The sequence below is a fragment of the Triturus cristatus genome, chromosome 2_1 (assembly GCF_964204655.1).
Source record: "Triturus cristatus chromosome 2_1, aTriCri1.1, whole genome shotgun sequence".
Classification (NCBI taxonomy): Eukaryota; Metazoa; Chordata; class Amphibia; order Caudata; family Salamandridae; genus Triturus; species Triturus cristatus.
Window position 1 is genome coordinate 156,363,581 of NC_140581.1, and position 144,179 is coordinate 156,507,759.

Consider the following 144,179-nt stretch of genomic DNA (forward strand, 5'->3'; position numbering starts at 1 on the left):
CATCCAGCTGCCTTGGACTTTTAAGGATGCTCAGAAAATTGCTAAGTTGGTTGCTGTGCTCTTCTCGGAGAGTGGTAATGCAAGGGCTGGTGATTTCGCGCTTCGAATGTGGAAACTCTCTCTAACTGGGAAGTCCTAAGCCTGTGATAAAGAGGCTTCAACTGGTTCAGAACGCGGCAGCCTGGATTCTCTTAAAAATACCAAAGAAACATTTGGCTACACTAGACCTAGCAGCTTTGTACTGGTTACCTGTGCATAAGAGAATACAATTCAAGACACTCTGTTTAGCCCATCACTCTATGCATATGCGGGGTCCACAGCTTATACAGAGATTGTTGAATCCCTATATTACCAGGTGATCATTGTGTTTCTCTGCTCAAAGGCTGTTGCTAATCCCTAGGATCAAGAAGGGAAGGCGTGGGGGAACTACTTTGCCTTCTTAGCCCCCAAACTCTGGAATGCCCTCCCAGTGGAGATCAGAATAAACCGGTTGTAACTTGGGGGCCCATTAGGATAGCTGACCCAGCGAGAGCGATCCGCCCGCAATCCATGCCTGAATGATCCCCCACCATATTAGTATGGCTGAGTGGTCCGCGGCGGACAGAATGACCGTCTGCCGCTTTTCCGACTCGTTAACCGGGCGGAAAAGGGGCATAATATGGTGGCGGTGTCTGTAAGACACCGCCATCCATATTATGATTCAGGCGGAGATTCGGTCCTTGCTGTTGGGGGCCCGTTGCGGGCCCCCAGGGTGTCGGGTGTGGGGGGTGCACATGGGGGTACCTATGGTACCCCCCTCATTGCAATGCACTACGTGGCAGGCACCACGTGGTTCCTGCCATGTAGTGAATGGCAATGCTGTGCACAGTCTTTTTACATTGCGAGCGGGTCTGCAGCCAGCAGATCCACACACAATGTAAAATGACCAGGATGCGCCCGCCAGTGTTGCGGTCGCATCCTAATACATATGGCGGGACTGCCGCAACTTCGGCGGTTGGTCCCTGGCTCCGTTGCGATGGCGGCAGACTTTGTCCGCCTGCCATCGTAATGGACCCCTTAGTTTGAGGAAGCACTTGAAAACTTCCTTTTCTAGTCAATCACCCGGGTGTGCTCTGATTCTTGTGGCAGACGTGTTGTTCCTAGTGGCAGCTGGGTAGCTATGCTCTCTTCTAATTCTCCAGAATAGAATAGAATTCAAACAGATAATCTGTACTTTTCCTTCACAACATATATCTGATTCTCCATATGCCAAACAACTGTCATAAATGGCCATTGTCATGTAGTAATGACCTCCAATCAGTCAATATTTGGAGAGTATAATGAAGTAATTATTATTTGCTGCACATGTGCATATTGTAACCTATCAGATTCACTTGCTGTGTCTGTTTACTAGAGAACAATACAATAAATCTATTCTGGGGACATTGTAAGTCCTGTCTATGAAGTGCATAACTATGTGTTCAAGAAGACTGAGACATCAAGAGGACTAAAACATTCACAAAATCCACCTAAACGGAAAATGCTAACCTCTAAACATTTAAGGATGGGAAATATGAAGAAAGGTTCTCCCAAATTGCAATGAGGGTACTTAGAGGATTAAAAAACCTGGAAATGAGCCACTATTAACCATTTATAGCTCTATGCTACACTTAAATACATACCATGATGTTCTTAAGATACGTTCTACTAGTTTACTCCAAACTTCCAACTTGTATCAATACAACCTGAAAACATAACATAACATAAAATAACATAACATAACATACCATATAACATAACATATAACATAACATGATATAACACAAAACCTGTATTGGCAGAGAGTGGATGCTTAAAGCTCGTCAATTAATTGGATAACGGTCTCAAGGAGGTTTGGATATTTGTGACACTGCTGCTTGTTTAAAACAAATTAAAATATTAAATCACGAATTATATGTGTGTGCATCATGCTACATTGGCTCAGAAAAAAGTCCCCAAGACGTCTGGCTGGTGAATGCCGATTACAATATCGCTGCTTGCAGGCTGAGTTATCTTTCCCTTGCTCGAATACACTTCCCCGCTGCTTCTCTTGAAGCAGACTGCATGGCAGGACAGATAAGAGCATCGATCTGGATGCTCAGGGTAGCAACAGTCAAGCTAACAGGAATGAATGCATGTTCTTTTTTAGAGATATTTTTGTCAGTGCCTATCTGCGACATGAACATCAGTTTGAGGGCTTTTGGCTCACAAAGTGCAGTTTGGCCCTGTCCCCTTCCTGATCTGTCCAAACGCCAGGCAGGCTCTTGGCTAATTTGCGGGCAGCTTTTGTCAATGGGTTGTTCAGAAAAAAAACATCAGCTTCTCTTGCCTCATTCACCAACATAGGAATTGGCAGCAACACTTGTCTTTCATTTGAAGTTTTTATTCTATTGTTAAGCACACACCAGGCCATAGGCATCAAAGCGCCTCACAAAAGATAAACACTTATCCTAGAAAATATCCGATCATCAAGCTGCCCAACACAGTTTATTTTCACTGACCAGGCAGATGAAAGTGAAAGAGTTTGAGCAACAGGGGGTATTCTGGAATCAGATACGGTTTTACAAGAACGGAATTGAGGTCACCCTTCGAAAGTGGGGTGCGAAGAGTTTTTTAATATTTGTATAGCTGTCTTTGTGTGATGCCCCCGTGAAATAGCCAGTTTTTGATTCATTTGCTGTTATACATATATTCACTGAAAAACAGAGTTAAAAACTGACTTACGGTTCTGACTCAAATGCGGAAAGTCCCCGAAATTCAACAGCCATGACTATCAACACAAGCAACACAAGGCATATCCTGCAGGGCCAATCGCGTTGTGCTCCCTTGACATCTGTTTCCCTTGCTTCCGAACCATTGGCAAATTGGTGTTTTGAGCATAGCAGGCAGTCCAGGCTTTGTTGTGTGCTGTATGTTTTTCTAAATATAACTAGACAATTTCAGTGGCTTTCTGAGTTTGAGGCATAACCTTTTAACTCTGGTTTCTTTAGTGAAATTCATTGTTTTTATATGCTGTACTTGATTTCCAACACATGCTTGTATAGCCTTCAGCCCTGCCTAGTAGTGCTTGGTCACAGCACCTGGCCAGCGGCCAGTCCCTGCACCTCACCCAACATGGGAAGCCAACCCCCGATGCGCACAGCTTGTGGGTTGGCCCGGCACCCAACCACCTCCCGGCAGACATGAGCAGCTAAGGTTGGACCCTGCCCTTAACCCAACAGGTGTAAGAAAGTGGGTTAATATTTGCAAAGGATGTGTCTTTCTCAAGTAATACACCTACAACATTCCATCTACTGGGAACTAACTAACCTATTGTACCACTTAACTCTCTCATTGTACTGAGGAAGAGCAGGCCATAGCTGGCTCAGGGTAGGTGGTGTCGACTAGTACTGCAGTCCAAAGGCATGCAACAACCAACACCCAATAAATTATGACCTGTTAGTGCTTTTAATTATAAGAAGGAAAAGTAATTTGTTAGGCACACACTACCTAATACTACGCATTAATTTACAGCTATCTTTTGTTGTTGTTGTTGTTGTAATAACTTTATTTCGGTCAAAAAGACCATAAAAAGTACAAGAAACATTAAAAAAGACAATAAGTAAAAGAATTAAGACAATTGAATTAAAAGGTTCTGCCTAGTGCGCCACATATACAACAGGTAGCGGGAAACCGCAAACACAATGGGAGGATGAGTATCATAGGTCAGTATCCTGCATGCCTGTGTAAAATGCAAGAATCCCAGATTCCTGCAAATAGGGATCAACCAACGTTTTCTATATACGGAATAGGCTGGACAAAAAAACAGAATATTCTCAATATTATGGGTGCATGCGGGGCAAGCTACAGTGTCCGATTTAATCCATTTAGAGGTAAAAGATCTGATAGGAAGGGTGCCGTATCTTAACTGAATATACAGTTTACGGGCAGCTGGAGGTTCAATTAAGTCCATGAAATCCTCGGCCTTAGGCTCCGTTTTTATTAGGAGGAACTCCGATGACAGCCTACCTAATGATGTAGATCTCATTAAAATCTGGTGGTTTAGCATATACATATGAGAAAGGAGTGTATTCTTAGATATCCCTGTACAGCTAGTCTCCGGAGTATCCCATAATCCGGGGAGGCCAAGCCGTATGCAAACTGCACTAATGTGCTGAAGCCATGGGATCACTTTAGATCTAGGTGTAGGCCAAATCTCCAAAAATTCAGCTCGATAGTCAGCCAGTTCTGGGACGGACCACAGCCTCTTCCAGTACATAATTGGTCTAGCGCTTATGATCTCCTCTATTGGGATCAACCCAAGATCAAATCTGAGAGGGATCGACAGCGTGCTAGGCGGTAGGCGAATTAGATTTCTGACAAAAGACTGCTCCACCCTTTTAAGATCCAGAGTCTGCTTGTGCCCCCAAAGTTCAGCCCCGTAGGTTGCTGCCATTCTCGCTTGATGACTATATATATTAAGTGCAGGAAAAACCGGCCTAAAGGTAGATTCCTTAAAAACTTTGGTTAGTCCCCCCGCTAGCTGGGTTAGCCTAAGCGTGGATCTAGCAGTCTGCTTTTGCCAGTCAAATTTCTCAGTAAGGGTAACACCCAAATAAATGAATGTTTTGACCCTTTCCAAGGGGCTGCCAAAGAGTACTGGGTTAGGACGTGTTCGCTTTGGGGGGTTGAAAATCATGAACTTTGTTTTTCCTATGTTGATTTACAACCCCCGAAGGTGGCAAAACTCTACAAAACCATCAAGGGTTTTTTGAATGCCCGATGATGTTCTGGACAGCAAAAGTGTGTCGTCTGTGAACATCAGAGCGGGCACTCTACCTGAAGCCAGTCTTGGGGCGTCATTATTGATTACACCATTAAGGTGTCCAATAAGGCCATTGATATAAAGGCTAAAAAGGGTGGGTGCCAAGATGCACCCTTGACGGACTCCTTTCAGAACAGGAAATTGATTAGTGAGTTCACCATTCCTCCCCGAACTAACCTGTACAAAATTATTGAAGTGTAGCCTCGAGAGAATGGCTAGCAGATAGGGCGGAAGGCCCATATCCGCAAGGACTCGCCAAAGTTTCCCACATGGGACCAGATCGAAAGCTGCCCGCAGGTCCACAAACACAAGGTAGAGGCTGCCACCCTCCACCTTGGCCGTTTTCCAGTACAGGACCTGCAGGTGGAATATCTGATCTAAAGTAGAAATACCAGACCTAAATCCTGCCTGGAGTGTAGATAAAACCCCTTTTTCCTCAATCCACCCAAGGATCCTTTCCAAGATAACCCTCCCCATCAGCTTTTGTGAAGTATCGATTAGGCTAATGGGTCTATAATTTGAGGGGGTTAGAGGACAGCCCATTTTTAAGATCGGCACTATTTCAGCTCCTAGCCAGGTAGGCGGCAGATCGTCCCCCTGAAGGATACCATTAAATAGAGTCACTAAATAAGGCACCCAGATTTTTGGTTGCGTCCCAAACAGATCTCCAGGCAATTTATCCAAGCCAGGGGCCTTATTTGAGAGCAAATTTCCTAGTACAGTCTCTACCTCACGCAAAGTAATTAATTCGTCTGTGGAGAAATATGGGCGGACGGCAATAGACCGGACAAACTCTTCGGTTCCACTAACACTATGAGACTGCTGCGTTTGAATAGTATTAAGAACCGTAGCTCCACACTCAGGGGTGCCATAAAGGGCACAAAAATGACTTTCCCAGACAGAAGGGGCAATATTAGGGGCAGGGGCCGGACTGTGCCCACTAAGTCCAGATGCTACTTTAGACCAAAATAATTTGGGATTATTATTGCCAAGAGCTATGCCCAGATTTCCCCACTTGGCCACTTCCCATTCCTTTTTTGCCTCACTAAGGGCCTTTTTATAAGCAGAGCGATGCACCTTAATGGCTTCCTTGTTATTAGTTTTCAGAGCTCTATAAAGAGCCTTTCTAGTAGCCCGACAGAAGGCATTATACCACTGGGGGGACGAGGTCCGTGGTCAATTAACCCTTCTCTCGGGGCAAAGAATATCCTTAATTGCTGCTACTAAGTTGATATGAATTTCAGATGCCCTGCCTAGGTGACCAGATTTCCCCATTTCTTCAACAACTGGGATAATGGTCTTATATAAGGCAGCAAGCTTGGAATCCGACTTCTGAAAGTCTAGCCATTTAACTCTACGTCTACAATTTGTTATAGATAAAGGCACAATGGGAGGATAAACAACCAAAGTTTGACATTTAAGCCCAAAACTCCCTGTCTTAAGTGAAAGTACCAGGGCATTGTGGTCACTGTCGATTCTTTCAATAACTCTGAACTCATGCACCTTGTCCCAATGCCTAGCCTCTAAAAAAATGTAATCAATTATCGAGGACTGATTATGAGGATTGAATGTTACATTCCCAGGTCTATCGGGTTCCACCCTCCCATTGCAAACCCGTAATGAGGTTGCATACACAAATGACTGCAGTTGTAAAACTAACGGTGTCCAAGCCGTGACCCGAGGAGTCAATGGTTGGGGGATGGTCCACAGTGAATCAAAGTCGTCCGAGTCACCCGTGTTCAAGTCCATGAGTGGCTCAAAATGACAGTTGAGATCACCACCCAAAATTAAGACAGTGGAAGGGTCCATAGCCTGAATGAGGGTCAGCAAAACTTCAATGGCCTCTGAGACAAGGCCCCGCCTTACTGGCCTTGAATATACATTAAAGAGGGCGATGTTTGGCCCGTTTGGTAAAGTGAGCAATACGCACTGAGCGTCCGGCGAGTTAGTTCTAATTTGTAATGCCGTGACTCCCAAATGCGTGGCAACCCATATGGACAATCCCCCTGCAGGTCTACCCCTCTCACCCTTGCTGGCCACAATATCAAATGTGGCAAAACCCTGGGCCGAACTGCTTTTTAGTGCCCAGGTTTCTTGTAGCATGCAAATATCATGGAGGGCCATAAAAGAGCCCCACTCAGGGATGGGCAATTTGCTCTTAAGTCCCGCCACATTCCAAGAAAGAATTTTAACATGGCCTGTTGGTAGATCTTGACTGATAGGATCGCGGAGCGGAAGACCATAGAAGTCATTAGTCACAGCAGATCCAACTTCTGATACGGACACATGCTTGGGGGGCGATGCATACTGTTCAGAAGAAGGAAGAGCGATAACAGGGACAGTAGGTTGTTCCGGAGAGAGAATCTGCACTGGGGAAATTGGCCCAATATTCTCAACCTGTAGCTCCATGATAGTAGGCTTATTAGGTAGGAGCACCCCCTGTCAATCGCAGTCATCAAAGCCTGAAAAGGCATCAAATCTATTTGCAACCTCCAGCGGGGTGAATAATGGGCAATAGTCCGTCCTCCTAAAACCATTTCGGTGACTCCTAAAAGGTACAGTGGCCCAATTAGATACATTTTCACGAGCCACAGAAGTTGGTACATGAGTTGTGTGCTGATTGGCAAAGGGTATGGGTGGTGCAGGCTGGTATAACTGCATTCGAGCCGAAGCCCGAGAATACGTCGTGTGAGAGACTGAGGGTCTATGGTAAAAGTATGTCAATTCGCGAGGCATGATAGACCCACTACAATTGTCCGAGGTGTAATTAAGAATGTGAGTGACAGCTCTAGGGTCTCTAAAGTTGATGACAATTACGTCCCCACCAATGTCCTTGGCTCTCCGTCCCAGCCAAGAGAGTCGTCGGACATGCAATATCTCTCCATTAACGTTAAAAGGAAGAGGCTTATTTAAGGTAAGCCAATGCATAGTCTTATTTTTGAGCTCAAAAAAACCCTTCCTTCTTGCCCTTTTCCAGTATCGGAACTCTCGTGAGCACTACAACATAAGGGACCGCTTCTGGGGGTAGATCAACTTGATACCTCAGATGGTCCATTGTTCCAGCTATAAAAGTGCGTCCCCTCTCATCTTGTATATTTCCTAAAGCAGGTTCTTTCGCACCCCTCACTGCTTCACCCAAATCATTTTGTACTAGTTGTTGTTGAACTAGTTTGGAGGGTATAACCCTAGAAGGACTGCCTGTAAAGTCCTTCCCATTTTTGCTTATAACAATGGGAGGTATCACTGGTGCTTCAGAAGAGGGAGGCACTAGATTTACAGATTCTTTAGGTACCCCCGCATTGTTAATAATAGCTAGTTCTAAATCCCCCAGCCGTTGCCCCATTTTCTTTAATCTTTCCATAATAGGTAGTACGAACGACCTTAATAGTCGCTCTATACTCTCAAGGGGGGCAACATGCAGAGCGTCATTAGACAGACAATGTGAGGGGCTATTTGGGGCAAATGGGGGAAGTACCGTTGGAACAGAAGGTATGGGGTTAGGGCTTATTTCCGTAGGGGCCACTATAGATGAGGTAGATGATACACTGGGCTTTGGCATAGATACAGTATCTACAGTGGACCCTGGTCTTTTTCCAAAGTCAGAGTGATTGGTCTTACTTCTTTGTTGGTCACCTACCCGCTTTCTTCTTTTAGTGGGAAGGGGTCTCTGGACTTTAGACAGAACTACCCACCTAGAGAGGGAGCCATGATCATATCAGTTCCCTCCAAAGAAATAGTAGAAATGGTAGAAGGAGGAAGGTCATTGGAAACACACAGATTATTAAACATATCGGGTGGTGATGAAGTATCTCTTCGTGATATGGGAACATTATCTGTGTGTGGTAGCTCCTGAGTAACAGTAAGAGGACTTGACTCAGAAGGTGTAATCTGGAGCAAGGAGTCCGTGGGCAGTCTATTTTTCATACTTTCTACGGAACGACGCCGCTCTGCCCTGCGTTCTGCTAATGCAGTCTCCTTCCCAGTGTCCATAGCAACCCTGATGAAATAATCAACCAATGTACACTTGTTTGTACCTCCAACAGTTGGGGGAAGACAATTATTCAAAGTCTCGGTCATAGTGATCGAATCAGCAACGTGTAACAGTACTCACATAGACCTCCACGGTAGGTTAATAGATAGGCCCGGTCCGGTCTCCTCGTGCCTCTGAGGGCCACAGAGGGCCTGCCCTTTGCCCGGGCTTAGCCCCGGTCTAGGCCCCGCTCGCGTCCCGCTTACGCGTGAACAGGGGTGGCTCAAATATATTCAGGGGGAGGAGTCGGGAAGAGTCCCCCAGCTGCAGATGATCTCGCCGCACAAACAGCAGGGAGCACGCTGGTCCTCGCAGTCCCGGTGAAAATTAGCTCAGCATCAAGCACACGTCCCTCTGAAATGAAACAGGACAAAGTTCACACCTGCGAGCAGCTCCCACGAAGCGGGGGCCACGAGGCGTTATATGCCAACAAAGAGGGAGGGTCGGGAAGAGTCCCCCAGCTGCAGATGATCTCGCCGCACAAAGAGCAGGGAGCACGCTGGTCCTCGCAGTCCCGATGAAAATTAGCTGAGCATCAAGCACACGTCCCTCTGAAATGAAACAGGACAAAGTTCACGCCTGCGAGCGGCACCCTCTACACTATGGCAGGTGGCAATACCTATGGTGGCACCCTCCTAGCAGTTGACACCTGTAGCAAGCACTGACCACTGAACCCTAAAACCACAGTAGCCCCTACACATACTAGATGAAGTACAAGGGAGTGTAATTGGGAAAAGGCAGAACTACTGGCTTTGTCAGGCAGACGTATTAAGGCATGGGCAAAGTAGGCTCTGGCCCAGGGCTCCAGCCTTTCATGGGCCCCCTGATGGCCTTCTCAAATGTCTGCCTGAGCCACCCGTGTTCTCCATACAAACCTGCCCTGATGCCCTAGAATGGTTCTTAAAGGTTGATTGTTTGAATACCATGATTTTTCATTTATTTTCAGTAAGGGTGATGTGTGGGAGTTCCTTACAGTAGTTTTGTAGAGAAAAGGTTTTGTTTAGATCGAAACGGTGCCTCCCGTTTGAGAAATGGAAGGGGGTCACACAGATCAATTTTAAGAACATTAGTGAGTTACTGCTGCATCACAGTATTGAAGAAATACAGCACTGTACTGCCTTTTGATGCACGCATTCTGAATGTTAGATATGAAAGCTTGTAGAACTTGCAATTAAACCTGAGTGGCACATATTGATTTGGTTCTATTGCATATCACATCTCACCTACTTTATTTTTCAGCACATTTTAACAATAATAAAGCAGGGATATGGTCTCTACTATCACAAAAGCTGCCTAAACAAGAGTCATTTCCAAGAGCACCTTTCTCTACAAGGCTGCATTTCTTTAGTAATATATTCCTACAAGGAAAGACAAAGACATTAAGGGCCTCATGTAGGTAGCTAAATACCGGTCGGTAACGGCCGAAATTCGGTAAATATCCCGTTACCGACCGGTATTTAGGCATTCAGGATGCAGGAGGCATGATTTAAGGATTCGGTAATTTACCGAATCGGTAATGGATCGGTAAAATACCGATTCGGTAAAATACAGATTCGGTAAATTACCGAATCCTTAAATCATATGTAGGGAGCACTCAAAAGAGTGAATATTAGTATTAAGAATTCGGTATTTACCACCAAATACAGGTTGCAAAAAGCAATATTTTGCTGATTTAAAAGTGCCATGTGGCAGACACACATGCCCTTAGGGCATGTATGTGCGCCACATGTGCACACATGCACGAATCAGGGGTGCAACAGGGTGTCAATGTGACACCCTGCCACCCAAGATTATGCTTCCCCTATTACTGATTCGGTATTTACCGAATCGGTAATAGTGAATGGCTTCCCATTCATTCCTATGGGCCTCCAGGCCCATAGGAATGAATGGGAAGGGATGCATTATTACCGAATCGGTAAATACCTATTCATAAATACCGATTATTACCGATTCGGTAATAATTACCGAATATTTACCTACATACTATTTATCGATTCATAAATACCGAATCGGTAAAATTCGGTATTTATGAATCGGTAAATAGTATGTTACCTACATATGGCCCTAAGTCCTGTTCACACCCACATTCCACTTACAAGCGCAGTGGGCACCTGTTCTGCTCATGAATGTGAGCAGCTTCAGGATTGGCCTGAGTCCCTCGATTCGGCTCCCAGGGACATTGGGATCCTCTGCCTGCTGTCCCCAACCCAGCAATGTAGCTCGGGCTGGAGACAGCCCAGTATACATGTGGGTTTGGCTGGCCTGAGATGGCCAGACAAACCCACAAGCGCACTGATAGCAGTGCCTACTACTCCCCCTTGTGACTGCCCCTGAAATGGCCCCGCCCCCAGGACGCGTCACTTAGAAGTTGAAAAATAAAACAATAGTAAACCCGTTTGAAGCTGCCTGGGCAGGGCTGAAATTGGATATTATATTAAAAAATATTCAGAACAAAATCCTTAAGATGTACCTGTTGTCGCTCGCAGGCTTTTTTTTATTTTCTCATCTCTGGACACTCTGTGATTCTCCCGGCGGAGCTGACAGCATAGAGAAAGGAGTGTTTATTTTCTTAACCTGGAAAATCCTTCTCGGGACTGTGAGGACCAGAGTGCTGTGCACTACCATCATTGGCAGCACCTGGGACACTCTTCCCGACCCCTCCCCCGAAAGCACAAAACGCCTCGCGGCCCCCGCTTCGCGGGAGCCGCTCGCAGACTTGTTTTTATTTTCTCATCTATGGACACTCTGTGATTCTCCCGGCGGAGCTGACAGCATAGAGAAAGGAGTGTTATTTTCTTAACCTGGAAAATCCCTCTTGGGACTGGGAGGACCAGAGCGCTGTGCGCTACCATCATTGGCAACACCTGGGACACTCTTCCCGACCCCTCCCCCGAAAGCACAAAACGCCTCGCGGCCCCCGCTTCGCGGGAGCCGCTAGCAGGCTTGTTTTTATTTTCTCATCTCTGGACACTCTGTGATTCTCCCGGCGGAGCTGACAGCATAGAGAAAGGAGTGTTTATTTTCTTAACCTGGAAAATCCTTATCGAGACTGCGAGGACCAGAGCGCTGTGCGCTGCCATCATTGGCAGAACCTGGGACACTCTTCCTGACCCCTCCTCTTTCCTACTTTAGACACGCCCACTCCCACGTGAGCGGGACGTGAGCGGGGCGCAGACCGGGGCGAAGCCCGGGCAAAGGGCTGGCCCTCAGAGGCACGAGGAGACCGGACCGGACCCATACTTTAATATATTGTTGAGAACTATCAGGGTATTTATCCTGCTCGTTCATTGTTATGGCTACAATTGTGGACAAACATTTACTTTTAAATGTAACAATTAGATGATTATTTCACTAGGGTTGCTTCAGATATTGGAAGGGAGAGCGTACTTGCTGAGCGTAGGGCGGAACGGCATCGCTCTATTGAATGCATGAAAAATAGACCGTCCTTGGAATTCTCGCACCAAACTATTCCTTCTGATGTAAGCTCCCTTATTGGAACTCAGGATTCATCATTTACAGATAATGTCCCCATACTTTTACGAGATTCCCCCCCTCGACCTGACATTCTTAACAGTTCGTATATAAATAATAATATATCCCCCTCTAGCAATCCTATCATAGGAATTGATACACAACCCCTTTTATCGGCGGTTAAGGATGTTAAAAAGAAGGTTGGGAAAGCAGCTATGTCTAAAGCCCAAGGGCCACCGCCTATTAAAAGAAGAAAGAGGGTAGGTGACCCTCAAAGAAGTAAGATTAACCATTCTGATTTTGACAAAACGTCAAGGGCCACTGTAACTATTGTACCTACGCCAAATTCCAGTGTACCAATTATTCCAACTTTAGCGGTTCCCATGGAAATAGCTTCAATCCCAAAAGTTCCAGTATTAGCCGCATCTCCTTTATCTGACCCAGTTACTCCTCCATACAGTCCGCCTAAGGAAGCACTGCCCGCTGCCCCTCTCGAGAGTATCGAACGATTAATAAGGTCATTCGTACTACCTATAAAAGATAGGTTAAAAAAGATGGAGCAACGGTTGGGGATCTAGAACTGGCCATTAGTAATAACGCGGGGGTACTTAAGGACCTTGCAAATCCAGTGCCCCCCTTTGTAGCACCAGTGATACCTCCTATCCCTGTTACCCATAATGGTATAAGTAAAGCTAGTAAGTCTATTACTAGTAGTCAATTTAGGGTTATATCCCCCAAATTAGTTCAACAATCAGTACAGCATGATACTGGTGAAGCTCCAAAGGGAGGGAATCAATCTCTTATAGGAATCATGCTAGATGAGAAGGGAAGCACTAGCCCAGTTAGGACAGTGGATTATAAGAGGCGTCAAGTCCAATTACCCCCTGAAGCGGTTCCTTATGTGGTAGTGCTTACGGGAGTTCCGATATTGGAGAAGGGTAGGAGGGAAGGGTTCTCTCAGCTAAAAAACAAAACTATGCACTGGCTTAGCCAAAATAGACCCCTTCCTTTCAATGTTAATGGTGAGATCTTGCATGTTCGACGGCTCCCTTGGCTGGGACGCAGAGCTAAAGATATTGAGGGGGATTTATTTGTTATTAATTTTAGAGATCCTAGAGCTGTTAATTATATTTTAAATTATATTCCAGGGAAAACTAGCGCTTCAATTGTGCCTTGTGAATTGACATATTTTTATCCGAGACCTCTAGTGACCCCTATGACGTACCCCGGGGTTATAGCTCGACCGCAGGTAACACTGCCTGCACCACCCATATCTTTTAACAACTGGCATACAATGTATGCACCCAATTTCATGGCTACTGAAAATGCATCTGGATGGGACACTGTACCTTTCAGGAGCCATAGACACGGAATTAGGAGGACAGATTATCGGTTACCATTTACCCCGTTGGAAGTTACAAATAGATTTGATGCCTTTTCAGGCTTCGATGATTGCGATTGACAGGGGGGATCTCCTAACGACAAGCCGCCCACTATCGAGTACCAGGCTCTGAATGCCAAGCCAATCCCTCCAGTGCAAACTCTGTTATTAGAACAATTTATCTACCCTGTAATTGCCCCTTCCCCTACTGACCGACACTTATTGAATTGTAAGAATGAGTCGGCAACAGACACTAGTCCTGATGTGACTAATGACTTCTCTGATTCCCTGGACTATGATTCAACTAGTCGAGATTTGCCGACTGCCCATGTTAAAATCCTCTCCTGGAATGTGGCGGGACTTAAGAGCAAACTGCCCATTCCTGAGTGGGGCTCCTTTACGGCCCTACACAACATCTGTATGTTGCAGGAAACTTGGGTATTAAAAAGAAGTATAGCCCAGGGATTTGCTACGTATGATATCTTGGCAAGTAAAGGCGAGAAGGGCAGACCTCTGGGGGGATTGTCTATATGGGTTGGCACGCATTTGGGAGTTAAGGCATCGCAAATTCCAACTAATTCGCTGGATGTCCAGTGCGTACTGCTGACTACATTAAAAGGGCCAAGTATTGCCCTGATCAATGTATACTCAAGACCAGTTAGGCGGGGCCTCGAGTCAGAGGCTATTGAAACCTTGTTGACCCTCATCGAGTCAATGGACTCTTCTACTGTGTTAATAGTGGGAGGCGATTTCAATTGTCATTTCGAGCCACTCATGGATACGAATTTGGGTGGCTTGGATGATGTTGATTCATTGTGGGCCATCCCCGAGCCATTGACTACTCGGGTCAAGGCTTGGACTCCTTTAGTTTTACAACTACAGTCATTTGCGCTCACAACTTCATTACGAGCATGTAACGGGAGGGTGGAGCCGGATAGACCTGGGAAAGTCACATTTAACCGATTAAATCAGTCCTCAATCATCGATTATATTTTCATAGAGGCCAGGCATTGGGATAGGGTGTACGAGTTTAGGGTCATTGAAAGATCTGACAGTGACCATAACGCCCTGGTACTCTCACTTAAGACGGGAGCTTTGGGTTGAAATGCCAAATCTCGGATGATCACTGTGTCACTGTGCCTTTAATTATCACAAACTGTAGGCGTAGGGTTAAATGGCCAGATTTCCAGATGTCCGACAGCAAACTTGCCGCACTATATGAGATTATCATCCCATTTATCGAAGAGATGGGGAATTTTGGCCATTTGGGCTGGGCATCTGAAATACACAATAAATTGGTCACAGCAATTAAAGATATTCTTTGCCCTGAGAGAAGGGCAAATCGGCTACGGACCTCGTCCTTCCCGTGGTACAATGCCTCCTGTCGGAATACCAGAAAGGCTCTTTTTAGAGTTTTAAAAATCAATAACAGGGAGGCCATTAAGGCACACCGTTCTGTGTATAAAAAGGTACTCCTCGATGCAAAGAGGGAATGGGAGGCTACTAAGTGGGAGAATTTGGGATCCGCACTTACCAACAAAAATTCCAAATTATTCTGGTCTATGGTTGCAACTGGACTTAGTGGGCATATCCCTGCACCCGCCCCCAACATTGCCCCTTCTATTTGGGAAAGTCACTTTTGTGCTCTCTATGGCATTTCTGAGCCTGGTGGTACGTCTGTTAACACTACTGAACCCCAGCGACCCCAAAGTGCTAGTGGAGCTGAAGACCATGGACGGTCAATTGCTGCCCGTCCATGCCTTCTTGCAGATGAACTTATCACCTTGTCCGAGGTAGAGGCAGCACTAGGAAATTTGCTCCCAAATAAGGCTCCAGGTTTGGACAAACTGCCAGGGGACCTGTTTGGGACGCAACCAAAAATATGGGCCCCTTATTTGGTTGCTTTATTTAATGGCATCTTGCAGGGTGACGATCTGCCTCCTACTTGGTTAGGAGCAGAAATCTTGCCTATTTTAAAAAAGGGATGCCCATTAATTCCCTCTAACTACAGACCCATCAGTTTAATTGATACATCACAGAAGCTGATGAGGAGGGTTATCCTCGATAGGATTCTTGGGTGGATTGAGGAAAAGGGGATATTATCCACACTCCAGGCAGGATTTAGGTCTGGCACCTCCACTTTAGACCAGATATTTCGCCTGCAGGTCCTGTATTGGAAAACAGCAAAAGTGGAGGGTGGCAGCCTCTATCTTGTGTTTGTGGACCTGCGGGCTGCATTTGATTTGGTCCCGCGTGCAAAACTCTGGAAAGTGCTAGTAGACTTAGGCCTCCCACCCTACTTGTTAGCCATTCTTTCGAGGCTCCATTTAAATAACTTTGCGCAGGTTAGGTGTGGGAGGTATGGTGAACTTACAGACCAATTCACTGTCCTAAAAGGAGTTCGTCAAGGGTGTGTGCTGGCACCAACTTTGTTTAGCCTTTATATAAATGGCCTCATAGAACTTCTGAATGGTGTGATAAATAACGACGCCCCTAGATTGGCCACAGGTAGAGTGCCCGCTCTGATGTTCGCAGACGACACACTGTTGCTGTCTAGAACATCATCGGGCATTCAAAAAATTCTCTATGGTTTTGTGGAGTTTTGTGACCTCTGGGGGTTGGAAATCAATATAGGAAAAACAAAGTTCATGATCTTCAACCCCCCCAAGCGTGTACGTCCAAACCCAGTACTTTATGATACCCCCCTGGAAAGGGTTAAAACATTTATTTATTTGGGTGTTACTCTTACTGAGAATTTTGACTGGCATAAGCAGATTGCCAAATCTACGCTTAGGCTATCTTAGCTTGCGGGGGGATTAAGTAAAGTTTTTAAGGAATCTACTTATAGGCCGGTTTCCCCAGCACTTAAAATATATAGCCATCAAGAAAGAATGGCAGCAATTTATGGGGCTGAACTGTGGGGGCATAAGCAGACTACGGATCTTAAAAAGGTGGAGCAATCTTTTGCTAGAAACTTAGTTGGGCTACCGCCTAGCACGCCATTGATCCCTCTTAAATTTGATCTTGGCTTGTCTCCAATAGAGGAGATCATAAGTGCTAGACCAATTATGTACTGGAAGAGGTTGTGGTCCGTTCCTGAATTAGCTGATTACAGAGCAGAATTTTCTGAGATTTGGCCTACTCTTAAATATAAAACGATTCCATGGCTTCAGTACATTAGTACAGTTAGTACCCGGCTCAGCTTTTCCGGATTATGGGATACCCCCGAGACCTGTTGCACTGGGATATCTAAGAATATACTCCTCTCTCAGATACGTATGTTAAACCATCAAACATTAATGAGCTCTACATCACAGGGTAGGTTGACATCTGAGTTCCTCTTAGTAAAACCAGAACCTAAGGCCGAGGAATTCATGGACCTAATTGACCCCCAGCAGCTCGAAAGCTGTATATTCAGCTAAGGCACGGTACTCTTCCTATAAGGTCCCTTACCTCCAAATGGTCCAAATCCAATATTGAAACTTGCCCCGCATGCACCCATACAACTAAGAATATTTCCCATGTACTGTTCTTTTGCCCTGCCTATTCTGCAATTAGAACATGCTGGCTGATCCCTATCTGTAAAAACTTGGGACTTTTGCATTTTCCACAGGCTTGTAGGATATTGACTTATGATACTTATCCTCCTATTGTGTTTGCGGTCTCTCGTTATTTGTTTTACATGTGGCGTAGGAGGCGGAATTTCTTAACCTAATTGTTGTGTTTATCGTTTTTTCAATATTATGTGTTATGATAACTTACAGCTGAACCTCTTTTAAAACATTTATGATTATTTAGTGTTCTAATTTTTGTGTTGATACAGTTTATATGCAATTTTTATGGTCTGTTGACCGAAATAAAGTTATTACTACTACTACTACCTGTTGTCAGGGTGTCACCACTCTAGTAGGAGCAAAATAAAATATGTTATCATAACTTAATCCAACACCATTAACATCACTAACCTTTTGATTGTCAATAAAGCATATCAAAATCCTTGTAAAAATCTTGACGAGGCCGTGGTGCCCAAACTATACACCCTGCAAGAGAACTTCTCTAGATTCTAAATTAGAATGCTGCTGCTGTGAGCTTTTGACACCAAAACCAACAGTTTCAACTGGACCTCAGTTTCAACGAACGCACTGAAAGATATTGACTTCCAGAAAGTAAACTAAGTCCAAGGGTAAGACCTTCAACCAGGTCGAACCCGGTTGGTGTATCAGAGACACAATCCATCGCAGTGCGCCAGTAGTTGCACTTATGTGCTTGCCTACCACGTCCATTGACTGTCATTGGTGCTTTGTTTTTTTTGGTGGTATTTTTGCTTAAAACCTTTGAAATTCATATGTCCCGCCTCATTAGTATTTTGTTGTTTTGGTGTCATTTTCTTCATTACATTTTACACTATGTTTCTAAATTGGAGTGGGATTTTTATTGTGTTGTGGTTTGACGTTTTTAACTATTTTAGTCTTCTAAATGCTTAAGTTAGGCATGCCTGCTCCTTGCCATAGCTAGGGGGAGCTCAGGCTTTAATTACTGAAACCTTTAACTTCACCTGACAAAATAGTGACCTTATTACTTGTGGTGGACTCCGATCCCCCTTAATTATTCATTCACTATGTCACAGAAAGATACTTAGCACACTCAGATTCTATCCCTGCTCTTTCCTTTAGGAGGAACAGTCTCAAGCACTGTCAAATGGCTCTAAGCCTTTGATCCTCCAGCTGGGCAGTTGCCCTCAGTAATGTCATCAATTATATCATCTAACATGTCCTGAGGGATGTAATATGTGCTATGTATGTTATGTTAAGCTTTATTTATAGAGTGCACGTTCACCGAAAGAGTATCATGGTACAATAGCATGGCCGAGAGAGAGATGGAAAAGCTAGGACATGAAACCAACATTAGGAGTGTAACTCACATGCTTTCTTAAAGAGCCAGGTTTTTAAAGCACACCTGAAATCTTTTAGTTTAGAAAGGGATCAGATGTCCACAGGAAGAGTGTATCGTGGTAGAAGCTAACACCCAGAACCTGCGACCTTCAGCCCTTGATTTGCAAAATCTTTACACAACCAACATATTTGGTGTGGAGGAAAGAAGCTCTCTCATCTCTCTCTCTCTCATCACTCAATTGGTCAGGAACTCCAGGGCAATCCCATGCAAGTCCTTAAAGGCAAAGCTGCAGGTTATAAAATAGTTGCGTTTATCAATAATAACAAGTGGATTTGTTTCAAAAGGTGCAATGTGTGCGATCTGTGTAGGACCTTGAACACCAACCTAGCCACTGCATGCTGAAGCAGTTGTATTCTAGCCATATCCCAATTTTGTAGCCCAAGGTAGATGCTGTTAACGTAGTCTAGCCTAGCACCAACAGCAGCTGTTATAATAGTCTTCAATGCCTCAACCGAAAAAAAGGTTTTCTTGATCATCCATAGAATAAATACAGATTTTGAGACAAAAGCATTAATTTTCGATCTCAATGAAATTTGTTGATTTACTAGTATTTCTAAGCTTTTAGCAGATTGCTTAGTTACAGGTAACATATCCATTTCTATGGGCTAGTTGAGATGAAACCAGGTGGCAGAGTCAACATTAAGGACCACAACTTTGGACTCCACATTTAACTTCAGATATTTACACCTCATCCTGCTACTGATAAATCACATCATGTCTTGAAATAAATTCTGGGATGAAATTTGTCAATCTAGACTAGTAAAATCTGAGAATCCTCAGCATAGTTAAAAATCTGACACCCTTGATTAGTCATGGGTTACATTTAAATGTTGAGTAAGTCAGACAGAAAGGCTGAACGGTGTGGAAACCCACAATCAGGTTTAACCTCCCCCGCTCTAGATGTTGTCAGTTGTACTGTCTGTGTTTTGTTCTCCAAAAATAAGTTCAACCATTTGAATACTTACAGCCCTTGCTCAGCGGAACAAGATTGTGTGATCCACCATATCCAAGCACAAATCAAGCAGTACTAATGCTGAGATACGGCCAGCTTCTAAATATTTCCTAAGGTTATTAATAACCGATAATATCACAGTTTCAGTGTAGGTATGACGTTATGTTAAGGACTGAAAACTTCTTGCTGAGGATCAAGAAAATTAGAATTGTACAAATGAGAGTTTCATTCCTGGACTTCTTGCGATTCAAGAAGTTTAGCTCAGTAAGGCAATAATTCCTAAATACCTCTGGTTCATTGTCAGTTATTTTTATTATTGGTAACACTCTGGCTTTTTAAAAAAAGTTATCAGGCACTTTTCCCATCTTCAAAAGGCAGTTTAATTATTTAATAAAGCAGTAAGTGACTTTACTGTGGCAGGTGCTAAAGCCAGCAAGGCTCTAGGTGGTCAGGGATACCTGAGGGAGCATGATTTTACTACAGTTTCAACAAGCACTGATAAGGTCCAGTCAAGTAAAATAAAAGTAATCCTTGCACCACCCTTAGTTGCAGACGAGCAGTCAGGCTTTACTTAGGAGACAGGTGTTGAAAGCATTTAATCTCACCAAAATAGTAAATAAGAAAAAGACACACCACAATAAAAACCCAACACTAATTTATAAACATAGAGAATAATTCTATCATTCAAATGTGACCAAAAAAACCAAAAATCCAACGTAGGGAAACTAAAATATGATTTTTTATAGATAAAAAAGTGCTTTGCTACACAAAAAAAACTTAACACACCACTCGTGGATATGTGGTTGTGCTAGACCAGGACAAAGTCAAAGTTTCAGGCCGATCGCGATGAAGTGCGGGTCAGATACGATGAGTGCTAGGTCCCGGACAAGATTTTACCTTTGCAGTTGGTCACATTTTTGGAGATTTCCTCTCATCAAAGGACTCATCTGCCATTCCTTCGGTCTTTTAGATCTGAAGTCTGGTTCGCTGACAGTGGCCTGCTACTGCACAATGGAGGTCAGTGGTTCTCTTGAGCTCTTTGTCCTCAACATCAATGAAGGGGAGCTCCAATACTTTCAGCCGGACAAACCAGTGCAGTCAGGCCGATTTTCTAGTCAACGACAACGGCTAGACTTCAAGCTGGTTTTCTCTGGAGTTTTTAACCAAACTTTCAGGTCTTCTTCTGAAAAGTTTCCTGGGGTTCAGAAAGTGTGCAGCAGCACCAGCCAAGGGTTCAGATGCTCTGATTTACCTCTTGGAGTCTAGGACTCCTTCCATGTACCTGGTCCGTCCAGGAAAAAAGTGGAATGTTGCAGATGGCTTCTTCCAGCACTTTTTTACGTTTTGCTGCTCAGTGAATCCACTCCATATCCTTTAAAACAGACACAGACCCTCTTGTGTGGAACCTTTATAGTGCATCAAGGTGCCGTTCTTCTGATTGCATTCCTTCCGTGGTGTAGTCCAGGGTCCAGCATGGCAGTCATTCTACTCCAGATGTTTTAGGCAGGGAACTGAGGGGTGCCTGCAGATCTCCCATATTTATTCCCCATTCTGGGCTTGCATGAGGGCGGGCACCTCAACCAATGAGGTTCAGGTTGGCACTCCTTAACATGACCACTTCCTGAGAATTGTGGCATATTTATGTCCTAGAATGTACATTTCTCCAAAAATCTAAATGTAAAAATTCTCTACTTGAAGTGCAGGTCTAGCTAACACAACCCACAGGTCTGACTAACATTTCCCTACACTCCCTTTCTAGCCCCTCTCCTCATCTAATTAGGCAGGCTTTCATCTGGCTGGTAACAGGAGTGGCCCATGCAGGTAAGAGCGGTGGGAATTGGGGCCGGGTTGGGGGGATTCGACAGACGACCAAAGGGAAAATTAAATAAATAATTAATTTTCCCTTGTTGTCGTCTGTCAAACCCCTCTCCCCGTACCTGGCCCCACCGCTCTCACCTGCCCAAGCCTCGGCTGGCTGGAGATCAAGAAAATAGGGGCTGGCCTGTGTCCTGTGACATCTGTGCTTCTACCTTTGAAATCTAATGTATCTCCCTAGCCCCCTTTCTATCCCTGGTTTCTCCAGGAAGCACATCTCCCTCCACCAAATGTCTTTTCACACCTACTCAGGAAGCAGCTTGGCTCAGGCTATCGGAGGCTGTCCAAGCGGAAGAGGCTGCTACAGGGCTGTTTTAGGTATCTTCAGGATAGTAAGTTCTAAAACTGCTTTCCTGCAATAATTATAATAAATCTAACATAGAAAATTCTTAGATTTACTGTAACTATTATTTTGATACTTTGAATTAGGTTGCTAGCTTTCAATCAAAAGTTAGACTTTATTAAAGTTTAATGAAGCTTTCCAATGTGAGCCTATCGAGCTAGCTGCACTACAATGGGGAAAATCAACTTTGGCTCCTTTTCCCTTACCAGGCCATATAAAACATATTTGATAATGTCCCTACCCTTGGGTCACCTAGGGCAGACCTTTGGGGGTGACTTTATATTTCATAAAAAGGTAGGTTTGGACTTTGGAAATACATTTCATTCTAAAGTCAAATTTGGACACAGATTTATTTTAAAACCAACATAAACAGCGGGGATGGCTTGAAAAGGACACCAGACTCCACAGCAGGGCACACTTAAGTGCACTAACTTCACTGGGCTGTCTAAACCTACATGCCCTACCATATATTAGGGACTTACAGGTAGGTTGTCTTGGCAAAATATATTTACACCATTTACCATATTCAGCTTAAGAACTGAGCACCGATTGGGGTGTGACTTGCTGCAATAGAAGATCCACCGGACTGCACTCTTTAAACCCCCATAAATATAGCAATTATCCGATGTATGGCCAAGTGGAATCGTATAAGGGACCATGTGAAGCCCTGCAGCCAACGACACCTTGGTGGGCCAAAACGGACCCGGTATTCGGAGATGGCCACCCAGCATTCGTGGGTCCAGGAGCCCCGAGCTCAAGTGACGGAGCTCCGGACTGCACTACAGACCCCAAAGGGCTGGGCCGGTCCTACCAGAGATGCAGGAAGCTCCGGAAGTCATCACGGGTCACTAAGCGAACCCGGCCTAGATAGGACCCAGGAAAGCAGAGCGCTGAAGCATGGCCATTACAGGGGGTGATATGGAAGACTGCAGTTCTGCGGCCTGACAGGGTGTGAAGTGGAGGGAGCTCGACCCAGGTGGAGAACGAGAGAAAGCAGGACACGACCAGCGAGGAGAAGTGCCCCGGACCCAGTCGAACACAGTAAATACACAGAGTCTCTCCAGAACCTGCGGGGAGAGTAGGAATGCGTCTCTCTCTCATGTCATGTGGGGGCCCCCCGGGCATCTAAATAATAGCGGCAGTGAGTGGAAGTCCAAAGGGACTTAAGTAGTACCTTACCAGCCAGCCACAGAGCTGGACATTGTAAGTTGCGGAGAAAGGCTGGTCTGCAACCAATAATGGGGACGCCTTAATCGGCTGGAAAGCCGCTGAGCTGGGTTGCTGGTCTACGGGTCTGACGGATGCTGAGGAGACTGGGTGGGGTGAGTGGGGAGCCTTGGGGGAAAGGAACCTGACAGGCCACCAAGAGAATAGGATCTACTTGGCCAGGTGGTAGTAAGTACTGCCCACAGGGCTTCCCGATCCTCCCTCGAAGGCTACACGTAAACTGGCGGGACTGGTTCTCGGAAGATCTGAGTGGCATCAACATGACGGGCGGCAAGGGGCAATGGAGTGTCCAGCAAACAAAACTTGACAATTACGCATTGCCCAGGGAGTCAGTTTCGAGACCTGCAGAGGAGGCGGGACCAGACTCCTGATCTCTGTCCCCGAGGCTGTCGGCCCACCATGCAAGACCTTATGGCAGCTTTGCAGGGGGTTCGCTCAGACTTAACCAGGAGCCTCTACACAACAACAACAGAGGTCTTGCTGCTAAGGGTTGATCTGCAAAACATGGGAACCCAGTTGAAGGAAGTGGAGTAGGTCTCATCTTCATGACCAGGGCACTAGAGGCTAAGCTGAGGGACCGGGAAGGTCACCTGTGATGCAATAACTTAAACATCATTGAAGTTACAAAGAGAGCGGAGGGGCAAGCAGTGGATCTATTTTTGGAGGATCTTATTCTGAAGACGCTTCAGCCCAGAGGTCTGTCCAAATACTTCACAGTGGAGAGTGCCCACAGAGTCCCGGGTACCCCCACTGTGCCCTATCATAGCCCAACTATTCAACTATCGTGACAGGGATGTGATTCTTCAGTGCCCAACTGCTCAAAATTGACAATGCTGTCATTACCTTTTTACTAGACTTTACCATAAAGTTGCAACAGGCATGAAAAACCTTTCTTGAGGTGAAGAAGGCACTTCGGGCTAAGGATATTAAATGCTCCATGCTCTTCCCGTCAACACTTAGGGTAACAGCAGATCGCAAGTTGTGAAGGTGCTCTACCCCAAAAGTCTGGGAATAGCTGGATGGCTGGAGGATGGTGGGAAGGCTGCATAAAAAAACAGAGGCAGTGAAACGGCAGCAGGGATCACGATGGACACAACAATGGACAATGACAAGGGGCTTCCTCAAAGAAATGATTCTCCAAGGTGACTGAGGATATCTGGAACACCGACAGACATGAAGGAGCCAGGAGGCGGCACACACAGCGCTGTGGGACAAATGCGAAGTCTCTGACCATGGAGGTGGAGCCACAGACTGAGTCTGGACAAACAGATAAGAATTTAGTTTATTTGTTCCATTTCCTCCTAACACATCCTATCTCCTTCAAGGAAAGCGGGCCTGCATTGAAGTATGATAAGATTGCTGGCATATGAGTCATCTGAGTGCGTTATTGAGAGGGGGCGGTTGGTGGACCTGGACATGGCCAAAGTATGCCTGATGTTTGGTAGTTCTGTTCTGGGGCAACAGGCGCTCTGTAATTTAGGGGGGTGGAAAGTTCTGTGCCCACCATGCAGGGTAGCAGGGAGAGGGGAGTTATGTTTTGGGGTTTAATGGTCACACTTTAAGTGGCATTGTTTTACTGTATAATATGAGCTTCTGCTTGGCACGCACTGGGAGACAAGATGGTTGGGTGGGGGGGGGGGGGTAATGGGGAACACTTCAATACAATACTGCAAGGGTAACTGCATGGGTTTTTTCATAGATGAGCCCTGTGACCTCATTGATCTGTGACTCACAACCTCCGACACCGCTTCCTGTGCTAACCCATGACCTGGAACATAAACGGACTAGGAAATGAAATTAATGAACAATGGTGATGCAGTAACTCCATAAACATGCACTGGACATAGTTCTGTTGCAGGAGACACACCTGAAATGTAACACTATTAAAGCACTACATAGGTTCGGGTACAAACTACTGGTGCATGTGGGGTTCACCACTGGGTCACAGAACAACCCGTCTCCTTGTTCCCCGTAGAATCTGCACTATCGGATGGGCAAATATGTGGCTCTTACCGAGGTGTGGGAGGGGTGACACCTCAATTAGTGTTTGAAGTGTGTCACTCCCAGGATACATGCAGACACCTTTCCTGAGCGTAGTACACTGCTCCTGAAGCTCCAGCTTGGAGTGCAGGTACCAGGTGGGGACTTGAATGCTGTATTGATCCAGAGAGGGACAGGTTGTTGAGCTCCAGGAGGGAGGTAGGGGAAGACTCCCTGAAGACGTTCCTCGAGGCCCTAGGACTTGTTGACCTTTGGCACAAGCATAATCCAGTAGCTACTCAATGCACCTTTAATTTTGCACCTTATGGGGGGGGTACTCCCAACTAGCTTACATACTGGCGCATCTTACAGATGTGGGTTGCTTTCGGGAGGGCAACACAGAGAGCATGATGTAAAAGATAGAAAGTGACAGGGAGAGAAAGCTTAAAAATCACCAAAACAAACAGCGCGAAAGAGAGGGAGAGAGCTTAAACATCCCACGGTGAGGAGAATGTTGGTCTTTCTTTTCTAGAGAACCAGAAAAAAGGATTCAAAACAGGGGGGCGTGTCCAGGCAGCCATCATAGCGAGTCTTTAGTGCTCCGGCCAACATCCCCTGATTATCCACCAAAAGATCCTAAAGTGGTGCCATCTGTACCAGAAACGGACGGGACAGATGTGACACCATGGAGAGGCACCCGTGAAGTCCAGCAGAGTACCAATTCAGCAGCCAGACTCACAGCCGTGACCCGGGAAAGGAACGTGGCCTAGGGAGCGCGAACGCGCGAAGGGGTAGCGCGTGGCGTGAGGCAGAGATCGAGGCTGTTGCTTGCGGCCATACCCACAGAGACGATCGCTAATCGCGAGCACCTGAGTCAGCGATAATCCCCCCGAATGGTATGGACCTTGATGAGGTGGGGGCTCACCGAAGTCTGCGGGCGGCAGACAGACCCCTGCGACCGGCTGCCGCTGAGCAGGGATTGCCCAAGTGTAACTGAGAAAGCGACCTGTGGCCCCTGGTTGAGGTGAGGAGTGTGCGCTGCGGGAGCTGCGGTCCTATGGGAGAGGCCTGGGCTCGTGCTACTGCTGGTGACTGATGGCATACCCTGACACCAGAGGAGAGGAGTAGGCCCAGATGGGGGCACTCCTCGGTAGAAGCTACAGTCTGTATGTTACGGGGACGACTCCTGGAGCTAACTGCGGCGAGAGATACAAAGGCGGTGTGGTGCCCCGAGGGACCACGAGACGTAGCGCACCGGCGGCTGGGAGTGGGGCCCGGTGGTTGTGGTGTGGTGCGAGGGCCGGGCCTGGCCTGGTGTCTAGTGGGCAAAAAGCCCACTAGACACCAGGGTTTTTTTAGGATATAAAAATAAGGGTGGGGGCTGCCCAAAATGGGCATACCCCCACCCCCCTGCAATCATTACAGCCTTTCTGCCCCCCGGGGGGCAGATGGTGGCAAGAGCCCCTAATCTGCCCCTACGGGGGGGCAGAAAGCCCACTTGACGCCAGGGATTTTTTTTGCGCAATTATTTTTAGTGTGGGGGCTGCCCGAAACGGGCACACCAATGCCCCCACCACCATTACAGCCTTTCTGCCTCCCCGGGGGAGCAGAAAGCCCACTTGATGCCAGGGATATTTCTTGCGCAACTATTTTTAGGGTAGGTGCTGCCCGATTGCGTGGATCCCCCAATGTTTTCTTACCCAGAATTCCCTGCACACGTCAAATTTAGCTGAAAAAATCACTCTTTCCACACATTTTTTTGTGGGAAAGTTGTGGTATCACCGGGCTGACACAAATTTCCCACCACCCAGCATTCCTCCAGGTCTCCCGATAAAAATGGTGCCTCACTCGTGTGGGAGGCCCAAGTACCCACGACAGGCAAGGGCCCAAAACAAAATTGCTTATCACAAAACGACCTGGTTTTGCAAGGGGGGTCACCTAGGTTTTTGGCCCTGTGCTCAGCGGCCATCTAGGGAAACCTACCAAACCCACACATTTCTGAAAACTAGACACGCGGGAAATTCCATGGAGGTATGGCTTGTGTGGATCCCCCAATGTTTCCTTACCCAGAATCCCCTGCAAAACTCTATTTTAACTGAAAAAATCACTTTTTTCACACATTTTTGTATGGGAAAGTTGTTGGTCATGAAAAGAGTTTTTCATGACCAAGATGTGCAAAACGTAAAAGTATTTGTCTTGCCTTTTAAATATACTGCACCTTGCTTTTTCCAGGTCCAAGTGACAGTGTAAAACTGCACATACAGGCTCTGCAATGGCAGGCCTCAGCAAAGGTTAGAGGGATACTTAAGTGGTTGGCAGAAAAAGTGCTGCAGGCACACTACTGGACTGTTCCCATTAGGCGCAGGGTCAAGACTGATTTGCATATGGCTGGGTCCAAACTGGAATGGTATGGTGAGCAAAAAAACGATGGATTTAGGCCCAGATCTCTGTACTGGGGTGAATATATGACATTGTTATGTATTCTGTTCATCAATTGTTCTTTTTTGCAGCAGGCACACTACCAGCATTTAATTTATAGGCCCTGGGTACATATAGTGCAGTTTACTTATAGATAAATTAAATATGCCAATTGGGGTTAGGCCAATGTGAACATGCTTTGGGGAGCGAGCACAAGCACTTTAGCACTGGTCAGCAGTGGTATAGTGTGCAGAATCCTAAAACCCACAAAAACAAGTCCAGAAAATGGAGGGAGACACTCAGAGATTTGGAGGAAAACCACCCTAAGACTGACAGGTCTATCAACCACAGTCAGCTCTGTGTGCTTATAATCACAATTTTTACCTACATCTTTGCTTAGCTCCAGTTTTACTAATTAGATTTTTGCATTTTCGTGTCAAATAATGTATTACAGTCTGCTTGGTTTTACTAAACTAGTGGGAGATTTTTCTTGTGTTCTATTTTCACTTTATTACAGTTTGTGTGCTGCATAAATACATTACACACTACCTCTAAGGCAGGGGTCTTCAAACTGTGGGGCGTGACCCCCAGGGGGGCTGTGGAGTGATGCAAAGGGGGTCGTGCCTTCCCAGTCACACTTCTGCACAGCCCAAGGGCTACAGCCCCCCCTCCGTCTTCCCCCGTCCTGTGTCTCAGTCCGGGCTGCTGCAGTGAAACTCGAGCTGCTGGGAGCTCAGCTGGGCAATGTCTGGAGTCTTATCTCCAGCACTCCCTTGTTTTTCACAGGTCTTTAAAGACCATTTGCATTTTTACATGCCTTTGCAAACTGGTTACAGAGGCTTAGGTTTTATCCCTGGTTCCAGTACCCCCTGGGTCCCCACTCAGCCTATTCCTTACATTTGTCTTTTACATTTATTGCTGTAGTGTGAAAATGCATTTCATGGAAAGGAATATAAAGTAGGTTTGCCAAAAGAAAAATGCCTGCCGTGTTTTGTTTAAAGAGCCTGCAAAGATCTCCTCTTGGCACTAAATAGACTTAGAAATAAAAAAATATGTATGCATTCGTTAAATGACTTTTCTGTCTTTGTTCTCTTTAATTATCAGTCATGGATCATTGAGGCAGCCCTAGAACACAATTAAAAGTGCTTTCTATTTATATTTGCTGTTTAAAGTATGCACAGATAAGTACTGAAAATACAGCTTTAGGTGACTGCTTTTTTTTGTACCGACTGGGCCATCAAAATAATCTGCTGGCAACCCTAACCATAGGGCTGGAAGTTTGTTGCAGGATCAGCACATTATTTATTTCCTTCACCCTCGATCCTCGATTAATGCCGCAATAGTTTAACTTAGATCTTAAACTCTACGCCACCGTCAATAACATGCTGAGTTACTTCATGGGTCTGGGAATGCACCCTGCATTCAGACAACTCATTCCTCATTCTCGCCCTTCACTTTCACGCTCACCCTGCATGCACAGCGATCACAATGCACTCACACTGATCACCATGCACTCGCACCATTCACCCACTCACCTTGCACTCACAGTGATCACTCTAGTCTGTACTCACAATGCACTTGTGCTGCTCACCCTATACCTCACCCTGCAGTCACACGAGTACACTACTCATCCTGCACTCATGTGACACTTCACTCACCTGTCCCCCTCACTACTCAATAAGCAACTCACTCAAACAAGCCCATCAGTAATCATACATTCATTCATCCCATTCTGAACTTGCATCTGCACCCAAATTCATACGCCACCTCACTCACCCTGCAGTCACTCCTCTTGCCCTACTCTCACACTGTTGCATCGCTCACCGTGCACTCACATTGGCCCTCTTGTCAGCCACACAGTGCAGAGGGTTAATGTGCCTGCTACAAAGAATATGTACCATGCAGATCACAGAAATGAGTGTGAGTAAACTATGAGTAGTGCTATAAAAAATGAAATGTTTGTCAGAAAGTTGCTATAGAGAGATGTGGTGTATTGTTGGTGAGTGGCAGTGAAGGAATTCATGGAGAAGGAGGAAACGGGGGTGGGGCATAAAAAGAAACTGTTGCACCGGGTGCGACCAGTGTTAGGACCAGCCCTGACTGGGAGTGTTAGCCCCCCCCCCCCCCTGAAGTTCTGGTCTAGTGGCTCCCCTTCTTCTGCCTATTATTATTTACATCTGTAATGCACTGCTGTTACCATTAAGATGTCTGGGGCTAATAACCATCTACTGCCTGAAGGCAAATGAGAAACACACAGAAGGAGAACCAGCCAAATGGGGTAACCTACAGAGCATAGAGAAAGGTTTTTATATCTTCCTAAAGGATAATAGATTCTTGGTGGAGCGAAGCAAAGAAGGGTGCACATTCCATAACTGCGCTGCCTGCATCAAAACAGCGAGACAGACAACTCATGCCTTCTTGAATTAGGGAACAATAAGCAGAGTGGCACATGCCGAGAGGAGCATACGGGTCCGACCCGTATGCTTGGTGAGGAGAGATGAGAGGATGCGAGAGGACAGCAAGGGAGTGAGACAATTTGATTGAAGAGGTCAGGGATGAGGAGAAATGTGAATTGCCGAAGAGAAGTGTGGACACGCAAGAAGTGAGTGTGACCCAAGGGTGAGGGCTTCTGTTAGAACAAAGGGGAGATGTGAAAGAGAAATGGGGGGACTGGAGAGGTGTAAGATACAAATAGACAAAAATTTGAATGGAGAGACGAGGTGAATGAGAAGTGCTGAGGGGCACAGGAGGTGACAGGGCCAGAGAGGCCATGAGTTAAATGTGAGAGACTGTTTGAGATGAGGGCAGTGAAAAGACAGAATGGCAAGAGGTGATAAAAGGTGAAGTGAGAGGTTGAATGGGGAGAATTCAGAAGTTGTAAAAAGGGATGAAAGAAAATGGCCTGCAAAGTGAGAGAGGGATCCGGGGTTAGGAGAGGAGAGAGGGATGGAAGGGAAGGGGTGAGAGGAAAGCTGCATGGGTAAACTGTTTAACTCTGCACAAAACTGCCAGGGTTTTAAGGGACCCCTGCTTCTCCCGGTCAGGGCCAGGTGAGCTTCTAATGTGGCAACACGTATTGCTGCAGAGTGGAAGACCCTTCACAAAGGTTGACTTGAAATCTTTCTGATGATAATTGCTGTATTTTGGCTATATATGGGTACTGATTGGGTGAAATCTTTCCTCATTGTTACTATTTGTAAAAAATGTCAAAATGATGAAGCAATGCTATCCCAAAATACGCGGCATCACATAACCTCATTTACATTTTCATCCCACAAAATTTAGTCAACAGGTTTAGAAATTTTTGTCAGGAGGGGGTCCTTACGCCTCAAAATGTTGACAGGGGGGTCTCGGCATCCAAAAGTTTGAAGACCTCTGCTCTAAGGTAAGCCTGATTACTTTTGTGCCAAGGTACCAGAGGGTTGAGCACAGGTGAATTTGGGGTTTGCTTGCGTTTCACCCTGACAGATACTGTGGTTGCTGCTTGAGTAGTGTTTCACCCGCCAACCAGTAACCCTCTTTCTCACATTATGTTATCAAGCTGATTGATATCTGATATAACAGTTCCTGCACTATGCTGCTACTTTGTGCTGCCACCACTGGCCTTATCAGTCTTCTGTGTGGGCACAACCTTTCCTTTGGATTCAGGGGTTCTTTAGGACAGCCCTGTGTCACTTTTGCACAGCTACGCACAGCCTCCATCATAAATCATGAGTAATGCAAAGCAGCATAAATTGATGTAGCACCTTACTCTGCACCGAGAGGCGTTCCATGGGCGTTGCAGTGGGTTTTTGCATGATTCACAAATGGATTTTGACACTGCCCTAGATGTACAAAATCCTGTCAACTTGAGAAAATGGAAAATCAATATGCGAGGTGAGGTTTAACGAGGAGAAGTATGTTAATTTCTCCACGTTTCTTCCTCTTTCTATGTGTGATGCATTCTGCAGAACACATAGAAATGGGAAAATGCCTCATCATGCCTCAATCATGCATGCAACAGAGGCACCCTTGCACCACGGTGCAAGGGTGCCTACATTGGTTCTAAGCTGCTGAAATTGCACCAGTGCAGGGAGAAAGGACAGGAATGCAACCTAATGCTTAAATGTGGTGCATTCTTGCCTTTTCACTTTGGCATAGGGCAGAGCAGCACTGTCCCTTATTGCGCTTCCCTAGGCCAAAATCCCATAAATGAGCCCCTCACTGTCTGGGTTCAGGATAATGGTGAGTGCACAGCTCAGGGGCCATCTGATATATATTTAAAGGTCAGTGCCATGTTTGATTAACAGAAAAACACTTTGGGAATTAGCTCCCTGGCTGATCATGCCTTACTCTTGAAGATTGTGATTAAGTTACACTTAGATCTGGAGTAAAGCACAGCTACTCAAAAAAATGCTTTAAGAAACAGAACTGTGAACTCGATGCATTTCATACCTAAGATATAACTCGCAACTGCCATCAAGGAAAGATGTTGTGGGATTGAGTTACTCAGTCAGAAAACCTGTAAGGGCAATTAGTGAGACTTTGGCAATAGTATACAATCCATATTTTAGGCAAATATGTTTCATAGAAAGTAATGTGGGTGACATAAGAGGGTTTTATATTTGTCTGATTCAATTTCAGTAAATGATGCAGGGCTTTCCTTGGTGACTGTAGGCTCTCAGTGACATCGTTCTGATTATAGGTATTACCTGTATTCTACTTTAATGCTAATGGGCTGGTGAGTTTGTTGTTGGCTGGTGATATGCTTGTGTGTACATTGATTGCAAATACAGGGCCTCATGTATAAGGCCCCTAGTGGCACTTTTGCACCGCCAGAGCGTCACTTTTTTGACTCAGTGTGCCACAGCAGATTTACAAGTCCACGCAAAGCCACTTTGCGTACCTTTTTTATGGCCTTGGGTGGCAACATCTATGGAATCTGAGGCATTCCCAGATCTACGAGGAATCTTAAACTTGGGAATGCGTCAGATTCTAAAACCACCCCAGGAGTGGCGTTAGGGAGGTGCAATTTGGAGGAATATCCTTATTTCTCATTGTTTTTCCTCTTTCTATGTATGCTGCAATCTTAAGCACACACACCTCTCGTGATTGTTTTTGTGCAGGAAGTTTTCCCTTCCTGCACAAAAACAATCGCCCCTACAAAGCAGACACCCTTGCACCATGGTGTAAGGATGCCTACTTTGGTGCATGCAGCCTATTGTGCACCATCACAGGGGAAAAGGACAGGAATGGAACTGATTTGAAAGATATGGAGCATTCCTACCCTTTTCTTTTGATGCAGGGCAGCGCATCAAGATTCCGTGGGCGCTGCCCTGTGCCACAACCTGGTAAATGAGGCCCACAATCTGTAGAAAACTCGGTAGTTCTTCAATAACTCTTCGAGTAAGATTGTGTCTGCATTGGTAACAAGAGGGCGCTAAAGAGAATACAAATTCTCCCTGGTGCGCTTTTCAAACAAATAATATGTCAAATATTATCTTTTTCTCTATACTATTTGTCTACCAAAAGCCAAAGTAGGGTACATTTAGAGAAATATGTATAGTGTACTATAGAACAATATACTGAACACATCCCAGAGTCTTCAAGGGAACACGAACTGGCAGATCTGAGTTTCTCGCTATGCGGTACGGGTGCCGGTGACCAAACTTATATACGTTTTTAGTGTGGAATGTTTGGGTAAATCCTGGATCTTATCACATAGTGCACATCTCTTTTTAGGTGGAAAACTTTGCTTGCTGTCTGATTGAATACGGTATGCAATAGACTTTGTTTGGCTGTAAATTGTATATATCAATTCTCAGACAAATTTATTATGTTGCATTATCTACATAATCTACTACAAGAACAGCAAAAGAATCAAAGGTAATTTGTTTCTGAATATTGTCATTTTCACTGATACAGCTTGTGTTCAAATCAATACCTCTTTTAATAAAAAAATAAAAGATTACAGCCTGATGATTAGAAAGCAGTTTGTCAGACGAATGCTAATGAAAAACACAATATCTTTAACTTTTCAATTTAAATTGGATGTATATATAGATTTTTAAGGCTATCTTCTGGGTTTGTGGGCTTTTTTATTGCAGGACAGCACTAAAACTTGCTACTGCCTCACTGTTTCTGTGGATCTCCTGGCTGCTCCTTTGTGCATTGTCCCCAGCCACATACAAGCAGCAGGATGCTTGGCCGAGCATGCACATGCCAACTGAGTGAGGAAGTTAGTTAGTGCTCCTTGGGAAGCATTTCTAATAAAAATTTAAAAAATAATATAGTTTATAATAATGTGCAAAATTAGCATGGATCAGCCGCCCCTTGCCGCCTTCATTGCCAGTACCTACTTACCCAACAGCTGTTGTCTTACAACAAGTAACCTCCCTAGCTAATCTTCTATCTTGATATGGTAGATTGTGGTCTGCGGAGATCTGAGGACTTAAGTCTTTTGATGGGGGATTGTGTATCACCATTTTGAGATCTAGATTGACAACCCACCTCAATCACTGTTTTCTCCCGGTTTTCTACATGGGTTACAACTTAGTTTTCCCTGTACATGTCTCCCAAGGGCAATGAGCCTCTGTTGCGCAGCAGCTTTGCACCAACATTACATCACCGAGGGATTCTAATAGCTTAGACACTATCCAACTCCCCCTGCCTCGACACCGACTCACTGTGGTATAACGCTTTCGGCTCATTGTCTAAACTGTTGATTTTCAAATGCAGATTTTCCTTCCCCGCTCTGTTTAGGATTGATATGATAGGCCTCTGTGTGTCTGCTACCATTGATTTTACTGCATAGGTCCTCATGCAGTAGAAACATCTATCTTTATTGTGCCCTTCTGGTAGGAAAACATACCAACTGTAAGCCACTCAATTCCAACCAGACTTAAGTGTGAATATGGGTATGTGCATAAACATTCTTTTCCGCCCTAGTAGATAGTGATACCTGTTTGCTGTTTTAAGTCTACTGTTAATAGTATTCATTTGAAGGAATTGGACTATTTCTATATTATGCATAATTGTGGATATTTATAGTACAAGTTATGAGGGCTAGATAGTGACATATTTTTTGCAGATTTCTTGCCATTAACTTTGTTCAATATCCCCAATTCTTTAAGGACGGACTCCCTCCACCAGGAGGTAGACCTCTCGCCCCTCAGGAACAAAATGAGGTGGGAATCTATCTTACCAAAAATATCCTGAAGTGTACCTTATCTTGTTGAATGGATTCTGCGGAGAACTATGATTGGGATCATAGAACCTTGACCGAGTCATCCTACCACCTGAGTACCCATGAGCCTGGGACCGACTAGTGACTGTAGTGTTTCACATACCCTGCTACTCCCTCACTGAGTCACAAGTAATTAGACACCCCAGAACACAACACTCCTGACCCTCTCAGGAATTGTGGACGCAGGACACACCCTTTCGCTCTCATACTCTTCCACAATAAGGGCCTCATTTATGAGAAGTGACACATCACTGCGTGAAAGCAGCGATGGGTCACTTCTCAGTGCGCCCTTCTTGTGACATGATGGATGCGTCATATTTACTGTATGACGCATCATGTTGCAAGGAGTTACAGATACGGCAGTATTTCTGACGTATCTGTAGGCGCAAAAGTGATGCATTGCTGGAGTGGGTCACAAAAGTGACGCAACTCCAGCAATGTGTCTTTTCACATGGAGCAAGCCCCATGTGAAAGGGCCTGCGTCAGTCTTACGCCAGCACTGAGGCAGGCGTAAGATATTGATGCATTTGCACCCTAGAAGTGGCGCAGTGAAATCTGGTAGATTTCACTGCATCACTTCTACGAGGCTTACTTACGTGAGAACGCCCACCCTGCATACATTATACCTGATGCAGGTATAATGTAGCTCAGGGGTTTACACAGTGACGCATCTGCTTAGATGCGTCACTTTGTAAATAGGACGCAACAGGAGGAATGTTTAGAGCAAAACTGTGGCAAGTCCTCATAAATAAGGCCCTAAGTTTTTACAGAGACACAAGGAAAAAGCTCTGGTATGCAGTATACGTGCCACAATAAGTAAGAAAATGCATAACACAAATACGGTCAACAGAGTAAGTAGTCCATAAATCATAAAAGGAGCTGTCATTGTATAAGACAGAATAGCCTAACCTTGCTCCCCTTCTACAGAAGCAAAATGAATATATATCAAAAGTTCTCTGGGTGTTGGCAGCAGACCCTGTGCCTTACCATGCACAGATGCAAGTTCTACATTTCAGGTGCTGTCACAATCTCTTCCCCGTAAAGATCCCTCTCCAAGTGTGTGTTGTGACCTATTCGTGCATACCGATATGACAAAAGTACGTGTTCCCAAACAACATGTGCAGTTGTGTGTTTTGTCTAGATGCTAGGACCTGACCAGAACAGAATAACAAGGGACATTGGTTTTGACCTTCTCTACAGTGTTTGGACAAAATCCTAGGAAAAAATAGAACACGAAAATCACAGCAGGTTCTGTGTGAAAGTACAGTGTGACACAAAGCACAATATGTTTGTATTGTAATGTGCGCAAAGCAGAGGGCAGTTTACAACGCGCTCATGCTAACATAGGGAAAACGACAATGGGCCTGCATGGGACATATGACAATCTCTCTACGCCAGCTCTCAAATCTAAAATTGAGAGACATGGAGGTTTTTACCCAACAGTGGAAGTGATATGAATCTTCCACCTGTTCCATATTAAACATTGTGAACAACTACAATAGGGTTTGTGAAATAGCATAGTCCACATTCTTCAGTGGTATGGTGGTGAGCTAGAAACAGCATGCTCCATAAAGCTTTAAAAAAAAAACAGGCAAAAGAGGGTTTATTTAGCTGTGGCAGTACTGAGGAAGGATGGTGTGTCCGTTGGATCAAACACTGCGTGCTGCAGAAGCTATTACGCACCACCTGGCTACACCACGTGAAGAAGGTCTTCCAGGAGACAGTGTATTGGGGTATTATTGGGTCTTAATAGTGCACTTACTCATAAATCCTAACTGGAATTGGTGAAAGAACTAGAATCTTGCATTGGCATATGTCAGTTTGCAAAGAAAATGCAATTGACAATATGCCATGAAAAGATGGATCTGCTTCACATTCTACCTAAGGCCAGCAATGGGAACCTTGAGAGGCACATTGTACTGGGTGGGAAACCCATGTTTACTCAAATGAAAGAATTGCCTGCAGAGTTAGTAATGGAACTAGCATGGCTTGCTATTCTTAATAGGGTCAGGGTCATTATACAAAAAGCTGTTTGGCCAATGGAAGCATCTAAGACCATATCAATCTGATTTAGGATCTATTTTGGCCACATGAGACAGATGACTTGCATATAGACACTTGTCTTCTTTAGATCATTACCTAGCAGCTGGGGCATGTTGAATAGAAACACTGTAAAGAAGGTACTTGTGGTGTGTGCGACAATACTATATTATGGTTGATAGTAGCGTTGTGACAAGGTAAAGGGGGAGGCCTTGGATAGCTTTCCAGTCCATAGTGAGGAGCTAACACTGTATTCTGCCGTTGTCTCAGAGTCCCTCAGCCTTTGGTTAGCAGAGGGAGTTAGGATCATTGCCTGACAGTGTGAAGACTGATGAGAGAAAATGCATAACAAATAGCTAGCACATGACAAGTATATATATCTCCAGCATTCACTGGTGATTGGAGTTATATTTTAGTTTTTTATTCAAAGCAGTTGGTTCAATCTGACTGCTCAATGGCATAGATATATACTCACAAAGGTGCTTGTTGTAGGGGGGCTGCAGCACCAGAAATAGTGATGCTGGAGTTCAGAAAGTGAATGAGCAATAAAGATGGCTTTACAGTTGGTGTACATCTTGTCACTTTCACTGATTGTTCAAAGACAAAGGTATAATTGCAGGCTATGGGGCAGATTTATGTTAACTGGCGCATCCCTGCATATCAGCAGGGATGCGCCAGTTATTATGCGCCACAGCTGCGCCACCATGGATGCGCCGCATTTATAATGCGGCGCACCATGGGGCAAAAACGGCACAGATGCGTGACGCATCTGTGCCGTAAAAGTGGCGCATTGCTGGACGCAGCTCCAGCAATGTTCTGGGGGGCCCTATCTGTACAATGCTGCGTCAATCCTTACGCCTGCTTCAAGCAGGCGCAGGGTTTTGACGCAGCATGGGCCTAAAAGTGACTGAGTGAAATCTTGTAGATTTCACTCAGCCACTTTTAGGAGGCGTTCCTGCGCCGGAACGCCCCCACCTGCCCTGGAACGCCTACATGTGGCGCAGGGCTTTACAACGTGACGCATCTCCCAGATGCGTCACGTTGTAAATACCCCGCACCATGGCGCAGGATTTGCGCCGCTGCTGCATCACAAAAGTGACGCAACGGCGGCGCAAAAGTGGCGCAAGTGCAACATAAATCTGCCCCTGTGTCTTCTGACAAATTCCTGAATATTTTGAAACTGGAGTGTACTTTTATTTCTCTGTCTGCAAAGTGAGAGCATTTTGTAAAAGTGATCAAGGTGACAATTCTACGGGTGTATAGGTAAAGAGTTTAGGGTGCCAGTTTTTGTCTAGCACACATTTATATATTAGTAAATTAACTATACACATATTTTAAATGTTATCAGCAATTAGGATATATGCTGAAATCCGATTGCCACATATTATCCTCTATGAAAAGTTAGTGGACATTATGATGGTACTGTCTGTACATGAGAGTGTGCTAACTCACCAGTGCTCCAAAACGCACTACTAGGTACATACAACAAAGCGTACCACTACCATGCTGAATGGGCATGGCACATTTGCTACACTTGCTTGGATTTTTCACAGTCCCTATGACTTCGTTGAGCCCCTTCTCTGAATATTGTTCCAGCACCACTGAAAGTTGGTTAGAGGATAGGAGGGGTTAAGAGAGTTTTTGGGTGAAGGTTCATGTCAGGAGTGGTGCAGAAAATTTCTGATTTAGGGCAGTTAAGTACAAGTGAGCGAAGGCCCATTGGTGATTGGTAGTTACAAAACAATTTGAGGTTGCAGCTTGGAAATGGGAAAAGGGAAACCATGATTTGGTTTATTTTCAGCATTTTCAGGGTGAGAGAAGTCATTGAATGTGCAATGCTATTTGCTTGGACAATCTGGACCCTCTTATAAGAGGCATGCTTGAGAGCGGGGTTGTTTAAATACCATAGAAGTTTGCAAAATGCCCAAGATTCTATATTTGTGAATTCTTGCAGAATTTCAAGATTCAATGGTGATTATAAGAATGCCGAACCACAGCTCCATGATGATATCCCTATGGAATTTACAGTTCTTAAAGGAGTGGGTAAATTAGTGCTTCATCATTTGAGACTTAATACTGACTAACAGATGTGAAACTGTTGTGATTACAAACCATGTAATTCTCAAAATTACTATTTGTAACTGTGCCATTTTTTTTACACTTACTAAAACCATTTTATTATTGGGGAAAAATCTTGTAATCCAGATTGAATAAAAAATAGGAGAGAGCATGAAAGCAGAGTCAGATTCTAATTGCAAGTCAGAATAGTATGTATCAGTCATTTGCAACCAGAATTGTTTTCTGAATCCATTGATTAGTTACAGACACCTGATTATGAAGCCTATTGGCAACCTAGGGGGAAGCATTCAGTGGTCCAGGGTATGACTGCCAGCTCCTTCTAATTGATTCGTGTTAGACCCATCAGCCTTAGGCTGGTCTTCCCCCAGACGTTTTGGCTGGTTACCTTCTCTTTTAGCCAATTCTTTTTGCTGGACTTAGGACTGTGCACTTTACCATGGCTGATCAGGGACAAAGTGCATGTGCTTCAAAACATGGGGAAATTGGTTTATCCACTGTTGGTATATTTAATATACTTGTAAGTCCCTAGTAGAGTTATATACCATCTACCCAGGGCCTGTTAATTAAATGCTACTAGTGGGCCTGCTGCACTTATTGTGCCACCCACATAAGTAGCCCTTCAAACATGTCTCAATTCTGCCACTGCAAGGCCTGTGTTTGCAGTTTATTGCCATTTTGACTTGGCTTTTAAATCCCTTTCCAAGCCCTAAACTCCCCTTTTGTTTACACATAAGTCTCTCCTAAGGAAGGCCGTAGATAATCCATAAAGCAGGGTGTTGTGTAAGTAAAAGGTAGGACATGTACTTTGCATGTCATGGTAGTAAAAAAACACAGATATTTGTTTTTCTCTAGGTTTCATAGGTTAACATTGCAAATTCCTTATTACACTTTTAAGCTATAATTCGTGATCAAGAAGGAGTAGCTATGTCATAGTTTATATCTTTGGAATGGAAATGATAAATCCTCTTTACTGGTAAAGATGGATTTAACATTACTATTTTAGAGCTGTCACTTTTAGAAAATGGATATGTCTCTGCTCTTAAAGCTCTGTGTGCCTGCAACCTGTTTCCAGTAGACGTCTGGGGTGGGTCACAAGTTGACTTTGTGCATTCCCTCTAGACAGCCAAACACATAGGAAGGTTAGATGTGTCTGAGTGCCACTCTGCATTCTGATAGTTCATCCTGGGCAGGATGGGAAGGAAGAACAGACAGGTACACCTGAAAAGCCAGTGGCCTGTCCCCACACAAAGAGTTGATTTAGTGAGTCTGAAGCTAGGGCTGGGAAGAAAGGACCCTTCTTTGAAGTAGCCCCCTCTTCAAAAGGCACAACTGGGTATTGAGTCTCTGATTGCATCAAATCAGACACTTCTGGACATGCAAAGAACCTCTGTCAGATGAACTGTCACTCTGCTTGACTGATGCCCTGAAGAATTGTTTTTTTTTCTGTGCTTCCCTGCTGGCTGCTGCCCTCTGACCCTCCTGAGGAAGAGCTAGACTCTACCTTGAACCTACAGTTATCTCTAAGGACTTGTTGGCTTGCTTCCTGTTTTCTGAGACTCAGGGGTAACAAAGTCTCATCATCTGCTCCTGTGCCTGGCTCCTGTGCCTGTGTTGCCTACAGGAAAGTTTTTGTGCAGGAAGGGGCACCTTCCTGCTCAAAAACAATCTGAGAGACATATTCTTCTTTCTCTGTGGGTTGTAGAATGCAGCACACATAAAAATAGGATGTAACAAGGAGAAATGAAGATATTTGCACTTGGTACTCCTCCCCTGGGAAGGTGTATCTTTGTGACGCATTCCAAGGTCTACCTCTTTTGGTAAATCGGGGAATGCATCAACAACCATGGGAGTTCTGTGGGAACTAGCAAACAGGTTTATATATTTAACTATTTGACCAATACAATAGGAGTGGATTGTACACTGTCAACTCTGTGACACATGCAATAGGATGGGCTGAGGAAATATAGCCCTTTTTTAAGTCTAGCCACAGTAAATGCTTGGTGGCCGCAGGAGATTTAATGTTTCTGTCAATATCGTCTTTGGGTCTGCCTAAACTATTCCACAGTTCTCTATTGGCAGAGATAACATGAATATGCTCAAGTTAAAGCCAACCGGCTTGTTTTATTTATTGTTAAATATGGCGATATAAGCAAAAGGCCTCTAATTTATATAGTAAATGACATGATAAAGCCTGTAGACTTAACCATTTTCATGTGAAAAACATTGTTCTTCATAGGTCCTACATGACTATTGCTGGTTTTTATGATGGGGGTCTCCTGGTGAGGATAATTGCCTCATGGTACCTCACAGATAATGGAAGCAGACGGACTATAGAGTTAGTTGTGCTCTGTTATATTTCTTTAGGGTGCATGATTTACACCCTAGTCAGTCTATCACATATTATAGGAAGGGTTCCAATTTTAGTTCCAGTTTTCCGTGCAGCAAACTGAAGAGCAGAAGTGAAGACCCCAGACAGGAGCCAAGTGGAATCAACTTCTTGTGGAAGGAAGCACACGATGTTGGAGGAGGCATCGTACCCAGTGTTCACTCGGCACATTTGGCACTGCCTTACTGACAGCCAAGCTGGATGATCCCTTAACAAGGTAACAAGCATAGAGCAGGTCAGCAGAATTATAAGCCAGACCATCCACCATTAACAACTAGTATACCCTTTGTATAGCTTTATGGGGTCTAATTCAGCACAGTGGCGACATGTGGTCAGCAGGGATGGTCTGTTTGGCCCAGCCAAAACACAAATGAGTGAGAGAAAATGATGCAGGGCTGATTGTCTGCATTCAGGGGCCCTGTGGTGTGCTGCACACTACCTCTGAGCAAATCAATAGGGCTTATTTCCCGGCAGACAACCAAGCAGACTTTGACGGCTTGCACTGTAGGGACACAGCAGACTTTGGGGCAAGAACCATGAGGCAAATTAGAGGCTGACCATGTGGTGAGAACTGCACTGCATGCTAAAACCCCTCTCAGCTCCATTCATATTAAGACTCACCTCTCCCAGAGACACACACTAAAATGGAGTCCTGGGGGTCCCCTGAGGCAACACACTAGGTGGGAAAAATACCCTGATAGGCAACAAGCATTTCCAGAACTATAGAGGAGAGAGGGCCATCCATGGAAAATTGGACACAACCTAAAAATTACTTTGGAACTACTAGGGACTGAGGGATGGGACAATGAGTGACTGGGTGGCAGAGAGTGCCCACGCAGAGACCTAAAGAACACTGTGGGGAGAACATGCCCACATTGCAGGGTCCTCAGCAGTCTCCTGAGATTTAGCCTGACACAGGCACCAACGTACTTGGGCTCTCTGTGACATGCCTTCTCTACCACCAGTCATTACAAGCTTTTTTATCCTTGTTATATCTAGACAACAACAACAACAACTACCAGAGTCTTGCTGGATACAATAGCCTCCTACAAACAGAAGAAAGACTCTAACGTGAAGGACAAGATCTCTAAAACAGCAATTAGAAAATAGGGGTGCTCAAAGATCAGGTCACAGAGGGAGGAGAGAGCCTTGAACCTTCTCCACAAAGACTCCTGCAGGGATCGGCTAAGGCCCTGCTCACTCACGCCTTTTAGGATGATTTGTTAGGTTGCCTATGACAGGATGTTTCCATGCTATGAGAAAATGTCTCCAGGGACCTAAAAGAAATGTAAAATTTTCTTGGCGAACTGGGACAAGGGGTCACTCTAAGAGATGCTGGTGACGTGAGAGAGGAGGACGGAACTCTCTCTGGAGCGAAGTGTTAGACCTCAGATAGCAGAATATCGACCTCCTGAGCCATCTCGAGGAACTTGAAACATAACCATAAGAGAAGCACCACAGGACATAGAAAAAGGAGATGTTGAAATCCACGACAAATGTTTATTAAACTATATTCTACCATGACTTGCCAAAGCAGACATTCAACTAGATAGAACAGAGTGCGTATGCCAGCTGTCAGCACCCCTTGATGGCCAGTGTACATTTCTATAGCCAGAAGGAGGCCATCAATAAATTAGTATGCAAGGCAGGCCTAATCGAAGGGGTGAACATCTGGCTTCCTCAGGACCTGTCTCCTATTACATTACAAAGAAGAAAAATGCTTTGCCAATCAATTATATTTCTGAGGGAGAATGGGGTTAGCTATTGCTGGGGTCACAACTTCTGTCTAATCTTTAAACAGAACTAGGAGACTCGTGCTATACGCACCCTCTATGAGGCCAGAACTGCGCAGGAGCTGCCAAAATCTCAAGACACCTCCTCCTCTGCATGATGAAGACCTGGAAATGAGAGATTGAAATGCCACCGATATATATTTCCTTTCACAAGGCTGTCACTCAAGCCATCACAAGAAGAAATCCAGTGTGATCATAGTTAACTACAAGTAGGCAAAGTGGAAGGACAGAATTGAAACAAATGGAACTGTTTCCTCCCGGGTGACATCGGACACTTGCAGGCTCAAGGCCCCATGCTTTAAATGGCTACCTGGCCTTTTGGGCAAAACTGTCACCCATTTGAGAGAGGGGCAGGGGACGGGCCAAAAGCATTACTGGTAGTATCAGTGGACCAAGTCGGAAGGAGGAACTGTGAACACTGCAGGGTGTGACCTCATGAACTGTTTCAATAGTCCTTTCCCAGAATCTGCGCACTCCAATAGGGGGTGAGTTGATTGGGTTGTTTCCTTTTTTTTCATCATTTAGTTGGTGGGCAATTCCAGCGCAACACAATGGGCACTATTACAGTCTGACTGTTGTAGTCACCGCATGTAACAGGAATCCAAGCAACGTCCTTCTAGCCCCCTTAGAATCACCAAGGGCCCCTCTGATCTCTATTCCAGCACTCCTACACGAATTAGTGGCTTTTGGCAAGGTGTTGGATTTCAAAGTAAACACACAAAAGTAACAGACTGTGAGACTTATTGTGTCAAGACACTAACATTACCTTAACAAGACTTTATTTATTTCCCTGGAATAAGCATTACTTGGAATATTTGTGAATGGTCACACAGAATAACAACAATCTGCTAAGTACAGCTCATAACGACTTACAAAGCTGGCAGATATTTCCCTTGATGGGTCACGTCACAGCCATTAAGCTGACGCTGCTGCCCAAACCTCTTTATACAACAAAGGTAATGCCACTGCAGCCAACCCCAGGCCTAGTTAACAAACCACAGAATCTTTTGTAGATTTTTATTTGGGGAGGGAGGAAGGCCCACCTATAGAAAAGACAAGCCTGCCTTGCACTAGTTGAGGGAGGACTAGTCTTGTGTGCGACTAACCAACTGATCACAGCATTATGGGGAAAGGAATTGGTCCCAGATTAGAGTACATTGTTCTACACTAAGAGACTTTCTGTTAGATCGCTAGAACTAATGGTGCTAATGGGGATTCAATTTCACTTTATAGATTTGTATTATTATATTTAGCTTTTTGTTGTGAGAAATCAATCACTTTTTCTTTTTAGAGTGAAAAAGCAGAGTATTGTTCATAGACAGGCCAAGGCAACTGTTTTAATGCTCTGATACTTTTAGATCTATCAGCAGCCTTTGACAACGTCCGCCATATTTTTTTATGGATGATCTAATCAAAGCCCGTTTTGTTGTACTAATGGGTCATGGCTTGGGTGAGCACAGTGACCATGTGATGTAAAAATATAAGGGTGTCATTTTAAGTAAGACAGACCTACTGACTCTCTCAAAGAACTACTGATTTTGTCAAAGGATCAGTACACCAAAATATAAAAAATGGGCCTAGTTACTTAATCAAGGTGTCAGCACAGCAACATATATAAAGCACACCTATAGCCGTGGTCAAAAAGTCACCAAAACTATAAGCAATGTATTTTGTATAAATTCACACAGTGCAATGAATATTAAAATGATTGCCATACAATACTTTCAATAAACACCTTTTTAAAAACATTAACATGTCTTTGAGTCTTTTTAAGAGTTCTCAGGCCACAAAATATAGCCATAGAAACCAAGTGCAATGGTTCCAGCACTGCAGCTGAAGTGCATACAACCCACGCTCAGAGCGCTTCAAAAAGGGCATACGGCAAGTTCTCCTTGGGTCTTGGATTCATTGACCTAGGAGGCTTATTACCAGTCCATGATGCCCCCACAATATTTGTTTTAAAAAGATTGGTGACGCCCTGCCCATTCTAGAAGCCCCACGAGCATCAGAAATATGTTATTATAGGCCCTTGCAGGGCTTTCTGTGGCCCTCCATAGCTATAACAGTAAATGTGAAATAGGCAGCTGCTCCACTCATTTCACATTCATTGTTTTTCTTTTATTTTAGTTTTTTGTGAACAGTGGCGTACAGATTTGTCATTTAATGCATACCACTGAGAAGTGAGTTTGTAAATAAAAATCCTTTTCCTTTCTAAGAGAAAAAGCACTGACTGGTCAATGATTTATTGAGTGTTGTTGCTCCACCTGAAGAGCTGGGGCTAGTAGCCCACACCGCCTCCATTGAGCAGGCATCAGACTGCTTTGAGTCGCTTCTCTAGGAGAGTTAAGTGCTGGTAAAAAGACGATTGTGGATGCATTACATGTGAAAGGCTCACATGCTTCTCAACTAATAATCCAATTTCCTACATGTGCCAAACATAGAAAATGTCTGTAATACTTTCCTCCTCTTGTAAGGGAAAAAGCTTAGGGGCATATCAGCAACAGACGGCGATAAATATCGCAAAGCGCGCTTAGCACTTTTATATTTATCGCTGCCTATCGCTGTAATTTATCGCCTGGATAACGCGTTATTAACAACGCGTTACTCCAGGGCAATAAATTTTACATCAAAAGTGGCGTTATGCGGGAATATCGCAGGTAAACCAGCGATATTCCCGCAGCGATAGAAGAAACCTTGATGATAGGGAGATGTGGATTCAGCCACTGAATCCACCTCCCATGTCATAGATAGGGTAGTCATGTAAATTAGCAGACGTAAAATGCCGGCGATAACAGTGGTTAACGCTGTATTTTACGTCGCTAAGGGTGTCCTGGGCCGTATTGTAAATACGGAGTACGGCAGTTAGAGATAATTTTCCCTTCGTTTTTGCAGGGAACGCCTACTTTGCATCTCATTAGAGATGCAAAGTGAGGCGTGAACTAAACAGGAGCTGATTCAAGGAAACACGCGCTAGCGTGTCCTTGTAAATAATGCGATAAAATTATCACCGCTTTTCGGCCGAAAACGGCCGCAAAAGCGGTGATAATTTTTTATCGCCTCGTTGTTAATATGCCCCTTAGTTAGGTATAAGCAGAGGCTGGTGGGTGGAAGAACTCCCAATGACAGTTTCTTAAAGGTCAATAGATACTGAGGGGAATGCATTGAACTTGCTGTGTCAGTTCTATAATTTTCTTTAAACTCGGTTGTATACTGGACGAAAACTGGAGTGAATGTACATGTCTGAATTTGAAATGCAAATATATTCCATCCCATTGTATAATGTGCTGCTTGAAGAAGCAGAAAATCTAGGTAATGCCACCCCCACTGCAGACCTGCAGATTAAGGTCATGAGTAATTGTGCTGTGTCCTTTGCACAGCCATTAATATTGTCGTTTATGCTAATAATTGGGCAGGATCCTGCCTCAAATTAAAACCAGCTTCAGCAGTGAATGCAGAACGTCTGCATCTTGTGAACTACTGCCTGCAGCTCACACAGAGCCACAGTTATTCTTCCCTGCACATCTGGAGAAACAGCAGTAGGGCGCAGAAAGAAGACTGCAGTATGTTCCGGCTTCTGGCACTAAACAGTTATTATGAAAAATCGACAAGGAACGCCGAAGAGTGAATTAACTGCACAACTTCATTGCTGCACAGAGGCAGCAGGATCCCCAGTGTGACACCTGATAGGCACATTGATTATCAAACCCAATATAGGTGTATGCACAGAATTCAAGTTACCTATGCTCTTCGAATAAGAAGCTAATGCAGTTCATGCAGCTGCCTAGAGAGTGGGCATGAACTGGAATCGCATGTTGTATTTTACAGCCTAAATTACCGGACCTTTAAAGACAGATGCAAAGTCATATACTCAATGTTGAGTGTACTACAAAAACTAAAAAATATATATTTCTGGTTGCCATGACATGATGGGAAAATATTTAGGAGCGAAGAACAGTGCATGTGATACTTTAAATTGCTTATACCATATTAGCTCATTCTCTTGCCTTTTTAGGTCGAGCATTCGAGACAACTTGTATATACTTTAGTATATATACTTTAGTATATACTTATATGTGTATGTACTTTGTGGGCTCTCGAGATAAGCCCTAGGACTTGTCTACTTCAGCTTAGGGACTTTTTTCCTGTTCAATTGCCTCTATTTAACTATCTTGATAGAAAACGACCAGCAGAGGTCAGTAAAATACCAGAATTGCTTTCTGCTGAGGTACTTTCTTTTTTAAACTTTTCTGGAAACTGTCTCTATTTAACTCTCTTGATAGAAAACGACCAGCAGAGTAAAGTACCAGAATCACTTTAGCATCCTTTAGATTCCAGTCCGTGAAACTGTCTTCCACAAGCACCTGTAGACAATAATATTTTTTCAAATCTTGTATTTTCAGTGATATGACCACCGAAGTCCCTCCTTTTATATTAAAAACAGAGCTTTGGACTATACCATTTCCCACTGAAAGGCAATATTTCTCTCCATGTGTTCCCATACCTGGCGTGTCACGCAGTTTGGTGCTTACTTTCCCTCCATGTTAAAGAACAGTAGATGTTTCAGGGCCCAGGGTAATGTGCTACATAGCTAAATACATACAAGGTCCCAAAGGCAAGACCGAATGCATTGCAAATGCTTCTTGGCTAGGTGGGTGCTATGCAAATACCACATACATTGGTTTTTGATATAGGATGGTAGTATCCAAAAAGACAGATATTAGCGTCCAATGAACAACGTTGACAGTTTTTCTGCTACTTGCAAGTGTACAACATCGAGGCATGGAATCTGAAATGTGATATGCACAACAGAGGAGTGCCAAGCCATATGAGGAGCTATAGATGTAATCCCTACAGTGAGGACTGCCAGCCGGCGTTTGCCGCTGTTAAAACTTGGCATTACTGGGGCGTGGTCTTGACGCCGGCTAAGATGGCCGCCTAGACCCGGAGCTCCGCTGCACCGGGACGGTTTTTCAGCGCCGTTGCCGAGTTCCGACCATATTTACTTAATCCCTTGCCAGTTTCCGGGATCAGAATGAACTGCGCACCCGGTGAGACTTCCAATGAATTTTTATGCTGCTTAAACACGTTGTTTCATCGCAATTTCTGATTACCTCAGTGCGGCTGCCATTTTGTGGAATGCGCGACGCTAGCGCGATGTCAGCGAGTGTCTGAGACTGCCTGCTCTTACTCTCCCAATGAAAGTCTGAGAGCTTCAATGACTATTTTTTCATCATAAAGGTGTCATCCCCTATGCTGCCTCCTTGCTGCTTTGGTCATGGACTAACACACAGTGTTGAGCATGCTGCTCTGTTGGTTCTTTCTTAGCTAGCTCGGACATTGTCGTCATCCTTCCCCACCTGGGCCTTCAGTATTGAATTACACAATGATCTAGTGGTGCCTTCTGGATACTGTTATGTTATTCCCGATACTTCCTTTTTACTTAAAATACAGCTTCCTTGGTTAATTTCCTGTCAGCTGCACACCTTCCAGTGAGCGTTTCATCGCCTCTGCCACGGACTTGCTTGTTCTATGCTAGTTCCTCACCACTGTGTTGCTTTAGTTGGTCTCCTCTGACACAACAGACCTCGCACAGTCCACTACCTGAGCTCTCTATGGGTAAATTACGTACCCCGAAGTTCGTTTTTGTGCCCTCGAAGAGCGCTCCTGCTGCTTTATCTTCCTCTTCTTCAACTGCAGGCTCTCCTTCTACTGTAGACCAAATGGCGGGTGTTACCCCCAATCGTCCTTCTTCATCGCAACCAACCTCGAACAAGGCTTCTCCTCCTACTACATCAACTAAGCGCTTGAAACAGGACTCCCCTCCTCCAGATAAACCGCCTTCTTCCATATCTTTGGAGTTACTTTTAGAGGAGATACGTGCTTTGCGTCCATTTGTTGAGGAAACTAATAACAAGATGCAGTTTCTCGAGGAGAAATGGTCAACGATGGAAAATAGAATGTCTTCTGTGGAGCAGCAGATTTCAGAGATCCAAGTCAATTCTCAACGTATTTCTTCACTGGAAAGTCTGTTCTTACCCTCCAACAGCACACTGAGGATTTAGAAAACAGGAATAGGAGGAATAACCTACGTATTTATGGTCTGCCGGAATCTCTGGAAGGGGATGACCCTGTCTCGTTCTTCTCCTCCTTTCTCCCGAAACTTTTGGAAATGCCTTCTACCACTTCACTTAGTATCCAGAGGGCTCACAGGCTTGGCCCTCGTACATCGACTTCAACTAAACCACGTGGAGTCATCATCCTCTTTTTGAAATTTACGGATCTTCTTCTAGTTCTCTCTGCAGCTAGATCTAAACGCAACGTTTCCTGGTTGGGTCAGAGGGTGTTTCTCTCTCAAGATGTTTCTAATTATTATTATTATTATTATTTATTTTTATAGAGCGCGTAGTCACCCGTAAGTATCCCAGCGCTAAGATCAGTACAACTGGGGAGTCAGCGGGGGCAGGGAGGGAGGTCGGTTAGGGGAAAAGGTGGGTTTTCAATTGCTTCCTGAACCGTAGGTAATTAGGTTCAGTTCTCAGAAGGTGAGGTAGGGCGTTCCAGAGGCGTCCGGTGTGAACCGAGAAGCGTCTTCCTCCTGTTCGTGCCTTCTTCACTCTGGGAGTGACGATAAGATGTTCCTGGTCGGAGCGGAGGGATCTAGGGGCTTTGTAAGGTTTGATAAATTTTTTCAGGCTTGGGGGGCCTTTGTTTTGAAGCAGTCTATGTGCCAGGCAGAGGGCCTTGAACATCACACGTTCTCTCACCGGGAGCCAGTGGAGACGCTTCAGAGCTGGCTTGGCCGAAGCTCTGGCAGGTGTGTTAGTGAGGATCCGGGCCACTGCGTCAAGAAGAAAAGAGTTTTTGAGCCTTCGTGCTCCTCTACGTTCTCTTGGTGCCAGATACGGATTGTTTCACCCTTGTATCTTCAAAGTCACTCACCAAAATCAAACTTGGACTTTTCAAGATCCTGCTGAACTTAGAAACTTTATTCATATTCAGACCAATAGTGGCATGGATACCTCCGCTTCTGCCTCTGGTTGAATGTTTGAATCTCCTTTTTTCTTACAGGTTTTTTCTTTGAATAAGGTTTTTGTAGCTGCCTGTGCTTGTTATAGGCGGTTCCACTTTTTGATGATCTTTAAAGAGTTTTAGTATGGTTTCTTTCAATGTTTCCTTCTCCTTCTGGTCGTCTTTCTATAATGTCTCTCTTTGCTCCAGTTGTCATACTGCTTTGGCTGTTATTAGAGTATATGTCATGCTTATATATTTTCCTATGTGTTTCCCTCGTTCTAATCGCTTCTTATGTGTATTTATTCACTCAGGTCGATTGGTGTGTCTTCTTTCATCTCTCATGGTCCTTTCCCTTCATCCTCCGTCCTGGTGCGGTCTGGTCTCCTGATTCTGGGGGGCCCATCTTGTTGAGTGTTGCCATAGCCCCGTTGTCCTGTTTATGTCCCTCTCAGGTATGTTCCTCTCAGTCGTCCTTTTTGGATATGTACTGTCTCTTCTTGTACCTTTATCTCTTTCTCCTTTCCCTCTTTTCCTTTCCTTTCCCTCTTATTTGTTATTTGCATTCACTCTCCTTCCGTTTGCGATATTACCCTATGTTTTCATTTGTATAGTCTCATTTGCTTTTTCTTTACATCTCTTTAGCTTCTCTCCTGACTCTTTCTTCTATGTTTATCCCTTTTTTCTTTTATTTTTTGATATCTTTTTCCCTTTCATTGTTGCTGTAGTTCTTGCTTCTATTCATGTTCTGTTGTTTTTAATTTCAGAGTAATCTCCTGGAATGTAAAGGGTTTTAATAGCCCCATTAAACGACAGAGAGTCCTTTCCCACCTAGCCTCGTATAATCCTGATATGGTTCTTTTACAAGAGACTCATCTCACTGAAGCTGAATCTCTTAAGCTAAAACGGGCTGGGTGGGTTTGGTCTTATTCTCTCCCTCTACTAATAAAAAGAATGGGGTGGTTATTTTATGTCACAAGAGATTAAAATGTAAAGTTTTATTACAAGAAACAGATACTGATGGTAGATGGATAATAGTTAAATTGCTAATCAATTCTGTACCCCTTACTGTTTTTAATGTTTATGGTCCTACACAACTTGATTCGTCTTTTTGGCCCTCCATTACAAGCAAATGTGTTCAATATAGAGATGACCTCTTTATTCTTGGTGGTGATTGTAACCAGATTGTAGATCCGTTTCTTGATCGTAAGTCAGCTGTTCGATACATCCCTCACAAACCTCACAAACAATTTCTTGACACCATTTCTCAATCTCATCTCATTGATTCTTGGAGAATATCTCACCCTGATACTTTAGACTACTCTTTTTTCTCTCCTCCTCATGCATCTTTCTCTCGTCTTGATTATATCTTTCTCTCTCAATCCTTATCCCAAAATTTACTATAGTCTTCTATCGAACCCATTCTCATTTCGGACCATTCCCCTATTGTGACGGACATTGATTTACTTCCCCCACATTCCAGGTCTTCCCGTTGGCGCTTTAACAATTCTCTACTTACTGATCCTCTTTTCTCCTCTTCTTTTCGCTCTTTTACTAATGATTTCTTTTTGTTTAATGATGATCTTAACACTCCATCCCATCTTCTCTGGGATACTTTTAAAGCCACAGCACAAGGCTTCATTATTGACTTTGTTTTTAAGAAGAAGAAACATTTTCTTCAGAAGCGCAAGGTCTTACTAACTCATATTAAATCTCTGGAACATGAGTTCTACACTTCCTCAACTAACTCTATTCCTCTAGACCTTATTCGCGCTAAGATGGAATTTAATAAAACTACTACTGATAATGCCTCATCGATACTTCTTCGTAGTAGTGCTCGTTATTATCGGGGACGCAATAAAGCAGGGAGGCTTTTAGCTAACTACCTTAAATCACGCAAAGAACGCGTCTTTATTGATTCCATTTACTCTTCTGACAACATTCTATTACATAAAGATCAAGACATACTTGACCAGTTTCAGCTATTTTATCGAGCTCTTTATACACCAGAATCACCTCCCACTCCCTCTCTTATTCAAGCTTATTTTGAGAAACTCCCCAACCCCCCAACTCTTTTCTTAATTTTCCAGATCTTGAAGTTGAACTTTCATTGCAAGAGCTTTCTGCAGCTCCAACCACCCTTACCAAAGGTAAATCTCCTGGCCCAGATTGCTTTTCAGTTGAATTTTATTTAAATTTTTCTGATCTTTTACTTCCCAAACTTTTAACTCTTTTCCAATCGTTTCACCTGTCTGGTAAGGCGGAGGGTACATTTCAAGAAGCTACCATATGCCTCATTCCCAAAGATGGCCGCGACCCCCAATTTTGTAAGAATTATCGCCCGATTTCTTTAGTTAACGTAGACTATAAATTATTTGCCAAAGTTCTTGCACTACGTTTAGATCCCTTCATGCCCCATCTTATTGGTAAGGAGCAATGTGGATTTGTCAAAGGCCGGCTTACCTCTGATAATTCTCGTCTTTTCCTTAATGTTTTAAATAAAGTTTCATCCCTTTCCATTCCGTTAGCAGCCATTTCTGTTGATGCAGAGAAGGCTTTTGATAGAGTTGATTGGTCTTTTCTGTTTGCTTCATTGCGTTGGCACGGTTTTGTCCCTCATTTTATTTCTCTTATTTCCCTTCTATACTCTGCACCTAAAGCTTCGGTATTGGTCAATGGTCAGGTCTCCTCATACTTTCCTCTTCAACGGGGCGTCCGTCAGGGTTGTCCCTTATCTCCGCTTCTTTTTGTTTTAGCTCTTGAGCCCTTTTTGTCCTCTATTCGTCACAACGATTCTATTTAAGGCTTTCCTTATGGTAAGAATCAATTTAAACTCTCTGCGTATGCAGATGACATTCTTTTATTCATTTTAGCTCCAGAAACGTCCATCCCCCCTTTGCTATCGAAATTCGACTAATTTTCACAGGTTTTAGGTTACAAAATTAACTCAGACAAGACTGAAATTCTTCCTCTTACTAAGTTTTGTCTCCCTCACCTCTTCTCAGCCACGGGTTTTGCTTGGAATAGCTCGAAGATTAAATATCTAGGTAACTGGTTTTCTAATTCTATCTCTTCTTCTGTCCACTTGACCATGTCTGCGGTCTTGTCTCGAATTGAACAATTATTCTCCTCCTGGACTCCTCTTTTTCTTTCTTGGTGGGGACGATTGGACTCAATTAAAATGATGGTTGCCCCTATTTTAATATATATCTTTTCTATGTTACCCGTTCAAGTTCCCGCCATCTATTTCAAACGAATTGATTCATGTCTCTCAAAATTCCTTTGGAACAACAAGAAGTCTAGAATTTCTTTAGCATCTCTCCGAAAACCCAAACCTAATGGTGGTGTCAATTTCCCTGATTTTCGTATCTATCATAAATCCTTTTCTTTACGTCAGGCGGCTCGATGGCTAGCATCAGATTCTTCTCCCTTCACTCCTCTTTGGCTTCTCATTGAACAAGCACTACTGTTACCCTTCTCCTTTAGTGAAATCATACGTTTCTCTGCCAGGGCTCATCATACTTCATTCCCCTTATTTAAATATACCTCCTCTCTCTTAAAACCCCTGGTTGGCCCTACCTCTATTACTCGCGAATCCTTCTTGAATTCCTCTATTTGGTAAAATTTGCTTATTCTTCTGAACAACAGGCCCATCTTCTGGAAATCTTGGACGTTAAAGGGTATCATATGGGTTAATCAACTCTTCGATGGTATTTCACCTTGCTCCTTTCCTGAATTTCAGCTATCCTTTCACTGCCCTCGTTCCTACTTCCAGAAATTTACTACACTGATGACAATTATTCTTGATCTTTTTTACTCTCTCCCTCCTTCCCTCTCTTCTATTTCTCAAAACCCCCTTCTCAAAATTCTCTCTATCCTCCCTAAAGCCTCTCTCATTTACAAATTCTTCCTATCTCCTAATCCGGAATGCGCTAAATCTAAATTGGAACTCTCTTGGGAAGCTGATCTGGGATGTGATTGGTCCGTTGCTCTATGGGATAAACTTTGGTCCCGGTCTTTGAAAATCTCTCGCTCTGCCTCTCTTACTCAGTCTTTATTCTATCTGTATCATAGGCTTTATCTTTCCCCACTTTCTCTAGCACGTTTTTCTGCCTCTCCTGACTCCAACTGTTGGACATGTGGCTCTCCTAACGCTGATCTTCTTCACCTCTTTTTTCTATGTCCAGTAGTTTCTCGATTTTGACGTATTGTCTGGTTGTATATTTCTCGCATATTCTCTTTCTCTATTCCGTATTCTATACCTCTACTTTTTCTCGGCAGTCTATCTGATTCCCTGGACCTCCCTCCACACTCTCAAGGTCTCTTTGATCTCATGCTCGCTCTTGCATTTCAACACATCACTTCCAATTGGAAATCCTTTACAAAGCTCTCCATACATCACTGGTGGAATACTTTATGTCACTTTCACAGACTTGATATTGCTTTTGCTTCCTCCTCTATTTCCACTCACAACAGAGATCTCTTCTGGTTACCTCTTACCTCATACTTGGATCGTATGGCCCTGAAGAATTTATCACATGTAAATTCGGAAAACTTTAAACCTCCTTGAGGAAGATTGTAACTTTTCTTCCATTTTTGTATCTTCTTTTTTTTTTCTTTCTTTACAGGGCTTCTATGTTATTATAATTGTCTTTTTTGAATTAAACATTGTCTACTGCTTTATCTACAGCGTTTAATTTAATACCCTAAAGTTAATTCTTTACATTGCTCTCTTAAAATTCTTCCCCTTTCTTCCCGTTTATCCCTTTATTTCCCCCCTTCCTCTTCCTTTTCCTTTGTCCCTTTTCCTATAAAACTATATAAATTGCTTTTGTCCTCTGTATTTGATATTGGCTTGAATAATATGTTTATATTTTCTTCTATTTTTGATTGTATTTTTGCTTCTTGCTGATATCTTTGTATTAACATTTTCTTTAATAAAGCTTTCCAAACATAAAAAAAAAAAAATTGGCATTACTGAAGCCCCTTTTTTGGGCAGATTTGTCTCCCATCAAACTCACCATTTTGTTCACTGTAGTAATAAAGATCTTGGGACCAGTCTCACACAAGAACATTGAAAAGGCAGAGAGACATTATTCAGTGGTGGAAAAAGAAGACTTAGCATGCTTTGGGCAATCAGACATTTAATTTTTTTATCTGGCATACATTTCATGGTCATGACTGACCATAAACTCTTAATGTATGTTTTCACTACTTAAGGATCTGCCAGAATCGTGCCCAGGATCTCTAGATTGATCCTTGAATTAGAAGCGTGCAATTTCAAAGTAGATTATATGCCGGGCAAGCAAAGTGTTAATGCTGACTTTCTCTCTTGAGTACACGTAGAAGCAAGAAAAGACACACAAGGGGAAGAGGACATGGAGTGACTAGATGAATAAAAGAGACTGGGATGATTGCTTGGCATTTGAAGTTTTGACTTCCCTCAAAAGTTACATAAGAGATGGATGGCCGATGCATAAGCATGAATTGCCTAATAGCTTTCATAAATTTTGGGAGGTAAGGTTGGAGCTGAGTATATTTGGTGAGACGGTTAACAGGGGGGAGAAAATTCTACCTCCAGAAGAAATTAGATACAAAATAGTGGAATTAGCACATGTTGGGCACCTAGGTGCAGCCTCACCAAGAACAAGGTGTGGGAGGAATATTTGTGGCCAGGTATGGATGCCATGTTGAAGAGTATTATAGAGACTGCAGGAAGTGCATCAATAGTGATAAAACGCAACATATTAGGAAAGCTCCTTTGTCTCCAGTTCAAGTCCCTGTTGTCCCATGGTCAAAACTTTCCCTTGACATTATTGGCCGACTCGACCTCAAAAGCTTAAGTGAAAGTTTTGTGTTAGTACTCATTGATTACCACACACGATGGGTTGTCATCAAGTGTATACACCAAATAGACACTTAGGGGTCGATTAGAATGGCGGTCAGAAAAGTATTCCGACCCCCATGGTAGCGGAAATTAACCATCCGCATGTACCTCAAGAAAAACGTTCAGATTAGGATGAACTGCCAGAGTAATCCGACAGCGGCGGACGGATTCCAAAAAGACAGCTGGGAGCGTGTGGAGCTGGTGAAAAATCCATCCGCGACGGTCGGATTTGATGCAGAAAGACCAAAACCGCCGCACGGCCAGCGGATTGACCGCACATGAAATTAGGATACCATTGCGGTGATAGTGGAACGATTAGCTGTTACCAACCACTGCGATCACAACTATTGATGAATGGGAGAGCCAGCGGAAGGGCTGTTGTATTCCGACTGCCGCGGTCGCTCCGGAAGAGTAATGGTGGTCAAAAACAACCGCACAACAAGACTACCAATTATGGCCAGTAATCTGGCTCAGCCTAAAAAAACACCTAACATACCCCAATGACACATTCCCATGGCAAGTAAAAAATACAAATCCCAGGTCAACACCGCACAGCACACCTGACATGAATACTCCGTCTTCACCGCTGCGGTGACTTTCCCGGGACATTGCAGTGATTTTGCAGTTGATGGGTGACCCGGATGTGCAGGTGCGGGTTTCTAACAGGTAGGACATGTGTGGGTACACTGGGGGATAGTTCCTGTCCCCACCAGAGTGTCTGATGTGGACAGGAACTGTATGTCAGCACAGGAGTTGTGTGTTGTGGTTGTATGCGGAGTTGTGTATTTGTTACCTGCGGCATTGTCCGCGACAGTGTATTATTTGCTGGTAGTGGATGAGGTACAGTAGTGGAAAGGCTTGAAGAGCTGGATCCATAGCAGTCAGGACCGCGCATCGAGTTTCGCTCTCCGCTGTAATGCTTCTACCGTCTCCAGTTGTGTGGATTCTCCGCTGCGGTGTGATGGGCTGTTTGCAGCATCATTATTTGTACGGTCGACGGGACATCATTCTGCACGACGGTGTGTCTCTATTGACTCCCTCCTCTGCATTTGTGGGTGGAAATTTGCGGCGGTTCAAGTAACTCCGCAGCGGATGGAAAATGGGCTATGTTTGCCCATCGTAATATGGTGGACGCAAGGACCGCTGCTGCAGTGCGGAAAAGGACATTTTCCTCCACCACCAGCACCGCGGATGTGCCTCTGTCAGCCGTCCTAATGAGCCCCTAGGTCACTCATTCAATTTCTAAAAGATACTTTCTATGAAGAAGGCATACCTGACATTCTGGTAACAGACAATGGGGTACCATTCACATCAGACCTTATGAGAGTGTTCTTTGGCAATTTTCAAATACAACATCTTAAAACAGCTTTATATTGCCCCTGTTCTAACGGGCTTGTAGAAAGGATGAACCTGGTGGTTAAAGAGTGTTTGCAAAGGGCCTAAGTAACAGGTGTACCTGCCTAAGCAGCTTTGTAGGACATGATATGGGCCTACCACACTGTGCCTAATTGTGTTATAGGGGTTTTACCGTTTGTCTCCCTAAAAGGAAGAAACCCCAATACAAATCTGACTGTTACATGGTTGTGTAGGGACAGAGTATGCATTGTGAACAGGACTGAAATAACCAAAAGAATTCATCAGCACCAGGAAGAGTACAAAATCAGATACGACTATACCAAGTGTGTCGGAAAACAGGTATTTTGATAGGGAGAATGGGTTTGGATTGACCTTCCTCAGTTACGTAGGAAAAGCTATTCCAGATTCTCGGAAACCTTTAGGATAACATGTGTGGGAAAGAATGTGGTTCAGCTAGAGAACGGAAATATTTGGGGGAATGGACAAATTGGTACCATTCAAGACACCTCAAGTCCCACCTCACACCCCTTCTTTTATAGTTAATGAGGATCTGAGGTTGCCTTACCTGTCTGAACTTATTGCCCTGCGTCCACTGGTTAGGCGGCTCACTATTTGCAACCAGAGAATCACCTAAACTTAGTGGTGGTATGCAATTTCAAGGGTGGAGGTCGGTCAAATGATTGGCATACATACAGGACATTTATGTTAAATTAGACAGACCTGCCCTGTTTGATTCACCACACAACGCAACATCTTGAAGGCAGATATCCCTTGGATGCGGAACAACTTTTTACTATGGCGAAAAGCAGTGAGAGAGTGTATACAATTAGAGAAGCCCTCAGTGAAAGGACACGCACATATTTTAACAGGGCCAGCTGCCAAACCCTATTTGCTTACTGTGCTTAATGGTCATCACCGGTTTCTCCTCATCAGATGCAGGTTTAATCAATTCCATTTATTTATGGCCCTTCCTAAGCCTAGTGTCTGCAGTGTGAAGTAGAGCCCTTGCACATGCGGTGACTTTTCTGCTCAGGATCTTGTGCATTTTGTTTTTTTCTGTGGTTTTTAATGTACCCCTAGAAGAAGAATGTTATTACCATAGCTGAAATATTTGAATTTTGACCAGGTCAAGCCCACTCCCACGTATCTACTGTTACTTCCAGATGTTTATACTACTTGTGGTGACGCTTGCTTTCTTGCCTCATTATTGAAGCTGTGGAAGACATTTGACATGGTTCCTGGGCAGGCCTGATGTGTCTTTTATCCTGCATTTAATTGTGACTTGCTGCTTTCTGCGGTTTTAATAAGCATGTATTACTCTCGTTCAAGTTGCTCGGATGATTTTTTCATTTGCCTAATTTGCACATTATGTCTACCCCGGGGACTGAAGCTGGATTTACATACAATGTGCTTTCACTGTGATTAATTGCTCATTTATTATATTTTCAAGGGGATAAAAATGTATGTACTGCTTTGCTTCTGATTGACTTAGAGGGTTAATATATTTGCCTTCTTTGCACAATATGCCCACCCTATTTTTAACAATGTAAAGACTGGGGATGATAAGTCCATATATTATGTGTTTGTATCAATCTTTGTCTGGTCTTTTTTCCATCGATTTTATCTTACTTATGGATGTATCTTGTTTGTAAAGATTGTTGTATGTATTGATGTTTTATGTACTTGTATGGTCTATCTATTCTAGACCGAACAAAGTTATTCTGAAGGACTGAAAAAAAAATACCTTCTGTTTTTAAATGCAGCCCTATTCCATTTAAGGAAAAAAAGTTTACTTTATCAGAAAGTGAATAAAGACATTGTGGTCTGCTGATCCTCACAAGCCACCATACCTGTGCCAGTCACCAATCTTAGAAGGGTGTATGTCGGAACAATGAGTTCCTCAACCCCGCATACCTAAACAACGCTGTCTGTATAACGACCACGTCTTAACCAAGCATTGCTTTACCACACATGCCTTTACCACGATTTATACTGGTAAAGGCAAGCATGGTAAAGGGGTATGCAAGGCTAAGGTTACCACCCCTGCTCCATAAAAATGACCACACCCTCCCCTAATCCCTACAAGCTACCCCATCCCCCTCCCAGAGACCTAAAAACAACCCCTTAAAAAAATACCCCAAACACTCTGGAAAACTACCCTGAACCTCCATCCACCCCTGAAAACAACCCCGAACCATCCACCCCTTAAAGCTACTCCGAACCCCCACCACCTCTGAAAACTACCCCAAACTCCCTTCCACCCCTGAAAACTACCCTGAATCCCCACCCCTAAAAACAACCTGAACACTACCCCGAGCACCCACCACCCCTGAAAACTACCCCAAACCCCCACCACTCCATAAAACATCCTTAACCCCCACCATCCCTTAAAACTTTCCCGAACCCCCACCACCCCATAAAACTACCCCGAACCCCCACCATCCCTTAAAACTACCCGAACCCTAGCCATGCCTTACAACTACCCCAAACTCCCACCATCCCAATTACCTGTCTGTGTCGCTTCCTGACGCTCCTCTTTCCCTGCCCATTCCGAACACTAAAGCGCATTTGCCTTATCCACACATGTGCGGGGTTAAGACAAATTTACTGTTTGGGCAAGCGTGGTTACGCTTGAGGGCTTCTGGAACTCGTGGCTCTGGCCTTTTTGTTCCGGATGTTTCCCATCGTAGAGCCTGGCTATTTGTGACAAACCTCATTAATATCTTGGTAGGTGAAATTACGACCCACTACGATTCATAATTTCACAAACTGGTCTAGTAGCACATAGGTCAGTTCATAACCTTTCTTTACTGGTTGCAAAAATACTGCTTTGCATCCAATATATTGCAACAAGTTTTTGTACATCTGACTGAGAGATTATTCGTATACAGGGTTCCAAATCCTTACTGAACTCCACTTAAAAAGTAACTGAAACCAGGGGTTTCTTCCTGGGGTTCCATGCAAAATAATCTATGCTCCTGCCACAATGTCCAAAGCACCAAGTTGAAATAAAAACAACTAAGATGCGACAGGTAGAGTTTCCTTCCCAGAGTATTTAATAAACCAAAGCAGGTTTATTGCAGGTTTGAATCACACACCCTAGCAGCATTGCCTGAACTTCGGGCTCTCTTCTGTGACTATATATGTCCATTAAGTGAATGTGAAAGGTGGAGAGCAGTCAGATAGTGACTAGTAGGACCCAAACAGTACTCTTTCTCAAGCAGGTTATGTCATGACTCATGGTTTAAACTGCACGCAGCTGCTTTCCCGGACAGGTCTAACAGACGATCCAACCCGCTACCAAGTGTAACAATTTCCTAATGTCATGCAAGTCCAAATAAAAACATAATTCGACACGTTTTCACCATATGATGGTGATTTTTTGCTTTTAATGTCTTAGTTGGAGTCCTGATCACTGGCCATGTTTGGCCAGATGTACAAATGTTTTGTGATTCAGTAATTGTTTTCAATGCAACCAAATTTTTATATGCAATTTCATCGATTCCAAATACCAAAATCGCTCTTTGAGATTTCCTAATAGTGACCTGGTATTTGTATATATGAAGAGTATACAAATGGCAACTGGTCGCAGATTGGGTTTTTTGCATGTGCACTTTACCACCCACTCGAATGATGTGCAAATCATTTGCAACATGTATAAACAGTCCAAACATGTATCATGCCCTTTCGCAATGGTGACTTTGTATGTGTTGGAGATTAGAAGGTTCTTAGGGTTAGAATAGCCCTTTTCAAACAGACAGCAAAGGAGATCTACAACAAGGATAGACTGAGAGGTCTGGTTACTTTAGATGTAATTGCAGATTAAAAACCACTTCTACAAAGTCCAACATCCAGATGTAAGGAAAGGTACCTCATGTCCAAGTACTCTGCTTCAGGAAGGTACCAGGGAGTAATTGCAGTAGCAGGGGAAGTGTCACAAAGTGCCTTGTCATCATTTGTTGGGTGTTATGTTTCCATACATTAATGAGTATATATTTTCCTACTTATCAACAGGAATTTCAACTGTCTAACTTAATTTTTATTGTATTGTGCAATTCCCCCCTATAACTGTATAGTTACCATCAGCAAATAAATAAATGTGTATTTCGCACCCGCACAAATAGCCAGTCCCTTAATATTCAGGTTGTGTGTAATTCTTCCTCTACAATAACAGAGTTCTTAGCCAGTTTTTCTGGCAGCGCTCATGACATGCTTCAGTGTAATTTATAATTGGCTTTCTTGAGGTGACTTCGGAGATGAATATTTGCTTGGTAAGGGTGTTAAATACTATGAACACATGTACAATGTCTAAACAACTTGCTTATGCTAAATCATCGTTTTATGTGTAGGTGACAGTGCTTATGCATTGTGTCCTTGGACGATGACACCATATTTAAATCCTAACATCAAAAATGAGCCCAGATATAACCAGGCTAACACAGCCTAAGTAATATAGCAAACATTTGGGATTCTTACAAGAAGATTTCAGTGTGTGCATAAAAGTGGTGAGTCTGTCCAGTATAGGCCAGAGATCTGCTGTAAAATATTAACAACATGTTCTATGCTGCATAACATTGCAATAAGGAAGGGTCTGCCCAATGGAGACATAAAATGTGAATCTGATCCTGAGGATAATATTCCACGTCCCAAACTTCCACAAGATGCTTCTGGTGCTTCTGAATGCGGAGTAAATTGTGCAGCTATAAAACACTTCTTTTAATGTAAGTAAAAAAGAAAGTATGGAAATCAAACTCAAGACAATAGTATTGTTATGCCATAGCAAAAACACCATTATTTTGCTTAGGTCTATGAACTAATTTTTAGTGTTATTCCCACACAAAGAAGTAAAGTTTTCAAAATATTTCAATGTTTTTGTTTCAGGTTACATTAACAAAACAAATTAAAACTGTGTTAAGTTACAAATACAATGCTGGTGCCTTCTACCTCTACTTACGCTAGGTTTCTCTGTAGTAGGAGCTTGAGGGCTACCAGACACATCAGTACCAGATGTATGCCTGCATGTGCTCCTAACATTAATTACATCTGCCCTGGAGAGGCTACTGAGACTTGAAGGCTTTTCACTTTCCCCTGTCCTTACATCACCAGTTCCTGAAATGTTTCTTTTTGTATATTTTCTAAGGATTTTGTAACTATAATTAACCCATGTGCCACATCCCTTCTACAGTGTCCTATCTCTGTCTGAATATTCACATAACAACAGGATAATGTGGTGGCTGCTGGTGCCAGTCAGTTAACTTGACCTGCTAAAAAAATCTAATAGCAAAATATGTTGAAGATGTTGTGGAGGTGTAGCCTCTTCATCAAGTACACGAAGATCAGAAGTAGTTCATTGAGGTTTTATTAGGTACAAGCAAATGAAGAAACCTCATCCAACAGCATCAAGAGTAACAGCTTCTCTCCTATTTGAATATCCTCTGCACATCATTCAGTGTTATAAACATCTCTAGGCAACCTTACCATATTCTAAGTTCTATATTCTAGGCTTACTAAGAACACACTAATACTAAGAATACCACATCATCTCCCCCCGACTAAACACATTAAAGAATACAAAGTAATAAAAGATACAGAAAAACTAAGGTACACAATCATGTAGATGAAGAGGAAACTTTTTTACATCTTTTGGTCTATCACAAACAACATCTTTCGGTAAAACAGAGTTAGACACAATTTCTTCATCAAATTTACTTGTGATATGTCCTTCTGTAGAGATGTTGGAAGGCAAAACAGCAATCCTGCTAAGATTCCAGATTTTGTGATCACTGGTTTTAACGGCGTTATCAAATAATTTAATAATTTGAAAAGGTTTACTAAATTTAGAATTACAATTAGATTTCCTTGGAGATTTTATCTTTACCCAATCACCTACATGTACAATTGTTTTCTTAACAGCTTTTCTCACATCATAGTGAGATTTACGTTCAAGCATTTTCTTCTTTTCCTTTTCTTTCCAGTCAGGTATGGGATCAGTGTTGTTACCTGCCAAAAATCTTTTGTCACTAACCCAACACGGAAGCAAAGAAACATTTTCTATTCTCCCTTTAAACAAACGAAAGGGACTGACACCTGTGGAAGAGTGAGGTGAAAACCTATATTCCCTTACTTTATTTTTATTGCAAGTTCCCAAGAGTCACCACAAGACCGAGCTTGCTGAATTGTTTCTTTAATTACTTTTATGACCCTTTCCACAACACCATTAGATTGTGGATAATAGAGCGCAGCTCTCTTGTGTGTAATTCCCCTCTCTTTTAGGAAAGATTGCATGCTATTAGATATGAATTGTACTCTATTATCTGACAGGATTGTCTTTGGATACCCTTCATGTTCAAATAGTTCACTTAAAAATTTAATTACAATACCAGATTCAATAGAATTAACAATTTTGAATTCTGGCCATCTAGAATACAAGTCAATGCATACTATAATGTATTGATCTTGTGATTTTAATTTTATTGGTCCTAAGATATCAATGGAGATGTCAGACCAAGGTCCAGCAGCCTGCTGCCTAATAACCATAGGTTGAGTCCTGCATTTTAATGTCAGAGTTGCAACAATCAACACAATCACGTACTGCCCTTTCTACATGCGTATCCATAGCAGGCCACCAGTATGCTTCTCTTAGCCTTTCCTTTGTTTTTGCAATTCCCATGTGTGAAGAGTGTGCATTACTCACAAGTTTATCTCTTAAAAGGTTAGGAGGTACTAGTTTACTGCCACGTAAGAGAAGGTTATCCAAAACAGCCATTTCATCTTTTACATGAAAGAAACCTCTCATGGTTTCATCACACACATTTTTGTGACACCAACCATTGTTGACCATATGAATTACTTTTTGTAAAATGGAATCTTTAGTAAGATTTTCTCTCCATTCATCTTCTGTGATCATTCCCTCACTAACTAAACATACATTGATTTCTTCATCAAAACTCTCTCCACCAAACAGGTCAGTATCATTGACCTCTTCATCGTTCTTATCTCGAAAGGCAGTCTGCAAGGATATTGTTTGAGCCTGGAACATGGAAAATTTCAAACTCAAACACTTGTAGAGCCACAACCCATTTTCTAATTCTGTGTGTAACAAAATCTATACCCTTATTGGAGTAAACTTGCTTAAGGGGTTTATGATCTGTGAAAACCTTAAACTCCTTCCCCCACAAAAATTTCTTTAATTTCCGTATAGCTCAAAAAACTGCTAAAGCCTCTTTCTCAATTACAGAGTACTGTAATTCTGCCCCTCTTAATGGTCTGGAAATTAAAAGTATAGTGTTATCTTTTCCATTTACCTTTTGTTTCAATACAGCTCCAATGCCGGTTGCGCTGGCATCAGTTAAGAGAAACAACATTTTAGAAGGATCAAAACTGTCTAAACTATGAGCATTATGTAAATCATTTTTTATACAATTGAATTCTTCTTCACATTTTTTACACCATAAGCATTCATTACCTTTCTTCATAAGGGTACGGAGTGAGACAGTTTTTTCAGCAAAATTTGGTACAAATTTATGGTAAAATTCAGCCATGCCAAAGAATTTTACCAGCTCGTCTTTGTTAGAAGGGGATCCTAGATTTAAGATGGAGTTCACTAGAGAAGGTTTTGGTTTGATACCATCTTGTGAGACCAAATGTCCTAGATATTCTATTTCTTTTACATTAAAGTTACATTTGTCTCCACGAAGTGTTAAACCAGCTGATTGCAATTTCTGTAAAACATCTGTTACCCTAGTATCATGTTCCAAGACATCTTTACCATATATTAATATGTCATCTTGATATATTTTTACACCTTTGACATTGTGCAAAACACTTTCCATCACCCTTTGGAACACAGAAGCTGCAGATATCAATCCAAAGGGCATCCTTACAAACTTGAATGTGCCAAAGGGTGTGACAAACGCTGTAAGATCTTGAGAAAGTTTATGGAGTTTGACTTGGTGATATGCAGACGTTAGGTCCAGCGAAGTAAAATGCTTAGCTTCATTGAGAGAACACAGCATTTCACTAATATTGGGTAAGGGATAGTGATCGACAACAACAGCTTTGTGTAGTTCTCTTAGATCAATGCAGAGACGGGCCTCTCCATTGGCCTTGCGGGCCATCACCACCAGAGAAACCCATTCAGTTGCTTCTACCTCCTGTATGATTCCCTTCACAATCAGTTTGTCTAGTTCAATTTTCATTTGTTCTCTAACGAGCAAAGGAACATTTCTGACTTTTGCTATTTTCGGAATGGCATCCTTTTTCAGAACAATTTGATGAACATATTTTTTTAAGCAACCTAAATCATTTCCAAAAAGAATAGGGAATTTTTTGATCCATTCACTTGATTTGTTTTTAACTAAGGATACCTGAGGAATTTCTTTCAAACACACAGAGGGATTTTCATTTGGATCAAGAAAAACATTTAATTCCTTTTGATGTATCCAGCTGATAAGAGAGTCTCCTTTCATAGAAACATAAATCTTCCCAGGAATAATTCTTCCTTTCAAGTCTATGGTCCCTACGAAATATCCTAGAAGATCAATGGTAGTCCCTCCATACACTTTGGGTCTCACATCCGGTTTATACAGAGTGACTTTATCTTTGAGTTTGTTTTCATAAAAGGACTTTGGAATCAGTGTAATTTTTGCTCCTGAATCAAATAGCATCTTTACTGGGGCATCATTTACTAAAACTTCTTCACACGGCCCCTCGGAGTGATTTTCATGTACTTGTGAAACAACAATTTCATCTAGATCATCTTCAAATAGATCTACCTCTACTTCTCTTATTTTCTTTTTAGGTTTGCTGGCTTTACAGCATTTAGAAAGATGTCCTCTTTTCCCACAAACTTTACAAATTGTTTTCCAACCCGGACAATCCTTATAATTAGCCAAATGTCCGTTGTCGCCGCATCTATAACATTTTCCTTCAAAGTTTTTCTCATTGACCGATTTTTGGGGTACAGATGTTTGAGAAGTTTTGGATTTGACTACTTTCTCATCATGTTTTACGATCTTTACCTCAGTACAGTTTTTTTTTTCACCTGAGTCATTTTTTTTAAGAACGTCAACACAAGCTTTACTGTGTTCATTGCTCTTTGCAATGACAATGACTTCATCCAAGGAAGGATTGTCTTTTTGCCACAATGCATCTCTTGTTTTTTCTTGTACACAACCTAACATGAATTGATCCCTTAGACGTTCATCCAGTGTGTTACCGAAATTGCATGTAGATGCTAGTTTCCGAAGAACAGTAATGTATTGTTGTACCGACTCTTCTTGTCTTTGCATGCGCCTACCAAAATGGTATCTCTCCAGTACAGTGCTTATTTTAGGAAGATAGTGAAGATCTAATTTCTTTATACATATCTCATATTCATTTAAAGAATTACTTTCTTGATCTGACAGTTCTGGAAGATGTTCGAAAACCTCCTGTTCTTCCGAACCTAGACAATGCATGAGTAAGGAAGTTTTCCGTACTCCACTTAAGGAAGTGCCACAAACTCTAGCATAGTGACTGAAAACCTTCTTCCACTTCAGCCATGTTAATTTTGTTGCGCGATGAGGTTACACTTATCTCTAACAAAAAGTAGCGAGAATAATTATGTAGGCCCAAAGCGTAAGGCAAAAGCCCCACAGATCAGGCAATGCATGTGAGACAACTCTTCCAGGAATATAATTACATCATAATGGTGAGTGAACTCTTCCTGGAACGTGATTACTTCATAATGGTTTCAGGCCTTTTCCTTGTGCGTGGTAGTAACTAGGCCAAAGGCGTCAGGCACAGGCCTTTAAGGTCAGGCAAGACGCGTATGCAGAGTCTCATTAAATAGAGGCCTTGAATTACCTATGCCGCTAGCAGCTGACGGTCTTAAAAGGTAACATGGAAGATCCTACCGTTGTTTGTAGCATCAAGCTCTCTTGTTACAGGAACATTTCAGAAGAGTCAAAGCTTTCAAGATGTGCTCTGTTGAGATTTATTCTTGATTTGCGTAGGTAATCGCCGCCAAAATGTGGAGGTGTAGCCTCTTCATCAAGTACACGAAGATCAGAAGTAGTTTATTGAGGTTTTATTAGGTACAAGCAAATGAAGAAACCTCATCCAACAGCATCAAGAGTAACAGCTTCTCTCCTATTTGAATATCCTCTGCACATCATTCAGTGTTCTAAACATCTCTAGGCAACCTTACCATATTCTAAGTTCTATATTCTAGGCTTACTAAGAATACACTAATACTAAGAATACCACAGATGTCTGCGCCTCTGATTCATATGGTCTTGCTGCAAGATGGTGTCTAACATACTTATGGCCTTTGTAGGCTTGTCACATTTCTGACCAATTAATCTTTGTCCCTCCTCTGCAGCGTCTTGTAACTTTTTGCCATCCAACTTTTGTGACATGGTATGACATTCTGGATCTGATTAGGATGCCGGACTGACTGCCACCGACAGGCCGTCTGTGGCGGTCCGACCGACATCCAGCAGAGTGGTCCAACCACTGCATAATGATAAGGTTGGTCGGACCACATCGGTCGGAGGGACCAACCAATGCTTCCCACAGACTCAAGGAGCCTGTTGGGCTGAATTGTGTTCCCTACAATCGGGGCGATGCCTGCAGAGGCACACCTGTAGAGGTTACGATGTCAGTTTCCCACAGCCTTTTCATGGCGGTCGGACATCACCCGTGGGCCTCTGCAATGGGTACAGGGGGCACATGTGGTGCCCACCAAACATCCATGCACCGTGTGCCAGGCACCACATGGAGCATGGCACATAGTGCATAGATGTTGAAAAAACATACCCTTTACTATTGCTGCTTGTGCTTTCCGTCCGGCAGCACAAGCCGCAATAGTAAATGGCATGTTTCTAACTGCTGTGCTGGCAGTCGCATTGTAATTCGGTGGGTGAGATCTCCAACTCCTTGTTGGGCTGTCCCATTCCCTATACGCTCGTTCGACAGGCATCCATTGTCTATTTACACTTTTAATGTTGTAATTTTGCTGGTGCTGCACAGAGAGCCTTGAGGCCTCTTAGCCACCAAACAAGTGTGAGCTTTCTACAACAGTTTCACCAACAGCGTCAGGTGCAAAGAACCCTGTATTTCTTGCTGTTGAAGCAGAGCGTTGATTCTGTATATGCCTCCAGTGCAACTGTTATTCCATAAACATTGTTTGTGGCGTGTCCTGACAGGGGGAGAAACTGCTGCTCTGCATCTGGATGGGACTGGTTCACTATGTGTAGTTGGTAAATCTGTGGCTTCCTCCATGTCAGAGAGACTTTCTGAAGAGGCCTTTGGCACAGTTTAGTGTTCTACCTTGGATGGTACTTCTGTTAGGGATAGATATGTATACTACATTATGGAATGTGAAATAATGTTTGAATTTTCCTTTAAAATGTTTAAATATATAGTTCAGCATTTACTAGGTATTATTATTTGTGATGGTTTTAAATGAAATGTAAATATATTTAAGAATTTTGAGTCAGTGATACACAGAAATGTATATACTACAACTACCATAATTCTCTGAAATTTAAAAATAAGCATTGTAATAGTGTTTTTCTAATTTGATGTATCAGATATGTTTTTTGTAAATCATAATACTACTTTGATTATTAATAATAATCCTTACCTTGAGAGACAGTTGCTGGATTAGAAACATGTGAGAGTCCATCTGCTGTCCCACATGCCTCTGGAAGACGATTGATGACCTTCTCTTTTGTCCTTGACTGCAAATTGTACCACCTTTTCTAGATTTCAGGAATGGAGCACTGGGACACTCGTTTGTAATTTATTTTGTCCAGTATGTCTTTCCAAATTTTATTGTTTTGTATGTATTGAAAAATTAAAAGAGATTTGGCAAAACGCTCATCATTGTGAGACACACATTCCTATCAGCAACTCCAGTTTCTTTTATCTATGCCTGCTACCAGCATCTTTTTCTGATTCTTTTCTGGACAGCCATAATAAATCCAAAGTAGCAGTCCAAAAACAGCCTCAAAGTTAATTCAGGTTTCAATACATCACTTCCTTTGTGTTACAGAGCCCTGAAAACGACCGCTAATTAAACACTTCCTCAATGTTATATCATTAAGCTGGTCTCAAAGGCAGGCTTCGCGATTTGCAATTCCTAAATACTGATTCATGATTCGCTACTTACCGAAGAGGTAAAAGGAAATCGTAGATTTGCAATTATGAATCGCACCGATTCATTCATTGAAGAAGGGCCATTATGGTACATTAAGGACAGCGATATCCAAATTGGGAGTTTGTAAATTTACAATTTCGAAATTGCTATTCTAAACCTTTGTAAATCTGGCCCATAATTCCAATTAAAGGAATGTGTTTTTGGGTATTAGCAGCAATGCCACATCATGTGGTTGCTTATTAAATATGTGTCAGGGAGCTTAGAGACGGTCTGTTAAGTGTTCAGTTCACTTCCGAAATTGATTCTTCTCTGTACAGAGCTGCCTGTTTCTTTCAAGGGGTTGGCACCTCTGGCCTGAATCAAAGTGAAAGAGTGGGGAGTTATTTATAGTGCTCACTCTAAGCGCTGCTGCTTTTTGGCTCTCCACCAACTGCAGCTTTATAAACTGTTAAAGATAAACTGGAGGCAGATGAGGTATGAAGAGCAGTGGCAGTAGCTTGCATCGCGTAGTGGTGGGGCAGCGGCAGGGAAATAAAATAAAAATAATAGAACACAAAAAAATTAAAAATATTAAATTGTACTTACGTGCTGCTCCGGCGACGAGCTGCCTTGCTTCTGTCTCCCGATCCTTAACACTGGCAGTCCAGGGCCGGGGCACAGGGCGCAGCCCCCCAATTGCCAATCTTGGGGGCATATCAACAACAACCGGCGATAAATATCTCTGAGCGCATTTAGCGCTCGGATAATTATCCCCGGCTAGCGCCGATTTTTATCGCTGAGATAGCGTGGTATTAGCAACGCTTATCTCATCGGCGATAAAAATCCTAGAGCTAACTGGCTAACATGAGATTATCGCTGGAAACCCAGCGATAATCTCCCGTTAGCTAGTTGATAGGGACTCACAAACGTAGCCATGATATCCACCTTCCATAGGATATCATGTCTAAGTCAGTCCTGAAGCAGGCGTAAGGCAAGTAGCGATAACAGGGGTTATCGCTACTTTTCCTGACGCTATGCTTCATAGCGTTAGGGTTGCTGATAGGAGAAATGTCACTTAGCGACATTTCTCCTGTCATGCCAGGTCAAGAACGCCCACTTTGCATCTCATTAGAGATGCAAAGCTGGGCGTTAGGAATCCTGACACTAAAGCAAGGATTCACGCGTTAGCGTGACCTTGCTGATTAGGCGATAAAATTATCGCTGCTTTTCGGCCGAAAACGGCCGCAAAAGCGGCGATAATTTTTTATCGCCTGCTTGTTGATATGCCCCTTGATGCTTCTCTCATGTTGGGCATACTTTTACCCAGCATAAGAGAAGCGCGGCATTGGTCTGAGCAGCTTGGCGCTTGGACTGTGCCTGGGAGCTGGGACTGTGTTACACTGCCGGGGTTGGAGAAAGGCTAAGTGTGCATGTCGGTTTAGCTGTCCTAAGATAGCAGCTAAAACCGACATCCACAATTAATAGTACCCATTACTCCTCCCTAAAGTTGAGGATGGCCTGACCCGGCTGTCCCTGGCTCAGTGAAAAAAAAAATGATAATACAAATTGTTTTATTATCATTTTGTTTTTCTTGTTTGCATCTGCTGTCTTTCAGCAGTGGGGTGATGCTCCGTAATGGAGGAGCCGCCCCAGGAAAGAGATGGAACCACGCATGATACGTTATGCTTGGGGATCACATTGGAGAAGCAGAACCTCCTTTATGGTTCTCTGATGATAAGGGCATGACCCTCATCCATCTTCCTATTAAATACATCCTGTGTCTGCCGGCATTCATTTTCTGAGTAGTCTAGGAGCTTGAACCTCATGCCAACTGAAATGTCTCTGCTGGCTGTGACACTAAATATTCTGCTTAGTCTTCAGCCTCTTTTTGCTTTTTCAGTTGTAAAACATCTGCAGATGCAGCCACTTACAGTGCACTCTGCTGGTTCATATATGTTCTGACAATCCTTTACCTGCACTAGCTCAATTTCAAGTTACGGCTTTGTACTTTCACTTTTGCAGTCACATGCTTACCGAGGCATAAATGGAGACGGTAGATAATGATTTTAAACCACATCCAATGCAACATTTCTCTGATTGCAGCAACACCTGGGATTTTACTTAGCTAGTAGCTTGGTTTTGGTCCTAATCTAGGATTACTGCATCTCAGACTCAAGTCACCACTAACCTGAAGATCCAAATGTTGCTGAGAGACTCACGTGCAACCCACTTAGTCTCCTTCCCTGTTAACAGTGCAGACAAAGGGGTGTGTGGGCCAGCATCAATTGGAGTATAATGCTCCAGAGAGTGACTCCCAGGGCCCAGCGCCTCTCCTTGACAAACATAGTCCTTTTAAAGGTGGCTGAGGGAACCAGATTCAAGTATCCCTGCCTGCGACTGCTAGGCTGGATTGCAGATCTGAGCTGTCGGTGGGTGGGATCTTGAGTGATATGAGCTGACAGGGGAGCTGTGAAGAATGAAACCCGATGTCCCATGGAGCCTGAGGGGATAACAGGGTCACATCAGAGTCGGCAAAACCATAACTCCCACCCTGCTGTGTAGAGTCAGCACTGAATTTACAGAAAGGCCACTGGTGAAGTATGTGGGCATCCAGCAGCCCTAGGGAGAGGGAGCAGTTGAGCCTATGTGGCAACCGGGCCTCTGCTGCTGGAGTGTTTGCTGTGGCATGAGTGAAGACCACATCATTGGGATTGGACTTGCCTTGGACATTGCTATGAGACTAGGGGGCATATTTACAAGGGAAGTGGCAGAGTGAGACGTTAGCCTTCCTGGCTTAACGCCTTATTCCGCCACTTCAAAAACACATAGCTGCACCATATTTACAAGAATATGGTGCAGCCCTGCATTTCCCCCTGTGCTGGAGCTACACTTAGCAGCCTACCACCAACACAGGCCCCCTTGCACCATAGTGCAAGTGTGTCTGCATGCAGGAGAAGATTGTTTATGTGCCTGAATGTCCCTTTTCCTGCACATAAGCAATCTTTAAATGCCTAATGCAGCACACATAGAATTTGCATGTTTATGTGCAGGAAGGGGGACATCATTGGCCATTTGCTGTTTCCATGTGTGCTGCACAACACAGCACACATTAAAACAGCAAAAATTAGGAGAAATGAAACATCTGGGTAAGACCAGGGTTTCCCTGGTCTTAATTCTGGCGCTGCCTCCTATTTACACCTCCCTTGTAAATAGGGGCAGCATCAGAATCAATGGGTCTTGTGGTAGAACACCCACAGCAACACCTATCGCCCTCCCCTTTCACACTAAGCATAGCGTGAAAGGGGGGCTTATTTACAAGGCAACGTTCAGCCACATTAAGTGGCTGAACGCTACCTTGTAAAGAAAGCGTAGCCCTATCACCACAGGAACGTCTTAAAAAGTGACATTCCCAGGGCGGACTGAGCACACACAGAGCACTCGAACATCTTGAGGCCAAAGAAGCAGTTTGTATCCTGTAGGGAGGTACAAGTGCCGTTCTGGGATATTTCATCTCCGCTGTGGAGATACTGGACAGACAGAAATGATGAAACCCAAACTAATATGGTGGCTCTTAGAAAGGATACAGATATGGCTAACCAGTCCCAGCTGGATAAATACACCATCTCTTTCTATGCATTGGAAGCAAAATTGGATGCGTACCCTGTGAACTTCAGTCAGATACTACAAGCATAACACAGCAAAGGCACCATGGAGGTGAAGCTAGACATGATGGTTACTGATATCAGGCTGTTGAGAGAAGACAACAAGAATCTTAAAGACAAAGTATATACTAAAGTGTTATCCTTAGCTGACATTGTGCCCACTATCTTCATGCTCCGGCAACCAGTAGAGCAGCAAGATAAGGACATTGCTAATTTGCGGGCCTGTGCTGATGATGTGGAGATTAGATCCCGCCATAATAACATATGCGTGACAGGTTTGCGTGAAGAGGGTAAATGCCTAGAACATTTCCTCAAAGTTTGACTGATCTATAGATGTCTATAATGGCTCCCCCTACAGAGGTCCTTCTGTGGAAAGGGCCCATAGGGTTTTGAACCCCCTCCTGGGGGGCAGCCGCAGGCTATAGTGGTCATCTCCTCAACAATAGGAATAATCATCATCATCATAATAATAATAATAATAATAATAAAAACATTTATAAAGTGCCTCGTTACACCAACTGGTGTGTCCCCATGCTAGGAGCCACTACAGCAAACAGGAGCAGATACTAACACAAGAACCCCATAGCTGGAAGAGCCAAGTTTTCAATCCGGTACGGAAAGTGTTTTCCGATGGCTCTTCTCGGAAAAGAGAGCCTATGTGCTCCAGTTTTTGGCTCTCAGATAACCAAATGAACACACACCCATTCTTGCTCTTTGGATTTTAGGGTCTTTAAGCAGGTGAGCCCCCGTTTATCTAAGGTGACGTATCGGGTAATAGGGGGTAAGACGATCAAGGAGATAACTGGGTCCCTTGCCCTGCAGACTCCGGTGGCAAAAGCACAGGGCTTTAAAAATAATTATTTTATTAACAGGCAGCCAGTGCAGGCAGTCAAGGGCTTCACAGAGGAAGCTCTCCTCGGTAGATTAAGAACTAGGTGGGCTGCCACATTCTGAATGTGTTGCAGCCTATGGATACATATTTTTGTTGCTCCAAGATGAAGACAGCCGGTTTGAAGGACGATACTTATCCGTAGCTCAGCAAGAGAACCCTAGTAGGTAAGACAAGCAGGGAGAGAAAGAGGGGGACGCTCGCCGCGCACGCCGCACTTTAGACTCCTTACTGTTGCCTCCTGATTACTAAAGTTGGGCACTGTTTTTGCCTTTAGTTTCCACACTGCGGAGAATGAAATGCTACATGATTGAACTGTTGGGAACTTAAGGATTTATTTTCCAACGCACCCATGGCCACATTATTAGTTTGGAGATACGGGAATCATTACCTGGGACTGTATATAATTATATAGAAGGTAAGATCAGCCTTAACGCCGAGACGCGCTATTAAGCCTCGTCACTTGTTTTGCATCAACTGTTTAGCCTTGAATAGTCAATTATTTATTTTCCTCCACTGTAGCGGCCAGTACAAGACTGATGCTAATCCCTCCCATCTGACTCGTTATCTGCGGAGTCCTTAGCTTCTCCTACCTAGGCAGACCAGTGTGACTCTGACGGGTACTTAAGGTATTTTTATGTTGAACTTCATTTTATTTTGGATAGAGACAACACCTTTATGAGGTTGTTTTGAGTAGGTGCACGACATAGTCCGTCCCTGTTAATTCTGCACTAATCAGTAGGACGACCTTACTTCTTTTCTTGTGGGCTTAGATGAAAGGTTGGCCTAAGATATCAACGCCAGGATTTATTTGGGCATGAGAGACAAGTTTATAGATTGTGCGACTAGGGAGTTCGTACATGTCTGGTTGTATTGAGATTATTTTCATGTTTTTAGAAATGCGTATCACTTCTTTGGTGGTTCTTTGTGGTGGTGGATCTATCCATATGCCTCACAGGGAAAGAGACCTGTATACAAATCGGCAAGGATAATTGTTTATTTTTGTTTGTATATGTTATTGGAGCTTATGTTTGTTTTTTGTAGAATGCTGCTGTTGCTTTTTGTCCTGAGGAAGCCGTAAGAAATAGTCCGGCTGAAACGCGACCGCGTCGACAGTTGTTCTATAGAAGGAGTAAAAATTGAATCAATTATTTGTGGATGTTACAATCTCACATTGCTTCCCATGAATAATTTGGAAAATGTTGATCCTAATGCAATGTTTGAACCTTCTAGGTAGTCCACACTATTTAAAGGTGGCTCCACAATAAGAAAAAAGTCCCTGGTGGACAGTAGCTTAAGTTTGTTGTGTGTATATATAATTTTTCAGTTGCAGAGGTGTTAAGTGTAAATATATGTTTTTTGTATATGCTCAATGATAAAATGTTGAAATAACTAAAATGCGAATATATACGCAGATGACAGGATAATTAAAGGTATCCGTGTCCAAAAATATTTGTGTATCTTTTCCTCCTTACCAATTGCTTATATATTGTGCTCCAAGATGAAGGACATTTCCATGGTCCAACTGGCACGTAACAAGACTGTGAACAAGAGTTTTCCTGGCTGAGATGGGGAGGATATCCAAATGTTTTCTTTAACAATTTAAGGATTCCAAAACATTTCCCTGTAACCTTCCTAGTGTGGGTCTCAAAGGAAAGTTTGGGATCCAACCAGACTCCTGGATTTTTAACTTCCTATTTGGGGATAGGTGTGGGACCCAAAATCTGGGGCCTCCCTGCTGAGGACCAGATGGAAGGGGACTTCCCTACAACCAAGACCCCAGTTTTACTGCCGTTCAGCTTGAGGCAATTACTTGACATTCAGGAAGCAAGGTCTCTCAGACAGGAAGATAACTGGGTAGCTGCATCTTCTCAATTATGGGCTAAAGTGATAACAAGCTCCGTGTAATTTGCATAGGACACAATGGTAACATTGTGTTTTTCCACAATCTCTGCCAGGGGTCCGATGTAAAGATTAAAAAGAGTTAGGCTCAGAATTGAGCCCTGTGGGTCCCCTTCTGATAGTGGCATGCTTTTGGACATATGTGGGTGCTGTACAACTTGAAAGCTATGATCCTGAAGGAAAGAAATCATCCACTCTAGAGCTGCTCCCTCCACCCCGACTGACCAAAGTCGCTGCAGGAGCAATTTGTGGTATACTATGTCGAAGTCTGCGCTGAGATCCATGACGACCAGAGCTACAGTCTGACCATCATCAGCACGCCTGTGTTGAGTCTCCGTGGCGAAGGCTAGTGCTGACTCCATAGAGTACGTGTCTCTAAAGCCTGATTGCATGGGATGGAACAGGCTGTGCCGGTTAAGATGTGCAACCAAGACAATAGAGATTAGAGACCAGATATTACAGTGTGCTCAGAAGCATGGTCCTTGGAGAATAAATAGTGGTGAAATGCATCTTTTTCCACACTATACAACGGAGATTCAGAGACAGAGAAGTTCCTTCCGCTCAATTAAGTGGAACTTATATAAATTGGAATTTACATAAGGGCTAGAGTACCCTGCAAGACGCCCTGTGGCTTGAAATAATACTGCACATTGCTTTGGTTGGAACCCATAAGTGTAAGTAAGGACAATAGGCCTGTTTCAGGGTTCGACTAGAAAGAAAAGGGACACTGAAAGATGTTGTACCAATGCCAGACCAATAAAGTAACAAGTGGCCATGGACCGTGCTCAGATAACTCAACAATTGTCTCACGGCTGGTCTTTACCCGATCAATTGGACACTGAAAATTCGACACATGTCAGTGATGTTGCTGAAAATATTTATTTGATTATTAAAAAATTATCATAAAAGAATAAAACATTAGAAAATACAAATAAGATTACATAACAATTATAAAGTAGTAACATGAGAGAAATACGTATGATATAATGCCAAGATACAGATTCATAAGTACATCTTTAAAAGCCATATCAACAAATTTAAAAGAATCATTGACTTTGTTAAAAGAATAATGTGCTAAAAATTATTTTTCACCACTGCATCGTGCTTTTTAAATATGCTCCTACAACGTGCGAAGATCAAAAAAATCTGTCTAATATTGGCGCTATCCTTTAGTTCTGAGAATGGGTTACAGGTGCCTACGTTGAAAAGGTTCATAGTCAGTTTAAAATAAGGTAAAGAGATCTAGCGTCTGAAGGGAAATGCTGTTACTTAGGCAGCTCCTTATAGACCTTGGCTCAAACTGGGGAGCTGGGAGACAAATGTGGGTTCTAATTGAGCCTATTCAGAATTTAGTTAAACTGGACTTTGCCATGGGTTCCTTACAAATAAAAGTGAGGGCTCATGCCCATCGTTAGACTTGATGGCCAACTAATCTCTTAATGTTGGTTTGGCCAGGGCCATAATCTCTGTTGCGACAGAGGGGTGCTAAATAAATAATTCCTTTACCTTCACGTGCTCGCTGTTACTCATCACATGGGGGAAGTATACAGTTAAGGTCGGCCCAGTGAATCTGTGGTTTTCGTTACGTAATCAAGCCATGGAATTTAGTGGCCATGCTCAAAGTCTTAAAGTTAGGATTTTTCTCACTTTAGGAGTAGTAAAGTTAGGACTCCTAATTTTAGGGCTCCTAAATGCCTTCTGTGAATACCGAAAGTCTTAGGAGTCCTAACTTTACTACTCCAAAACTGAGAAAAATCCTAACTTTAAGACTTTCGGTATTCACAGAAGGCATTTAGGAGTCCTAAAGTTAGGAGTCCTAACTTCTGTGAATACCGAAATGAGTAAGTGCCTTCAGTGAATACCAAAATGAGTAAGGGTCTTCTGTGAATACCAAAATGTTAGTAAGTTTAGGATTTTGACTTAAGGTAGTTCTGTGAATCGGGCCCTCAATGTATAAAATCAATTATTATTTGTTCATAAACAAAAATAAAATGAAAAAGTTATTATAAGTACTAGCACTAGAAATTAAAAAAATTTACACTATAACATTAATGAATAAAAAATAACAAAAAGTATTACTAATAAAACATAAATTATAAAAAGTACATTGAACTAACTTTTGAAATGAAAACTAAAAAATTATATTAAAATAATTTGCAAATAAACCCAGAAGAAATAGACTTGGGGGTTCAACTTTAATGCTTCAAGTCTAACCTGAAATATATGAATTCCAATTTACTTACAGTAAGGTCAATTTTGACCTTTGAAGGAGACAGATTTACTATTTCCACTCTAACACAAGCAACAGTAGGGAAAGTGCTGGACTTTGGAGGGGTTTCATTTACTATGGGCGAGATTTATTATTCTCTCTCCAACCTGAGAAACGGTTGGGAAAGTGTTGAATATTATAGGGATCAGAACTACTAATCCCACTGCAGTTTAATCAACAGTAGGGAAAAAAATGTATATAACTTTCCGAAGCCTAAACTAATGCAAAATAAATTACACTGAAATCAACTTAAAACACATTTCCATAAACATTTTACAAATTATATTTTAACATTTTATAATTTGTATTTAAGTAATTAGAAATCTTAATTATGAGATTAACACATAAAAGTATACAAACAATTACATAACAACATTATACCTATTAAATATAAAATAAATTGATTTAAAACGCTTCCCACCTTTTCACCTTAATATTCCAACAATCAAAAAACAGATTACACTGATAATAAATAATTGATTGCATGAACATTATTTACAAATATAATCACACTAAAAGATTAACAATTATACAAAAATCTGTAAATATGATATAATTAATACCCAAATTATTAGAAGCAATTACATAATTCACACCATCAAATATTTATTTAACCAACACAAAAATAAAACAAATCAATAAAATGCTCTGACAGACAGTGGAATTAACTGATTAACTAAGACTAGTGGTTACTATACCACCAGTCTATGGAACCCTTCATTACATGAGTTAATTACATGACATCTTTTCCTTTTGTGAAATACTATGCTCTTTAGTGAATAAATAGTCTCAATTATTGATTGTAGGAAACTTCCATTACTGGCCAAATAATAGCAAGGCTGGTTTTGAATATACGGAATTCATGAATTTTATTAATTCTTGGAAATTCTTTGAACATATTGATAAACTTACTCACAAAACTGGTCATAGTGTGGACATTATCTTGCAATATTGGGGCAATTGCAATTTCACAATGTATCTGATTGGATCATCATTTAATCAATTTTGACCTGATCTCAACGGGTCAAGCCTACAAAAGTTACTTTGAAACTATAGCTAGTAGGAAATGTAATAAAGTAGATGAATCAGGGTAGCTTCAAGAATTCTTGAGACTAGATCTATTAAAGATGAATCCACTGTGGCTGTTAAACAGGTATTCTCAAGATGGATAGAGAAGGCTGCTAGCAAACATATCTCTTTGACAGCTAATTGATTAATTAAAAGGTAGTCTCTAGCCACATGGTTCTCTCCGGGAATTTGTGGAGGCTAAAACAAGATTGAGACACCTTCACTATCAGTGGGGTAAGCCTTACAAGGAACCTACCAATATTATTTTGAACAAGGAATGTTAATGTTTCGAAACCTTGTGATACAAACAAAAACTGCCTACTATTCACATAGAATTTTCTATGCTCAGAACGCTGAAAGGAAATGTTCAGAAAAATGCATGATCTCTCAACCATCAATAAGGTTGGGCCATATCCTCAAGGAGGAATCGCCGACTTAACGGCACTTTAGCGCAGCCAAAGTCACGACAAATTCATCACCCCATTCACAAGCTGGTGCTAACTGCCCATATTACCAGTTTTCCGGCGATAGCATCCGCAAAAAACATCGCCACCGATGCAACTATTGCTAATGAGATGCAGAGTAGGCGTTCCCGAGCAAAAAGCGGTGACAACACCATTCCACAACATTCTCAACGACCAGCCACATCGGCGATAAGGTCACAAAACATCCGATAAGGCGCGTTAGCACCAGGAAATTAACACCTGCTCTGACCTGGTGCAAAGTCGGTCAACAACCGGCAACAGACAAGGGAGCACAGCCCAGAGCCAAACATGAAAAACAACAGATGCACCCGGGCAACTGAACATGCAGCCCAGAGCCCCAATAGGGCAACAACACCCACCGCTACCACCCCCAAGATCCCCTCCTGACCCCCCCCCCCTCGCGCCCAGACCAACACTGAGGCAGCGCAAACAAAGACAGTGACCTGCTGAAAATGCACCAACCTCAAAGACCCAACACCTGGGAACGTCATTGCCCACCACAGGATCAAAAGGACAACCATCCTGCGCATCCTGACCATCATCGCCCAACAGGACAATGGCACCAACACAGCGGACAACCAACATCCCACCCCAGACCAAGCTGCTGGCTTTGATGCACCTGTTGGCCTCTGGTACCCCCCAACCAACACCCGCCAGAGTCAGAGGAGTCTCACAGCCAGCTGCATCCAAGTCCCTCACACCTGTTCTGGATGCCATCATCAGCCTAGTACCCCAGTATCTATACGTCCACCACAATGCACAGGATCCGCGGGAGACCAAACAAGGACCATACACCATAGCTGAATGCACGGACGTGTTGGGGGCAATCCACAGCACACATGTCCTACTTGTGCTCCCTGGTGACACAGCACAAATCGCGGCAACAGAAAGCACACGTATTCCAGCGCTACCAGGATGGCACCAAGGGAAATGCACAGCCCCTTGGCAAGTTCCAATGAATACCCCACACACCTCAACTCCACAACCATGCAACTCACAACTCTGGCAATTCACACATCATAAAATCACACACAACATGCAAAACAACATGCCCACCCACCAGACACGACAGAACTTACACTATTAACCTGGGCAAGCCGTGAACATGAGCCATCAACGGCATGGCACCTCAGCCACACAATAGCATAATGTGGGGAGAGGTGGGAACCAGGCATGAGTGAAGGAGGCAGGAGAACCATGATTGGGAAAGTACACAATGCCAGAGTGGCAGCGATGTGCTGGACAGACCGCAGTATGCAGAACACACCCATATCCATGGCGACGTACACCGCTGGTGTATGGAGTGTAGTGGACAATGAACGCAACCATGTCACCCCAGCCAGTGGGGGAGTACGCGGAAATGTTGCCTGTTACGCCCCCCGTAAGCGTGAGCAGAGTGGGAGGGCCCGGCGTATGCCAGGCCAGCATAGGGGAGTGAATAAAAAGCACGTAGCCCTGGGCGTGGTCCTCTTCCGGAATGCCCAACGTCTCTGCCAGTGTGACACCTCTCACCAACCACGAGGCCGATGCCGTCCTCGAGAGCGGAGTTGCCTGCGATCCTGTGCGCCTGCTGTACCACGGCCCGCTGGGTCCTGAACCCATCAGGCCCGCCCCTGCAAAGCTGGGCCACACTAATCACCTGCCAAAACCGGCGTGTTGCAAGGAGGGCCCACCACGTGCCGGCGCAAGCTCCTACCTCGAGGCCCGCGATCCCGGCAGCCTCTCAGACCATCACGGCCTCCATTACACAGGCCCACTTTACTACTTTCTCGTTCATGTACTCTACTGCTGCACCCGGCCTACACTACTGTCAAGTAGGTCAAACATTTGGAACTGAGTCTTGTTTACACAATGGCAGAGTACAGATGTTCATTGCAGATCTTATGTCAGTGTACTCCCTTCGATGTGGTGCCACCAAGTCTGTGCATGGCATTCCTACGACACATGTCTGTTGTCCCCTGCTGACTACTGCCTTCGGCCTACACTGCGGACAAGTAGGTCTCACATTTGGAACTAAGTCTTGATTACACCATGGCAGTGAACACTATTTAAGGCAGAGTTTATGTCACTATACCCCCTTCGATATGGTGCCACCAAGTCTGTGCATAGCAGTACAACCACACATGTCTGTGGGCCTGCAAGGACTACTCCCCTCGGCCTATGCCACGCACGAGTAGGTCACTGAATGGAACTGGACATCGATCATTCAAAGGCAAAACACATATCATTGCACACAAGGAGAGGCGTAAGAGGATGTGGTGTTGCAGTCCGGAGGGAATAGAATCATTGTTACAGAGGTGGTTGAACACTACCAACAACTGCCCTGGTGTCACTAACATCATGAGCCAACAACACGTGGCTCTGGGCCACTGCTGACAGCTGCCTCCGGCCTACACTGCGGTCCAGTAGTGTTGTAAATTGAAACAGCAATGTGATTAAGCATTTACTAAAGACATTAATTCTCTTCCCTTTTGAGCATGTTTCCTCTGTTATGTTGACTGAAGTTCGGACTCCATTTTGTATTGTCATGCTTCCACGTGTTCCCCACGAGAAGAGTCCAACCTCTGTGTTAGTTGCTCTTGTAATCTGCCTAGTAACAGTCTATAAATAGCTCCTTTGTCCATCTGGCGCATGTCCAGACTTGACCACATCTGTTATCAGTTAGCCTTGCTTGACCATGTTTTTGCGGGCTCAAGGAGTGTGTTAGCTCCGCCCACATATTGATTCAGTATCGAAAATGACCATAAATGGTAATGTTCTTCGGCCTCATGTTGTATCCACCCACTTATGAGCCCCTCTGTTGTGTATAAAAGGGGACCATGTACGCAAGTTCTTTGTGCTACTCTATGCAATACTGAAGAGTGTTGTGTGGATTGTAGGACCACCCTTAAGGGTTAATAAATGCTGTCTTTGTACTTTGCAGTTTCCGTGCCAACTTCCTTATAGATTCCATTACAGGAGAGCGAACCCTTGTGTCCTGTGGGCCTAGCTGGGGCCTGTATTCATCAATTGGCGCCCGTCATGTGGGGCTCATCGGCGACTCGGATGCTCGAAGGACTGGTCGTGACGAAGGTGAGGAATTTGGCCGGGGACGTGATCACTGCCAGCGGCGTCTTAGCCCTGGCATCCCGAGGTTTTTCTTCCTTCCCTTCCGAGCTGACCGTCTGGGTGGCGCCGGTCATCGACTGAGACCTCTTCTGTCGGTTCTGCCGTGAAAGCCGTTTGGGCGATTTTGGAGCTTGGCAGTTGGAATCTGGACTCTTGATTGGTAAGAACCGGTGTACGGTACTTGCTCCGAGTTTTGAAGCCTGATCTGGCTATTTGAGTTTGATTTGTGATGACTAGTCATATTCTGTATTTGTCTTTGTGAACATATATGCGTTGCAACACATATAGGCAGGTAATGTGGAGAGATTTCTCCGGAGCTGTGTAACTTTGAACGGCGCAACGATTAAGTGCCATTTTCTTTATAATATTGCACATTTTGCATTATTTCTGAGCATGCCTGCTTTTAGCGCACTCCGTAAGTGGTGTTGCTGCTTTGGAAACCGGTTGAACCTCGAGGAATCTGCTCCAGCTCCCCCGGAGGGGACTCCTAATAGGGATATGTATGTGAAGCATGGTCTTTCTTCCATAATGTACAGCACAGTATGGAGGAAATATACTAAAAAAGATCCTGAGTTGCGATGGCCTTTGTATGGATCCTTTGATATACGTAAGATTGAGTATGTGGAACAGTGTATGTGTAAGCGACGTGCTCGTCAGGATATGTTTGAGTGTGTGCGGTTGTGGGTGAAGGAGGTGCGTGAGCGAGAGAAGCGTGAGAAAGCGCTGTTTGATAAAGAACAGCGGAAGAATGATCATGTGCGAGCCCAGGAAGCGAAGCGTCGGGAAGACAAAGAACAGACAGAGAGACAAGAGAAAGAGCGTAGGCTGCAAGTCTCGGGTCAATATGCTGTTCGGCAGCCACTTTATCCTGTCCTTAATAATCTTGATGATGATTTTTATTTACTAGATCGCTCTCCGCCCCCTTATGTCGGCGCATCTGCTCCGAGGCCACAAGATTCTGTCCCGGGTCCGGGTAAGGTGGATACGCGGTCCATGTTATCGGCTGAGCATATGGCTGAGCTTCGGCAACTTTCCTTCCATGCACTCAAGGGCAAGGTGTCCGTGGATGACTTGTCCATACTTGGGGGTCGTGGCAGGATAGAGAGAGATTGTATTTTCTGAGTCATTTCGCTGAGGAAGTGATTGCTGCTTTCCGGAAATATTCTAGTGTCTTTGAGCCTGAAGAAGTGACATCGGATGCTTAAGCATTGCATGATGGTGTTTTCTCTCCCCCTAAGGCTCCTGATACGGCTCGGCGGCTGTTTGCCTTGCGGGACGCGGTGCTGGCCCATAAAGAAAAAGCGCGCCAACGAGCAGGGGAGGAGAAGCAGTCGGATTCGTGTACCGCAGAAGGCCACCCATCAACCTCCCAGTCAGATAAGGATGTCATAGCGCATGTTAAATCAATGCGAGAGGCGGCGCCTTTGTATGTTCCTCCTAAAGGAGCGGGGACTAGCCCGGACATTACCTCCGCCGATGCTAAGGGATATTTTGTGTATAATTGGGTTTATACTCCGTGGCATAGAGCTGATGTTATGGCATTAAAGAATGCGTTGCCTGACCCCCGCAAGAATCCAGCGGCCTTCTACGAAGAAGTCGAGGGGGCCTTGAATTCTTGCGTTATGACTTTAGCAGATATAGACCTGTTCTTTGGCCTTATTCTACCACCGGATATGTGGCGATCTGTCCGAAAGGTAGATGATACAGTTGCCTTCAAGGCCCGGTGGTCTGAGCTTGAGGATGAGGATAGAGAGCGGAAGCCCGCGCAGAAACCACCCCAGAGTATTTTAGATCTCCCTGCTGCTATTGTGGCTAAGTTGAAGACAATTATCCCCCCTAAAAAGATTGACTGGAATATGTTAGCTGCATGTAAACAGAAAGTTGACGAGTCAGTTGCGGATTTCTTTACACGCTTTGAGGAGACGTTTCATGATTTTAGTGGCCAGCCGCTTACTGACGATACGGGCCGCCACCTTTTTGCGGATAAATATGTGGCTAATCTGCTGCCGGCAGTTGCGGCCCGTTTAAAAGCGAGCGAGAGTTCCTGGTCTTCCACAACCCCGACGGCCCTCCTGACTATCGCTCAGTATTATGAGCGTCAGGAGCAAGAAGCAAAGGGCCAGGAGGAAAAGAAATCGAAAGATCTAAAAACAAAGGTGATGTTGGCACAAGTATATGGCCCGCCCCGACGGGGTAGTAATAGAGGTAGGGGAGGATCTTATGGTCCTCCCTCGGGCCGATCTGATTTGAACAGGAACCAGTGTGCGTATTGTAAGCAATCGGGTCATTGGGCTAGGGATTGCCCGGTGTTGCATGCTTGGCGTCAGGGGCATACTCAGGGTGGCCCGCGAGGTAGAGGGGGTTTCTCGAACTTTAGAGGGAATTCTAACGAACGGGCTCGTTTCGACTCTGCTGGGCAGCAACGAGATAGATCAAATGTTTTCGATCGCCAGCATCAGTATCAGGTGGCGGGGATTGACCGATCGGGGTACCATGATTCTCAGCATGCATAGGAATGCGTTGGATGGGGGTTGGAATCAGTTGAGGTGCCGGTCGATCAGAAGGGTCCTTACGTATCGGCTGAGGTTCTGGGCTCTACTGATCAGTTCCTAGTGGATACCGGAGCGACACGTAGTGCGCTGTCTAAGCAATTGGTTCCGGGGGCTCCCCCATCCGGCTTAATGGTTACATCGGTAGGGTTTGACGGTGCACTCTCCCGAAGCCCTCTTTCACAGCCCCTCATGTTCAAGGTTGATTCTTTTTCCGCACCTTGTCCGTTTCTGCTTGCCCCGTTCACACCAGACAACATTATGGGCCTTGATATGTTAAAGCATTTTAGGGCTACGATCCGCTGCTCCCCTGCTGGTGTGCGGGTGATATTGAATGACAACTACCCCCGGTCTGAGCGGATGTGTGCGATGTCAGGGGATGCGCTGTTAGCTACCCTCCCTCGTGCTTTGTGGGCAACTTCGGATACTGATGTGGGACAAATGGTGATTCCACCGGTCCACATTAGTGTCCAGGAGGGGGCGGTGTTACCACGCCTCCCACAGTACCGTATTTCCCAGGAGGGCGAGGAGGCTCTCATACAGATAGTGCAGGATTTGATTGCGGTAGGGGTAGTGGAGGAAGTTCCCTACAACATCTGTAATAGTCCGATTCTTCCTATACTGAAAAAGGATACGGATGCCAGAGTCTATCGGTTTATAATTGATTTGAGAGAAGTAAACAAGATCGTGATACCTCAGTACCCAGTGGTTTCCGATATCACGACGTTGCTTACCTTGGTCCCGCCTACGGCGACTATGTTCTCAGTGATCGATTTGAAGAATGCCTTCTTTTCCATTCCCATTCACCCCGATAGCCGATATCTTTTTGGGTTTACATTAAATAATAGATCTTATCGTTTTTGTAGGATCCCCCAGGGCTACACAGAAAGCCCTAGTATTTACAGTCAGGCTTTGAAACGACAATTGGATTCCTTTGTTCTGCTCGAGGGGGTCGCCCTCATTCAATATGTCGATGACATCTTGCTGGCGGCTGACACCCTGGAGTTGTGTGAAAAAAGTACGTTATCCTTGCTTTCCTTTTTAGCATCCCACAATCATAAGGTATCTAGGAAGAAATTGCAATTCTGTAGACCAAAGGTGACTTATTTGGGTCACCTTTTGTCTAAGGAGGGGCGTGCACTCACACCAGATCGTATCCAAGTAATTCTGGACACACTGAGGCCATCCACGCAGAAGGATGTGCGTGCATTTTTGGGTCTTGTCTCCTTCTGTAGGCAGTGGATATTGGGGTTTTCACACATAGCTAAGCCATTGTTAGCCCTTTTGACAAAGGATACGCCTATCCCGATCCCTTGGTCAGATGAGTGTGATGCTGCTTTTCAGCAATTGCGACAAGCCCTCTGTTCAGCACCAGTGTTAGGGACCCCTGATTATGCAAAACCCTTTTCGTTGTATGTGCATGAGAAAGATGGATGTGCATTATCAGTTTTAGTGCAGATGCACGGCGATAAGCAGCGCCCTTGTGCATATTTTTCGGCTGTACTTGATCCTGTCGCCCGAGCATTACCAGGGTGTTTTCGCTCGGTTGCGGCGACAGCTGTGTCAATACGCCAAAGTGAGGGAATTGTGTTATCTCATAAGCTGTTGGTATTAGTCCCCCATGCTGTCGATGCCCTGCTTAATCAAACGAAGACGCAGCATTTGACCAGTGCCCGTTTAACGGGATATGAGTTGACGCTTTTGGCTCCTCATATTACGTTAAAAAGGTGCGTAACGTTAAACCCGGCAACATTGTTGCCATACCCCGAAACCCAGCCTGAGGCGCGGAAAGCACATGATTGTATTCTCGTGACTGAGGAACAAACAAAGGGTCGTATTGATCTCCAGGATACGCCCTTTCCAGATGTAGATGGAGAACTGTGGGTGGACGGATCATGCCTGAAGCTACCAGATGGTACGACTTCAGCAGCGTATGCAATTACCACATTACATACGATAGTGGAGACAGCACGCATACCACAGAAATCAGCTCAAGCAGCGGAACTGATAGCATTAACACGAGCATGTGAGCTCAGTACAGGATTGTGTGTGAATGTTTATACAGATAGCCGCTATGCCTTCGGAGTAGCGCACGACTTCGGCCTACTCTGGAAGGAGAGAGGGTTTTTAACGTCACATGGGGTACAGATAATGCATGGAGAGTTAGTTCATAATCTTTTAACCGCATTGACATACCCAAAGAAAATTGCCATTGTTAAGTGTAGCGCCCATAGGAAAGTAGTTGATAAAGTTGGAGAAGGGAATGCGTTAGCAGACCGAGTAGCACGGGAGACTGCGATGCAGCCCGGTGCTACTGCTATGTATGTAGTAAAGTCACAGGTGGAAAGATGGCATGATGCGAAGGAGGAAGTGCGAGAAATGCAAAGGACAGCTTCTGATAAAGAGCGGGAGCAATGGGCTAGCGAGGGAGAATTGGATGATGAAGGCTGCTGGAGAAATAAGCAGATGGATAGATGGAAATTACCTACGGCTTTTGTACAGCCTATGGTTCAGATGGCACATGGGCTAGCACATGTTGGAGCTTCCGCAATTGTGAAATTGCTTACCCAAGTCTGGGAGCATCCAGAGATTGCTAGCACAGCAAAGAGGGTGGTGCAGACCTGTATGATCTGCCTGAGATATAACCCAGGAAAGGGTACTCGAACTCCAGCAGGAGGATTTGTGACACCCACTGCACCCTTCGAGGTTTTGCAGATGGATTATATCCAGCTTGAACGCTGTAACAATTTGAAGTATGTTCTAGTAGTGGTTTGCGCCTTCAGTAAATGGGTTGAAGCGTACCCTACGAAAGACAATACTGCAATGACTACTGCGAAGCTGCTGCTGAAAGAGTTCTTCCCTCGATATGGCGTTTGTAGACTTCTGTGGAGTGATAATGGCCCTCACTTTGTAGCGGATGTTATAAAGTACGTCTTGAAGGGCCTAGGCATCACTCAGAAGTTCCACGCCGTGTTTCACCCTCAGTCTGCAGGGCTAGTCGAGAAGTATAATGGTACACTGAAGCTCAAGATCGCTAAAATTCAAGCTTCGACGTCTTTGACTTGGCCAGACGCTCTACCGCTGGCGTTATTGTCAATTAGATCGGTACCGCACTCTCGAACTGGCCTTACACCGTACGAGATTGTCTTCGGACGCCCAATGAATATTTGGGGTCCACCAAAGCCTAAGGCTGTGTATGATGTACCTTGTGTAATGATGAGCGATTATCTGGCACAGTTAACGGATAACTTGGTTTCTATTCATCAACAGGTCCGAGAGGCGCTCCCTGATCGGTCTACCGGTGAAGGACATGGTCTCCGACCTGGGGACCACGTGATGGTGAAAATATTTGACAGAACAAACAGCTTGGAACCGAGATGGGTGGGCCCTGAGCAGGTCCTCCTCGCGACGAGGACGGCTGTGCGAGTCTCCAACAGAAAGAATTGGATCCATTCCCTGCACTGTAGGAAGGTGCCGCCCGGATTGGTGGAACCTGCCGTGCTGACCGATCAACGAGAAATCCTGGCTGCAGAGACAGGCCGTGCTGCGGAGCCGAACGTCACTGAGGAGCTCTTTCCGGACCACGTGACTCCTGGAGGAAGGCGATATCATCTTCGACCAAGGAAGTGAGTTCTCCAGTGCCGGGACATGCTGTCAGAACGGCCCTTGGGTTAGTGAAACGGAGAGCCGATGAGGCAAGGGGGGGGGATCAGCCCTGCATTAGTGTAGCGACACCCGTCTTGGCCCGCTGGTGAAGAAATCGACCGCTGCCCAAGGGGAAGAGTTCTGACAGATTTTTAGTTTCAGGAAGATATCGGGTTTTTATTTTGACATGGAGAAAAAGAAAATCCTTTGTGCATCAGGGTTCATGTTGACAGTGGCTATTGTTGGGATAACCACATGGTTTGTGGAGGATGTAACCCCCGCTCGGAAAATACTTGTGTTGACAACTCCGGTGCCTGAGGAGCACTACTTTTATACATTACCGTATCAAGAGTTGAAGCATCGACAGTCTTACTTGAATAACACTTTCATCCAGATGCTGCATCATACCCACGTTGCTACGAACACTACGAACTGTTGGATATGTGGGATGATGCCAGCCCATCAGAAGAAAGGAGGTACGCCATTCATACCGCTTCCTTTCTCTCATAATGGCTCTTGTAGAGCATGGTACACTTTGCTGTTTGCCACTCGGAAACCGACAGTGGGACGATTGCTCTTCAGACTCAATAAAGAATGTCATCAGGATAAAAATGGGTATCCACAAGTGAATGGGACAATTTGGGAATGGGAAGAGTACCGACCAGACAATGAATCCATTCCCTACATTTTCACGAACACAAGAGACACTGTGGGAAAGGACAAATTTGTGATTCAAGTAGCACAAGCTCAAGCGGACCTGTGTGTCCAGAGTGTGGGTTCTATTCCTGTCGGTGTCAGCGATTGTATCACTGTCCTGAATATTGATGGGTTGAACAACAGTACCTTCCTAGCGTCCCATAATACCTACTTTGTGTGTGGAAATAAAGGTTATTACCGTTTGCCGGCTGGGTGGTCTGGGGTATGCTATGTATCATTCCTATTACCCCCTGTATTCCTAGCACCCGCATCTTATCATAAAGATCTGAAATTATTGAATAATGTGACTGTAAATAGGTATAAACGTACTTTATCAATTGATGATGTAGATCAGACTGATACCAGTCTGCAACAATATATTGATTTTAACTTAGGACTGTTTTTCTTTGTTGGAGCTGCTCTGAACAGTAGGAAGATCCGAAGATTAACAAGAGTGGTGGAAGCTGTGACAAACCAGACCGCTGCTGCTCTTGGGAATCTTACGGAGGAACTGCAAATTACAAGAATTGTTGCATTACAGAATCGTATGGTATTAGACGTTATGCTAGCTGACAGAGGAGGAGCATGTAAAATTATTGGAAGTAGCTGTTGTGTGTTTATCCCTGATCATACGCCATCAGTTTATAACGCTATAAACAAATTGCACAAAATTGCGGCTGAAATCCATACAGAAAACGGCACTTGGTCCTTTTCTGGATGGTTTTGGGCATTAATTACTGCCTGGGGATGGAAGGTTTTAACTGGTCTCTGCATTATTGTAGCAGTCCTGTTTTCTTGCTGTATCTGTGTCCAATGTGGCCCCTTGCTCTGTTCCTTATGCGTATCATTCTGTATCCCTGATAAGAAAGCTATTGCCAATGTTGCTCATCAGAAACGTCTAGCTAAAGAAGTCGAAGAAATGATGACAATTGACATATATGATGATTATCCTGTCAAACCGGATGTCTTCAGTAAATGCTGAAAGGGTCGTCTGTTGTAAATTGAAACAGCAATGTGATTAAGCATTTACTAAAGACATTAATTCTCTTCCCTTTTGAGCATGTTTCCTCTGTTATGTTGACTGAAGTTCGGACTCCATTTTGTATTGTCATGCTTCCACGTGTTCCCCACGAGAAGAGTCCAACCTCTGTGTTAGTTGCTCTTGTAATCTGCCTAGTAACAGTCTATAAATAGCTCCTTTGTCCATCTGGCGCATGTCCAGACTTGACCACATCTGTTATCAGTTAGCCTTCCTTGACCATGTTTTTGCGGGCTCAAGGAGTGTGTTAGCTCCGCCCACATATTGATTCAGTATCGAAAATGACCATAAATGGTAATGTTCTTCGGCCTCATGTTGTATCCACCCACTTATGAGCCCCTCTGTTGTGTATAAAAGGGGACCATGTACGCAAGTTCTTTGTGCTACTCTATGCAATACTGAAGAGTGTTGTGTGGATTGTAGGACCACCCTTAAGGGTTAATAAATGCTGTCTTTGTACTTTGCAGTTTCCGTGCCAACTTCCTTATAGATTCCATTACAGGAGAGCGAACCCTTGTGTCCTGTGGGCCTAGCTGGGGCCTGTATTCATCAGTAGGTCACAGAGTCTTGATTTAGCAATGGTGGAGTTCATATCAGTGTACCGGCATCATCGCAGACTGCATCCCCTCCCAGCACCGGTGCCACTAATTCTGTTCCCCGACATTCATGGACACTCTCTGGTTGAACTTTGGTGGCATCTGAGTCTATGGACTAGGGGTTAGTTTTTATCCTCATGTGGCTGATACCTAATTGGTGTTGGCAACAAGGCTGTTGCTTTCCACTCCTCTATTTGCTGCTTCCGGATAACATCAAACCTCTGCATCATGCCCTGGAGGACACCTTCCACTGTCCTATGCAACCCTCTGCCACATACTCCTCGGACATTGATGAGGACCCGCTCAGCTCGAGTGGCCCATCTGACTGCACCGCAAGACTTCGTCCTGTGGCGGGGTGCCTGTGCTGGCTGCTGTGCATCCGGGGCCACTAATTCTGTGCTGGTCAGGTCCAGGACCCCTTCTTCTGAGATATTGGATGGCCTCTGAGGTGATGGCCTTGGGGTCATCAACGCCATGTGTCTTTGGCCCTGCGCTGTCCGCTGCCTCTGGCATCAAATGTGGCACACCAGGGCTCATACTTCAAATTGAGTTGTGACCGGCCCGAATGTCGCATCACCGCAGGAGGCACATGCCACCACCACCAGGGCCAACTCCAAAGTGCCAACTGCCAGTGCCGAAACGGTTGTAATGGCAGACTGACGGAGTTGCTCGCACCCGTTGTGGATGCCATCTTCTGCCTGTTACCCTGCTCAGCACTCCAGGTGCCATTAACTCAGTGCACCACAAATCATCTTCCAGTACTGTTTTGGTTATGTGCTGTGGAGAGCTCATGCAACAATGTCACCTCAGGCATTGTGGGAGACCCAGGACGGCGATGAGGAAGATGATGCAGGTGTGACACCCACCCCCCCTGCAGCTGCACCAGGAGCAACCCGAAGGGACACAATCCTAGCAATTTCTTCACATGAGCGTGCTCATCACTAGCGCCCCAACCTCAGTGCACTGCAACTCACAGACACTTCTGTGTGCATGTTGGATGACCTCTGTCCTTGCTCCGGCTCCCTCCATGTTGCTCAGCAGTTGACTTTGTTATGCAGGTGTTTTCTGTTTCCATAGCACTGGTGTCCACTGTTCAAGTTGTTGCCAGCACCCAGCACTCTGTGGGGGCTGACTTATACTCACCCCACACACATCCAGCACAGGCATCACTGTACATTTGGCCCTGCCAATAAAGGGGCTGGGCGCCGGTTCCCGTAGCCAGTTCTACATTATATATGCGTGTGTCCATGTGGTCTTGTTGTATGCATGAGGGCCCTACGATATTGCATTGTGCTGTGTACAGCGGATGCAGACATGTCACCGCAGGCAGCGGGTCGGAGCTTGGACATGTCGCTTTGTTGTCAGCCACTCGATACGATAGGAGGGGTGTACTGGGCCGTCGTACGCAGATCCAACGTGGATGTGTGACTGATATGTGCGTGCCCCTGGGTTTTGTGCTGGGAATGTCCATCTGCATGTGTCTCTGTTGCAGTGTGGGTCTCCATTGTGGGGTGTAGGTGGTCCCTGATGACATTCTGACACCTAGCATTGGAATGCGATGTGTGCCTCGGTGAAGTGTTGGGAGCCAGTCGTGGTGGTGGGTGCTTCCTGCTGTGTGGTCTGTGCAGGAGCTGGAGTCTTCTCTATGTTGCTTGGCTGCCCTGCTCCTGGGGTGGTTTGCCTGTGAATTCAATGAGCTGTTGTAGGGCGTTGGTGTTGAAGGTGTGGTGGTCATCTCCTGCATCACTGCTGGGTTGTCTGGTCTGACCTGCTGGAGGTGTTTTTTGTCCCTCTGCAATGTGAAGGGGAGATGCATGTTGACATGTATGTTGGCGCATTGTTCTGGTTGACATGCAGACTGTGTGACAATGTACATTGTGACTGTTTGGGCGGGGATGGCAATTTGAGGGAGGACAGTGGACATTTGGAGTACGTGACAGATGTGAGGTTGTACCTGTACATATGCATCTCACAGTTTCCTGCTCTGTTCAATGTGACTGGCCAGTTTCTGCGCATGTGCGGACCCAGTTGTGTCCCCTGTATTGCAGTGTTGGTGTTGCACTTAGTGACACATTGTCATGGAATGTGCTGTGATTGCTATGTGTGTGTGCTGCAGTGTGCCTCGGGGTTCAGGGACATGATCCAGGGTCATTGTGCTTGTGCAGTGTGCTACACATCGTCATGTATGTGTGCCATTGTGCCCATCTCCCCCCGTCCCCCAGTCCCTGTTCATTACTCACCCTGTTGTTGTTGTGTCAGGTCCTCTTGAGATGTGTCCGTACTCCCATCTCCTTGCACCGTCTCCACACTGATGACTGGCCTCCCTTTCCTCCTGCTCCTCTAATGGCGCAGGGCTCCCACCTCCTGTCGCCATTGCTGCCTTCCTGTTGGTAGCGTCTTTGTGCCTGGTTTAGGTTTTCAGGTCATGCCAGCGCCTCTTGGCCTCATCCATTGGCCTCCTCGACACTCCGGCTGCTCCCAGGTACTCTAATTGTGGGACATTTGCTGGGAGTGTTCTGTTACCTCCGTGACGCTCGTTTTGTTTTCCTGCGGACTGCACCCCGTCTTCCTCTCCCTCTTCCCCCTGGCCTTCCCCGACTTCGTTGTGCCTTGGTGGTCTGCAGGGCTTGTGGGGTTCATGTTGGCCTCTGCGCTGGGTCAGGGTGCATCCATGGTGCTGCACACTTTGGATTGTTTCTGGTGTGTTTTACTTGTTCTACTTTTATAGTCCATTTTCCCGCCAGACGCGTGGGATTTGCAGGCCTGTGGCTGGTTTTCACAGCTTTTTGTATCGCACTTGGCCTCATCGCAGCTTTTTAGGCATTTGTGTTTCGCATTGTTAACACGGCGTAAATTTCTGGCGATAGACTGCGATGTTGTAGGTTGCGTTAAGTAACTTTTGCGATGGTTATCACACGTTCTTGAGAATATGCCCCATTGTGTGCAGCTATCCCAAGATCAAAGCAATAAACACAAGTTATTCTTTAAAAAAACAAAAAATGCCATTAGAGACATGAATGCAATGAGTCCTTATATTTCAATTGAGAACCAAATTTTAGGGAAACTCATGCTTAAATCCTCCCAATTATATTTGTCTTCCAGAGGTCATGATATGGGCTAAGCCTATTAAATTCAAAACTGCAGGTATTGAAGGATTTCCTAATACCTGTATGGAATAATTTTGTGCAAATAGAACCCTTGCTGTAAAGCTGTCACCGTTGTTGGCGGACACAACTGAGGCAAAGTTTGGAGTCCCTCAAGGCTTTGCTTTATCTCCCCATAATTTCAATATATTAATTAGTCTTAAAAGGCATTTTTAACTATACAGATGACTCTCAAATTCAATTGCATCTGGAAGATAATGCGTCACTTCAAGACATCTTCCAGGATACTATTAGTTTTATCAGCGGATGAATGAGAATCACCCATGTAAAGCTTAATGCTGTAAAAAACGAAATAGTAGTCATGAGAGTGAATCCAGGGCTTTTGACCCAGCAGTACTGGCCTCAAGAATTGGGATCTCTCCCTAAACCTAAGATGGCTGCAAAAAGCCTGGGAGTAACTATGCATCATCACTGATTCTTGAGACTACACATTACTACTGTTGTGTCTAAATGTATCTTTATTTTAAGGACGGTCAGGAATTGTGTGCAAGTTTTCGATCAACACTTTTAAAATGATGCCAACAGTAATTGGATCCCACTTGGATTATGTAAAGGCCACAAATCTTGGACCACCCAAAGGAAACTAGATTTAGCTGCATACTTTATAAAACTGCTGCAAGCTGTTTTTAAATCTACCAAGCAAAGTCCACATTGATAACTTTCTGAAGAAATTGCACTAGCTCCCTATTAAGGAACGAATATAGTTTCAAACCTGCAGTTTATTATTCACGTCCATACATGGGCTTGTCCCTACTTTCATTTCTAATAGTCCATTAATGTGTTCCTTCACAGACTCTTCATTCTTCTACTTCCAACCTGTTCAAGATACCGAGATTTAAAAAGTTCAAATATGGTGAACGTAGATTCCTTGGATTTGCTCTTGGAGAGTGGAACTCTCCTCCTCCTTACCTGCACTCTAAGGGCTTGATTACGACTTTTAGCAGTGCGGGGGCAGGCGGCAGCTGCTGCTGCACCCACGCACTGCCAAGAGTCGTTGCTGCCCACCTGCCAGATTACAATTTAAAAGTGGTCTGGCGAGCAGGCAGCATGGCGGTTCCTGCTGTGATGCCTCTTTCAAAGGTGGTGCCAATGATGAAGCATGCCACAACTAGGTTGGTGGGCGAGGTTTCTTTTTAAAAACCTAGGGGCATATTTACAAGCACCTTACGCCTCATTTACGCCGCCGTTGCGTCACTTTTGTGATGCAGCGGCGGCGCAAATCCTGCGCCATGGTGCGGGGTACTTACAACGTGATGCATCCGGGAGATGCGTCACGTTGTAAAGCCCTGCGCCACATGTAGGCGTTCCTGCGCAGGGGGGGGGGGTTCCGGCGCAGGAACGCCTCCTAAAAGTGGCTGAGTGAAATCTACAAGATTTCACTCACTCACTTTTAGGCCCACGCTGTGTCAAAACCCTGTGCCTGCCTGAAGCAGGCGTAAGGATTGACGCAGCATTAGCAAGATAGGGTCCCCCAGACCATTGCTGGAGCTGCGTCGCGCTTGCGACGCAACTCCAGCAATGCGCCACTTTTACGGCACAGATGCGTCACGCATCTGTGCCGTTTTTGCCCCATGGTGCGCCGCATTTACAATGCGGCGCATCCATGGTGGCGGAGCTGTGGCGCACAATAACTGGCGCATCCCTACTGATATGCAGGGATGCGCCAGTTATTGTAAATATGCCCCCTAATGTTTTTTTTCACATTGATGATTTTCGATGCAGTTTGAATTTCTCGAGCCCATCCATATTGTTTAAGTTGATAATATAGGGGAGAAGAACTAGCTCGTTTTGATCCTCGCTCTCTCTGTTTGTTTAAATACATTTTATTTAAATTAATCAATTGTGAAATCAGTTTTTGCTAGTGGCAATCTCACTTATGCAGGTATATATGATCATTGAGCTGTGTATTATGTACTGTAATGAAAACAACGTGAGGAATGATAAATTATAAATGATAATTTGTTATAGAAGAGTCTCATTGAGAGTCACTAGTGTTAACACCAGGTTCTAAATCTAGGTATTAACTGCCACGACGTAGCAACATTGAGTAACAAACGTTCTTACACAGTGTTACAACTTCATATAGGAAGGCGAGCCTGTCAGTTAGGCACTGGCATTTTGCTCTGAAGGACAGTAGATGGCACTGCTTTGTGAGGGGAGGGTGTGGGATGGCACAGGGGGTGGAAAGTTGGGTGGTACGAGGCTTGATTTGTTTTATTTCTTTTTTACAGTTGAGTCAGGAAGGAGAGGCCATATTATGTATGGCCCCAAATCGCTCCCCAGAAGCTAAGTCTTGAGCTTGTTTCACTATCAGCTTTCAGCATGCACTTTAATGTCCTTTTAAAGCTTGATGCATATATCAATGTATGCATTTTTGTCCTTGCTGCGGATTGAAAGAAACCATAACATCCCTGCATTTTTTTGCAGACCTTCAGCTAAATCTAGCCGCAGCCAGAGCCAAGGCAATATAGTATGAGGATACCACCTAATAAAGAAGTCAAATTAGTAAAAAAGGCCACCAACTAATATTTGTTGAGTGGAGCTCTGAAAATCCACTCACCATTCCTATATGTTGCAATTCTATCTATATACCATTAGTAGAATATCATAACACAAACTACTATATATAGACTTTAGATTTGAATCAGCCTTCTATAATATAGGTTTCAGACTTTTTAAACAGCAAATAGCCCCAAAACATGAAAGCATTTTTATACATCTAAATCAAGTGGGGGAATAATGGGCTTTTAAATATTAAATATTAATTATTAAGGTCCAGCATACATGCCCAATAGACAGTGAACCAGAAATTGTATGCAGTTCCTATGATTTGGCAGGTTGTGGTCAGTAAACAGGAGGTGCCAAGGTGTGAGTCAAGGGGCAGGCAGGAGAGGGATTCACGCCTTATGGAAAAGAGACCCTCACACACCCAACAAGCGGGTGTCTTGCTTCATCATCGGGTCTAGCTCCTTATCGGGTCGGCGGTGCAATACCCGATCAGGCGCTCGGACGGGGCCTTCTTTGCGGAGATCTTTTTTCCAATGCCGATGGGTGTAGTGCGTGTGAGGGCCCTTATAGTAACTAGTGTAGGTGACAGTGATGTGTGGGATAGGTGAAATTTAAAACAGGAGATAGTGATCCACTCAAGACTATTTTAATGAGTTGTGGTCACTACCCTGATTAAAACCATAGTAAAATGCACATTCTCACTCTTAGGTTTGTGAGGGTATGTGCTGGAAAGGTCAACATGTTTCTTGCCTGTTTATCTATTAATTGGCAATTCTTCAGGACCAGGATAATTACTACCTACACTTTTTTTGGTGGTGGTCACAACCTCATGGAGGTGTCAATGTTGACCACGCGTACAGCACCCTAAAACAATGTGTGGTACCAGTAGTTTACATCACAACCTGCAAGATATAATGAAGTGAAAATATTAAAAACAACATAACAAGGACAATGCGAAGTACAAGGAGTTCCTTCAACAGTCATAGCATATCGATAACGTGCTTCGGCATAGGTGAGCTGTGACATGCGTCAACTGTGTGTGGTATCAAGGAAGCACGCTTAATAACCAGCAGTGAGTAATACACAGATGAATACAATGCAGGGAAAGAGCACAGTAAGTGGCAACACAAGGTAACTCACCCTCATTAGGCTTGTGGTGGGTAGCATCGGTTACCAGTAAGGGAGAGCACTAAGATTTAGTGTCCTAGAAAATTAGAAAAATTGAAACATTGTGGACCATGGTCCATCAGCCGCTAGATCATAAGGCCGTGTAACGCCAAAAGAGCCAGCGCCTAGCTGTCCTCAGTCGTGGCGGGCAACGGATGGGTGTGCGGGCAGATAGTTAGGAACGAGGTATCAAGGTTAGGGGGATATTGCCTCCGCACCACAGTCCTTGCAGCCATCCGCCCACTGAATGTGATAATGCTGTCAATGCCGGCAAATGTGGCGAGAAGTTGTCTCCCAGAACTAAAACACCTGTCCAAACTAGCCAGGCCGGTCTCTAAAATCACACATATGGGGCTCGTAACCGTGATCTCAATGTGTGGAGAGCCAAATGAAGCGTGCCAAGTATAAAACCAACCTCAATGGGTCGCCCATGGTCTCAGGTTTGGGCACACCCCATACGACATCCAACATGGACTTAACGGACGCGCTGCAGTGTGGGGCGATCATAGAGACCAACAAGCGCTCCCTGAGTCAAGCATCGTCGCCCGCCGGTACGGGGGCAACAAGTGTTGCGTTAGTACTCACGGTTCTGCAATGAGGAACCATCCGTATTCCTACCACCTCTCTCCACCGGACCGGCCTGTTTGGGAGAGCACTTGTATCTGTGGTTAAATCGAGAGCGGGAGGCAGGGCTTCCGGTGGGACCGGCAAATAGTGTGAACACAAAGGCTGCACAGCTAACCTCCCGTAGAGGAAGCGCATGCTCAGATCATTAGGGGTCGCGACCGTAATGATGCAGCCAACTCGAAGGTAAAATTCACAAAGTCTCATAAATAGTAAAGGTCAAAGAGTTTGAGTTCATCCACACAAGACAGGAAAAAAGGGGGGGCGTGGGGTGACCCTGTGTGAGATATCCTACTTTCAGTATGGAGGCGTGTGAGCGATGTGCAGCACTTTAAATTGATGTATACAAGGCTGTAAAGTTAGAGGACCACGTTGGGGGTTGAGATCATGTCTAATACAAGGAGGTTCTTCAGAGTAAGAACCAAATGTGAGATATACTACTTTTAGCTTGGGAGAGTAGTGATATATGACGCTAAAAATTATGGTGTACAAGACTGAAAATTCAAATTAAAAGTACCACGTAGAGGGGTAGGGTCAAGTCTCATTTAATGAAACTTATGGAGAATAAGAACCTAGTGCGGAGATCAAGTTAGGAGACTCCAAGGTATATCCTCATTGAGACCATTTTTATCAGTGGTCAGTCGCAGGACCCAACGTTGTTCTAGACGGAATAGCGACTGTTTTGACATGCCGGGCGTGATTCTAGAACAACCCATTGGATGTCGTGCTAAGTGGTAATGTGTTGTCATCTTTGTGTTGGTTTTGGCACATCTGAAGTTACTTTTGTGCTCCAGAATGCATGTCTTCACTAGTCTAGTGGTCATTCTTATGTAGAGTAGTCCACATGGACAGGTCATCATATAGATGCAGTTTGATGAGTTACAGTTAGTGTGTTTCAAAATTTTCCAGGGAGTCCCATTAAGGAATGCCAGTTCTTTATTGACTTTAGTTTGGGGGCACACGGAACAAGAACCGCAGGGGTAAGGGCCCTTCACAGGTGGAAGATCCCATAACACCCTTTGGGGTCTGTTGTGTTGTCTCTTCGGTCTGGTGTGAATGAGTAAATCCTTGAGATTGCTTGTCCGTTTGAACGCAAATCTAGGTGGTTGTAGATTCAGATCCCCAGTGTTGAGGATGTTCCAATTTTTGCGAATGATATTCCTGATCCTGTTAGAATCAAGGGTGAATGTGGTGACGCAAGTGATGGACTGCTCAGGTTCTTTAATGTTATTCTCCAGTAGGCTCTCCCTGTTGTTGTGTCTTGCTCGTTTGCGGGCTAGGGAGACTACTTTTCTGGGGTATTCTCATTTGATCAAGTCATTCATGAGAATGGAAGACTCCCTCTGTTAATCTAACAGTGAGCTGCAATTCCTTCTAAAGCGTAAAAATTGTCCGAAGGGCAAGTTTTGTCTTAGTGCCTTATGATGATGACTGCTGGAAAGCAAAAGGCTGTTCCTGTCTGTCGGTTTGCGATACAGACTGGTGGTGATACGGTCTCCATCTATTAGGGTGCTGTACGTGTGGTCAACATTGACACCTCCATGAGGTCGTGACCACCACCAAAAAAGTGTAGTTAGTAATTATCCTGGTCTTGAAGAATTGCCAATTAATCGATAAACAGGCAAGAAACAAGTTGACCTTTCCAGCACATACCCTCACAAACCTAAGAGTGAGAATGTGCATTTTACTATGGTTTTAATCAGGGTAGTGACCACAACTCATTAAAATAGTCCTGAGTGGATCACCATTTCCTGTTTTAAATTTCACCTATCCCACACATCACTGTCACCTACACTAGTTACTATAAGGGCCCTCACACGCACTACACCCATCGGCATTGGAAAAAAGATCTCCGCAAAGAAGGCGCCTGATCGGGAATTGCACCGCCGACCCGATAAGGAACTAGACCCGATGATGAAGCAAGACACCCACTTGTTGGGTGTGTGAGGGTCTCTTTTCCATAAGGAGTGAATCCCTCTCCTGCCTGTCCCTTGACTCACACCTTGGCATCTCCTGTTTACTGACCACAACCTGCCACATCGTAGGAACTGCATACCATTTCTGGTTCACAGCATTTTTATACACACATTTAAAAAAGGTGGCACCTTTAACACTTCTGAAATTTCTAAAATCAAAATCCGCTTTTTATCATATTACATCTAAATGACTGTGTCTGTCATGTATCCCTGTGCTACTTTTTACCGAAAAAGAGCAATCCTTTTTTTTCATTAATTTGCTATACGTTTGCCGCCCTGGGGGACCTACATGAGTTGACCAACTGACAGCAGGAATGTGGTCCCACCAGGGAGGAGTTCTGCAAGGTGCAGATGGATTACCCCACTCCTAAGGCCCTACAGTGGCTGGCTGAGGCCCAGGCAACTGGTGACACCTCTGGTGATCACTGATCTACTGGGAGAATGATCTCCTGTATAGCGAGCTAAGGATTCTTGAAGCTGGGGCAACACAAGTGTTGGTGGTCCCTCAGTGCTACCAGGTTTTCCTACTGGAGCTGGCTCATGATCTATCCCTGACAAGCCATGTGGGGCAGGACAAGACTGTAGACAGGCGTATCACTCACTTTTATTAACCTCAGATGAGAAGGTCATCAAATGCTTTGTGCAGGTCCTGTCATACCTGCCAGGCGAATGACAAGTCAGGTGGAACGTGCAAGGCTCCCTTGCAACTATTTCCTGTCATTGGCACCTCCTTTGAAAGGATCTGCATCGACACTGTTAAGCCTCTGATCCCTATAGACAGCCGTAGGCAACAGGTTCATCCTGGTCTTGGTGGACAATGCCACCTGGTACCGGAGGCTATTCCTCTGAGAATGGTGATTGCGCCCAGAGTGGCCAGGGCACTGATGGGGATCTTTACCCATCTGGGGTTCCCAAAGCATGTGGTATCTGACCGCAGTACCAACTTCATGTCGGCATACATGAAGCCATGTGGAAGGAGTTCTCCACTCCATATCACCCACAAACTAATAGGCTTGTTGAACGGTTCACAAAGATCCTCAAAGGAATGATCATTGGCCTGTAATAGCCCTTGAAGCAGAAGTGGGATGTCCTCTTGCCATGCCTTTTATTTGCCTACAGGGATGTACCACAGAAGGGGGTTGGCTTTAGCCCTCTTGAACTACTGTATGGGTACCCTGTGCATGGACCTCTCAGTCTGAAGGAGAGCTGGGAGAAAGCTCCCAGGAAGGGGACCACAGGATGTGGGCAGCTACATACTAGCACTCTGTACCCAGATGAAGCACTTCTGGATAAAAAGCTCAAGAGAATCTGGAAGCCAGCCACAAGGTCATAAAACGGTGGTATGACCAGAAGGCCACTCTGGTCAAGTATCAGCCTGGCCAAAGGGTGTAGGTGATTGAGATTGTGGTACCTCAGGCCTGGCAATACTGCTAGTATGGGCCCAATGAGGGGAAAGAGAGTAAGAGTGAGGCCCCCTAATTGGTGGACCGCAAGACTCCCAGGAACCCTTTAAGGGTGTTGCACGTCAGTCGCCTTGAACTCCACCTCGAAAGGTCCGAGGTAATCATGCTCCTGGTCACTGATGGTGGAGTGGAGGATGAGAGTAAATCTCTCCCCGACCTCCTTTTTTCCAAGTAGTGGAATGGGTTCAGTAGAGGGTGTCAGCCACTCTCCTGCGCTAACCCTAGAACAACAAAGAGATTACCACAAGTTGTTGGGGCAGTTTGTCTCTCTCTTCTCCCATCTCCCATCTCCCTCAACCCAGAACTCACTACATGGTGAACCCATGCTATTGATCCTGAAGACAGCATGTCTGTGAAGAGTAAAATCTACAAGTTGTCTGATAAGGTGACAGCCAGCATTATGCAGGTAGTCTCCAAGATGCTGAAGTTAGTGGTTATTAATCCCCAAAACATCCCTTTGTCCAGCCCAGTGGTGTTGGTCCCCAAGACAGCCCCTCCAGGTGCCACTCCGGAACTCAGATTATGTGTGGATTGCCGGGAGCTCAATGCAGTCACCAAGAATAATAAACACCCCATCTCCTGAGCTGCCAAGTATCTCAGCACGTTTGGGGTAATGCCTAATGTTATGGCAGGTTGACCTAACTGAGGGGGCTAAAGAGAGGTCTGCGTTCTCCACCGCAGAAGGGCACTTCCAGTTCCGGGTAATGCCATGCGGATTTAAAAATCCACCTGCTACCTTCCAGGGATGGGTTCCTGGCTTGTTTGGGGAATTTCAGTGTCGCCTATCTAGATGAGATTGAGGTCGTCAGTTCTAGCTGAGAGGCCTATCTGTGCCTACTCCGAGTATTGCTTCTGGCTCTGCACAGGGCAGACATGGCTATCAAGGCCAGTAAGTGCCAGATAGGGTAGGATTCAGTGGTCCACTTGGGTCACCAACTGGGAGGAGGTAAGGTGCAGCTCCTCCAGGCCAAAATCCAGACAATTATGGCTTGGGAACCCTCCCCCCCCAGGACCCAGGCAGAAGTGAAAACCTTCCTTGGCCTCACTGGTTATTACAGGAGATTTGTCAAGGCGTATAGCACCATTGTTGCACTCTTGGCAGAGCATTCTTTTCAGAAGGAGCCACATCAGATGATCTGGCTAGAGGCGTGAAGGAGGCCATGTGCACAGCATCCATACTCAAGGACCCTAACTTGTCTAAAGATTTTGTTGTACCTGAATCAACCTGTAGCCTTTATCAGTAGGAGGTCCCTTCTCCTGGAACAGAGAATGAGTGCGATAGAGAAGTAAGTCTTCACAGTGGTCTGGGATCTGAAGAAGCTAAGAGCATTACTGTTTGGTGACTACTTTCAGGGTCAGACAGACCACATACCCCTCAAATAGTTGGCACTAATGATTGGTGGGAATCCCAAACTGTTGAAATGTCACATCTCCCTACAAGGAATGGACTTTACGGTGGATTACCATCCTGAAACAGACCACACCAATGCTGATGGTCTCTCCAAGTTCTTCCACCTTAGTGAAGAGAACTCCAAAAGGGTTGGGTAGGTCTTCCTACTTTTAGCTGGGGGGACACGTGTTAGATCTTTTTTCCTTCAGAGTTCCTTTTATTGTCAACTTCATTTTTACTGGACTTAGCACTCTGCACACTTCACCACTGCTTACCAGTTCAAAGGTGCTTGTGCTCTCAGCTTAAAACATAGTAACATTGGCTTAAACCCAATTGGCATATTTAATGTACTTATTAGACCCTAGGGAAGTGTCACTACATGTGCCCAGGGTCTGTAGATTATATGCTACAAGTGAGTCTTCATCACTGATTGTGCTACCCACAAAAGTAGCCATTTAAGCATGCCACAGATCTGCCAATGCAGCCAGTGTGTTTTTAAAATGCCATTTTGACCTGTCAAAGTAAACCCTTTGCCAGGCCCAAACCTTCCTATTTAATACATATGTCAACCCTAGGGTTGGCCCTGGACAGCCCAGAGGGCAGGGTGCAATGTAATAATACGTTTTACATGTCCATATAGTGACAAACTCTTACATTCATTTTTCACTACTGCAAGGCCTACCTCTCCGATGGGATAATATTGGAGTTAACCTTTTATATTTTATAAGTGTAATTTCCCAATGGGTATAGGTAACCCCTTCATGTTTGCTGTCTCTTGAATTGGGATTTAAAATCCTAACTGATGGTGAAGTTGGATTTTAAATTACAATTTAGTAAATTGGCATTTTCTTCCCTTAGTCATTTAGTGCCTGCAGCTTGTCTCTGGGTCACATGACTGGGTGTAGTTGGCAGTTGGACTTTGTGTTTTCCTCCTAGACAGCTGTACACAATGGAAAGCTTAGTTGTGACTGGATGGGCCACCACTGGTAGAATGGGTGGAAGGAGCTGAGCCCAGGCCCACTTACACTAGAATGGGCTGTGCCCTGTCCCACCACAAAGGGCTGCATACCTCCTGTAGCTAGGCTGGAGCCCGGGTCAGGAGGACAGGGCATCTGTGCACTTCAACAGCATACCTCTAGAACCTTCTTCCCATTTCAAAGGTACAACCAGGTATAAATACTGACAGCAGACACCAACTCTTCAGTTCTGTTAGAAATGGGATACCTGGTTGGTTTTGGAATGCACCCAGGCCAGGCAGGAACCACCAATCTAGTCAGGATAAGCTATATGCAATATAAGATAACCTGTTCTCTCTAGTAGCTTGGCACAGACCAGTAAGGCTTATCTACAAAAGCAGTATGTAAATTATTTGTGCAACACACACACCTTAACACAATGAATACAATAGAGAAATACTTCACAAATGTTTAGAATATAGATTATATTCGTATGAGTAAAAGAAGACCAGAATTACATAAATCCAACAAGAATAAGCAGAGTTATGCATTTTTAAAGAATTAACCAAAAACAGTGCTTCGAAGTCAATTGTGCTAAAAGGTTACTTTACATCGCGCTAGGCCTGGGTAAATCCAAAGTTCAGGCCACCCGCAATAGAGTGCAGGTTGCATACAGATCCAAACAGGTCCTGCTGAAGTTTTGTTTTATCAATGAGAACTAGTCTGTGAAGACGTAGTGGGAACTGTGTGATGTTGCCAGAAGAAAGAAAATGTCCTTCTTAATGAAGACCTCACCCACCAACCTAGTTGGTGGCATGCTTCATCATCGGGCCCACCTGGTGACACCGAGTGTGTCCCTGGTGTGCTACAACGCCTGTGTTACAGCAGAGCGGGTATAATTGCTGAGTGTGCAGTGTGGGTGGCGTGAAAGGTGAAGTTTAAAAACTGTCCATTGGTCCCAAAAGGTTAATTTTAATGATTGGGCATCTGGCAGTATTAAAAAGCAAGGCAGCGGATGTAGGTGGAGTTGTGTTTACGGAACTTCTACATCCTGTGAACTCTGGGACCAGAAACTGGGAACCACCCTTGTTCGCCGACAAACGAGGCAGCAATCTGAAGGATAAACTGGTGTCTACATGCCCCAAAACCACCCGACAACCCACCAACACTATCCTAACCACATGGCGCCTCCCAAAAAAAACAGGACACTATCCCTGTAATGACTGTAGCGTATGCCACCTCACAAGCTCATCAAAAATGCTCAATTTGGAACCAGGGAAGACATGGAAGCAGTTACAACACACCAACTGCAATTCAACTAATGTGATATACCCAATCCAATGCCCATGTGGTCTTCGCTACATAGGCATGACCACAAGCAAAGTCAGGACACGCATAGTTGAACACAGGAGCACCATACGATGTAAAAAGGACATTAGTCACCTCACTGCCCACTACCTAGAACATGGACACACTCCAAATGACATGTCATGGACAGTCATTGAGCAATTTTACCACACTAACCAGAATAACGAAAAATTTCTGCTTGCTAAAGAAGGATGGATTTATCCCCTCTCAACTGAACATGAGGGACTGAATGACTCCATCCCATGGCATAGAATCAACTTATAAACAGACACTACCTGTTTGCACCCCACAAAACCTATGTAAGATCAAGACCCTATCTGAATCACTCGTGGTTTATGTCTCCAAATTGGTGCCCACACCCCTGTTAGACATCATCCCAGCCGCCACCTCGCTCCCACCAAGGAGTGATTCTTTGCTCCCTCGAAGTCTCCGACTAAGCATTGGGACCCCACAGATGCTTACAACTTGTCATCATGCTTTTACCATGACATCGCTCGCATCTCTTTTGAATATAGCGGCCTCCTGCGTTTAAGACACACTCTTTGTCTGATGTATCGTTCTATGCAAACACACAGGCAACACATGCCCGAATAACCACCCGCATCTGTGTATAGGGCCATGGCACCTTACAACACTCATCAAATGCCCATGGTACCACCTGCTATCTTTTTAATGCGCACACTCATGCATGGGGTAATTTCACAAGCGGCCCCCTGTTTTTTAATACACACTACATGTCCTATGCGAACAGACACCAGGACAGGTGAAACATGCCAGCATATTCATCTGCATCTGCTCAAAGGACCGTGGCCCCTTTTCAGTGCATACACTTCACGCATTGAGTAATCTCACAGTTGCACCCTGCCCCCAGGGGACATAAACACCAGCCGTCATCCCCATGACATCCTAATACGTCACTGACATAAGCCCAACCACTAGATCGCAGTCTGTTCTCTATGTCGCTTCCCTCTGCAGACGCTACTCACATCTACCAGCTAACGAGCAACAGCTGAATGACGACGATGGTATTTAAACACATTCCGCTCCCGGCTTCTTTTACCACCGAAGATCCGCAGCAGCGACAAGAGGTGTACCTACAGGTCCTGGGCATGCATGTAGTAAGTAGATCCTGAGGCACAACTCTACCGCAACGAATCGGGAAAGCATCTTACCTTTCAGGTTTCACAAGGGTGACCACGCCCCATGGTTTTTCTTTTTCTTTTTCTCCCCCCACCATAGTGCCAGAACCTCTGCTGGAATCTCATGGGGCACTTGTAGCAAATCGCAATCGTGAGAATAATCCCTATCATTCTCACTCATCATGTGCTTTTTGACACACTACAGCGCATATAACCGGTAGTGATCACAAAGTTTACCATGACGTACTCATCGAGCCGCCAGTTTATCGCTATCATCACTAACACTGCGGCCGTTTATCTTTTTTGAAATGTGGGCATTGGGCCCATAACTAAACTACCTTTCTGTGTGTTTGTTTGTACCCGTTTTTTCTCGTTTCATGTTGTATGTAAAGGAGTGATTTGAGGAGGAACTGCCTTCTCACACATTAAAGCACCTTAGCGCGTGCTACACATACGTTGACACTAGAACAAGTATCGATCTAGCACTTCACATTTCTTAGGTCCTGAGGAAAGCCAGTTTATAGAAGAGACCTGGCTGAAACATGTTATGACCGTACACAGGATGTAGGAGTTCCGTAAACACAACTCCACCTACATCTGCTGCCTTGCATTTTAGTACTGCCAGAGGCCCAATCATTAAAATAACCTTTTGGGACCAATGGACAGTTTTTAAACTTCACCTTTCAAGTCACTCACACTGCACACTCACCAATTATACCCGCTCCACTGTAACACAGGCGTTGTAGCACACCAGGGACACACTCGGTGTCACCAGGTGGGCCCGATGATGAAGCATGCTAACAACTAGGTTGGTGGGTGAAGGCTTCATTAAGAAATACATTTTCTTTCTTCTGGCAACATCACACAGTTCCCACTACGTCTTCACAGACTAGTTCTCATTGATAAAACATAACTACTTATGGGATATGAACTAGTTCTCATACATCGTCACTCTCTCCTTGATACTAATACCTGCTGAAGTTTTATCTTCTCAAGCTGAGCAAAGTGCCCCGTTCATGGGGCAGATGGTTGTCGGGAGCAAGTAGAGCATCACCAGCAATGATCCTGTGGGCACGAAGAGTCGGCCAGGATTTGCAGATGGCAGACGGGGCCTCACAGTCGCAAGCAGCAATGCTTGCTCTTCAAGGGCATAATGCTATGGCTGCTCCCACTTATCCTTCAAGCAAGCAGAGCAGTCCCAGTGCAAACGGGCCCGTTTGAGGTCGTAAAGAGCCCAAAAGCTTGATTTCAGTGGCCTAGGAGCTGTAGGTGATGAAAGCAGCTGCAGAACACACTTCTGAGGACCAGAGCTTGGAGGGGGCACCTCAGACAAGGGTAGACGCACAGATGGCGGAGTCCAGCAGCACCAGCAGAATTGTAGGAAGTCTTTTGTGTCCCTGAAACCAGAACAACTGGAGGCAAGGCAGCAAGCCCTTAGAGATCACTTGGACGGAAGGCAGACTTCTTCCACCAGAGTCAGGGAGCAGCAGGCAGATGTTTCCAATGTTAGGCGCAGATTTCCCCAGTAGAAAACCACTGAAATTCAGCAGTTATAGTTACCTGAACCTGATATATTACATCACTCATGAAATGGTCAGTGACACCACTGATGACATCTCAAATTACTTCACTGATTACATCTTCTTGAGAGTTTATGATTGGTAAACATACATCTATATTATGTGAGTGGCTGTTTGACTGTACTTATATCCATGTATGAGTGGGTGTCTGAGTGGCTGTATGGGTGTATAAGTATGTGTGTGAGTGGCTCTACTGGTGAGTGAGTGGGTGTGTCAGTGGCTGTATGGGTGAGTGAGCGGCTGTGTGAGTGGCTATATGGGTGGGTGAGTGGGTGTGTGAGTGGGTGTATGAATGACTGTATGGGTGAGTGAGTATGTATTTGAATGGCTGTATGAGTGAGAGACTGAATTTATAAGTAGCTGTTTCGTTGAGTGTTTGGTTAAGTGAGTTGGTGTATGAGTGATTGTATTGGAGAGTGCGTGTCTGTGTGAATGGCTTTATGGGTGAGTATGCGGATGTGAGAGTGCTTGTATGGATGTGCAAATGGGCATTAAGTAGCTGTGTGAGTGCTTCTATGGACGGGAGAGTAGCTTTTATGAGAGGTTGTCTGATTTTAGTGGATCAGGGACCCAGTATTAATACCCAAAAGTGCATTTGATGTAGGGGGTGACTTCAAAGGAACTCTCCGAAGTGCACAAGGATCCCTTTCAACCCAGTTGTGTATGCTAGTCCACCTCTGGGGGGTAAATCAGTACTTTGTGTGCAGACAGAACACTACCTATTGAAGTGTAAGTGTCAGCCCTTCTCATTCCTACCTGCCCAGGAAGACCCATCATAATGCAGATGAGTGCTCAGAATGCAGATGGGCCTCACCTTCCTTTGTCTGACCGGAGAAAAACTTACTGCTGTTTCTCATCATCGATCGTGACTATTGGATTACGATCGTTTTTGCCCCACTTGGAAGGAGATTGTTATTATTCATTCTATATATCTGGACTTGGATTATAGATATTCCTGGTTGGGGTTAGGACCTTAAGGACATCATCTTCTGTATATCCTTCACTACTTATGGAGGCTCATTGATTTTCATCGCACTTAATGCCCTGAAGAAGTCCTGTATCAGGACAAAACGCGTCAGCTGTGTTGTGTTTCTAACAAGCAAATGGAATAAAGAGATGATATCAAGGAACTCTCTCCCTCTTATTGATTGGATTTGGATTATATAGTTGTTCCAACCGACCTGTTGATTTAGTGTGGTGCACCTGTGCTTCTGTTTGAAATACTTCTGGACCTGTTGATACGCAGTCAGGAAGGACTGTTGTGCTACTGAAAGGACTGCCACTCTGCTCTACTGCTGCTCTGAATGATCTGCTGCCTGCTGCCCTCTTGCCTGGGTAGGAAGAACTGGACCTGCAAATTCATCTTGAACTCGGGCCATCAGACTTAATCCAGGGCTAGTCTGCATGCTTTTTGATCTGAGCCCCATTGCCATTAAAGGCTCCCCAACATCCCTCCACAGCCCCGGGACCCAGCTGCCCTGAGTTCCTAATCCCCTCAGGTTCTGTGCCCTTTTAGGGTCATATGTATGACCCTGTTTGCTTCGTTCTTGCACAACGCGACATGCAAGAGCAACCCAAACCTTGTCATATTTTTAAATCCATGCAAAGCCACTTTGTGTGGCTTTAAATGGCTTCAAAAATATGGAGTACTGCGACACAGCGCAAATTGCAGCTTTGCATTACTCAGACAAGGGAGGCATTTCATTGGTGTTTATTGTGTGTTCGCACACAACTCCCGTGGTTTTTGACGCATTTCTAGTTTCATCAAACCTGGTGATCCTGGGAAGACACCAAAAAGATACAACTCCCCAGGAGAGGTGTAATGAGAAGAAATATGTTTATTCTCATTGCTTTTTCCTCTTTCTATGTGTGCTATATTCTCAGCATACATAGAAAGAGAAAAAAAGGCCTAGGATTGTTTTTTGCAGGAAGGTGCCCCTTCCTGCCCATAAACAATCCTGCCTACAACACAGGCACCATTGCACCATGGTGCAAGGTTGCCTGTGCAAGGGAAAAGGACAGGAATGCGCCATATTGGAGTAATACGGCACAATCCTGCCCTTTCTCTGTGATGAAGGCAAAGCAGCAAGGTGACTTGCTGTGATACCCTGCACCACATAATTCATAAATATGGCCCCTGGTGTGACTCATGGGAGCTGAATTCAAGGATTTGGGCTTTTCACGACCGTGAAAGGGCCCGTTTGCAGCGAGACCTCGCTTTTTGAATTGCGATTCAGTTTGAAGCTCCCATCAGTCTGACTATTTGTTCTCCATCATCACCCATTCGTGGGGATAACCAACGCGCAGCTCCAGCAACGCCTGCCCACAACACCGGCTGGCTCCTTGTGCTTCACCGACAGCATCCCACAATGCTCATCCTGCTCTTCATGGCACTCTTCGATGTGAACAGGTTTCTGGGCACCAACTTGAGAAGTCAAACTTCAGCGGGCCTAAGCTGCTGACTGTATCTGATATGCTCTCCATTGTTGGCAGCCTAAAATAGTGTTTTGACACGGTCCTGTGTGACCAGATGTCCCAAGTTGGTGCTTTATGGCACTATTTTCACTAAAATCTTCCAAAATTCATATCTCCGGTTTTCTGATTAATGTTTATTGTTTTAGACTTGTTTTAATTACTAAATCTTGCTTTATTTTTCTAACTTGGTGTGGGATACTTTTTATGTGGTGTTTTCACTTTATTACTGTTTGGAGTGTCGCACAAATGCTTTACACATTGCCTCTAAGTTAAACCTCACTGTTCTGTGCCAAGCTACCAGAGAAATGAGCACATGTTCATTTGGGGTTTGCTGGTGCCTCTTCCTGACAAGGATTAAGGCACCCCAGTCAACCAGTAACCCAATTTCTCACAATTTGCTTATGGGTTGTGCACTGAGCTCATCGCAATAGAAAATATATAATGGTCTGTGACTCACCTCCCGCGTGGCGCTGTGATGTAGCTTTATTTCTTTGAAGTATGATTGAAAACAAAATGATCATGTTTCTATTTTTAGATTACGATCATCTTAAAATACTTTTGGGAGCAAAAATGAAAAACATGTTTACATTTAATTATGGAATAAAAAAATTAAATCAGCACGTGTTATAAATTACTGGCTTTCATCAGATTAGCAACAAAGCAGAATCCTAGCATAACAGATTGCGCTTTGCACATGACTTAATAGTAATTCTGTTACGGTACAGTCAACACCACAAATGCAGAAATGAAGGATGAATACTATTAGCATATCATTAGTTCAGCTCCACTATGTCTATTTTTGGAATTTTAGGAATATATTTGTCATATATACAGAGATTGTTTAGACAATACTGACTGGTATGTAGAGACAGAGTGGTTTAGAAGGAGATTGTGAGATTCCTTGATAGAACTTTGGCACTGAGGGCCTCATTTACAAGAAAATGACGCATCGCATGGATGCGTCAGTTTCCTTGTACATATGCCAAACGCCTTTGTCACACCATGGATACGCTGTATTTACAATAAAGGGCTCCTTGGCCCAATGATTAACAGATAGGTCAGAAATTCTGACACATTAACCGCGCAAAAGTGATGCACTGCTGGAGTAGGTAGTAAAACTTATGAAACTCCAGCAATGCGTCAGAACACATAAGGAAGTCACATTGTGAAAGCCCTGCCTAATTCCTTATGCCTGGCCTGAGCAGGCATAGGGATTTTCATGCAGTAAAGTCATAGAGTGATGCAGTGAAAAGTTGTAAATTTCACTGTGCCAGTTCTACGTGTTGTTTTTGCATGGGAACTCCTATCCTGCATACATTATACTGGGCATAGATATAATTTGACGCAGGGCTCTACAAACTGATAGCGCAGCTGCTGTGGCAAAACACGGTGAAGCAGCGGCAGAGCAAGGGGCTTGTAAATGAGACCCTGAAAATCCCAGAGGGCTGTACTGAAGCCAATATATCTTGAGCATGGTAGACTTAAAACTGATACTACCCGAATCCAATCAGCCTAAGAGAGGAACAACACTGTCACACAACAAATCCATTGCCAAGCGACCAAAATTGGAAGCTGTAATGCAGTGGGTAATTGTGAATATCAGAGATGTTTTTCACCAAACAGTTCTGAGTTTCAAAAGATAGACATCAAGAGGGAAGTTGGAGTTGTCTATAATGCCTCATAGAACCAAGAGGTGAAAAACATCCCCATTATACTTTTTCGCCATCTACAATTATGTGTTATATGGAGTCCAACATAATTTGTCCCTGTATCCAACATATATGTAGGGGCACAGAAGTAATTTGGCCGCCATAAATAACATGGCTTGTCCTTCAAATGTTATAAAGACTGGCTTACTGCCATATATCCTCTCTGTATTGCCCAAATTTAGAAAAACATGACCCCCCACCGCCCAAACTCAACTTCCTCCAATATATCCTGCCCAAGAGCAAGCACAGGTTGCTTGTCCTGCCAACGTGGATTTGCTCAGAACTACACTGACAGAGGAGAGGGTGGGCAGCACATGGACAGCAAAACCCAAGTGTTCCTGCATCCCTAGAATCTGCGGAGAACAGGGAGAGTTACTATTGAGACTTTACTGCAGAGAATAACTGGATTTAGATACAGCTAATCATGATGGAGGCTTCCTATTGAAGCCATACATAGCAATAATGATAATGATAATAATTGTGCCTGGCTGCATGCATGTCTGAACCCATTCTCTCATAGTGTATAACAAATATTTTCTTAATCAATAGTTATTTGAATGATCTTCCTTCTCTGACTGCACTTCTCAAATCAGGTGACAACAAAATGCAGTCACATTTTCACACTAGACTAAACGTGATGCATGGAAAGAAACAAAAGAGAAACTATCAGATAACTCCTGCAGGAAGAGTACCACACACATCCTGTTTATAACCGATCTCTGTCTCACTATGGTGGGAGCCAACTACCCCTTTACACTCAGATGAGTTATGGCAGCCCATGCCCAAGCCTGGGCCATATGTGCTTAGCCATGATATAATGTAATAAGTAACCTGCTTGACATGCTTCCTGTTCTGTGACACAGAAGAATAAAAGAACTTGAAACACAAGACCTAAGAGAATTGAACAAAATAATTGAGTCCAAATTGATGGTTTTAAGACCTAACAGTTCTTGCTCCCTTGGAGACTTAGGCAAGGGCAAAATATGGTTTGTAAGGCACGCTGGGTCATCGTTGGACTTAATAAAAAACACAAGCTTAACTCTTACTGAACTCATACGTACACCTTAATAATTCACCAGTAGATGGAAAGTGGAGACTGAAATCACCAGCACAGAGAGACAGGCATGTACACCTAATACTGTGCCTGTTAATGTGTAGTCCAAAACCTATTTTCTGGACTTGATGGTTGCACCAAGTGTGACTTCATGGTGGGCATTGGAGTACTGCCCAAAGCCTGGGTACATCACATAAGGCTGTGGTGACAGCATACTGTGTACTTTGAATATTTTGTGTTCCCAGACCTTTTTCTCTGTGTTAAAAATGGGCAAGATTACTGGCTCCCTTGTGTAGTCTTCCACTGTTATGGGAAGCCAAGAAACTTGTGCAATTCTTCTTGAGCTATGTCATTTAGTGGGTGGTAGGGGCGAGGGAGGGGGCCGTAGTTTTGGTTGTTAAAGGCGAGGAAGTTTCCGAGCAGGGATTGACCTTTTGTCTGTGATGAAGATAGATGCACTTTTTGGGGAAAGTTCAAACAATGTGGAAGTTATTAGAGAAACAAAAAATGCTCTTTCTGTGGAAAATCTGACTGAGCTACAACTAGGTCACAGTTCCATAGGAAGAACCTATTTAGGTTTGCTAATAACTTTAGTGCGGTTTGACAAAACTTCCCCAAAACTTTACAAAACCATGAGGGTTTAGAAAAATGGGCCATTCCAAAACATGTTTTTCCCAAGTCCATTCCCAAAGGCAATTAAGAAAATAATGCAGAAAAAATGACAGGAAAGAGTTATACCAAATTTGGCAGAAAGCAGATCTTTACTCAAAAAGCAGGCTTTTTGTGATTTGGTGTAAAATCGTCAGCATTGTTTGAGAAATTATTGTTTAAATTATAGTGATATCTGGATGCTGCGGGAGTACTGAGGTACTCGCACAGTACAATGGATTTAAAAAATAGAGCATTCTGATTGGCTAAGAGGTCTTTTTACTTTTGGCCTCTGATTGGCTGGCTGCAACATAAAGATAAATGTTGCTGCTGCCAATTCAGGATTCAGTCCACAAAACAAAAATCTAAAGGGCCGGATAGGGTGCCCCCTGGGGCCAAAATAAAAAGGAAAATGTGCTGCGGGCCCTGCGGTACTCTGATGCGGCCCAGAGCAGATCCCCATCTCGTGCTGCAGGACTCCTTTGAAAGCATGGTATTGGAAGACCACGCAAGCATCAAGCAGCCTAGCAGTACTACTGTTGGTGCTTCAGCTACGGTACCGTGGGACTACCACAATACAGCGAAAGATGACAACAACAGACACAAACAAGGAAAATGTGGTTACCATCTCAGAGAGAAGGTCAGATTGTTGCCTGTGTCCTCTGGGTGGTCCAAAGACATTATCATATTTTCTCCTCCTGTACCACTGTACGTTATATCTTCGTAAGCACTACCTACAGCCACTCTTCTTTAAGATCAGATGTGTAAAGAACTGGAGGCTCGGTGTATGAGATAGGATGACAGAGTTATCATTCTTGCTGTTTCATCCTATATTTGTGCATGCAAAACTAAACACAGATAGTGTAGTGTCGCCCTTGTACTATAGACGACGCAGACACTATATTCATTATAGGATCTTTATTTCCCTGCTTCCTTCTTGTACCTGACCCTACTCTACTCTGCCCTTTCGTCGCTCCTCCTCTTCCGCCGCCCCTCGCTCTCCTCCCATATCCTCTTCTCATGTGCTGGTCCTAGCGCCCAGCACATGTCACAACATTACATCTCCCCCCTTCTTAAACACTTTTAACTGTGTTACCTGTATCCATGCATGTCAGAGGTATAATGTAATATGAACTAATATAGTTACAGTTCTTCAATTAGGCGAGCTGGTCTTCTATGAGTTCGTTGTGGCCGGAGATAACCATTCCGATCCACCTGTTCTCTTTCGTCAGGAGGCATGGACGTTAGATGATCACTTACTGACCCAGGTGCATTTCCTGTTTCTACACTGATGGGTGCAGTCAACGCTTCTCAGATATTGGGCGTGCATTTCTGAAAATGCGTCACGTTCCTCGTGACCCTCTTGTTCTCCGCCTCAGCCGTAATCATGGTTCCCATTTGTTTCGTCACCAGGAGTGGACAGGCTTGATATCGACAGTCCGCTTTTCTCTGTTGTTCTTGTTTCACCAATATCCAGTCCCCTTCATGGATAGACGGTGGTGCAGCTTTTCTCCGTCGGTCTGCATATTCCTTCATCTTCTCCTTTTTCAGTTTGTCTGTGGCTGCTAATTCTTCGTGCTCAGAGTCTTGAGACAAACCACTAGTTGCATCTTCCCAAGCTGGTATTCTGGTTCGCACAGTGCGACCCAACATTAAGGTTGCTGGACACTTGCCTGTGGTCATGTGCGGTGTGGTTCGGTAGGCGTGTAATACTTCATTTAGAGCTACTTGTACATCACGCTTTGAAAGTTCTGCCTGCTGTATTGTCTTCTTTAAAGTGGCCATAAATCTTTCTACCATCCCATTGGCCTGGGGCCACAGAGGCGTGATCTTCCGGTGTTTGAAATTGAAATGTCTGGCAAATTCAGCGAAGTCTTGTCCATTGAAGGGAGGGCCGTTATCTGTTTTTACGACCTTCGGTATGCCCCATGCTGCGAATACCTCATCAAGTACCGGTATAACAGTGGCCGCTTTGGTGGACGCTATGAGATGCGCGATAGGGAAGCGTGAGTATTCGTTCATGATGACTAGGACATACTTGCTGGATTGTAGCGGTCCAAAGAAATCCACTGCAACATGATGCCACACACCATCCGGCAGTTCGGACATCTAGAGCAGCGCAGGGGGATCCTCTCGACTTACTGGCCGACACTGTGGACAGTCCTTCAGTGTAAGTTCCACCATTTGATCCAGCATAGGGAACCAGACCCGTTCCAGCAGCGCTCGTTTCATGGCTACGATGCCTCTGTGTCCTTCTTGTGCTAAGTTGACGACTCCTTGACGCAGCTGTTTCGGAATGATAATCCGCTTGTCCCTTAGTATGAGGCCGTCCCTCACGTGTTTGAAAGAAGCCAGTTCCTGCTTGTTGATCCGTTCACTCTGCCCTACTTCTTCCAAATGCCTCCAGCTGTTTGCCCGAATGCGATGTTTTACATCTTGAAGTGTAACATCTTCATTTGTAGCTTCCAGTATGGCCTCTAAGGGAACTGCAGGCAATTTTGCTTGAGCCACTACAAAGTGAATGTACTCCTCAGCCAGTGATGGATTAGATTTGGACGTTGCCTTGGGATGTCGTGACATGTTGCCAGCGGGGTTTGCAGCTTTTCCTGGGTTGTGGATTATGGTATACGTGTATTCCTGAAGGCGGATGCCCCAGCGCTCTATTCTGGGTGGCATTTTGGCTCGGGATTTTCGAAGATGGTTATCAGGGCCTGGTGATCTGTGATAAGAGTGAATTGCTTCCCATAGATGAAAATGTGGAAATGCTCGCAGGCCCCGACTACGGCCAGGCTTTCCTTTTCTGGCTGGGAGTAGGCTCTCTCTGTGTCCGTGAGGCTCCTACTGGCATATGCAACAATATATCGTTGATCACTCTCATTGTCATATTGAGCTAATATCGCCCCTAATCCTACAGGACTTGCATCTACTGTGATTTCGGTTTTTCTTCTCGGATTGAAAAATGCCAGATTGTTGGCGGATTCAACCGCAGTTTTGATTTCACAAAATGCTTGATCACATCTTGTGGTCCATTGAAATGGGTGTCCTTGTTTGGTCGGCTTTCTCAGAGGGTAACTAATGGTGGCATAGTCCTTGACATATCGTGCACAGTAGCTTGCCATGCCTCGGAAGGAACGTACATCCCCCGCATCTCGCGTCCTGGGAGTGTCATTTAGCGCGGCGATTTTTTCTGGATCTTGTTTCATCCCTGTGCCTGAGAAGATGTGTCCGAAGAATTTCAAAGTGGACTTATGGAATTCACATTTGTCCTTATTTAAAGTCAGATAGGCCTCCAATAGAGCATGGCAAACTCGGCCCAGCGCTGTGTCGTGTTCTTGCATGGTTGCACCATATACCAGGATGTCATCACTGTAATTTAGGGTGTTGGGAATGTGATGGATTACCTTTCTGATGGCCTCCTGGAATATCTCAGCGGCCGAGGAGACCCCGAAGCTGAGCCTTTTGTATCTAAATAGACCTTAGTGAGTCGAGAAGGTGGTAATATATCTCGATTTTTCATGAAGTTCCAATTGATGATAGCCCTTGTTGAGATCTAATTTGGAGAATATTTGCGCACCATTGAGTGACGCAATCATGTCGCTGATATGGGGTCCGGGTGTCTTTCTCGTTCAATGGTGGTGTTGGGTACCCATATATCAACACAGAGGCGCACTTTGCCAGGAGAGCCCTTCTTAGGCACGACGACCACCGGAGAGACCCAGGGCGTGGGTCCTGACGTTCTCTCAATAATGTCAGCTTGGAGAAGATCCTGTAGTTCCTCCTCTACGGACTGTTGCAAATGAAATGGAATTTTCCGGTAGTGTTGCGCTATGGGAATCACTCGTTCATTTATGTGCAGTCGAACTTGGCAGTGAGCCATCTTTCCAAGGCCGGTGAATACTTTTGGAAACTTGTGGACTATGTCCGGTTCATCATCTACTTTATATAAAATGTCCACTAGTCGAAGTCGTTCCGCCGTGGGCAAACTGAGAAAACAATCTGCTTCTGGACCATCAATGACATGAATGTAAGCCGGGATAGTTCTGTCCTTGTAGGTAAGATTAGTCGGGAATTGTCCTAAACATGGAAGATTTTTCTTCGACATCCAGGTGTACACTCGCACGTTAGCTTTATGCAAGTGTGGTGATGGATTCATTTTCTTGTATTCAGCAACTGAAATGTAGTTGAGAGACGCTCCACTATCTAGAACAAACTTGGCCCAGTGTGTGTCCATTTTAATATCTAGTCGCGGATATTTCTTTAGCCGGTCCGGGTCCGCAACCATGCAGACTTACTCATCACTGTCCTGAGATATTGGTGACAGTGACCTTGACTCACGAGATGTCGATCGACGAGATCGATATGTCCCATGAGACTGACGACTGGACTGTGAAGACCCAGTGGAGGAATCTCTGTAGTCCCACACTGCTTTAGCATGATGGCGAGTATTAGGCTGTCTGGATTGTCTGTAATTGTCTCTGTGGGTGTCTTTGCGAGAGGTTCCGCAAACATTTTCAAAGTGGTTATCCCGACCACACTTCCTGCATTTTTGGCCTAAGGCAGGGCATGTCTCCGTGTGAGGGAAGTCATATCCACAGCGATAACATTTAAGTTGGCGCGCCTGTCGCTTATCAGTCTGGCTCGAACTTCGATGCCGGCGACTTGCATAATGTGACTGAACTTTGGATCTAGAAGATCTTTGCTTTGTTGGGGAGGACCTGTTGGTGGTACGGGATTGGAGCCGAAATGCTTGCTCACGTTGTTCGCCTCTTCCAGCCTCCATTTTCTTGGCATGTTCTTTGGCCTGATCATGTACTCGCGTCATTTCCTCGATCTCATCCAGCGAGTAGCTCTTCTTTAGCAGACGTCTACGTAACGGCTCAGACTGACATCCTTCTATGATTCGCAGGCGAAGTGCGTCTTCAGTCGAGAAAGAATCAAATTCACAGTAGCGGGCCAAACGTCAGAGTCGCGTGATGAAAGTGTTCATGGGTTCATCTTTTTCTTGCGAAGCCAAATTGAATGTATATCTTTCATAGTCAACATTCCGTTTGTGAAGAAATTTTCTGTTTAGTGCGTTGTGCACATTGACATAGGACAAAGCATCCGCGGCCGGAAGCTCCTTTAGAATCTGACCAACGTCTTTCCCTATTAAATTGCGTAATGCAATCAGTTGTTGCTCTTCCTCGGATACACAAGACCCCTTCATGAAGTCTTCGAAGTCTTCTAGGCACTCCGGCCACCAAAGGCCCATACCTCCCCCCGATATTGGAGCCTGGGGTTCCGGTGGGCGTAGAAAGGAGACTCCGATCACGCCGAGTCCGGGTCCAGCCATGTGCCCGGTGGATGTAGAGGAGTCCGGCCTGGTGCTGGCAGAGGCATGACCTTGTCGTGACGTTGGCGATCCCGACATGGCATATGAAACTGGTTAGGCAGATGCTGTGCGAAATGTGCATATCATAGGGGTCCTCCAAGCGCTTGCCGCTCAGGCCAGACTGGCACCGTCAACGCCCCTCTTTAGTGTCTCTAATGTGTAGGATCAGTATGAAGGCAGCTATGGCATAACGAACAGTCCACCAGCCACTGGACAGATATGACTGGTCACTCGCACCACTGGACATTGAGGGTATGCACCTAGATGTGCATGCAGTCCCATACGTTCGTTACATGGCCTTGAAAGTTACTTATATGCATCAGAAATCATCTTCCATGGCCATTTGCCAATTACAGCAAATGCCTGACCTTAAAATGGCCGCTGGGTCCTCCGCTCAGGGGATTGGGTGAGGCGCCTGACTTTAAGATGGCCGCCGGTGAGATCTCGCTCCTCGCGAGATTTAGACCTTATTCATGGGAGGGCAGCCATGCAGGCATTCACGGGCAGCAGGAGTTCGGGACAGAAGCCTCCCCACCACACGCGACCGGGGTGGGCTCCCAGATCACGATGAAAACAGTAGGCAATTTGACACACGCGGACTCTTCGCCACACGCGACCGGGGTGGGCTCCCGGATCGCGCGTATACCAGCAGGCTCTTCTCCACCCGCGACCAGCGACCTCACCGGGACAGCTGCACGCGGCTGGGGTGGCCTCCCAGGGCGCGCAACACAGATTCCACAGAGTCTTCAGCTCCGAGGCAGTGGAGCGAAGCGGCGCGACAGGAGGCACAACGCGGTCAGGATGGGCACCCGATCCGCAGCACAGCTCCAAGGCAGTGGAGCGCACGCACAACAGGAAGCAGGTAAGCGTTGCACACAGGTTGTGGTCACCCTCGTCGCCAGTTGTAGTGTCGTCCTTGTACTATTGTCAGGAACCACAAGAAAGATCGGATGGGGGGACTTAAGAAACAACGCTCAGCCTCCATTAGATTACCTGATCTGAAGTACCCACGTTGGAAGAGGCTGAATCCGTGTTGGAGATCGTCTCTCCGCTTTGTGTTGCATGAATGACATCGTTCCGCCATTTTCCAAAAAAGACCGGTTCGCTACCACTTCCTATAGCGGTGCGCGGTCTAGTTGTTCCTTTTTGAAGCAGTGTTGACAGTTAACGCGCGTGCGTGGCTATCGCGCAGCGCACTTCAACTGAGGAGAAATTCTGACAGGAGCTAGTTTTCCGCGCTCTGTGCCTTCTCTTCAGTTTCTCTTCAAAGAATCAGAATACGAGCCGTTTCCTGACACTTTTATGGGAAGTAGCTTGTGATATGAAGTTAAAGGTTAATTATGAGTATATAACAAAACATAATCTTTCTTCACCAGTTCAGAAATACAATACCCTGGAGGAATAGAAGCTGGTGGCAATTCAGAGTTTGGGACCAGTAGGAGTGATGCGGTGAAGTGTAACTTCTGTCAAGAGAAGTTCTTTCAACTTTCAAGTAAGAGTGTTTAATTGTGTAATGATCATCCACTCGCAACTTTAGCCAAGAGCATCAGACTTTGAGTGGACAAGAGACAATTTCAGGTTATTCTAAGTCTCAGTGCTATTTCATTAGAGAGCAACTCATTGAGGATTTGTCTCCTGGCATGTAGATATTAATGGAGAATATTATTTGCAACAGTGAGAGTTTATCTGAGGAAAAAACTTAAAAGACATTCGAGCCAACAACCTGCAAGTTTTATGGAAAGACTTTAATCAGCATTTGGCGGGGTTCTTTCAGTTAACCAGAGGTGCATAATAATAATACATTACAGACAAGACAGTCAGAGAGGAGTTAGCCTTATATGAGATACGGGTAAGGAACACTATAGTGGGAATGAGTAAGGGTGAGAGTCTTAGAGAAGTTTAGCAGTAATAAGTGAAGAATTGTGTGTGCTTATATATTGCAGAACTTCTACAGAATTCCAGAAGTAGGAGCCAGTATCCCGAAGGCGTGTCTCTCTTGTTTTGTCTTCCACTTCCCCTTTCCCCCTCGGGCAAGGTCTAGTGGCAGAGATAGTTGCCTGCTACTGGTTTTGGTCGTGGTGGATTTGGGGTAAGGTCATCTGTTCCTGAGGGGACCGCACTCGATTTCAGCAGTTCTGACAGATTGAAGTGCCATCCTCTTCTAGGGGAATTTAGGTCCCCTCCTGGACAGTATGACGGAAGGTTTAGATTTAAAGGCTTTAACAAACATTTTAAATAGTATGCAGGAACAGTTAAATAATGCCTTGGAAGAAAACAAATCTTTGCGGGAGAAGGTTAGAAGGTCCAGTCAGGAGTCCACTCAAACTCGGCAAAGGTTAGATGAGTTGGTTGCGGCAGGCTCAGCTTTCAAAGGAGTTTCCTCTCACTCATTTAACCCTTCCCCTTCCGACATATCTACCCAAGTTATTCATGCCATTTCACCTATCATTCCTTTAGCTTCCCCAGAGAGATATAGTGGGGACCCCCACAAGGCCCAAATTTTTTTGACACAGTGTTCTTTGCACTTTTTGTGTCGTCCAGTAATCTTTGCGGAAGATCAGGTGTAGGTGGCATTTATTTTGTCGTATCTGACAGGCGATGCAGCCGCCTGGTCTATGTCTCTGGTCACCAGAAATGATCCAATACTATGCAATTTTGACGCCTTCAAAGTAGAGTTTGCACGAATATTTGATCGTCGTTCTGCCTCACAAGCAACGGGTAATGAACTACTTGAGCTCAAGCAAGGGAGTTGAGACCTAGTAGGATATTTAGCGAACTTCAACAAGTTGGTGGTAGAAAGAAATTGGCCAGAGGAGAAAAGAGCTGCCATTTTTTACAGAGGCTTGAAAGATGAGTTAAAAGATGCCCTGGCACAAATTCCTCGAAGACCCACCAAAATATCAGAGTTGATTGATTTGGTGTTGCAACTAGACCATCGATTAAGTGAGCGTCGAAATGAGAAGAAAAAAGATTTTCGTCCTCTGCCTCCTCGTTGGGATCGAGTAAAAACTGAAAGCCACAAGAGTGCTGAGGGAGTGTCTTCAGAAGAACCTATGCAGATTGGTTCGGTGAGGGGGCCCTTGACCAAAGAAGAGAAGTATCGTCGAAGGAATGCTCAACTTTGCCTGTATTGTGGTTTGTCTGGCCACTTTGTGAAGGAATGTCCGAAAAGGCCCAAGACTTCTCAGCAGGGAAAAGGCCGGCTTCACCCGTAGACGGAGTTGCACGGGTGGAAGCGTCTATTAAGTCAGCTCCTGAACCACAACAAATCGTGAATACTTTGCAGTCTGCAGCCCCTCATTTGGTGGCCTGCTTCACAGTGAAATTCCGTGATAAAGAGATCAGTAAGGTCTCAGTGATGATTGACTCAGGGGCCACCGGGAATTTCTGCGACATAAAATATGCTCGGCAGATTGGAATAAAATTTGTTGAAAAATAATTAGTGGAAGTGGTGCGTGCAGTGGATGGCACCAATTTATCATCAGGGCCTATCACTCATGAAACCGAATTGGTCCAGCTAACTGGGTTAAATGGTCATTTAGAACTTTTAATGTTCAATTTAATTGACGCACCCCAATTTCAGTTGATTCTTGGCTTGCCATGGCTAATCGAACATAACCCGCGCATTGATTGGAGCAAAAGAACAATAGTTATGGATTCCCCCTTTTGTCAAGAAAATTGTTTTGGTAATCAAACTAGACTTTTTGAAGACTCTCCAGTTAGAAATCTGGTTCATCATCATCCAGCTCAGATTTGTACTGTGGGAACCAAAGAAATTCCTTTGGAATATAAGGATCTATCCACAGTGTTTGATAAGAAAGAAGCGGAGAAGTTGCCACCCCATCGCCCTTATGATTGCAAAATTGAGATTGAGCCGGGAGCTGTACTGCCGTGCAGTCGCATCTATGCCCTCACCGAAACTGAGAATAGATTTTTGAAGAATTATTTGGACCAACATCTAGCCAGTGGATTTATACGCCCCTCCCAGTCACCAGTCTCCTCCCCTCTCTTTTTTATCCCCAAGAAAGATGGTGATCTTCGAGCGTGCATAGATTACAGAGGCCTGAATCAGGTGACCATTAAAAATCGTTATCCTCTTCCACTGATTTCAGTCTTGATGGATCAAGTGAAAAATGCCAAGATATATACCAAACTGGATTTGCGGGGAGCGTATCATTTAATCAGAGTGGCTCCCGGTGATGAATGGAAAACAGCATTTCGCACTCGGTATGGGCTATTTGAGTACCAAGTAATGCCCTACGGGCTATGCAACGCTCCAGCTGCCTTTCAGCATTTTGTGAACGATGTGTTGGGAGAATTTCTGGATAGATTCGCTGTTGTCTACATTGATGACATTTTAATCGTTTCAGACAATGTGGATGAACACAAGCAGCATGTCAGAGCCATTTTAACCAGATTGTTGGAAAATCACCTATACGTGAAATTGGAAAAATGTGCCTTTCATGTAAGGCGTGTGGAGTTTTTGGGATTTGTACTGTCTCCCGAAGGAGTGAGTATGGATCTTACAAAAGTCAGGGCAGTGCAGGAATGGCCTTCCCCAAGATCGGTGAAAGAGGTTCAAAGTTTTTGGGGATTTTCAAACTTTTACAGAAGATTCATTCCGAGCTTCTCTCAGAAGGTGGCACCCATTACTCGACTTTTGAAAAAAGGTATTAAGTTCATTTGGGGAGCTGAAGCTGAAGAAGCCTTTCAATTCTTGAAAAAATCATTCATTCAAGCCCCAATTTTGTTGCATCCGAAGACAGAAGATCCATTTTATGTTGAAGCGGACGCCTCAGATGTGGCTATAGGGGGAATTCTCTCTCAGCGTCATCCTCAGACTGGCCAGCTTCACCCAGTGGCTTATTACTCAAGAAGATTGACTCCTCCAGAGTGCAACTATTCTATTGCAGATAAAGAGTTGCTGGCTGTTAAATGTGCATTTTTGGAGTGGCGACACTACCTGCTGGGGGCTAAACACAAGGTTACAGTGTTTACAGATCATAGGAACTTGCAATTTCTTAAATCAGCTCGCACTCTGACAGCCAGGCAGTTAAGATGGTCTTTGTTTTTTGCTGACTTTGATTTTGTAATAACCTTTCGGCCAGGGGTGAGCAACGCAAAGGCAGACGCGCTATCAAGAATCCACTCTGATTCCCTGGAATCCTCTAGAGAACTGCAAAATATTATCCCAGAGGAAAAGATAATTCTAGTCACCAATACTTCTGAGGTTGCAGTCAAGATCCAAGAGGCTATGACCAACCATGAAATGAGTGATTGGATCAGAGGAGCGGAAGGTAGAGAAATCAGAGATGGACTTCCCTATCAAGATAATCGTTTATTCCTCCCAACAGCTGAGCTTCAAGAAAGGGCGTTGAAATCTTGCCATGATAATCTGCTCGCAGGACACAAAGGAATTCACAAGACCTTGGAGTTGGTGGATAGGAATTTCTGGTGGCCAGGTATGAGACCACAGATACGACAATATGTGACCACTTGTGACAGATGTCTAAGAGGGAAATCTGATCGAAGGCCTCCACAAGGGCAGTTGTTGCCACTACCTATCCCACCACACCCTTGGCACACCGTGTCGATGGATTTGATTGTTGATCTTCCCCCAAGTCAAGGGTTTAATACCATCTTGGTGTTAGTGGATGTTTTTTCTAAAATGGCGCATTTTGTTGCGTTGAAAAAGGTTCCTAATGCTCCACAATTAGCTCAGCTTTTTTCCCAGCACATAGTGAGGCTACATGGAGTGCCAAAAATTTTAATTTCTGACCGCGGCACACAATTTGTTTCTCATTTCTGGAGGGCCTTCACTAAGAGATTAGGGATAGACACCCGCTATTCCACTAGTTTCCATCCAGAAACAGACGGCCAGACAGAGAGGGTTAATCAAGAGCTTGAGCAGTATCTTCGGCTTTACCTATTGGATCAGAAGGTTGAATGGTCAGAGTTAGTTTGTGCAGCAGAATTCGCTTATAATAATGTCAAGCACTCTTCCACTGGCAGTACTCCCTTTTATCTGAATTATGGCAGGCATCCAACTCTCATATTAGAGAAAGAAGAAAGTCCAGTCCCAGCAGTTGAAGAGTTTGTGTCTGGTGTGCAGGATTTTTTTGCCCGAGTTAAGGAAAACCTGACTAAGGCAAAGGCTTCTTATAAAAAGCAAGCTGACAAGAAAAGGAGAGTAGGGCCGGATTTTAATCCTGGAGATAAGGTTTGGCTGTCCACAAAGAATTTGAAATTAAAAGAGAATCGAAAATTTCAACCTCGATTCATTGGGCCATTTATAGTGGAAAAAATATTAAATCCAGTTACAGTCAAAATTCATTTACCTTCATACTTGAAGGTGCATCCTACATTTCATGTCTCCTTACTAAAGAAAAGTCCACCAAATGTAAGAATTCGTCCAACTCCTAAACCCATTTTAGTACAATCTGTAGAAGAGTTTGAAGTACACAAGATTTTAGACTCCACTTATAGGAAAGGCAAACTGTACTATCTGGTTGACTGGAAGAACTTTGGCCCTGAAGAACGATCCTGGGAGCCTCATACCAACATTCATGCTCCAAGACTCATTCGAGAGTTTCACAAAGCTAACCCCACTAAACCCAGGTTGGGGGGATGTTTTTTTGGTGGGGAGTACTGTCAGGAACCACAAGAAAGATCGGATGGGGGGACTTAAGAAACAACGCTCAGCCTCCATTAGATTACCTGATCTGAAGTACCCACGTTGGAAGAGGCTGAATCCGTGTTGGAGATCGTCTCTCCGCTTTGTGTTGCATGAATTACGTCGTTCCGCCATTTTCCAAAAAAGACCGGTTCGCTACCACTTCCTATAGCGGTGCGCGGTCTAGTTGTTCCTTTTTGAAGCAGTGTTGACAGTTAACGCGCGTGCGTGGCTATCGCGCAGTGCACTTCAACTGAGGAGAAATTCTGACAGGAGCTAGTTTTCCGCGCTCTGTGCCTTCTCTTCAGTTTCTCTTCAAAGAATCAGAATACGAGCCGTTTCCTGACACTTTTATGGGAAGTAGCTTGTGATATGAAGTTAAAGGTTAATTATGAGTATATATAAAACATAATCTTTCTTCACCAGTTCAGAAATACAATACCCTGGAGGAATAGAAGCTGGTGGCAATTCAGAGTTTGGGACCAGTAGGAGTGATGCGGTGAAGTGTAACTTCTGTCAAGAGAAGTTCTTTCAACTTTCAAGTAAGAGTGTTTAATTGTGTAATGATCATCCACTCGCAACTTTAGCCAAGAGCATCAGACTTTGAGTGGACAAGAGACAATTTCAGGTTATTCTAAGTCTCAGTGCTATTTCATTAGAGAGCAACTCATTGAGGATTTGTCTCCTGGCATGTAGATATTAATGGAGAATATTATTTGCAACAGAGAGAGTTTATCTGAGGAAAAAACTTAAAAGACATTCGAGCCAAGAACCTGCAAGTTTTATGGAAAGACTTTAATCAGCATTTGGCGGGGTTCTTTCAGTTAACCAGAGGTGCATAATAATAATACATTACAGACAAGACAGTCAGAGAGGAGTTAGCCTTATATGAGATACGGGTAAGGAACACTATAGTGGGAATGAGTAAGGGTGAGAGTCTTAGAGAAGTTTAGCAGTAATAAGTGAAGAATTGTGTGTGCTTATATATTGCAGAACTTCTACAGAATTCCAGAAGTAGGAGCCAGTATCCCGAAGGCGTGTCTCTCTTGTTTTGTCTTCCACTTCCCCTTTCCCCCTCGGGCAAGGTCTAGTGGCAGAGATAGTTGCCTGCTACTGGTTTTGGTCGTGGTGGATTTGGGGTAAGGTCATCTGTTCCTGAGGGGACCGCACTTGATTTCAGCAGTTCTGACAACTATAGACGACGCAGACACTATGTTCATTATAGGATCTTTATTTCCCTGCTTCCTTCTTCTACCTGACCCTACTCTACTCTGCCCTTTCGTCGCTCCTCCTCTTCCGCCGCCCCTCGCTCTCCTCCCATATCCTCTTCTCATGTGCTGGTCCTAGCGCCCAGCACATGTCACAAAATTACAGATAGGCAACGTCTGCAAAATTGCTGTGGGTCACTGGATAAATGTTGTTTTCATTGAGCATCATCAGAGAACGTGTATTCTAGTCCCAGTAAATACAATTGCATTCAAGCATCTAAATACCATTCAACAGCCTGATGGAGATGTAAAATTTGTAACGCTGAACAGGTTTTATTGCCATATGTAGGTGGCCTAGATGTTACAAACAGCATAATATTAAGCTGATCTGGTTTTGTAATAGTTTCTTATCTCAATGTACTTGTAGTTAAAAGATGGTCTGACACTGTTTTTGGCTGCTTTGATCCAATTTATTGCTGAAGATTGACTTGATATATCTCTAGCATGTGACATTTGTAACATATATCTTGTCATAGTTGCTGTAAGTATCACAGTTTGACGGGCCCATGAATTATTACTGTATGTGATTTCGTCATAATATTTATTTGAGTGTGTTCTTGACTTCTAACTTGATTTTGCTATAAATAGTACATACAAGTATTCTGATGGCATTATGATGAGCTATATTTGCCTAATTGAGAATAATGGTGAGTTGTTATCAAGATAAATTATGATAATCAAATTGTTCTTATTCGATAATTGATTTATATTGTATCATTTTTAATTGTGAGAAATTCTATCAAGTTAGTGTGTTTTGTATAATTTACTATTAATTTCTATAGCCAGTTTGTCTGTAAATAATACAGATTTGATTTGATTTCAACAAAGAAAATGTGGGGTGGGGTCCATGGGCAGTTGGCCTCCTGCAGTTGCTTTGCAGGGTGTTGAGCACAGGGCCGATTCACAGACCAGGCCCTCTATCCAACCCTACGCCGTTCATGGACCATGCGTGGCAGGGTTTGGCCACTCACAGGGTCTGCTGCAGGCTCTGCAGCCAACCCCATGCCGTTCACGACCTAAAGCTGTGCTAAGTGGAGGGGTATGGTGAATATAATCAAAAATCACCAGGAATTCCACCAAAAAAACAAAGGTTAAAGTGATGTTATATTTAGGGAGGCTAATAAGACCTTACTTTAAGTTAAGAAGCACCCTAGAAGTTCATTGAAAATACACAAAGGTTGAACTGACGTGGTATAAAATTTTACTTTATGTTAAAAAAAAAAAGAATTTTGCTGAAAAATCCACTTGTTAAAGTGATGTCAGAGTTAGGTAAGACAATAGATTTCACCTTATGTGTAAAATACACTCTAGAGATTCAGTGCTTTAAGATGTCATCAGTGATGCCATCAATGAAGTCATTCAATAGAGAGAGATCACCAGTAGGTGGAAAGCACCAATTGGCCACAGCATTACTATCTGGAAATGGGAATTTGAAAAATGGGCAGGCTGTGAGAGCAGAGTTCTAATGAGGAATGCAAGACGGGCCTTAGCAGAGTAGAGAGGGCTCAGACATGGGAGGCATTAGTGGAAGAGATGAAACGCAATGACTAGGAATTCGGTAACACCACTTCAATGGCGAACTCTAGACAGGGGAGCCCCCAGAGACAGGGCCCAGAGACTGATCCGGGGCTTGAACCCAGGGAGACTAACCCATAAGCTTATCATGACGATTTGAGTAAGAAAAGCTAAGGGGAGGAAAGCATGAAGATTGTACAGTTAGCCAACGAACAGCAAGGGAAAGAGACGGCTGGTGGAAGTGAAGTCTGTTAATAGCCTGCAGTGTGGGAGAGGGTGGGTGGAGTTGGGGGGATTTAGGGGAGTTTCGAAAATGCATAGTCCAATCAGAAGATGTATGCATTTCAACTGTGCACATAGGATCGGTGAATGCATTAGAGAAGTTAACTATGTGAATGGAAGTCCTGCAATGTACCACGTTGTGAGCACATGAACATGCATTGTACTGAAGGAAATATAATATGTTTACATCAAAAAAAATCAATGAAGTCTTTCAATAATTCATGAGTGATGCAATACACGAGGTCATAATCAATACATGGTGAGGGCGCAAGTTATAGTTAGCCGGGTAAAATATAACTGGGGAATTCTGTGTTTGATTTTTAAATGTTAGTTTTAATATTATTACATGACCTAATTAGAACATCACTTTACTTTTTGATGACCTGACTCAGGAAGCTAGCATGGTGCTGTAGTTCCATGGGGGCAAAGCTTGAGTGGCGGCTCCCACAGGAGTACTCAGGGTCTCTTGGGTGAATTGCTGTACAGATGGCCCAAATATTTTTTATGTAGTTTTGGCCACACTGGGTACCCAAATGCCTGGGGCCTTAGGGTATCCCTTGGCGGCCCTCTTATGCTAATTTTTTTTTCCATTACATGGGACAGAATTCCCAAATGCCATAATGGCCGTTGCACATTTTCTTCTAAGTTGTAGCTAGCCAATCAAATTGCACAGTACTGTGCGACTGAGGCTGACAGGAGAAAAAGTTCCCTTGGCCAGTCTTAGGGCCTGCTTTTTTAATTTTCAGTACTGTACGACTCCCTTGGGTATAGCAACTGGAAGTAGGGGTGTGTCTTCAAAGATAAACATCACATGCAAGGCTGTGTCTTCTGACAAATTAGTGCTTATTGTTTAGACTTCAACATTAGTATTAGTGGACATACCGCGTGCGATTCGCCCCTTGTCAAATTAGCCACACCGACCCCTTTTCTCTTCTCCATGAAACACACCAAGCCAGTAGTTGGTCGTCACTGCGAAATCTTTATTAAACCTTCAGCTACCGCAATCTTTATTTGTTGATTCACTGTTAACTCTTGACCAACTTGATCATTTTTATTATAAACCAAAACCAACACACATTGTTATAAAACAGTAGGCTTATGGATTATACATTTGAGCCATGGTTTGCATATTGTATTTACATTACTGGATCTCCAGAGGCACATATGACGCGTGTTGTGCCAGCAGGCCACAAACAATTTCCCTGCTCTTATCTGTGGTAACCACCAGAGCACCAGATAGCTTCTCAAAATTGCTTACTACAAGCGCCGGCATCTCGGGTAGGGCTGGAGAGTCCAGAACCACCAGCAGGTCAGCCTCCTCTCCCGCCAGCCCAGAGCCCCCAATTGACTGCCCGCCCTGTTTGAGGACCAGGCAACCCCCACCAAAAAGGAGTCCCCGCCATTTCTCTTGCCCAGGACCCCGCCACAGGACGAGGAGCTTACTGGCGCTCTCGCCCTCCCCCCGCTTGACACTCTTGTTCCACTGCCATGGCTCCTAAAATGGCCTGGATGAACAACTCCAGCACTCTATCTGCCAAATACAGCTCTGCCCTTGAGGCCTGTATAAGGTTATGCCTGATGGGTCGTATGGGTGATCTTGCCAAGAGTTTTGCCACTGCCTGATTCAATTTTTTCACCAATTTGTTCATTGCCTTTGCTGGCGCATTGTTCGCCCAAACTTGACGTGGAATCACCTCTTACCAAAATAGAGTAGTGTTTGGCAATGCCTTCCTCAGCCACGAAAGCTTGGAGAAGAGTGCCTCTTTCACCCCCCTCCGGCCCGCCGGAATCATTTCATTGCCCCCTGAGTGGATCACCAGCACGTGCGGGACGGGCATGCCCCTATCCAGGGTGCTCTGCAACTGGGCCCGAGATCCTTCAACCGTTGCCCTCCAATCCCTATCATGTGGTGATCGATTCTCTTTACCCATCTGCGATCTTTCTTCCCTTTGGTTGAAAAATTGCCCTGCTCTGCGTATAAAGGAGTGGCCACACCAGCATACCTGCGTCCGCTGCCTCGAGACCACTGCATTGAATTTTAGAGAAATTGGATAGAAAAAAAGAGGGTTCGTTACTCGAGGGATACTACTCTTGCCGCTGTGGCCCCCAATCTGTCTAAGCCAATTGGGGTCTCACGTAACGCTCAAAACATGATGACTTCCATCTGCCTACTTTCTTGATAGTTTCAGTTGAGAGGCCTAGCACGGCTGCCATTGTGGCCGCCCAATGTGAAAAGAGTGAGATGTAAAATGGGCTGTTTCTTCCCCCAGTAACACCAGGGATAGCTTGCATATTCGTGTGAACTGGAATCTTGTGAGGGGGGTTCCGTCTGCATGTACCAATAGCCTATTCTCTCCCACCCCAGCCGCATTTGCATAAAGTTCTGTATCAAAGTCACGGGACAATAATTGGCCCCATGCACAGCTCTTAGCTGGACCCATACACCCTTCCCCAACGGGTCAGTCTGTTAAAGATTACAGGGATCTGTTAGCATGAGCTGAAAGCCATTTTGTACTTGGCAGCCATGTTAGTTAGCTATGTGCTAGCCATTTGCTTTCTCCCTCTTCCAGAGCCTTGCACATGCTCAGAAGGGCCTAGCTAGTAGAATGCACCTGCTCCTAGTATAGAACTGTCAGGCTGTTCTTACTGATGTCAGAAACTTATCACTCCTCCTACTAGTTGACTGTGCATTTTCTGTATGACCATCTATGTGTGTAACTCTTCTCATATGTACTTGTACAGCCTTCTTTTGATCCCCTGTGTGGGTATATACGGCCCCTGTTCTCTGTACTCCTTAGAATGTCTCCTACAGTGACTTGAGATTACTGTGTGACGCAATCTCCCTCATCTGAGGTTAATAAAAAGATGTCTTTTATATTACAGCTTCTGTGCCAATCTCTTCTTTGTTGGTTTAAAAGGACCAGGTGTATCAGTGAAACCCCTGAGAAGGTATTGATTTCTTCAATTGGTGTCCTCTGTGAGGCTCATCAGAGAAGTGGCTATCCAAGTCTTGATGGGAGACAGGAATCTACTGAGGAGGACAGAACAGGACTCTAGTAAGAAGGTACCCTAAACTGAGATTCTGTCTCAGCGGCCCAGTATATTTCTGGTCTTCCTGATTTGACTCCTCCAACTGCTTACCACTCCTGACTGAGAACATTTTTGGCGTGAGTATTCTAAAAACAACCGTTTGGTCACTCAGAACTTGGCAGTTAAAATCTGGAGACCAATGCTAGGTAAGGTCATTTGTGAGATAGTGAGAGAAGTGCGTCGGCTGCACAGATAAACGTGAGATATAACGTGATATAACAGTGAGATATAAAGTGATATAACGTGAGATATAAAGTGAGACATAAAAAGTGATACAGAGCAATATAACGTGATACTGTGATACAAAGTGATAAAGTGAAAAAGTGATACAAAGAGATAAAGTGATATACAGTGATATGGAAATGGAAATTGGCCAATATGTGATGAGAATGTGAGAAATATATAAATTGCAATATATGTAGGCAGGTAATGAGAAACTTTTGTAAACTTGAACGGCACACTTTGAGTTACGTGCTACTTTGTGTATAATATTGTATATGCTGCAATATTTGTGGCATGCCTGTTCTTAGCACACATCGTAGAATGTGTTGCTTTCTTGGAGGTACCATTTTGGAACTTGTATGAAATCAGCCGGCACCCATAGAGGGGATACCTAACTAGGTTTAGGTATAAAAAACGTATTTCTTCCTCGGTAATTAGTAGCCCGAGGAACTAAATATGTACATAGAAAGGATCCTGGTCTGTGCACTTAGTAACATTCATAAGTGGTGATATACAGAGCGGTTTTTTTCTTGGTGTTCTGCCAGTTAAATCTATTGAATATGACTTACAACTAGTATTTACAAATGATTTGGTTTAAGTACAGTCTGTGGGCTGTCTTTTGTTTCTGTCCTAAGTGTTGATCTGTGGGTTAAATGTGTGTTTAAATGTCTATGTGGTTTGTCATTAGTGGTACTTGTGTGAGTAAGTAGCGATTGCGCTCTTGGTGCAAGAATGGTTAGCCTTAAGTGCGCTGTATTGTGTGTTCTGAGTGTATGACACCCTTCTGAAAATGTCTGGAATGAGCTCAATGTGTTTTTTTGTCATCATTCTTTTATGCAAAATATCATTAAAATAAAATATATTTTAAAAGAATCCAGCAATGAATTATATAATATATGCTAAATAGCTGCACGCTATCATTAAATTTGACAGAGTAAGACACTATACATGTGAGCAAATTGCCACAATGCTAAAGATACAATTAGAATTCACATTGAATAGGAAAGGCCTAAAAAACGAAATTGTGTGTTTTGCAATAAATAAAATATAATACAAAATGTTACAGCACTTTCCTTAAGATACATTGTATTAGATATTAAAAGGCATTCACATCATGTGAGTGAATTTGGTTGTTGCTGAACTAAACATACATTATAGAACGATAGATTTGACTGCATTGAAATGCCTCAGTTTTAAATAGACTGTCACTGTGCTTATATTTCCACACTAAAAAGAAGCTTTCCAACAGCTGTGTTTTAACTGTCTCACTGAGAAGCAGCTGTCTTTTTGCCTGCAGTCCACAGAGAGAAAGGGATGCTGACTCAACTAGGATTTTAAGTCAGTATTAACATGGTATAGAGGCTTGCATGCTTTTAAAAAGTTACAAAAAATCAGGTTCGTTATTTTGGATAACAGAGAACAGATTGAGAGTAGGGATTTCTTTTCTTAATGCCTTTTTAAATAAGCATATTCGTAGTTTTGATGTTTAATAATAATTGTCCTTTAAAAAGTGGCGCAGATTTTTTCATGTTTCAAGTTAGGCTTCTGTGCTTAGGGTTATGAATGAATGCGTTTAAATATGATAGGCAAGGGATGAAGCTTGCTTTTCATATGTAGACTCATCAAAATGATTGGATTTATTAAAAAAAAAAGTGATTATATAAAAAAATGTTATTAAAGGTAGGTGCGTTAAATTCGTTTTGGAATATTTATAACGCCTAATAATGATACTGTGAGCTCCTAGCATCAAAATTGAATTTAAGCAGTGCTGTACCGCAATAGGGGGCAACTTACATGTGAAATGTCACTTTACTCAGGCGTACAAAACTAATTAGGGTATACATCATACATTTCTGATTCCCCATCTCTGGGATATGTAGAGGACATTCTGAGGATGACTATTATGCAAAAACATTGTAGGATATTCATTTTTAAGTGCCTCAAACATCAAACTCGAAATTGGGTAAAATTCACTATTTAAATGAGGTTCTTCCAATCAGAGCAGCTTTTAAACTGCCTTAGGCTCCAGTAAATGCACATATGTAAGTATAGAATGAATAGCTGACATCTATACTGCTAGACAAGCACTCAGCACACTGCTTACAAATATAAATATGTATAAAAAGCCAGCAGAAGTTATTAAGCTTACCTCTGAATTGCTGGTAGACAGGATTGGAGTGGGTTTGCTGTTCAGCTCTCAGTCTCCAGGGTCACTTTGAATTGGGAGAACCACATGGAAACCGTTGCACACAAAATGGGACAGCTACTGTAAGGGTTAAAGGTTGGTTCTACATTTAGAAGCCTAGCAGGGCTCAGAGCAAGGTTTGCTTTGACATTTCAACATTTCAAACTTTTTGAAAGACGAGATGTCAGGGCAGGGAGGGAAAGAGAGGTTTTGCTTACTTTTTTTTTTACAAAAGCAAGTTTTTGTGCACTGATATGAACAGAGGGAAATATAATGGCATATGTGAGCTCTCATTAAGAGAATGGCTCTGCCATATATATAGCACTAATGCTTTTAGGGCTCAGTTAAGGAAGCAATGGGATTTAGTTTGAATTCATGCGCCTTCATGTTACACTTGTACATTTGCTAAAGGAATTGGTGGTCGGTTATTCATGTTCTTTAGCTACCTCAATGTGCTATTTACCGCCTCAGAGTTTGTTTATGCCCAGTTGCTACAAATAGGGGTTCATAGTGTTGACAGAAGTGAAACCTGTTACAGGTTTCCTACTGTCAAAATGGGGGAAGGAGGCTAGCTCCTCTGTAAATTAAGGGTAGGCAAATGTATGTTTTCTCTTTCTTTTTCTCACTTTTTTTTTAGCCTGTCTAAACTGTCTGTGAAATAGCCATGAGACATTTAATTGGCTATTTGGAAATACTGTTTTAAACATTGTTAGCATTTATAAAATGAATGAATAAATATGTTATGTTACTGCCCATCCTGTCTGATGAAATTATGAAAGGATGAGTAGTCTAGATTGCTGTTCCCTTATTTGATCTTTAAGGGGAACTAGATGTGGGTAGTTTTTGTTCTAAACTTCTCAGGTGATAACACCATTATTGTTTATGTTATTCTCATGCTACATATAGTTTTTCAAGGGCATTGCTAGTCTTTTATTAGCTAGTCTGTGTAAATAAACTGATAGTCCTTACTAGAGCTGATGTTGCATAGTTTGGATTGTGAAAAGTAGAATGCAGGGAAGATGCCCATGTGATCCTTAGCAAACATTTTTGAGGAAAATATTGTTTTATAGGAGTTTGTTTGTCACAATATGTTCTGCTGGAGAAATGTATGTACCCATTATGTTGAAGTTTTTAGTTCTTTATGTAATAGGAATCCCTGTTAAATTAGCAGTTTTAGATTTTCCTGTTGCTCCTATAACATGAGAGCATGGTCCTAAGCATACACTGTAGGTGCTTTTATTAAGAGAAATCATTTTAGAAGTGTCTGCAGTCCTGTACAAGTAATGCAAAGTCTATGAGTAAAAGTGTAGAACATTTCCTTTTTTCTTGAGGGTCTTTGGATTAATAATATAGGAATACACAGATGTAAGGGTTTGGAGTATGTCTGTATTGTTTTTCTCTTTTCCTCAGAATTTAGTAAATGAACATAGACTTCCTTGGCTGCTTGGGATTGGGTGACGTATTACTCTTGTAAGTTCACCAAAGAGTTCCTTTTATGCTTGCCAATAGGTCCAGGCTGTTGTTTTTTTTTACTCTCACATAGATAGATGAAAGTGGTTCTTGGGTTCCTTGCTAATATATGGGGCGTCCCAAGACTAGGAAGTATTTTGAGAATATCCTCTCTGTTGATAGATTATTTCTGTGCCTTGTCTAAAGACCTTTTTGTTTTGTCCACCAATAGATATTTGCTGCCTTACAACCATTGCTTAAGGGGCCCAGGCATCAGATCTAGCTTGGGGAGTCAGCACCAGTCCAGCTTGAAGTCAAGGTGAAGGTAACCAGCACAGGCATTGCTGGCAACTAGGACCTCAGTGAAGGTAGAAGGCGGGAAGCACTGGGATGTGAAGTGTGTATCCATGCCACTGTCTTGGGCGAAAGACGGGGTCACAAATCAGAAAGGAGAAATTGTGGATCAAGTTTTCGATGCCCAGCTGAGAGTCACAGACCGACCAGAACGGCAAGGTTGTGTTTGCTTGAGGTAACCCCCTTTGAAACAAGGGTTGCTTCAGAGATCCTAGCATCAGGCCTCTGAATCCTGGTCCCAAAGTGACTGCAAGTATGCACCTTTTGGTTGTTGGTCAAGAGATACCTGGGCACACTGGATGCAATCTGTGGCCCCATCAAAAGAGCAGTGTGCCAGCAGAGCAATACAGGAGTTAGGGAAGGACTTGAGTTCAGGGTACAGGTGCTGTGTCTCTGGTGCCTGTTAGATTGAAGTGAAGAAAACGGGTGCACTGCCTGAGACACAGGACAGGATCGCTGAGAGCATTTGCCCTGGTGGGTGATTGCCCTATCCTGAAAGATGAAACTTTTGAAACTGGGCCATAATTCCTGAGTTGCGAGTTGTGCAGCTCCACTGTGGAAACAACAAGAGCCTGCCTGTGAGGCTCAAACGGACACAGGCAGAAAACTCCCCTCTGGCTGGTTGTACAGCGGCTTCAATTTTCCAAGGACAACTTCTTTTTTGTAAAAGATGTACCCCTTTAGTCGTCCCATTTTTGAGGAGGAGCAGCCCTTTGCAGCTCTTTGTCCTAATTCCTATGGCCCTGTGTGGTCCTCCTGGTCCCCTGAATCCAGGATTATTTTTTGTAATAATATGTCTGACTGCTTTAATATTTGCATTAAGAATAATGTTTATTCTACGAGAGAAAAGTTCAACTGAGCAGTTGACAAATGTTACTTTACCCTTTCCTTGATTATAATGATTGATACTCTAGCCCTCATAAAGGAAACACTGGAAAAGTCTAGTGAAAATGTTTTTATTAGATATGTGCTGTTGACTATTCTGAAGTTGAAATGGATGGTCATTGAAATGAATAGGAGCCTTGAAAATGTTTTTACTGGATGGTTCTAAGATTTGCTTAGGACTAGAAAGTTGATAATTGAGGATATTGACACTCCTGAGGCGGAAGCCGGGAGAGACGCTGTGTTTTAACAGAATTGTATGTTGTGTATTTTATTGACCCTACCTGACTGTTCTCTCTGCTGGGCATTTTCCTCGGGAAACAGCACATTGAAGATTCCCGCGCAGCGGATGTAAGCGCTGCCGCGGGTTGGCAAATTAGTCGCCGCCATCACCCCCAAGCCCACAGGCCACGCCCACTGACGTGAGGCCACGCCCCTTTTTAAAAAATCTTTTACAAAAGCCGCGCTGATTGCAAGCCCGCGCTTAGAGGATATTGACACTCCTAAGGCGGAAGCCGGGAGAGACGCTGTGTTTTTAAAAGAATTGTATGTTGTGTATTTGATTGACCCTACCTGACTGTTCTCTCTGCTGGGCATTTTCTTCGGGAAACAGCACATTGAAGATTCCCGCGCAGCGGATGTAAGCGCTGCCGCGGGTTGGCAAATTAGTCGCCGCCATCACCCCCAAGCCCACAGGCCACGCCCACTGACGTGAGGCCACGCCCCTCCTCTCACCCTATAATGTGCACCTCTCGGACGCGCAGCAGACGAGCGCAGCGGGTGCACCGTCAGTGCGCCAAAGGTGCGCCTAAGGCAAGCCCGTCTGCGCCCGTCCGCGACCGGCCGGGGCCAGGGGCTCAACACACTGCCCATTTTGTTTCCTACCCCCCTAAAACATTATGTGCCCATCAAGGCCCCTGGGACCTGAATCAAGTTGCGCTGGACCACATCATAGAGGCCGGGATCTTAAGTACCCATCCCCTACCCTCTCTACCACCCAACTTGCCCTCATCAACACGACCTTCCACCTGTACTAGTTCTTCCACTCTTCAAGTAAGTGACAGACCGACAATCTCTGCTTCCATATTAAACACTCGGTCGGCAGTAAAACATCATCTCGACCTCTTCACTCTCCTGGACACTCAGAAACCTAACCTACTGTTCCTCACGGAAACCTGGTTTTGCCAGGACTCCCTACCCCTGCCTAATCTGCTCGCTGCTCTGCCCTCCTCTTACTATGCCCTTCGGGCCGACCGACCCCCCGGCAAAGCAGGAGGGGGAGTTGCTTTGATCATCCGCTCAGATTTACATTTTCAACTACTACCCCACCCCCCAATCCCAGAAGTAGACTATTTAGTTGCACGCTCTAACTCCTTCCAGACACCTATCACATGTGTCCTGATGTATCGACCTCCCAAAAATATGCCGTACTTTCTTCCAGCCTTCCAGAACTTGCTAGCTACATTAGCCGTCAACAACTCGGCAGTCCTGGTACTTGGTGACTTCAATTTCTGGCCATTCGACCCAGCAGAAGATGCCCCCTCCAAAGATTTCACGGAATCACTTCAAAGCTTGAATTTTATAACCCACATCCACACCCCCACCCACGTCCAGGGCCATATATTGGACCAAGTCTGGTCCCTCAACACCCCTATTCATGCTCCTACTGTTACCCCTTGTTTGTGGTCTGACCACCACCTAATTACCTTCTTTTTGGACTCTAGTCTGACCACTAAACCCCCCCTGCCCAAGAACACCTGGGCTCGCAACTGGGGCAAAGTCGATAACCAACTGCTCTGTTCCTCTCTATTAGCCTCTAGCCCAGCTATAGAGGACCAGGCCACACCGCTTCAGGCAGAAATCCTTAATAAATGGCTGTCTAATGCCTGCGACCAGGTGGCACCTCTAAGATGCATCAGAGTAAGATGCGCTCACGATGTCAACAAATGGTTCACCCCGGAACTTAAGGAGAAAAAACTGACTACCCGCCGTGCAGAGCGTGCGTGGAGACGCACGTACTGCACTACTACCAAATTATTGTACTCCTCCACCCAGGTAGAGTACAAGAAAGCCATTCTTGATGCCAAAACCTGTTATTTCTCGAATAAAATCCTCCGGGCAGAGAATCAACCTAGAGAAATTTTTGCCACAGTTTTCGAATTAGCCTCTTCAGACAGGACTACACCCAAGCCAGTACCTTCCCAGTCCCTATGTGACTCCCTGAATAACTTTTTCATTAACAAAATTGCAGATATCAAGGCCAACATTCCTACTCCCTCCCCAGCTTTCCTCAACCCTGATCCCCCTCCGAACACCTCTCACCTTGACCTTATAGCCCGCTGTCTAAAGATATCTTCCTTTCCTTACTCCTGTGTGTCAAATCTGGATCTCCTTCTGACATCTGCCCAGCTAACATCTTGCGAGACATCTTCCTTATTTGCCCTCCCCCCCCCATACCTTTCTCAATGAGACCCTTAAGTCAGGCACTGTTCCTCCAAGCCACAAATCAGCCACCATCATACCAATTCTGAAAAAACCAGGCGCAGTTCCAACAGCGCTAGTAAATTATCGGCCCATTTCTCTTCTCCCCTACTTGGCCAAAGTTCTCGAACGCTACGTCACTAAAATCTTTAGCTCTTTCATCGAGGACAGCGGCTACCTTTCACCATGCCAAGCAGGGTTCCGCCCCCTCCACTCCACCGAAAAAGTAGTGGTCTCTGTTTTAGACACACTCAGAGAGGGACAAGATGCTAATCTTCTACAGGCACTGGTTCTTCTCGACTTATCAGCCGCCTTCGACACGGTGGACCACACCATCCTTCTCTCCCGTGTCGAGGCGGCTGGCATTGGAGGTTCCGCCCTTACCTGGCTCAGCTCATTCTTGAGCGACAGATCACAGGCAGTTCATCTGGTGAATTTTTCCTCCGAGGCCCACAAAGTGCGATGCGGCGTCCCTCAGGGCTCTTCTCTTTCCCCCCTTCTTTTTAATTTGTACATTTTTCCGCTTATCTCTGCTCTTCAGAGGATGGGGGTCACGGTGTTTAACTACGCCGATGACCTCTCTGATTCTCCTGATTCTATCCACAACTTTCAGTCGGTGATGGTCTTTATCAGGGCTTGGATGAGCTTTAACCATCTTAAGCTCAACCCTGATAAGACCGAGCTTCTACTCACTGGCGGTAAACTCAACCCTTGGTCTCCCATTTTTTGGCCCCCCTCTTTCGGCCCCCCCCTTCTCCCTCTTCCTCTGTCAAGACACTGGGGATCGCCCTCAATCAACAACTCACCCTACACTCTCAGATCAGCACGGTGGTCTCCTCTTGTTTTTTTACTTTGCGCACCATTCGAAAAATTTCACGATTTTTTTCTTTTTCAGCCCTTAAACTGATCTTGATGGCCATGGTTCTCTCCCGGCTAGATTATGGGAATGTCCTATACAACGGTGCCCCCGCGTACGCCATCCGGCGGCTCCAACTGGTGCAGAACCAAGCTGCCCGCCTAGTCTACGGCTTGCCCAAATCTCACCACACCTCTCCCCTTCTAAGATCCATCCACTGGCTCCCTATTAGAGAAAGGGCCCTCTTTAAGATGGGATGCATTACGTTCCAGGCCCTCGCGGGAACAGCCCCATCTTTCATCATGTCTAAAAGTGTACCCTATATCCCTAGCAGACAACTGCGATCTTCCTCTCAGTCCCTCCTGATGGTGCCCAGGTTCAAGAAGAGCAGAACGGGTGGCTCGAAGTTCTCCGTCCTTGCTCCGCAATTTTGGAATTCTCTACCTTTCCAAACGAGATCAACATCATCCTACCTGGAGTTCCGTAGCACCCTGAAAACCTATTTGTTTGCACAAGCTTTTAAAATCTAAACTGCTCCACCCCCCCACTCAGGAATCACTCTCCTCAAAAGCGCCATGAAACCGCCTGGTGTACGAGCGCTCAATAAATACCTTTAAATTCAAATTCAATTCAAATTTAATTCGGTCTGTGATAATAGTCATTACTCTCTCCTGCTATCTGTATCACCCAATGCTCTGTTCCCTTTGTACTCCTGCTATACCTTATATATTCCCGCTTACTGAAATGTTTAGAATGTAAAATGCCCACTGAGCAATGATAAATTTATGAAAATTACCGTGCAAATATTTTCTGTGTTCCTACTGGATCATAGGAATGTCTTTAGCTCATGGTAAAAGGACAATCTGTTATAAATTACAGGGATCTGTTAGCATGAGCTGAAAGCCATTTTGTACTTGGCAGCCATTTTAGTTAGCTATGTGCTAGCCATTTGCTTTCTCCCTCTTCCAGAGCCTTGCACGTGCTCAGAAGGGCCTAGCTAGTAGAATGTACCTGATCCTAGCATAGAACTGTCAGGCTGTTCTAACTGATGTCAGCCACTTATTACTCCTCCTACTAGTTGACTGTGCATTTTCTGTATGACCATCTATGTGTCTAACTCTCCTCATGTGTACTTGTACCAACTTCTTTTGAGCCCTTGTGTGGGTATATACGACCCCTGTTCTCTGTATTCCTTAGAATGCCTCCTACAGTGACTTGAGATTACTGTGTGACGCAATCTCCCTCATCTGAGGTTAACAAAAAGATGTCTTTTATATTACAGCTTCTGTGCCAATCTCTTCTTTGTTGGTTTAAAAGGACCGGTGTATCGATGAAACCTCTGAGAAGGTTTAGATTTCTTCAAGTCTTAGACCTTCTCACTCTCACTTGTAGAGTGTCCACTGAGATTATCATGTCTTTAAAGCTGATTCCCCTTCCCTATCCATTTGTGAGGCCGGTATGAGCTTGGATATTCTAAGAGCCCCAAAAAATGCCAAGGAATATGCTAATCTCAACAACTGCGCCTCATAAGGAAATAAGCATACTTGTGGTAGTACCTCCAAGATGCTTGATAGCCTACTGGCATCGATGGGCTTTCCAGCTGTCTCTTACCCCTGGGTCCAACCTTTCCCATCCTTTCACTGCCCGTCTGACTCAGGGGTCTTTGGTAGGGTCTGCCGCCCCTTCTAATCCTGCGAAGAAGGCAATTGCTGACAGCTGTCGTCTAACCAGGGATAGCAATTTACCATTCTCTTTCTGTTGTACTATGAATAGCAGGACACCTTGTGGTGTACATCTCTCTGTTCTCCCTGCACTCTGTATGACCGGTAAGTTTAACTGCCAAGCCCTCTCATACATACTTTTAGTCTTGGGCGCAAGGGACGCCGCTATCAGGTCGGGGGCAATGGGGCACCAAGCTTCCATAGCTTCTTCAGGAAATTCGTCATCTGATTGTCTGCTTGCGGCCGTCAAGCTCTGAAATCTGTTAACTTAAAACAAGACAGGGCATCAGCTACAGCGTTGTCTACCCTCGGCACATGTTTGGCAATAAAGAATACACTGCGCTTAAGGCATCCCAGAACCAGTTATTTTAGTAAACGAAGTACCCATGGGCACTTGGCCCTCTGATTGTTTACTGCCATTACTGCTGACATGCTGTCAGACCAGAACACGATGCGCTTATTTTCCAAGAGGGTGCCCCAAAGATGTAATGCCACAATGATAGGGAATAGCTCTAGGAATGTGATGTTGCGGGTCAACCCAGTCACGACCCACTCTGCCGGCCAGTGTTGCATGTACCACTTGGTGCCCAACACTGCCCCAAACCCTATGCTTCCCGCTGCTTCTGTGTAAAGCTCTAACTCTGAATTTGCTTGTGTTGGTTGTTGCCACAGCACTGATCTATTGAATCCTCTCAAGAATTCCTTCCATGCGCCCAGATAGTTTTTTACCTCTGCGGAGAGCCTAGTGTGGTGGCGCTTTGCCCACAAGCCGGGCATTGCCCTGGCTATGCTCCTAGAAAATTCTCTTCCCATGGATATCACCCTGAGCGCAAAATTCAGCTGCCCCACTAGGACCTGCTGCTGGTGTAGGGTAACCTTGAATGCTGCTAAACAGTCATCTATCACAGCCTCAAAAGCTCTTACTTTCTCCTGCGGGGGGCTGCAAACCCCAGCTATGGTGTCTATTTTGATGCCTAAAAAAGTTAGGTGAGTTGATGGTCCCTCAGTTTATTCTTCCGCCAGAGGTACCCCCAGTGCCTCTGCCAACCTCTAGAGGCCCAGCAGGGCCTTCCCGCAAGCTGGCAAGCCAGGTGGACCTAGAAATAGAAAATCATCTAAGTAATGAGCCACATCTGTTGATGTCAGGAGTTCCTGAACCGCCCATTCTAGGAAGCGACTGAATGTCTCAACACTGCACAGGCAATGGAACATCCCAATGGCATACAAAGGTCCATGAAAAAACTCCCTTCAAATGTAAAACCCAGCAATCTAGTGTCTTCTGGGTGCACTGGTAGGAGGCGAAAAGCAGATTCTATGTTGGATTTGGCCATCAGGGCTCCCTCGCCTAACC